The sequence below is a fragment of the Pleurodeles waltl genome, chromosome 3_1, assembly GCF_031143425.1.
Source record: "Pleurodeles waltl isolate 20211129_DDA chromosome 3_1, aPleWal1.hap1.20221129, whole genome shotgun sequence".
Lineage (NCBI taxonomy): Eukaryota > Metazoa > Chordata > Amphibia > Caudata > Salamandridae > Pleurodeles > Pleurodeles waltl.
This window is the reverse complement of record NC_090440.1, coordinates 34180521-34324699: the sequence shown is the minus strand read 5'-3', so window position 1 is coordinate 34324699 and position 144179 is coordinate 34180521. Positions and strand designations below refer to the sequence as shown.

Genomic DNA, 144179 nt, shown 5'->3' with positions numbered 1-144179 from the left:
CACTACCATTATCCCGCATAACGACGAGGGCAGCGATACATGGCCTTCAATTCAAATGGACCCCGACCCGCCTTAAATATTTAGGAACGTTTATTAACAGAGGTCTAGAACATATGGTCAGGGACAACATAGACCCCCTTATATCTAAAATGAAACAAGACTTTGCCAAATGGTCCCTACTAGGCCTGTCCATGTGGGGCAGGACACAGGCGGTCAGAATGGTCACCTTACCACGCTTCACATACGTGTTAGGCATGCTTCCCCTACAGATACCTCTTTCCTCACTCCGATTAATAGACGCATCCATAAGGGCCTTCGTCTGGGGCTCCTCACGCCCAAGACTGAAACCTGCAATAATACTGGCACGACGGCTCTACGGAGGATTAGGACTACCCTCGGTAGAACAATACTCTCTGGCCCTACAACTCTCACAGCTAATATATACGCTTCCGGATATAGCCGATCCACCGCAATGGGTGATCACAGAGAAACTCCTATATGGACAGTATACGGAGATGGGAGGAACATACGCCGACCACGTTCCCTTAACTAACCCCATCCTCAAGGCTACAAACACAGCGTGGTGCAGAGCCCATCGACTACTAGGAGTACACCCCTCCCTGCATACTCAGGCTCCCATAGCAGGGAATAAAAGCATTAAAATAGGAGGGACTATTCTCAGATGGCCCCAATGGTCCGAGGCAGGTATCCACAATATATCTCACATAATAGATGGAGATAGCTTCCGCACATTCGCCTTCCTCCAGGAAGAATTCGGTATCCAAAGTAACCAGGAGTGGCGATATCTACAGCTCAAACACTGTATGCGGAGAACATTAGGAACCCCCCCGTGGCTGCTCAAAACCTCACCCATCGTCACCTATCTTCAGAAATGGGGCCGACAAAAAGGCGTCTTGGCTGGCCTCTATGCCGAATTAACTAACCACCTTTACTCTCAGCCTTTACTTGAACGACTACGCTCAAAGTGGCAGGACATACTAGAGATAACCTACACGGACGAAGAATGGCCAGACATACTAGAAGCCCTCGACAGGGGCGTACGTGAAGCACTCCTGAAATTTTGCCTATTTAAAATCCTTCAGGGATGGTACTGGACCCCCGTTAATCTCTTCAGGGCAGGGTTGATACCTCACGCGAACTGTTGGAGATGCACAGAGCCATATTGCGACCAACTTCATATTTTATGCCACTGCCCCACGGTACAGTCACTATGGGACGCGGTACGCCTCGCCTTATCGGACTTCATACAGATACCAAAACCGACCCCACCAGCATTTATCATTCTACATGACATTCGCCCGTATCCCTCCCTATCGCGGGCACATAAACGATTAATCCACACGGCGCTAGCCACGGCCAAAATATGCATACTCCGGCACTGGAGATCTAGCATTGCCCCCACACCCATGGAATGGATGACGGCCATGTATCAAACGGCTACCCATGAACGAGTGATTTATAACCTACAGGACCAAGCTGAACAATTTGAGGAGGTCTGGCGCCCATTCTTGAAGAGACCATGAAGAGGCTGGTGGATGACCAACGGATGATCAATGTTCAATGATCAATGATTAGGGAATATTAATTACCAATCACCCTCTGAGAATCCTAGACTCCGGAAACACATTTAATCTCCTACTGCCCCCTCTCTCTCTCCCTAGCTACGCTATCCTCTCTTCTCTCTCTCTTTTTTCTCTCTCTCTATCAATCCACAGGCCTCTAATTTTGTCACATGCCCGAGACCCTGAACTACCCAACATAGTAATACAAGTCGCTTCCTAACACAAACAAGGACTGAGAAATCAACTCATATAAGACGTAGACACTCTCTAACCGACCTTACCATATCTATCATACATATTAACTACCCCTAGATAATAACTTGCTACAGACGGAGAAGTACAGAACGATCTACTCTTAGGCCTGAACAAGCTAGTCTCAGGATACAAAGACCCCCTGCCTACCTCGAGTCTCTTCATTCTACATTCCCCCGCGATTACCCTTCCTCTTTCTCCCTCTTTCTTTCCCTTCTCTCCCCCTCCCCATTTCATATGACTATTTTGTCTCTCCCCTATACCAAGACCAACCCCTCCTACACAACCCTATCCTCGCTCCCCCTCCCCTTACCACCCCCCCGCCACCTGTTTTCCACTCTTCTTCAAAATAAGGGTACACAACTCAACTATGCAACTGGGAATTTTTACTTACCTGACAGTACATGTATATATGCTTACAATGGAAATAATTGTGGTAAACGAACAAAAACAATGTTTTGAAAGCTAAACAGTTTGTTTATATGCTGTATGTACCGCCTTATATATTCTTAATAAAACTTTTGAAACTAAAAAAAAAAACAAAAAAAAAAAAAGAATTTGTATTGCTAAAAGTTCTTTAGATTTTAAATAGTCTTCCTGTAACAAAACCCGTTTGATCCAAAATTGTGAGCTGAGGCTTTAAGGTGTCCAATGCAATGGCAAGAGCATTCACAAAGGGCTTGCAGGAGGTGCTAATAAGTGACATGGAATGACAGGGGTTCAGATGTAAAATGCATTTCTTGCCTTAGGAAGCTCAAGTTCATCATTCGAAATCGAGGGAAGTTATAAATCGCTGTACAGACTCAAGGTAAACATCAGTCAAATCAACACAAATTTGATTCAGGATTAGCTCTGAAGTCTCAAAGTGGAGCTACAAAATAATGGGGCAACAAGTAAACATGCTTTAAGGATTAAAACACTAAATTGCCTTTTTTTTTAAATATAAAGCTTGGCCCAGAAACAAAAACAAAATTAGCCATGCACCATCATATGACAGTAAAAAAGAGAACTGCAAAAAGAACCAGTGATGGACGGAATTCTGAACAATGTCTAACATTTACCTCCACTACAGAGATCTGGACCTGAATCCATTGTTTTTTTTGCTACCCATGTTTTCCAAGTTGGGACCCAACCATACGCAAATCATACTTGACCCTGCTCCCCATGGGATCAGTCCAGCCCAAACTGCCAGGTCAGGCCACTCATGGACCAGAAACAAGCATTCTGGGACCAGTTTCAGGGTATCACCCTTCATCAGCCAATCTAGCTTGAATCCAGTGGTACAGTCAGCCCAGGACCCATGTCTGGGCATACCCTTCCCATTTATGGCAACTTTAGCAACACAAAAGGATGATGGACGGAGTGCTGACATTTTTCCAACACTCACCTCCAGTCACAGATCTGGGTATAATTCATTGTTCTTTTGTTCACCATGCCACCCCATGTTGGGCCCAGCCATATGCAAATAAGTTTTGACCATGTTACCCATGGGAACTGTCCAGCCTGAACTGCTAGACCAGGGCCTCCCTGGGCCGGAAACAAGCATCCTGGGGCCGGTTTCTGGGTATCAATCCTCATTAGCCAGGCTAGTTTGACTCTAGTGGCATAGGAAGCATTGGACCCACAGAAAGCTGCAGCTATTATGGTGAGAAATTATAGGCAGTCTGGGGCATATTTGCATGCCCCTTGCGACACCGGAGCATCACTTCTTGTGCCACTTTTCTTGCGCCCCCCTACCACCACCTAACAACACCATGGTTGAGCCGTATTTATAATATTGCGCACCATGGAGGCTGTTAACACAATAGCGTCAACATTTCTGATGCTATTGTGGCGCTTTGCTGCACTGGCGTAAAAAATGTTGGCGCTAGTGCAGCAAAGCACAGGGAGGTCCATAGGTTACTATACTCTTGTGCAATGTGTAAAATCTTGTAAATTTCACTGCACCGTTTTTTGGCCTCCCTGTGTGAGAACGCCCCCCTTGATTACATTATGCCTGACGCAGGCATAATGTGGCACAAGGGGTCGCAAAGTGGTGCAATGCAAGCATTCACCACTTTGTTAAATTGGCTCGGGGAAAGCTCACCTTAGCGCAACAAAATGGAGCTAGGGCAACGCAAACTGGCAAAAGGGGCTTGTAAATATGCCCTAAGGGACGCAAGTGCAGCAAAGAGCCACAATTACGTAAAAAATGTTGATGCTATTGTGCTAACGACTGCCATGGTGCGCTATATTATAAATACGGTGCAACCATGGTGTTGTTAGGTGGGGGTGTGGGGGGTGCAAGAAAACTGGTGCATCAGGACTGATGCTCCACTTTCTTGTAAATCTGCCCCTTTGTGTGTATCCACTGTCTGGTTGCTGAAAGCTCAGGTTTGAATTTACCAGACTTTTGTCTCTGAGTTTATTGGGGCTCCAAGGACTTTGCAAAACTGGATTTTGTTGTTAGATGTTGGAGGACATTGGCCATTGCCAAAAAGCATTTCCCACACACCCCTAGCCATCAGAGCCTAAGCTTATTGTGATCAAAAACTTTCAACACATTACAAATCCTCAAAGTGCATAAGGTTTGCCCCAGGAACCATACATCATTGGTTGGGACATCCCCAGGGGTCAATCTCATCCATGAGCTTGTGCCAGGAAAAAATGTGGCATCTCCAGGCACACACTTCAGAACACTGTTGGACCTGCAGGAGATCTGAAGATGACTGAACTTCCTGTCAGAGATCTGAGAAGAACCCTAAAGGAATGTACCTACTCTCTCTAGAACCCAAGACAAAGACGTGGACTCCAAAGGTCTATGTCTCTCACCCTTGCACCGGTCTCCTGCATCCACAAAAGAAAGTCAGGAGTGGGTGCCTTCTCCTTCATCACTGCCAAGACGAGGAATGAACTTCCTCAACACATCAGGACAGTTCCTTCACTTCTTAACTTCCACAAGAAACTGAAGACCTGGCTGTTCAACTAGGCGCACCCCTTGGCCTACATTCCTGTTCCAGCGCCTGGATACCTTTATAGGTGATAAGCTGCGCTATACACCCGGACCTAACATAACATAATGCTGACCTCCTCTTCAAGCTACATTAAAACTACAAGCTCCAAGTTTCCTACAACTGCCCAGCTGATTAGTGGCAACTGGACCTGGGCTCGACTCTTACTGCCACCACGTGAGTCTCTAAGTGCCTCCCCTGAGGTCCAGGGGGGCATTAGAACTGTACTCGTGTAGTGGAATTGGGCTTGAAAGAATAAAGTCAGAAGGTAACATTTTTTAGTACAACGGACATGGTTGATCTATCTGCCTTGTGCTCCATCCTGGGCACCTAGGACACGGGCTACCGTTGCTGTAGACTATCATTGGAACTTTATGCTTCTTGGCGCTGTTTCTACTTAAAACTTTAAAAATTAATATCTCAGGTTCCTCTTATTGGATTGTTATCATTTTGATGTAATTTTGTTTATTAAATTGTACTCTATTTTTCAAATTTGTGTTGGGTGTGTTTTTGTTTTGCATCTCAATTTTATTGCTGTTTTAGTACTGCATAAATAACTAACATTTTGCCTCTAAGTTAGGCCCACTTGATCTGTACCATAGCTACAATGGGTTTTAACTCAAGTTTATTTAGTGACTTCACTGGTTCACCCTAACATCGATTTTGATTATTACTTGAAGTGAATAGTTACACCACTCAACTTAGAAGCCAGTTTCCTACTGGGTGGGTTTAGTGTTTAGAGGAAAGAAGCGGTAAATGGAGATAAGGGTTTATTAGGATTCCGGGGCAATTAGAGGTAAAGAAAGGTAAAGGCCCGTATTTATACTCCGTTTGCGCCGAATTAGCGTCGTTTTTTTCGACGCAAATTCGGCGCAAAACGAACGCCATATTTATACTTTGGCGTTAGACGCGTCTAGCGCCAAAGTATGGGCAAATAGCATAATTTTTTTGCGTGAACGCCTTCCTTGCGTTAATGAGATGCAAGGAAGGCGTTCCCGTCTAAAAAAATGACGGCGACGCAAATGCGTCGTATTTATACTCCCGGGCAAAAATCACGCCCGGGAGGTGGCGGGTCAAAAAACCCCGCATTTGCGCCACTATTTAACGCCTGGGTCAGGGTAGGCGTTAAGGGGCCTGTGGGCTCAAAATGAGCCCACAGGTGCCCTCCCCTGCCCCCAGGGACCCCCCCTGCCACCCCTGCCCACCCCAGGAGGACACCCAAGGATGGAGGGACCCACCCCAGGGACATTCAGGTAAGTTCAGGTAAGTATAATTTTTTATTTTTTCAAAATAAAATTGGGTGGCATAGGGGGGCCTTATTTGTGCCCCCCTACATGCCACTATGCCCAATGACCATGCCCAGGGGACAGAAGTCCCCTGGGCATGGCCATTGGGCAAGGGGGCATGACTCCTGTCTTTACTAAGACAGGAGTCATTTAAATGGCGTCTGGGCGTCGAAAATAATGGCGCAAATCGGGTTGAGGCGCTTTTTTTGCCTCAACCTGACTTGCCCCATTTTAAGACGCCCTAACGCCATTTTCCCCCTACGCCGGCGCTGCCTGGTCTACGTGGTTTTTTTCCACGCACACCAGGCAGCGCAGGTCTGCTAGCGCCGGCTAACGCCATTCCATAAATACGGCGGCCGCATGGCGCTTCAGAATGGCGTTAGACGGCGCTAAATTTTTTGACGCTAAACTGCGTTAGCGCAGTTTAGCGTCAAAAAGTATAAATATGGGCCAAAGTATTTTAGTGTTCAGGGGCAGTAAGAGGTAGATGGAGGTATGCGTTTTAGGCTTCAAGGGCAGGAAGAGGTAAGGAGTTTTAGGACTAAGGTGAGGTTAGAAGTAAAGGGAGGTAAGGCGTTTTTAGGTATCAGAGCTTGTAAAGGTAGAGGCTTGTAACAAACTTTAGAGATTTCTAGGGATCAGGGGCTGATAGTGTTAAAGCGAGGTGAGGGTTTTTTAGGCTTCAGAATCGGGTAGAAGTAAGGGCCTTTAGGGGCCAGGGTTGGGTAAACGGAGGTAGGAGGTTCTTAGTGTTCAGGGGCAGGGGCACATGTGAAATGAGGTAAGGGTTTTCTTTGGCTCAAGGGAAGGTAAAGGGAAGTAAGAGGGTGTTAGGGTTCAGAGGTGAATAGAGGTAAAGGGAGGTATGGGGTTTTTAAGGTTTGGGGTGGGCAGAGGGAAAAAATAAGGGGCGTTTAAGGTTCAGAGGAGGGAAGAGGTAAAGCATGCCTTTTTAAAGGTAGAAGGAGGTAAGGGGTTTTTAGAGTTCAGGGGAAGAAATAGGTAAAGGGCGGCAAAGGGTTTTAGGGTTCAGTGGTGAGTACAGGTAAATGGAGGTAAGGGGTTTTGGCAGCATATTTATGAGAAAGTGTTGCATCGCTCCCGATGTGCCACTTCTCTTGCATTGTCCTTGCCCCACCTAACAAAACCATAGCTTCACCATATTTACAATACAGTGCACTATGGCGGTCATTACCACAACAACATTAAAAATGTTTACGCTATTGTGGCGCTTTGCTGTACTAGTGCCAAACATTTTGACGCTAGTGCAACAAAGCACAGGGAGGCCACTTGATTATAATTGGGGCGTCATTTTATTGCCGGCTCTGAGCAAGCTTTAAAAATGGCAGAAAAGATGGTGTATTGAACTGTTGTAAATTTTACTGCGCCATTTTTTCAGGCCTCCCTGCAATGGAACACCCCCCCTTGCATACATTATGCCTGGCGCAAGGGTATACAAAGTGGCGCAATGCAAGCAATATGCAACTTTGTAAATACGGCATGGGAGAAAGGCCTCCTTAATACCAGTTTAGGATTTAAAAAATGACACTGGGCAGCACAAGGTGGTGCTAGGGACTTGTAAATATGCCCCTAAGTGTCCATCCAAGGATCTTCTGGTCCGTTTAAGGTTCTCCTGGCATTTTGGTTACCAGTACATGCATTGACTCACATTGTTCTGCACATGACTTATCCTGACTGCCGCGCTGAGTAGTAATCACTCATCAGCATGCTGGTTCACGTTACCGCATCATGTGTGGCAGCCATGTTTCTTTTGGTGGGAAGCACCGGAGACATCGGCAAGTGTAAGCCCACAATGATTCAATTTAACAATGACCGAAGATTCTTCCTGGGTTCAGGGAACAATATCCTCAGCTCACACAGAAACTACAGTAATTGGAGATAACAAAAATGTATTTGACTTTTTAGCAGCACTTCTTTCACTGTTCTCCACATAGTAATAATCACAGCATTAGTTCAAAGTTTGAGAGTATTTTTATACTGTATTCTCTGCATCACATTACAGTTGTTGTGTTGTACAAGATTGATTTTATTTCGTAACATCATATTCAGTGTACTACACACCGTGCACATTTTGTAATCAACAACTGTTTATTGCACACTGTGGAGGAAGTCACAGTTGGAGGTTAGGTTGAATTTGGACACAAGTGAAGTAATATTACGGCAAAACCCCATCAAATTTCTCAACCACCACCATTTCTAAATAAGCCAGGTAAACCAGCTATAAAATGGTCACAATGATTCAGGTTGTTTGAGAACAATTTAATAGCCATTGACGCAAATGGTTATAATCCTTTACACAAGTTTGCAATGTTACTTGATAAGTCTCGGTCACGCTGCAAAGGAAATATTTCTTAGTTTACCAGAGATACCTCCTACTCGAGCACAATCTGGAGATGGACAACAGAATGTGTATTTAGAAACTATAGTAAGACTGAGAAAACACGTTTCGGATGAGCCCAGCATCATGTTGGAATGTCATAATTTATATAAGCGCAAACAGCTTAGTGATGAAAATGTGGAAGAGTACATCTCATCTCTCAGGGTATTGGCTGCAACATGTCAATTTGGCCCAAATCTAGATAACTACATTGGGGATCAGTTTGTATTCAACTGTGCATCAAGACAAATTCAAGAAAGATTGCTAAGCTGTAGGAATCCCTCACTCTCTGAAGTTACTGACTTGGCCTTAACTATTGAAAGGTCGTTGATCTCAACCAAAGTCACTCATACTGAATCCACCAATGGTGTTTACAATGTGTCTTCAATAGACCTGGAGCAGGAAGAGTCCCTGTGTTTGATCATCACTAAAGGGAAAACATCAAAGTATATAAACAAATAATCTACCACTTTTTGTTACCAATGTGGATCCTAAAGTCGTATAAGTAGTTCTTCTGGCTGCTCAGTTATTAGCAAACATTGTTTAATTTGCAAAATAATATGCTATTCCCAAAAAGGTTTGCAAGAGCAGCAAAAGGTTGTTAGTGGAGCTATACAAGCTGATGCATGTACTGATTCTCTCAATAACGTAATTCTAATGCTTGAGTACGATGACAAGTCTAAATCAGTTAAAGGATCGCTATGTACTGCTATTATTAGTAACGTTAATAATGTTTCTTTACAGGTCGTGGCAGATTCAATGTCACTGTTATGTAATGTTGTTCTCGTTCTCACTTCACTTAGAATGTAGAGTTAGTGGAATGTTTGTAGTTGAAAGAATGGAATGGGAATGATGTGTAGAATTGGAGTAGTGGGGCAGTTGAAGTTGACGAGGGTGGAGTACAGGCAGACACTGGTGTTGGCATGCTTTCATATTTGAATAAACTACAAGGAAACTCAATGCCGTTTAATGAATTATACTACAAGAATTTTGGCGACGACTACATTGTAAGACTGAAACCCTCGCTGATTCTTCTCTGTCTTTTTGGCCACCCGGAGTGAGTAGCGCGCCAACACCTTCCCCTTTCTGTGACTGGGCATCCTTAAAGCAGAATAGCCAGCAGTTTAGCCGCTTTTACTGCTGCGCTGCACCTTGTGTTATTTTTATTGTTTTTTTCGGTGACGAGTCTACTAGCGCAGTACCGTCTCAAGCCGCGAGACATCAACGCCGCGAGGCATCAACCGTCGCTCTCATGTTATCTCCGCTGGATTGAAGTGCGCGTGGTGGGTGGCTATTGAGTGAGCACGCATCGCTCCACACGCGCACATACAACACTCGCGTCTAAGCTACTGTGAAGGGCGCGAGGTGTTTTTAAAGAGGAGCGCGCGCCTCCCACCGCTACACACGCGCCAGGCAATATAAGAGGGGCGCGATGTCTTATATAGCGCTCGAGTCCACAACAAAGCTCTGCAATTAGGAAAGAAGCCCAAGTGTCTGCTTTACCTGCCTCCACTTCACACGCTTGTCCTTTGCACTCACTGTGATCTCGGTGATGTGATCAGGGCGCGTACTGAATTCTACGTCCTCCTGGACACTAGAACTCTTTGAGGTGTCTTTTCGACGGCCATATTGGATGTACTTTCTTGTTTTTTGAGAGACTTCTTTCGTAATTTTGTAAAAAAAAAGAAACAAAATGAGTGCTGCTCAAACATTTACTCTTACTCCTCCGCAACCTTTTCTGACTTCCACTGGAGATCAACATGTCAAATGGCCAGAGTGGAAAGAATACTTTTTGAACTATTTAGATACTATTGATGACGAAGATTTGACTCAAATTAAAAAGAAGAAAATTTTGTTACACTGTTTGGGTCCTACGGGTCTTAAGGTGTATAACTCAATAGAAAAAAAAGTTCAACAAGATGGGGATTTGAATGTGTTTTCTCATGCTTTAGAAGACCTTGACAGATATTATTCAACATCGGTCTGTATTGCTATTGACAGATACAATTTTTTCAGTAGGAAACAACAGAAAACAGAATCTATTGAAGAATATGTTTCAGAACTAAAAAAATTAGCACTTACCTGTGGGTTTAGTGGGTTGCATAATGAATTTATCAGGGACCAAATCATTATGCATGTTAACAATCCTCACATTCAAGAGAGATTGTGGGTACATGGAGAGTCACAGTTGGAGGAAGTTGTATCTCTAGTTAAAAAAGCTGAAATTTCGAATTAATGTGCAAAGGCCATTTGTTGTGAAAAAACAGAAGTACAGAATGAAGTAGTTAGCAAGGTCAAATTTTAAAAGAATAAGGAAGAAACACATAGGAAACAGGTGGAAACAAAGAACGTTGAACGAAAATGTTTTCGCTGTGGGAGTAAAGAGCACTTAGCATTTTACAAGAAATGTCCGGCGCGAGATCAACAGTGTGCTAAGTGTGGCTTTAAGGGGCATTTCGCTAAAGTGTGTAGGAGAGGTAGAAAAGTTGCAGCGGTGATCATGTAAATCTGATTCAGAATGCAATTCTGATTATAGTGCTGATTCAAAGGGCATTAGATATTAACAGTGATATTGATGAAGAAGATTGTGTGAAAGTAAATTAAACAGAAAATTCTTGTATATCACACTTAAGCATACAATCTAGAAATAAGCCTGTTTGTGAAATTCTCTTGGGGGGTGTGCGTGTGCTGATCGTAGCAGACTCTGGTTCCCCGCACACAATTATAAACAAGAATATGTGGGAGCATAAATTTCAAAAGGTTCTGGGCTCCACATTAAATCCAACAGATGTGTCTCCAGAGAGTTTTACAGGTGGCTTTAGAGAAGTGGTTTTTGAATTCAAGGGCAGGAGAACCGTGGGCAAATTATATGTTGCCGAAGAAGGACCAGCAGTATTGGGTTGGTTGGATCAAAGGGCCCTAAATATTGTTTTGGATCCCAACGGTGTGGAACAGGTTAAGGTAGTGGGTGACTATAAAAGTTATAGTGTTACTTTGAGGAACGAATTTCCAGAACTTTTTTCTGGAAATATTGGTGCCCTTAAGAATTTTACACATAGAATTGTGTTGAAGGATAATGATGTACCGAAAGTCCACAAATCACGTGATATTCCCTGGGCGATAAGAGACGAAGTGAATAAAGAATTAGAGTCTCTTCTACGCAGGGGTATTATTGAAGAGGTGGATACCTCTGAATGGATCTCACTTTTGATGGCAGTACGCAAAGCCAATGGGAAGATTGGTCTATGCATCGACTTGCCGTACCTAAATAACAACATAGTAGTGGAGAGGTTCCCTTTACCAAACATTTCTGAAATGCTTGCCCTGACAAAGGACATGGAATGGTTCACTTCCATTGACTTATCGTCTGCTTACCATCAGGTGAGATTACATGAAGATAGTAAGAATATGACTGCTTTCATGACCTCTCATGGTTGTTTCCATTATGTTCGTATGCCTTTCGGACTGGCCTCAGCGGCAGCGGTCTTTCAGAAACTGATGCACAAACTGTTTAAGGATATGGAAGGTGCAGTTGTCTTTCAAGACGTCATTTTAATTATGGGAAGGAACAGATTGCAACATGATCAGAGAGTTAAGTGTGTATTAAGTATCTTAAGAGAAAATGGCCTGACAGCTGAATTTTCGAAAAAATGTAAATTTGGAGTACAATGTTTAAATTATTTAGGGCATGAAATCACTATGAGGGGAATTAAACCAAAAAAAGAGTTGTTATCAGCCATTAGGGGTGCCCCAGCTCCTAGCAATAAGGACGAATTATGGTCGTTCCTTGGGATAACAGAATTCTATGGAAGATTTGTCAGGAGTTTCTCTGAGAAAACGTTTAACTTAAGACAACTGCTGAAAGAAAGATGTAAATTTGTATGGACGGATGCATGACAAGAAGATTTTGAATGTATAAAACAAGAGATTTGTGGGAGCAAGGTGTTGTCAGGGTTTGACCCTAACCTTGCTTCTATTCTCACCACTGACGTTACTATAGCCTTTGCCTCTAGAGCGCTTTCTCCCACAGAAGGGAGGTACTCAGTTATTGAGAGAGAGACTCTGGCGGTCGTTTGGGGATTAGAACATTTCAGGAATTTTCTGTGGGGTTTTGACATTGAAATCAGATGTGACCATAAACCCCTAATCAAGGTGTTGTCTACGGAAGGTTTGTTAAAGGCAACGGGAAGAATAGCTAGAATGTCCATAAGATTGTTGGACTTCAAATGCAATTTAGTATATGTTCCAGGAGTTAAGAATAAGGTGGCGGACTGCTTGACCAGATTGCCCTTACCTCTTCAAGAAGTAGTGGGTGATGACTAAGAGTTCGTGGTGGCTTGGTCAGGGAGTCATGATTGGAATGCCATTAGTTCTGAAGTTTGGAATGAAACTGTTGCAAATGACCCCATATTAACCACGCTTAAACAGTATATTCAAGAAGGTTGGCCAGGGAAAAATGGAACGCCAGCGGAACTCATAGTTTTCTTCGAGTTACGCAATGAATTATCTGTAGAACAGGATAAGGTATTGAGGGGTGATAGGATAATTCCACCTGAGAAATTAAGGGACTCCATTATTAAAATAAATCATGAAGGACATCTTGGCATTGTCAAAAGTAAAAAGAAAGTTAAGGAGAATTATTGGTGGCCCGGTATGGATGTCAATATTGAAAGAATTGTTAGGAGTTGTGATTTATGCATGAATGCTGACAAATCGCTGGTGACCTTAAAACCTACTTTACATCCTGTGCCTTGCCCTGAGAGGGCTTGGGAAGTTATTGGTCTGGATATAATGGGACCAATTGTAGAGGAGAATGTGCAGTGGTACATTATAGTAGCAGTAGATTACTTCTCAAAGTGGCCAGCGATTAAAATTGTTTCCAAAGCTAATTCAAGGAATGTTCTGATATTCTTGGATGAACTGTTTCAAAGGGAAGGGCTGCCTAGGAAGATAATAACTGATAATGGGGTGCAATTTAAGAGTAAGGAGATTGAAGAATTTTTCGAGAGAAATGGCATAGAACACAAATTAGTTTCTGTTTACCATCCTAGTGGAAATGGAGAAGTAGAGAGGTTTAATCGAGTTATTAAAGATTCTGTACAACTAGCTACATTTAGAAATGTTGATTGGAAAACTAGTGTGAAGAAAATGATCTGGATGTACAGAACCACTACAACGGTAACAGGCCATACTCCTTTTACAGTTATGAGGGGTAGAATTCCATTTACAAAGGATAATCAGGGTTGGTTAAGCAAATCTAGAGTAAAAGAATGGTCACCTGCTAAAATTAAGGGGAATATTCAGAAAGCACAGGAGTTGTATAAAACCTATGTGGATTTAAAAAAAGGGGCAAGAGACGTTGGATTGAAGAAAGGTGATGTTGTTCGAGTTAAACTACAGGTAAAGTTAAAAAAGGTGATACTAAGTTTTCAGATCCTAAAACAGTTCTTGAAGTATACAAAAACTCTGCCAAATTAAGTGATGGTTGTGTGTGGCATATGAGTCGTTGTGCGAAGTTAATGGGTGATGCTGTTGGGGCGAATTCTACAGTACCTATGAAGAATTATTTGTGGCTAGACTCTCTTTATGAAGACCCTTCCTCTGGAGCTGCAAACATCCTAGAAACTGATTCGGCGTCAGAAGATGTTATGGACAATTATGAAATCCCAGCACAGGAAGTGGAAGTTTCCAAGGACCATCCGGACAATCTTGGAAGGAATGTAACCTACAGGAGCAAGTTGGGTAGAATGATTAAGAAACCTTTGCATTTAAAGGACTATATTGTAAATTAGGATATGTATTGTAATTTAGTTTACTTTGTATTCTTTTCCTTCCTTTTCTTTCTTTGTGATTTACGTTTTACTTATTGTTTATTTTCCAAAGGGGGAAGATGTGTTATGTAATGTTGTTCTCACTTCACTTAGAATGTAGAATGTAGAGTTAGTGGAATGTTTGTAGTTGAAAGAATGGAATGGGGATGATGTGTAGAATTGGAGTAGTGGGGCAGTTGAAGTTTACCAGGGTGGAGTACAAGCAGACACTGGTGTTGGCGTGCTTTCATATTTGAAACTCAATGCCGTTTAATGAATTATACTACAGTCACCCATAACGATCTTAAGAGACACTACATTTTATGAAAATTGCAGTCGAGATTTTCCTTTCTCACAGTCTGGCATGAATCCTGTAGCTTTTGGGGAAAAAGATATGGATATGGTAGTTTATTTTTATATCAAAGGTGCAATGCTAAGACAGGGGAGCTAACACAAAAGTGTATGTGGTTGTGAAAGGTAAGAACATCATCGGTTGGTGGGACCTGGCACGAATGAGTCGGCATCTGGTACCGGGGTCTTAGACTTCCGCGATGGTGGATGACTTACCGATATCTCACATAGATTGTGGGAATTATTCTGTTATTAAAATTTTATCTGAATTTAAAACATTGTTTAATAACCAAGTTGGTTTGGTAAAAGTAGTTGAGCGCCACATCAGACTTACCTGATGGACAGCCTATGGCATATAAAGTACAACTTGTTCCCTTAAATGTCAGAGAAAAATTAAAAAACACTTTACAAATTTTGTGCTCACAAAGAATCATCCAACCTACAAATTCCTCACAGTGGGTGACTCCAATTGTGGTTGCAGGGAAGAAATCCAGAGAGATCAGATTGTGTGCTAATTTACATGCCTTCAATAAAAATGTTATTGTGGACCCACTGCCTAAAATACATGAGTTGCTGACGAATCTGGGAGGCGCTAAGTGGTTTTCAATAATAGATTTGAGGTCGCTTATCATCAGGTGCCGTCGGCTGCAAATAATCAAACCTTGATGAAAATAATTTAATATATTGCTCATAAGTGGGCAGAAACCAGAGGTTTGAGTGGTGATTTAAACGTTTTTTCACAAGTAGCTGAGGAATTGTCTGTGGTGATCGATTTGTTCCACCCGCTATGTTACATCATGTGATTATAAAAAAAAGCTCACCAAGGACACTTAGGTACCGCAAAAAGTTGCATTAAAATAAAACATTATTGTTGGGCCATCTATCGATTGTCAGGTCAAACTTGTGACAAAGAAGTGTACAGAGTGTTTACTTATAAACAAGCACTGGAGGACTGTTCAAACACCATTGCATCCCACTCCCTTTCCAGAAATGGCACGGGAGAAGAATAGTCTAGATTTTTCAGGGCTTTATTCTGCATTGCCCACAGGTATGAGATATCTGATACTTGCCACTGACTAGTTCTCTAAATTGATGTTGTTAGAGATGTGGTATCTGGTTGGCTAGGGTATGCACCTAAGCTAGGCAGAACCCACCCACTCTAGTCAGGGCAAGGAAGTTGCACACCCAAGATAACCCCTGCTGACCCACTTGATCGCTTGGCACGAGCAGTCAAGCTTATCCCAGAGGCAATGTGTAAAGCGGTTGCACAACACACAACAAATGTGATGCAATAAATGCACCACAAAGAAACACAACACCAATTTATATAAAAATAAATGGTATTGCATAAAACATTAAACCAAACACAACATGTCAGTAATACCCTGCTACACAAGCAGTTGTCACAGCATCACACAGTTACTAGTACTCAGCAAAAGCCAGCAGTAGTCAGGTAAACATACAGGTTACTGGTTGTCCTGCCACACAAGCAGAAGTCAGGTTGTCAATATTATCACAAATGCACAAGTTATAGAAAACACATTTTCACGAGTACCCAGATATCCTTATGAGTGCATACAAAGTGAAACATTCCCCTCTGGCAGGTCATCATTGTAGGAAGCTGGCCTGGTGTGTGGTGTTTTCACCTTATACCAGGTCCAGGTATCCCCTATTAATGAGGTGTAGACAGTGTCTAGGAATCCAGGGCTCTCTAGAGGTAGCTGTGGATGAGCAGCCAAGACTCATCTAGGAAACATGCAAAGCTTATGCAATACCACTACAGTCACAGCACTTATACACATGAAAGGACCACACAGTGTTACAAAAATAAAGATATTTTATTATGGTAACACAAGTACTAAAATACTGCATAGGCAATGCTCCACTGGGAGGTGAGGAAAAACACTATTATATACACATTAGAAGTCAGAGATTAGCATGAAAAGCAATAACAAATAGTAAAATAATAGAAACTAGTGCAGTTCCTACGGGGAGACCAAATCATATACTAAGTAAGCGGAATTTGAAAGGCAGTCCTCCACACAAGGAAGTTGAATCTGTAGAAAGGAGCTGGAAGAACAAGGAACCCCAAAAGGTAAGTACCAGGGTGCCCCCTAGTGACCAGGAGAGAAGAGGTATCTGTTTTTTCCCAAAACCCACAGTGAACTTTGGAGAAGGACTGTGCAAGACCCAGGCAAGACTGGAAGAAACCAAAGGTAGATCCTGACACAAGAGGTACTGCAAATGAAGGGGAACCAAGTCCAGTTCAAGTTGAAGTGTCCAGTTTGTGGCAGGAGCCTCTACCCACCCTTCTGGAGATGCATGACCAGGTCGACGATGGGGACAAGGTGTTAGCTGTACAGCACCGGAGCAGGAGAAGAGTTCCAGATGTGATGCAGGCGATGTCCCACAACGGAAGAAGAGTTGCAGTCAGTCATTGGTGTTGGAAAACCACCAACAAGCCTTGGCAAAGGCAAACGTTGCAGATGAAGAGCTGCAGAGCTGCTGGGGACCAGCAAGGTCCAGGGGAAGTCAGCTCAAGAAGGGGAGTCCTAGGTGACCCTCTGCAGTGAGGAGAAGCGGCAGAAGACGAGGATGCAGCCCCCACAGGCAACTCACTAAAGGACTGGGTGCTGTTTTGATTCAGAAATCAAAAGGAAAAAGTAGGACAATACTTTTCTTATCAAGAAGTCTGAGAGGGGCTGAATGTAACTATTCATTGGGGAAAAAGAGGCACTAGGAGTATATTGGGCAGTGAGAAAATTGAGGAAATGTTTATGGGGATGTAAATTTGAAATCATAACTGATCACAAGCCTCTCAAAGAGGTATTTAAAAGAAAGGGAATTGACAGGAGGAGAGAGGATCCAAGCAGCTGGTTGTTGTTGCACTTGGTGTCTGCGGATGCAGGGTAGTGACTTCTTCACTCCAAGGGAGATTCCTTCTTGCTTCTTGTAAAGGCTGAAGACTTGTCACCCTTGAAGGATGCACAGGCAGGGAAATGTTGCAGTTGCTGGAAGGAGCCGGAGAAACAATGTTCCAGAGCGGAGTCATCGTTGGAGTTGCAGATTGTCAGTTTGTGGAGGGTCCAGTTGCAGGCCAGAAGATGAAGTAAACAATGCAGAAGAGTCCTGATGGAATCTTGCATGTTGAATCTGAAGACCACCCTGGAAGGAGGCCCTAAATAGCCCAGGAAGGGGGATAGATCTCCTAGCAGGGTGACCACCTATCAGGAGGGGGCTGTGACATCACTTGCCTGACCTGGCCACTCAGATGCTCTCAGAGGCCTGAGCCCACATTGGATTCAAGATGGCAGAATCAAGTGGCCACCTGGAGGAGCTCTGAGCACAACCCCTGGGGTGGTGATGGACAAGGGGGTGGTCATCCTCATTTCCATTTTCCACTTTCATGCCAGAGCAGGGACCATAGGTCCCTGGAATGGTGAAAACTGGTTTATGCAAGGAGGGCACCAAATGTGCCCTTCAAAGCATACGGGTGGCTTGGGGAGGCTACCCCTACCAAACCATGTAACACCTATTTCCAAAGGTAGAGGGTGTTACCTCTCTCTCCCAAAGGAAATCCTTTGTTCTACCTACCTCTGCTTGAGCTGGTTAAGCAGCAGGATGGCAGAAACCTGCCTGTGGGGTGGCCGCAGCGCGGGATGCCCGGAAAACCCCAGAAGACTGGTAGGAGCAATTCAGGGGTTTCTCTAAGGAGCCCCCAGAGTACAAGGAATCATACAACCAAAACTGGCAACAGTATTGAGGTCTGATTCCGACTTGTTTGATACCAAACATGCCAAGGGTCGGAGTTACCATTATGTAGCTAGACATAGGTAGTGACCTATGTCCAGTACATGGGTAAAATGGCTTCCCCGCATTTACGAAGCCCAGGAAAATGGAGCTGGAGTTCGTATTGGCACCTCTGCTCATGCAGGGGTGCACTCACACATAGGTACTTGCACCCTGCCCTCTGGGCTAGGAGGGCCTGACCTGATGGAATGACCTGTAGTGAAAGGGTGCATGCTCCTTTTCATGCAGGCTGTAACGGCAGGCCTGCAGATGCATTGTGCATGGGCTCCCATGGATGGCACTATAAATGCTGCAACCCATGGGGGAACTCCTGGTGCTCCAATGCCCTGGGTACCTAGGTAACATATACTAGGGACTTACATGGGGGCACCAGTATGCCAATGTGGGGTGTGCTAAGTCCTTTGCAACCAAATTTAGAGGGAGAGAGCACAGTCACTCGGGTCCTGGTTACAGTCCTGGTTACCAGGATCCCAGTGAACACAGTCAAAACACACTGACAGCAGACAAAAAGTAGGGGGAACCATGCCAAAAAGAGAGTACTTTCCTACAATCATCATCACCCAAAAGTAAATGCACAGGACAGGGAAGCAGTCCCATTGGACATGTGTCATAACCATTCCCTGAATGGCAAGTCATCCCTATCCCCAGTAAATATCCTGAGGGGTATGTTACCCCAATAAGGCAGGAACAACATCCATTGAGGCCTCAGTTCCTAAAATGCAGCCATTGGGAGAGAGAGGAGAACTGGTAAAAGATCGTCACTCCTTTGCAGCACTGATAGGATCGGGTACTCCTCCTGAGGGTCACCACCCCATCCAGCGATCTGCCGCCCCCTCAGGGCAAGGGGAAAATAGAGCAGGGAGCACACGGGGGCACACGAGGTGCCCACTACCGCAAAGAACCCTCCCGAGTGATGCAATCACACAGGCAGCCGCTCGGCAGCCTCCTCTCCAGCCACGCACCTCAGTGGCAATTTGTTCAGAGCCCACTAAGGCACGAGACGTGGGGTCCAGCACTCCTCTCAGCCCCAGCAGGAGGTTTGTTAGGGTGGCTGCCCGTGTCCACACTAGGCAGCCACCTCCAGCCGATCACACTTGGGAGGGGGAGCGCACCCAGAGCCCTCCAGGGCCTCCCGGGTCACGGCAGTGATGTCTCCAAAGGCAGTGCCAGTAAAAAGGACACCGTGAAATTTAAGAGATTTCACTGCACAATTGTTTTTGTCATTTTTAACGCCTGCTCAGACGCTGCCATAGAACCTTATGGACCTCATTGCACTTTGCTACTCTAGTGTCAACATTTTTTATCATAGTGTAGCAAAGTGTCACAGTAGTGTAAAATATGTTGATGCTATTGTGCTAACGACCGCCATGGCACGCCATGTCATAAATACGATGTAACCATGGTGTTGTTAGGTGCCGGTACCAGTGCAAGCCAACATTATGAAACAAAAGAACAATTCAGTGGATGAACATGATTGGGTGCACTGGTTGCAAACTGATGTAGAAAAAAAGAATATTACAAAGAATGTTGGTGGATCTAGTGGTCAAGAAACAACTTCAAGGTCTGTTTACAATCATTCTGATCACAGTGGAAACATAAATATAATAGTATCACAGGCCAAATAAATTCCCAAGAAGTCTGAGGATTTCATTAGATACTAATGTGTAGTCTTTAATTCATTTATAATTTATTAGTTGTGTATTTATTGTTTTTAGTACATAGTTGCTTTTATTTTGTTTTAAGTGGGAAGGTGATGTCGTATTAACTGTAGCTCGTGCACATCACCCGGTGCAATGTCTTCAGTACTTGTTTTGATTTGCAATGTAGTGTACTCGAGCATGTAGTGGACACTTGTGAGTATCCCAGAGGCAGCGGGCAGTTGTTGTCGGACATCTGAACCAGCTAGACGCGGCATATTGTGGGTGATTTATGCAGGCAATACACAAAGCTCTTTACATTACTTTGTGGAGTGAATATCACTTACCACATAGGTAGAGGCAAGGAGTTGTTAGGAATCCAGGGCAGGTAGAATTGAAGGGAGTTAAGAATTTTTAAGGTTCAGGGAAGGGAAGAGGTAAAGGTTGCCAGCAGGTGTTAAGGTTCACGGGCGGGTAGAGGTAAAGAGTGGTAAGGGGATTGTAGGGTTCTCTGGTTGTTGGTACAAGAGAGGTAAGAGGTTTCTAGGGCTCTGGGTTAGTTAGAGGTAAAGGGAGGTATTTTTTTTTAGGATTCAGGGATGGCTCAAGGTAAAGGGTATTAAGGGGCTTTAGGGGATTTCAGGCTTCAGCGGATGGTAGATTTAAAGGGAAGTAAGTGCTTTTTTGGGCTCGGGGCAGGTGGAGGTAAAGGGATAAGGTTTTTTGGGGGTTCGTGTAGGCAAAGGTAATGGGAGATACAAGGTTTTTAGGGTTCAGAGGAGGGAAGGGGCAAAGGGTTTAAATAAAAAGGCAGGAATTGGGTGGGTTACCCCTATAGAAAAAATAAAAAAACACAAAAACAAGAACAACCCTGGCCATGCTCGATAGTAACTAAGAATGTTCTTCCGGTCAACAGCGGATGTTAGCAGGAAGCGCTTAACTTGGCGTCCGGTCTAGCCAGAGACAGGTGCTTTGGTCATTGCACTGTAGGGGTTTGATGCATGATTACCTACCAGGGCCGGCTTTAGCGCTGGTGACGCCCGGCGCAACAATGTTAGCTGGTGGCCCTCAATGACCACCTCCGCCACGGATTCTCTCACTACCACGCTTTAACTGTGCCCCTCAAGTCTCCAGAACCATGCTCTCTCAGCTGCATTTAATTAATTTTATAGCGCTACTCATATCATAGTAAAGTGTTAGAGCACTTTACATCACACACACACATTACACAGAGACAATCATCATACATGTGTAAATTAGTGTATAGAAAATGTTACATAAGCCTCCTACAAGGTGTAAGATTCAGAGGTCATCCATACTGGTAGGCAGTATAGTTTAAGAGTGCTTTGTCTGGAGAAGCACAAACTCAGAATTAAAAATATAACCCCAAGGTTGGAGGTTCTCTTTAATAGTAACAATTGATTTCTACTCAAATTAACCCTTTTTGCAACATTAGGTTAATCAAAGACTGGGGGGGAAAATCAAAACTCTAATCCATATCTTGCAGTTTGCATGCAGCTCTGTGATGAACGTTAATTGCTCTCTTTTCTGTATTAGGATTTTACTTATAAACTACTTATAAACTGCAAGTGACAAAGGTTCTCACCAACAAAAGCAGTAACCCACTGACCTATTCATATTATATGCACTTTGTGATCTGTATGGAGACGTTCTTTGCGGGAGGCATAATAACCCTCTGCGCTAGCACTGCCTTATGATGAGTCAAACCCTCCTCATAGACAAAACTCAGATATCTCACCAGGAAAAACATTAACCACACTGTTTTTGTTGCCTGAAAAGTGCTGGCGGCAAGGAACGCAGCATGAAGTGCTTTTAAGACCACATATACGTACGATCACGGCACCCCCACCTGGAGTCGGCACCAGGTGTGGTAGCACCAGTAGCACCACCCTAGAGCTGGCTCTGTTCCCTATTCCAATCGACTTGGCATACCTCACCCCCATTTTGCAGAATTCCTTTTCATTCAAGTGATTCTTCAGTAATTCATAAAGCTACCTCATCTATTGTTCCGAACCCATGCACCCCTCTCTCCTCCTGCAGACAAGTGCCACCAGGGCTGTAGCTTCCTCGATGCCCTGCAGGCTAGTTTTAAAGTTGTAGTTAGGGTAGTGCTGAGAAGGGGCTGAGGAGCTAGATGATCCTAGGCCAGCCAGTCAACCAGCAGGTGAAACATGAAGAGCCCAGTCCTCCATATAGATGGTGGCTGGATGCAAACACAGGTTCCTGTTTCTCTCCTCTTGTCCTCACAGGCGATGGCTGCAGGGAGTTGTACCAGGTGCTTTGAAGGTGCTCTGTAGTTGGTGTCAAGTGAAGAACAGTCCACCTATAGGTAGAGCTTTCACATGCTAATGGCCATGCCAACGGTGGAGATGAGCGGGATAATTCTTTTGTCCCCCTCGTCCCCACGTGCCCTTGTCCCCCGTGTCCCTTTATTCCAAAATCTGCGAGGGGGAATAAATCCTCTGCGTACCCCACACTTCCTACATCCATGAGAAGGAGATGACTTCTGCCATTCTGACCGACAGTGGTCTACTCACCAAGCTTTAAATCAGGTCCTGAACCACTCCTGAATAAAATCACATTTACATTTTTAGGGTTCAGAGGAGGGAAGGGGTAAGGAGGATACAACATATTGATACAATGGAACCTGGTATTAATAGCTTTCTCGCTGTAAAACAGAGGCTCACCTTCAAAATCCTTCACACCATCAACAAGGCCTACATGTTAGATCTGTCAGCCTTAGGGTGGTTTTCCCTCCAACTTTCTGCCCTCCTCCTTCACTTTTTCTGATCTCATTCTTACTGGCATTAGGACTCTGTGCTCTTTACCACTGCTAACCAGTGTTAAAGTACATAAGCTCACTCCTTAAAATAGGGTAAATTGCCTTATCCTCAATTGGCATGTTTAATTTACTTATAAGTCCCTAGTAAATTGGTATTACATGTACCCAGAGCCTATAAATCGATTGCTACTAGTGGACCTGCTGCACTAATTATGCCATTCACTTAAGAAGCCCTTTAAACATGTCTGAAGCCTGCCATTGCAGAGACTGTGTGTGCAGTCTTAAACTGCCATTTGACCTGGCAAAACCATTTGCCAGGCCCAGGTCTTGCTTTTTAATACTTGTATGTGACCCCTAGGGTAGGCTGTGTACAGCCCAGAGGGCAGAGTTACTTTACATGTAAGTTTAACATGTCCTACTAGTAAAACAAATCATTTGTCACTACTGCAAGGCCTATCTCTCCCATAGGATAACACTGGAGTTGCCTTATTCATTTTATAAGTTTAATTTCCAAATGGAAAGAGATAACAGGTTCCTGTTTGGTTTTTAGAAAGTTGGCATGTCCTTGCCTAATCCATTTGGTGCCTGCAACCTGTCTCTGGTCACATGACTGAGTGTAGTTGGAGGTTGGGCTTTGTGTATTCCTCCTACAGAGCCACACGGATGTGAGCGTAAGTGTGACTGGATGGGCCATCACTGGTAGGATGGGAGAGCTCACTTTCACCTGAATAGGCTGTGTCCTGTCCCCACACAGGGCCTAACGACCCTGTATTGTCACCTCAGCCAGCTTGGAGCCAGCGCAGTGGAGATAGGAAATTCCATGCACTTCAAAACCACTGTCTAGACACTTTTCCCACCTTCAAGAACCAGGGCACCCGTGTATACAAGAAGGACCTCAGACACCACCACTTCAGTACACTTCTGGATTTAGGGGTACTCTGCCAGGGAGAAGGACTGTTGTGCTGCTACAAGGACTGACACTTTGCTGGACTGCTACTCTGATGGAGCTGCTGCCCTGTTGTGCTGACCTGCTGCCTGCTGCCCTTTTGCCTGGGGAAGTAAAAATGGACCTACAAGCTCCATCTTGAACCCAGGACCCCAGAGTTACTCAAAGGGCTAGTCTCCCTCTGAGCCCCAGAGACATAACAAGCTACCGAACAGCTCCTGGATCCAGCTACAGTGAGTTTCTGTCACCCAAGTGGTGTCCTTTAGGTCCTAGACCCTTGGTGTGGCTCAGCAGGCTCTTAATTCAAGCTTTTGGGCTCTTTGCAAGCCCAAACGGGCCCATTCACACCGGGGCGATGCCGCTCGCACCAAAGTTCAGTGTGAGCCACTGCCAACCTGTTTCCTCGCACAGCAAGCATCAGTGCCACAGTGAACCACCAGAATTAAGCTCCAGCCCGCCCGTCCACGACGCCTGACCTGCTCTTCCCACCACATTGCTTGCCGCCTGTGATCATCTCCTTGCTCCCAGCAACCCTCTCCAACGTGAATGGGAGTCTCACTTCAAAACTTGAGAAGGTAAACCTTCAGTGTGATTAATCTGGGACTGTATCCCACCCGCGCTCCATCACGGTCAGCCTGAACTTTTGACTTTGACCGGGTCCAGTGCGACCAGATTTCTGTGGTTGGCACTTTATGTTTTAGGTGCTTTTTTACAGTTTATTCTTTAACAATTCACAACTGTGGTTCTACTGTTTGGATTTTTATTGGTTTGGTCTTGTTTTATCTAATAAATTGAGATCCATGTTTCTAACCTGGTGTGGGGCCGTTTTCTGTGGTGTTTGCACTGCTTTACTATTTGAAGGGTTGCACAAATACCTTACACATTGCCTCTAAGCTAAGCCTGCCTGCTTGATGCCAAACTACCAGGGGTTGAGCACAGGTTAATTTGGGAATTGTGCCTTACCATGACTAGGATTCTGGTTGCTGCGTGACCAGGGCTCACACCCTAGTCAAGCAGTAACCCAGTTTCCAACACTGCTCAACAGTGGCACCAGTGATTCGGAAAAGCATGGCCATGGCAGTCGCGATGTACCTTTGCAAGCACCCTCAGTGCAGCGGAGAGCCTGTGACAGGGTAGACCAAGCCAGAGTTCCAACCCAAGCATAGGCAGTGTACTCACGTGGAGGGCCAGTGAGTGTCAGCAGTTTGGTCCAGAGTTCATGTGAGTAGCTAGTAACGTTAATCACGACAAAAGTTGTAAGATTACACCTGGGTTTCCGGTTTATCCCATTATTCTCGGCACATATCCTGCCCTCTCCGGTCAGAACTCCCCACTCTTTCAATGGGCCTTTTCCGTCTGTGCCGCTGGATTTAAGTGACAGAATGTCAGATTTCCTGGACACTCTGGCAGATTTAAGAGCCACTAGTGTCACCTTAGCTCTGCCATAGCGTAATTTTTTTGACGCTAAGGTGGTGCTAAAGTGGCATTTTCCCCACACCATATTTACAAAGAGGTGCAATGCATGCCTTGCGCCATTTTGTAAACCCTTGTGCCACATTATGCATGCACCAGGCATAATGTATGCAAGGTGGCTTTCCCCCATTACGGGTGTCAAAAAAATGGGGCAAGGAAATCTAAGAGATTATTTATATTTGGCCCCTTAGTACTCTGCAGGGGAAGCACCAACATTTTGGTAAGACTCCTGCAGAGTACATCAATAGCATCACAAAATTGACGCTATTGCCCCCTACCCTGTGCCATGGTGCGCCATATTTTAAATATGGCGCACACCTGGTGGTGGTAGGGGGCGCTAAAGGGTGCATAGACAGTGGCACTGCACTAGGTGCAGCACCACTTTTCTTAAATCTATCCCTTAGTAAGTAGTGAAAGAAGTCAAGCACTGAAGAAAAAAGGCATTAACAGCACAACCCCCAGTTCGTGCTGCAGAAGTCGAGAGTTCTCTGAAGAACGACTCTTTGGCCCCCATCTTGTTATTGTGAGATTTTGGTTCCTCTAGGAAAACTGGTCGCTTCAGTCAAACCCTTTAGTAGAGCTCTGAGCACAGTCAACCAGGAAACTGAAAATAAGTCGGTCTTAATCTTTCAGAGCCTCTCATAAAATCTCACAATTCCCCTACAAGTTCATGTGTACCTGGCTCCACGAAGAACATCTTAGCATTTCAGACGGGAACAATCGACTTGGGAAAATCTTCAAATATCCCTGTAGCATGTAATATGACTGGCTCTTTCCCAGGATTTTCAATCATTCTGAAGTTCTCAGCAACCACTTGCCCTATTCTTTTCAAGGCCAAGAAGCCTTTGTTTGTCAATAGCCTATTCAGTTATCCTTTAATGTGACATCTGCATGACTATCTCCCTATGCAGCCTGTCAGAGACAAGAAGTCTGTCAATAACTCTGACAGTTTCCCTATAGCTTGATATATGACAGGCTCTCTCTAGCCTATTCTTGAAACAGTGGATACAGACACACTGGTACATCAGCCTTGTTGGCAGTGCTGAGCCAGTGACGTCAGTCAATATTCTGATAATGTAGTCTTCCTGAGCTCCACCAAACTTCCATATTCAACCTCCTGACAGGACATCATACAATTGCCATTAGTTTGGCATATACCTGAAAATATCTCAGCCCTACTAGGAGATTAAGACTTTAAGACACTGGTCCACAAGTGCACAACTTTGCACCAATCTCAAAGGCCTTTCTGAATATCGATGACAAGCTATAGACGTTCTGAGCTTTTTTGTGATGGCTCTCAAAGGCCGTTTGTGTCCTGCATTTTCTCTAGTCTGACACGTGGCTGACGATACTCTAACACTAGTGGCTTGCAGGGAGATCAAACTGACACCTTCCCAAATCTTTTACAATTCTATATCTGGTCATCCATCAGAGTCCCTACCTACAACCTGAAACAGAGGATGGATCTAAGTTTACTAGAGTAATTTACTAATGCCAGGAAGGACCAATAAAAAGTCCAACATCCGACAAGGGCAACCACTGATCCTGCATCCCCAGGCAGATATATTATGTGAATGTTTAAAGTGCACTATCACCAGAGAGGGTATCCTGACTCTGAGCAGGTGTGTGTTTGTCTAGCCATGCCTATGGTGGGTTGGTGAATGGACAAGCCAGGTCTTCTGCTTCTTGTGCAATTCAAGAAGAGAGGAAGAGAATCTCATGTTAAGTGGGAGGCCGCTCCACACTTTAGGAACGATTTTGGGAAACACCCATCCACCTGATCTGGACATATCTTCAGACATTCCACATCTGACGTCACTTCTATATATGATAAATGATAATATCAAAGAAACCCCACCCACATTGCATAACTGGCGGCCAGGCTCTGATTGTAAGCATCCATTCATCCTTTGTACCATTTCCAGATGATTCATGTGGCACACACACACACACACACATGTGCACACACACACTCACCTACCAAAAATAGAAGACCCCACTTAGAAAGGCAGGGCCCACTGTACCAATATAAAACTGGTTCTATATTACATAATCCCAAAAAGACTCAACACTTTATTTTATGTCTTTATTTCACTTCACATCAGAACATTTCACACTCATTGGAGTTCACCATCAGATATACCGCCGGGGAACTAGAAGCTAGATATCAGGAAGGTTGCAAATTCTCAATTCACAATTTGCAACCACTCTTTGCGACCTGTCTCTCAGTACATGTGGCCATTACACCCTCTGACGGCAACAGAGCAAATGACACAAATTCAACAAGAGGGAGGAGCAGGATGACCAGAGACTGAGACTTGGAAACAAATGTAGGAATTAAATCATCCACCCATTCTTCATGTGGATCAAATGTACTTCCGGAGTCATGACGTTCTGTGAAGCTGTGGCTTGTGTGCTTCCCTTGTGTTAGGCTCTCACTGCAAGTAAATATGGGAAACACGTATAAGTTGTTGAAGTGTGAGAAGACTTGTCCACCCACTGAACAGGATCATTTACGCAGGATTTCATGATACCCAAGCAATATGTACAATCCAAATTTACTGTGGTGATTATGTTCATATTATTCGATCATTCTAAAGTATAAATGGATTTGACTGTTTTTGGAAATAATTGACCCATCCCACCATAGAGTTAGTCAGCAGCACTTTGGGGGCCATTTGGACACCAACGGTCAGTGCACTGTGGCTGCTGTGGCTGCAGAGGGACCATCTCCACCCATGCCATGGCAGACCACCTATACAAACTAGATGTAATTGTTGCTGCAAAATTATGTTTTGCTTCTCACAAACAGCCCCTCAAAGCAGAGATTTATTTCAAATAAAACATTTTTTTTTTTAAATAAAAACAATGTCTCTGACGTAGGGTGTTTTTTCCCAGCCCATGGAGATTACTGCCCGGTTTCACTCTGCCTCCCATGGCAGACACAAGCAGGGCAAATCTACTGTGGGGGGGCACCCTAAATAGAGTGGGTTTATTTATGCATCAAAGGCAGTTGGTTTACTGCCAGTGGAAGCTGCACCAGCAGTCAATCAGCAGTTGTCCACCTCCAGATAAGAGGTGGAACTAAGGGCCATATTTACAAGTGACTTACGCCACCGGTGCATCATTTTTTTGACACATCAACAGTGCAGGCCCATATCTACAACGCCACACAATACCACCTTGCATGGCGTTACTTAACCTTGTAAATATGTAGTAAGGCAACACAGTGCATATCTCTGCATTGACTAATTCTGCGCTAAAAAGTCACTTTATCGGTGTTGCTGTGGGTGTTCCCACGCAACACTCATGGATTTTGACGTATTCCCAGATTTACAAGGATTCATAAACCTGGGAATTAATCAAAAGCCTACCACTCCCCATGGGAGGTGTAAGGAGAAATACTCGTTTTTTAATTTTTGTATGTGTGCTGCAAACCACATGTAGAAAGATGAAAACGCCTTTCATGATTGTCCCTTCCTGCACCAAAACAATGATCCCCACAAAGCAGACACCATTGCACTAAGGTGCAACGGTGCCTGCATTGGCGCATGGCAGCGCATTGCGCCCCAGCGAAGGGGGAAAGGACAGAAGTGTGTCATATCTTGTATATATACTGCATTCCTTCTCTTTCCCTTTGAGACAGGGCAGCACAGCAGGAAGACTTGCAGCACTGCCCTATGTCATAGTATTGCAAATATGCCTCTAAGAGTTTCACAGGGTAGTACCCCACTAATTTACAACAGGACTACCCGTGGGTAAAATGCTGATCCCCTTTGTGTTCCATATTACTACTGCCACCATTAGATGGTAGGAGAGGAGGCTATTTATTAATTGGCATTAGTGCCCATCTTTACTTGAAATCTACAACAGAAGTGACAGGCCTTGAAATGTCAAACAGTAGCAGGACTTTCTGTTTACCAAATGCTAAATAACCAACTATGTATTCCACTGAAAGGGTAATGACTCATGTCAATACTATCAACGTTAGATGGTGGGAGAGGAGAGTATAAGTTGGCATTAGTGCCCTATGACACATGTCACTATTAGCAAGGTTAGATGGTGGGAGATGAAGCTATTTTTCAATTGCCACTAGTGCCCTTTGATACATGTCACTACTACCCAAGTTAAATGGTGGGAGAAGAGGCTATTTATTAATTGTCACTAGGACTCTTTGAAGCACGTCACTATTACCAAAGTTAGATGGTGGGAGAAGAGGCTATTTATTAATTGGCATTAGTGCCCTTTCACAGTTGACACTACTACCGAAATTAGATGGTGGGAGATGAGGATATTTATTAATTGGCACTAAGTAAGATGGTGGGAGATGAGGCTATTTATTAATTGGCACTAGTGCCCTTTGACATGTCTCTACTGCCAAAGTTAGATGGTGGGAGATTAAGCTATGTATTAATTGCCACTAGTGCCCTTTGACACATGCCACTACTACCTAAGTTAAATGGTGGGAGATGAGGCTGTTTATTGATTGGCACTAGTGTCCTTTGACGCATGTCACTGATACCTAAGTAAAACGGTGGGAGATGAGGCTAGTTATTAATTGGCACTAATACCCTTTATAGCTGGGCATCCACCTGAGGTGTGAAATAGTTCAACAGTGGCTGCAGCTCTATCTGAAAGTGTATATCAATCATACACCATCATTTCTAAAAGTCTAAAAGCTCTCAGGAATATAAGAATGTTTTTGTTTCATAAAGTAAACTTTTTAGTCAAGAAAGTCTGCTTCTCAGTCCCTGTGGCTAACAGGTGGACTACAGAAACATCGTGTGCTCTTTGTACACAGTTTGTTCTTGATGGAGCATTGGGTATCTCTTCTGAGCAGGCTCATTAACCAGAGGGTACAGGCTAACTCCATGCACAGTAAACATGAGCACATGCCATGGTGCCACACAGGCCTTCTGACACTTGTTCTCAGGTGATAACAAACACCTCCCTGCTCTGCTGAGCCCTATGGTGAGACAGTGGGCCAGTTTAGCATAGATAAACTTACCAAAGGTGTAGGTGGCCTGGAATCCCTTCATGTTCAATGACGCATCATTGTGGAACTGGAGCAGCAGGGAGCTCCCGGTGGAAGTCACTGGTGGGACTAGATTGGATCCGCAGTATTTGCCAATAAGTGGGGAGGTGGTCTTGGTACCATCGAAAATAGACAAGGAGTCAGAGGCGCAGTCTGAATCAGGTGCAACGGCAAAGGATGCGAATGTCAAGGATACCTGCAGTGCGTAAATAAGAAGTATGTGTTAGTCCTTAAATAGTACACCCGTCATACCAGCAGGAGTCACTGCGCCATAAGGAAAAAGTCTATGTGACAGCCCTTACTGACCACCTCTGTCATGCCAGTAGGTGGCAGTGTCAGATAAGGAAGGAAAATAATGCGTTGGCTTTAATTTACCTTCATTGTCCTCCCAACAGGGGGCAGTGTAGCATAAGAAAGGATCAGTATGCTTTGGCAGTTATTTACCATCATTGTACAGCCAACAGGAGGCAGTGTGACAAAAGGATGGAGAATTATGCGTTAGCCGTTATTTACCATCACTGTGCAACAGAGGGGGGCACTGTGACATTGGAAAGGTGAACTATGCGTTAAGTCTTATTTACTATCACTGTTCTGGCAACAGGAGGCAGTGTGATATAAGGAAGCGGAATCAAGCATTGTCACTTATTTACCATCACTGTCCTGCCAGCAGGGGTTTCTTGTGCCTTTATCTATACAGTTCAGTGCCTAGTCACTTCCATCACCCAGAAGTGATATCTGATCATCTGAGTGGAATGGCAGGCTAGGTCAGTTTTTAAAATATGCCTCTGATTTCATGTTATAGAAAATCACAATGGCATGCCACCCTCTCTGGCAGACCTTCTAGAAGGGTCTTCATGATTCCAGGGTCTACCAGTATTTTCAGTACTAGAGTGACATTGGATAGCTCCGGCACTTACCTTGTATCCAGCTGGAGCCATGATGTAGAAGCTGCAGTCCATGTTGGAACGGTAATTGCTGGGGAAGTAGGGAGAGGAGACCGTGCCAGGAGAGCTGGTGAATGTGCCGCCACATTTTACTGTCAAACAGAAGGAATAATAATCTTAAGTGCCCTGCAGCATAGAGTACCATCCACCAGCGTACAATGTCCACATACACAAAACACAGAACAACAGCTCAGCTTCAGCCTTTCAACAACTGTGTGCCAAACCAGAGCCAAGGTTAGGGTTCTGTACAATGCCCCTTGGTGCACTCTTTCTGCCTCAGCTCACAACTCCCCCAAAATAGTAGTACATGGCAAGAATTGAAGATATTAGTGCACCCCTGGGAACCAGCTGCTGTCATGTTATGGGGTCACAGTAAGAAAGTACAAATTTCCTGTGAGGATGGTAAATAGTAGAGCTCGTGTTAAGGAGCAGTTCTGCCACTAGAGGACCCCACTATCTGAGATCCTTTTCGTACTCTCCCATGTCACTAATTGTATGTGTTTCCATACATTTTGTGCACAGTGTAATCTTTGCCAACCCCCGATTTCAAAGGCAAAAAAATCTGAAACAAAACACTTTAAATCTATGTGCCACCATCCAGCCCCTTCCCTAGTGGATTATGTCAGCCTTCTGGGCCCACAACATCTCTTTATGTTCCATGGTGAGACCTCTAATCACTCTCAGTCAATCATCCAGGATTTATAAAGCATGGCAAATCACCTGTGAGGGTCTCAAGGCACTGGAGAAGCTAGCTGCTTCGCAGTGCTCTGTTTATTCAAAAAGCCATGTCTTGAGTCCTTTTCTGAATTCCTGGAGCAATGCTGGGTTCCCGAGATGCAGGGGAATTGTGGCTGCCAGGTGAGAAAAGGAGAGTCCTCTGCTGTTGTTGTCGGATGTTTGGTCGGTTGGTGGAAGGCCATTCATTTGTTTGTTGATGTATGCTGTCCCTTCATTGTGCAGGGTTTTGTATGTGTGGGTCAGCATTTTGAACTGGCATCTCTTGTGAATCAGGAGCCAGTGCGGCTTCTTGAGGTGCGGGGTGATGTGAGGCCATCTGGGGAGGTCAAGGATGAGTCTTGAGGCTGAGTCTCATATTGTCTGTAGTCTCTTCAGGAGGCGTGCGGTGATTCCTACGTAAGGACTGATACCGTAGTCCAATCTGCTTATGATGAGGGCTTGAGTTACAGTCCTTCTGGTGTCTTTTGGGAGCCACCTGAAGATCTTAAGGAGCATGTGTAGGATGTGGAAGCAGGTGGATGAGACTGTTTACCTGTTTCTGCACAGATAACTGGCTGTCCAAGATGATGCCGTGGTTGCAGGCATGGTCTATCAGGGCAGGGGGAAGGGCAGGGTTCAGCAGGCCACCAAGTGTTGTTCCTAAAAATGAGGACTTCCGTCTTGTCCATGTTGAGCTTGAGACAGTTGACCTTCATCTAGTTGGCGACGTTCACCATACATCTGTGTAAGCTGGTTCTGGTGGCGGAGGGGTCTTCTGAAAGCAAGAGGATGAGCTGGGTGTTGTCTTCATAGGAGATGATGTTGAGTCCATGCGATTTGACGACCAGGAGAGTCATCTACATGTTGAAGAGGGTGGGGCTATGGGACTATCCTTGTGGGACTCTGCAGATGATCTCCTTGGATTCTGAGGTCAATGGTGGGAGAGAGATTCTCTGGGTGCTTCTGGTGAGGTATGAGGCAATCCATTAAGAACGACTCCCTGAATTCCGATTTTGTGGATTTGGAGAAGTCTGTTGATCAAGATTTGATGGAGTATGTTGATGAAGATGAGAACCGTCTGAGAACCAAGCACTATCTGCAGTGAATCTGATGCCAACACACCAAGATAACCTGGGAGCACAGCTCACTGGGCCAGAAACAGGAGGCCCTTGGATCCTTCCTCCCCTGACGGAGAGAAGCCTGACATCAAGGACTGTACCACTTCTGTAGGAGGCTGTTATGATGTGGCTCGCGGCTAGATGTGTGATCGTTGCTGCGAGCCTAGAATGTTAGCGATGATTTTTCCCTCTGGCAGTTGCTTGCTGACAGGGGTAGAAGACACCGCGTTAGAGGAGAGCTCGGATTAAAGTTTACCTGCTACACCGCAACGCTGCCTCTCGCTTTCATTACATTTTTAGCGACAAGATGTCAGCAAGCAGGTTGCTTTCCTCTTGATGCAGATGCTGCGAACGTTGCGTACATTGTCTTGCCGTGGGATCGCAGACGCGGCATAACGAAAGGGCATAATTACCAGCGCCTGGCGTTTTATGTCTTTCCAGTGCCAGCCAATATATTACAGTTTGCAGTCCAGATTAATTTGGAGATACGACTGCATCGGCCTCGGTCACATGAGGGTGGCTGATTTGCTGTCAACGTCGCAATGACATCACAGGCGTTCTAGTAAACTGGTGGCGACCATCTTTGAGAGTTGGGAAAACAGTCGGTCAATTGGATTTTGCACATGACGAACTGCTTCGTGTGGTGGCGACCATCTTAGGGAGTTGGGAAAACTCCCCTTAAAATAGATTCTGGCCACGATGAACTGCTCACCATTTCACGGGTCTCCTACTGTGATAGGCACCTGTAACCTGCTGTTTGCTACATTGTTTTATCTTGGCAAGTACCTAGAGGAACACTAATTTTTTTGGGGGGGGGTTTCTCCTAAGCATAGCTTCATACCAAATTTACCAAACTGAGCACAGACTCACACAATGGATATGTCAGCCGCTGCTGTGCACTCTCCACCTCTATTTTTGGCGCAACCTGGGAATCCGCCGATATTTTGGGAGGAGTGGATAGATATATTCGATAATTATCTTGAAGCCTTAGATGGGTTAGGATTCTAGTCCAGTAGAAAAAAAGCTATCTTACTTAGTTCCCTAGGCAATGAAGGTCAGCATGTCTTTAAGTACTTGCCTAAAGCTGTTGATCAGTCTGGTCAACCCATAGATGATGTGTTTTTGGAAGCAAGGCGGAGACTAGAATTAAGGTTTGCCAAGACTGAGAATGTAGTCATGCAAAGATTTAAGTTTTACACACAACCTCAAAGGGATGGTGAATCTGTGGATGAATTCGTACCTCGATTAAGAGAGCTTTCTGTCAAATGCAGATTTGGGCCAATGACATAGGAGTTGATTCGGGACCAGCTCATAGTACAGTGTAGGAGCAAGAAAATGCAGGAAAGATTGTGGGCAGCGAAGGACCCCAAGCTGAAGGATGCTATAGAAATTGCAAAGGTGGTTGAGGAGTCTTAGAGTTTTGTATGAAACAAATGGAGAGGAGAGAAGTTAGGGCTTCTGAAGAAGTATCTTCTGTTCAGGGTGATGTAGCTGTGACGAGTAAATCATCCTGGGAAAGGCTTAGTGAATCTAAAAATGGGAAGTGCAACAAGTGTGGGAGCAAGTATCATACTTCTGAGTCAAAGAATTGCTTTGCCCTAGGGAAAGAGTGCCGTAGGTGTGGGCGCAAAGGGCATTTTGCAAGGATGTGTAGGGAAAAAGAGCATTCAAAGGGGAAGGTGGCCATGGTTGGTGATGCGTCAGGCGATGTGTCCGTAGGTGACAAGTTCGGAAGGGTGTTGTGTGTTTCTGGGTTGGACAAGGCAGGGTTGAGAGCGGAAAGGATGCAGAGACCAAAGGCAGAATTTACTGTCAAGAATGTGTCTGTAGAACTAATGGTGGATTCCGGCTCCTTATATCAATAGTTCCTAAGAATTTATTTCTCCAAATGTGGCCTTCAACAAGACTATTGCCGAAGGACATCAATCCCGGCGGGTATCAGGGTGAGCAGATAGACATTATAGGTTATATGCTCACTGAAATAGGGTTCAAAGGGAGAAAGGTCTTAGGCAAAGTGTATGTGGCAGAGTCTGGTCCGCCTATTTTGGGTTGGCAACACCAGTATGATCTTCGCATAGTCATCAATCCGTGTGCCCCTAGTCAGGTAGCTGCAATCGAAGATTTTTCTCTTGCTGGTATATTGAATGGAGCTAAAGGGGTATTCAGAGAGGAGATGGGAGAATTGAGAGGCTATGTTCACGAGATTAGGTTGAAGCCCGGTGCTGTTCCTGTGCAGCACAAGGTTAGAAAGGTTCCAGTCTCGATAAGAGAGGGTGTAAAGGAGCTCTTGAGTGAAATGCTAGACAGTGGGGTAATTGAACCAGTGGAGGCCTCAGCATGGTTGTCGCCTGTAGTGATTTCTAAGAAGAGAGATGGCAAGTTGAGGTTCTGTGTAGATTTGAGAGGGTTAAACCAGAATATTGTTACAGACAATTTTCCTTTGCCGAATATTAATGAATTGGTTCTACTAATGAAGGATGCTAAATTCTTTTCAAAATTGGACTTGAAGCATGCATACCATCAGATTAGACTTCATCCTGGTTCTAAGGCCCTCACTGCTTTCATCACCATGGAGGGCACATTTCAGTTTACTCGGATGCCGTTCGGACTGGCGTCTGCCGCTAGTGTTTTCCAAAGGATGATGAACCAAATTTTCAGAGGGTTGGACAATATCCTGTTCTTCCAAGATGACATTCTAGTGTTTGGTGAAACTATTGAAAGTCATAATATAACCCTGAAGATGCTTCTGGGCAGATTGTTGCAATCTGTTTTGACTTTGCACCGTGAAAAATGTCAATTTTTAATGACAGAGGTGGAGTATCTTGGTCACTCACTGTCGCAAGATGGTGTAAAGCCGAAGAAAGACCTGTTGGAGGCAATTAGGTCGGCTCCAGCTCCTAAAGACAAGGACCAATTGCGATCCTTTTTGGGATTGGTTGAGTATTATTCCAAATTTGTCAAGAACTTCGCTAGCAAGACAGAATGCCTAAAAGTACGTTTGCGCAAAGGAGCTAGTTTTGTCTGGGGAGGAGAGCAATGCCAGTGTTTTCAGTTGATAAAGGATGATGTATGCAATGCTGGCATTTTGTGCCTTTCGACACAAAGAGAAGAACAATAATCACGGTGGATGCAAGCGCTGTGGGCATTGGTGCTGTCTTATCTCAAATGCATGGGTCTGTAGAGAAGACGGTTGCCTTTGCTTTTTGGACTTTATCTTCTGCTGAGAGACATTATGCTGTTATTGAGCATGAAACTCTGGCTGCGGCATGGGGTGTGGAGTATTTTCGCGCATATATATGGGGTAGTACCATCACATTGCGTTCTGATCATAAACCATTGCTAAAGTTTTTGTCACCAGGTGGGACTGGTAAAGGGTCAGCGAGACTGGCTAGGTTGGCTTCCCGTTTGCAAGAATTTAATTACAAGATTGAGTACATTCCTGGTTGGAAGAATGTGCAAGCGGACTGTCTTTCTCGTCTGGCTCTTGAGTGGCAGACAGTAGATGGAGATAACGTTTTAGGGCATGAACAAGAAGGAGCTGTGCGTCTATGGGTGAGGTTGTGCATATGTGTAAGGGAGCAGTGAAAGAAACTGATTGGGATTTGGCTATGAAAGCAGATGAAGTTTTGTTGCGGGTCATTGATTTAATAAAGAAAGGTGGGAGGAGAGACAGTACTCTCCCGGCATCTGTACGGCCTTTCAATTTGGTGGTGGATGAGCTTTCTGAAGTTGATGGAAGAATGATTCTGCGGGGTGAAAGGTTGTTCCGCCTGTGGGGGTGCGCAAACGCTTGTTTGATATTGCACATGAGGGTCATCTTGGCAAAACGATTACCAAGAGAAGGTTGAGAATGGAATTTTGGTGGCCCGGTATAGATGATGATGTGGTGAGATGGGTAGAGAGATGTTCTGAGTGTGTTCAGAGTGAGAAACGGTTGAGAGTGGGAGAACAGTCGGTTAGTGGTAATATAACTGACCCTGGCAAACCTTGGCATAGTGTTTGCCTGGACTTTATTGGACCTTTGTCCGGCATCGGCAGGGGAAGGAATTTTGCCTTGGTTATGGTGGATGTATACTCCTAATGGCTTATTGTCAAGTTTATGGGAGAAGTTACAACATCTGCTACCATAGGTGTACTGAGAGAAATTTTAGCTGAGGAGGGATTTCCATCGGTGTTGATTACCGATAATGGTACACAGTTAACGTCTGTGGAGATGAAAGAGTTTTTAGACTTGTGTGGCATAAGGCACGCTCGTACAGCGTTGTACAATCCTCGTGCTAATGGTATTGTGGAACGAGCTAATCGCATGATTAAGGGTGGTCTGCAATTGGCTGTGATCAATGATTTGGATGCTGGTTTGGTGATCTCAGAGTTGGTGTGGGGATATCGAACCACAGAAAACACAACGTCGGGCAGTGTACCGTTTGTTGATATGAGAGGTAGGAAGCCTGTCAGCAAACTCAGACCTGCATGGATGGAGAGATTGTTGGGAGGTGGTGGCGCATTCAATGGAGACACAGCCAATGAGACAGGGAATGATGATGCGAGAATTAAACCAGGTGATTGGGTAAAAATCAAATCTGGTAGAGTGAGACAAGGGTTTAGCAAATTCTTCGGTCCGTTTAGAGTTCATCAAGTTCACAAGTGGCATGTCTTGCTTGATAATGGCCAACGCTGGAATTTCAGGCGTGTCGCAAATTTTCTTCTGCATTGGATGTTGGATGTGCAAGGAGGGGTGATGATTGTAGTGGTTATATGTTGATGAAAGATGAAGATGTGAATGGTCCTAGTGGTGGCGAGAGGAAACAGTTTGGTTGTGGAAGTGGTGATGCTGCGGTTGGGAGGAGTGAGGTGATTATGGAAGCTCCTAATACCTGTTCAGATTCCATGGGAGCCTCTACTTGTATTCCAAGTACTGTGTCACCTAGATCTGTTGGGTTTCCTAGGGCTACCAGATGTAGGAGACCTCCAGGGTTCTTGAATGACTATGTAACATAAAGCTTATTGCTAGGGTATTTACTCTGTGTATAGATTTTCTTTTGTTTTACCTTGTAGTTTCTTATTTTGTTAGAGTTCTTCCCTGTTATTTATTTGTGGTACTTTTTGTGGGTGTTAACGGAGGGGGATGTGTTATGATGTGGCTCGCGGCTAGATGTGTGATCGTTGCCGCAAGCCTAGAATGTTAGCGATGATTCTTCCCTCCTTGCTGACAGGGAAAGAAGACACTGCGTTAGAGGAGAGCTCGGATTAAAGTTTACCTGCTATACCGCAACGCTGCCTCTCACTTTCATTACAGAGGCTTCTGCATTCCTGTTCCCTATCTGAGAGTACCCAAACACCAAGTTCCACACCATTACTATAGGAGGTTTTTGTAAACTTCATCCCCTGATTGAGAGTGCACCAACACCAACGACCATCCTATAGTTGTAGTTGGCCTCTGTGCTCTTCCTCCCTGTCTGAGAGCAGCCTGACACCAGGGGCCATACCATTACGGTAGGATGCCTTTAGGTCCTCTTTCCCCCAACTGAAGGGTGACCTGACACCAAGGACCATACCATTGCTGTAGGAGGCCCTTGCACCCTCTCTCCTCTGTCTGAGATCAGCCTGACACCAAAGACTGTACCGTTGCTGTGGAGGCCCTTGCGTCCTGCGTCCCCTGTCTAAGAGTGGCCTGACACAAAGGAGCGTACCATTGCTGTAGGAGGCCTTGAAACCACTGGCAGTGATGGAGCCATCCGTCACAAATTCCAGCAGCATCTCCTTTCCGGAAGAGGAGAATGGCTGGAGCTGGCCGGTACCACATGCTTTACTGAGTAAGACTGGGGCCTCCTTATTGTTGCCATCATAAATTGTGAGATAGTCAGAGGCACAGTTTGGTGAGGACTGGAGATCGAAGGCATCGAACTGCAGAAGAATCTGAGAAGAAAGAGCAGTAAATTAGATGTACGACCTTCAAACTGTCCAGAACTTTCTTTACATCATTAGTTTTAAGAGGACATATTTTCAGTTCATGAAAGTTATATGCAGACGAGACTCAGTCGTGATTTTGCATTTACTCTCAGACAATAGCTGCAGCCCTTTTCCTCCACTCTTTAATTTAGTGACTGCTTCTTTGTCCGGCCTCGTTCACCCTCATCTCGCTACTTCAATTGTTTTTTCAAAAAGACATCCTTATGTTGTTCCTCCACTCCCTGTCTTCTCTCTTGGTGCCTCCACTTCCAACCAAACCCCTGCTGAAACTCAGGTACCTCTTGTGAATAAATTACACTTGGATCCTTGATCACCTGTGCTTAGATGTGGCTCTTAGTCAAGACAACATATTTAAAGGAGTAATTGAGAGAGCTAAGCTGGTATAAACCTCAAGACATATGGTCTTGTTTGCTCCTCATTGGGCCCATAGTGAAGGCCCAGCACCTCTCTGGGGCTCCGCCTCCAGATTATCAATAACCTGTGTTAGTATGAATGTGAGTGATGCCCAAAAGCAGCCCAATAAATGCAGAATGCTGCAGCTCTTGAGATCAAGGGGGTGATTCTAACTCTGGCGGGCGGCGGAGGCCGCCCGCCAGAGTTCCCCCCCTCCAGAATACCGCACCGCAGTCGTAAGACCGCTGCGGTGATTCTGGGTTTTCCACTGGGCTGGCGGGCGACCGGCAAAAGGCCGCCCGCCAGTCCAGTGGAACACAACCTTCCCACGAGGACGCCGGCTCTGAATGGAGCCGGCGGAGTGGGAAGGTGCGACGGGTGCAGTTGCACCCGTCGCGAATTTCAGTGTCTGCTGAGCAGACACTGAAATTCTTTGTGGGGCCCTCTTACGGGGGCCCCTGCAGTGCCCATGCCATTGGCATGGGCACTGCAGGGGCCCCCAGGGGCCCCACGACACCCCATACCGCCATCCTGTTCCTGGCGGCAGAGCCGCCAGGAACAGGATGGCGGTATGGGGTGTCAGAATCCCCATGGCGGCGCATGTTTTCCACTTCTGACTGCGGCCAAACCGCCGCGGTCAGAATGCCCTGCGGGGCATCGCCAGCCTGTTGGCGGTGCTCCCGCCAACCTCAGAATGACCCCCCAAATCTTTCAAAGGATTTCCACGTCGAGTATGGAAGCTCTTGCTTTGTGCAAGGGTTGTACGGTAGAACATCGAGCAGAAAAATATGCATACAAAAACATTGTAGCAAGAATATCTAAACATCCGAATTAAGTATGGTAACTATAACTCGTGCCCTAAGGTAACTATAACTCGCACCTTTGCCATACACAGTTTTCGCATCAATAATTTAATTGAAAATGTTACAGTAGTATTGTCAATGATGTCAAAGAAGATGTCATGAGTGATGTACTAACTGGGGTAATTAGCTGTGCATGACGAAGGCATGACTTATTGTGACCATAGGGCATGAGTTATAGTTACTTGAAATAAGTCTAACAGCTGAATTTCTATGGTTTTGTGCTTGTAAAAGCTGAACGTAACTATAACATCCCTGTAACCTTTGGTTTTTCATTGACTATGTCTTTAAATATATATATATATATATATATATATATATATATATATATATATATATATATATATTATAGTCAAGGTGCAAAAATTAAGTACAGTAAGTCTATACTTACCTATACATATATTACCTAAATCATATTTTGGTAGCTGATATTTTGGCTAAGATGTTTTTGGAAGCACGATATTTAAAACTCAAATTTTCTTGGACAACAATATCAGGGGTAATACCTATCAATGTGCACACCAGTATTTTGTCCTGCAACACTGTTTATTAATAGGTTAACCTGCCCATCCTTTGGGGAACTCCACCGACATTCTCTCTCACTTTTGTATATTGCCGCATGTGGACTTTCTTTGAAGCACCATGTGAACTTCCTTTAAGTCTAATTGGTTGCCCCTTGGAGACCTACTCTTTAAGCTTTATTCAGTCTTCTCTGTGGTGGCAACACTACTATAGATTTCAATAACACCTTCTGATTGGTTTATCTTTAAAGCTCCGCAGCGATGGTGCTGACGCCATTGAAGACAACATTACAAGGACTGATCCTTCTCCTCCATACTAATGGACCACTCTACCCAGAGTGATCTACCTCAGCAGCTACCTCTGCCACCAATCAGGCAGCTCCTAACCCAGTGCCCCACTCTACGTTCTACCTCCAGCCAGCTCAGGACTCTGGTAGGAACAAAGTGTGACTGACTTAATCAACTTCTCTGTGAAGGCCGTACCTTATCAGAAGGCACTCGGATCAGGTAGACACAGTTGATGTTGTTTGGATACGAGGAGGGGTTATTGGACGACTTCACAGTGCCAGTCGGGTCAGATAGAAGAGTTCTGCACAAACCTGAAACCAAATAAGAAAAGGAAAATTCTTTAAAAAGGAATGTCTTAAAACTGCACAATGACCACAACAGGAAGAGCTTCTTCCCTTCAGCAACTGCTACCAAGAAGTTTTCAGTAAGATTCATTAGTACTTAAGCAAGCATCCTATACCTCCACCAAGAAGTACCCCCTTAATCCAAACGATCTCTGTGGGCTTTGCAAGTCTCAGCAAGGATATGGAAGCACACACAAGAATATAAGATGGAAGACAAAACTGCACAGGGCACATTGAGCTTCAATAGAAACTGCCCTGGTGGAAATAATATGGCAGTAGAGTAGCTTAGGTTTTCAGAGAAATATCTAAGAATGAAACTCTGCAAAAACAAGTTATTTTGGACCAAGAAGCAAATATTTCTATCACTCCACTTTCTCTTACCCGGTCTGCAGGGTCTTGTGTATTCAGATCAAATAAACATACAAGGTGTACAGTTATAAAGCCACTTAACTCCTAATGCGAATGAGACATGGAACCCAACGGCAGGGACATTTTCAACTCTAGGATCCCAAAGGTCCAACTCCATGAAGGGAACAAACAGGGCATATCAGAACTCTGAAACTCCAATATAAGAGGAATATGTTTCCATAAAGAAGGAAATTGTGCTTGGGATCCAGTCAGAGGATAAATGATGGATTTTCATCAAGAATTAAATAATGGGATCCCATTGGTGGGTACATGCTGGGATTCCATCAGTGAAAGGATACTGGGATCGCTACATGATATGAATTCCAGGATCTCATTAAAGGAAGAATATTGATTTTGCAGCCAGGGGATGAATGGAAAGATACAATCAATAGATGAAAGTTAGCATCATATGAAAGGTCAATGATGGGATCTCATCGGTGGTTGAAGCCAGGATGCTATTGTAGGAAAGTACCATCTTGCCTGGCATGTTACCCCCATTTTTCACTGTATATATGTTGTTTTAGTTGTATGTGTCACTGGGACCCTGGTATCCAGGGCCCCAGTGCTCATAAGTGTGCCTGAATGTGTTACCTGTGTAGTGACTAACTGTCTCACTGAGGCTCTGCTAATCAGAACCTCAGTGGTTATGCTCTCTCATTTCTTTCAAATTGTCACTAACAGGCTAGTGACCAATTTTACCAATTTACATTGGCTTACTGGAACACCCTTATAATTCCCTAGTATATGGTACTGAGGTACCCAGTGTATTGGGGTTCCAGGAGATCCCTATGGGCTGCAGCATTTCTTTTGCCACCCATAGGGAGCTCTGACAATTCTTACACAGGCCTGCCACTGCAGCCTGAGTGAAATAACGTCCACTTTATTTCACAGCCATTTTACACTGCACTTAAGTAACTTATAAGTCACCTATATGTCTAACCTTTACCTGGTAAAGGTTAGGTGCAAAGTTACTTAGTGTGAGGGCACCCTGGCACTAGCCAAGGTGCCCCCACATTGTTCAGGGCCAATTCCCCGGACTTTGTGAGTGCGGGGACACCATTACACGCGTGCACTACATATAGGTCACTACCTATATGTAGCTTCACAATGGTAACTCCGAATATGGCCATGTAACATGTCTATGATCATGGAATTGCCCCCTCTATGCCATCCTGGCATAATTGGCACAATCCCATGATCCCAGTGGTCTGTAGCACAGACCCTGGTACTGCCAAACTGCCTTTCCTGGGGTTTCACTGCAGCTGCTGCTGCTGCCAACCCCTCAGACAGGTTTCAGCCCTCCTGGGGTCAAGCCAGGCTTGTCCCAGGATGGCAGAACAAAGGACTTCCTCTGAGAGAGGGTGTTACACCCTCTCCCTTTGGAAAATGGTGTGAAGGCAGGGGAGGAGTAGCCTCCCCCAGCCTCTGGAAATGCTTTCTTGGGCACAGATGTGCCCAATTCTGCATAAGCCAGTCTACACCGGTTCAGGGGACCCCTTAGCCCTGCTCTGGCGCGAAACTGGACAAAGGAAAGGGGAGTGACCACTCCCCTGACCTGCACCTCCCCTGGGAGGTGTCTAGAGCTCCTCCAGTGTGCTCCAGACCTCTGCCATCTTGGAAACAGAGGTGCTGCTGGCACACTGGACTGCTCTGAGTGGCCAGTGCCACCAGGTGATGTCAGAGACTCCTTCTGATATGCTCCTTCAGGTGTTGCTAGCCTATCCTCTCTCCTAGGTAGCCAAACCCTCTTTTCTGGCTATTTAGGGTCTCTGTCTCTGGGGAAACTTTAGATAACGAATGCAAGAGCTCATCCAAGTTCCTCTGCATCTCTCTCTTCACCTTCTGCCAAGGAATCGACTGCTGACCGCGCTGGAAGCCTGCAAAACTGCAACATAGTAGCGAACACGACTACTGCAACTCTGTAACGCTGATCCTGCCGCCTTCTCGACTGTTTTCCTGGTGGTGCATGCTGTGGGGGTAGTCTGCCTCCTCTCTGCACTAGAAGCTCCGAAGAAATCTCCCGTGGGTCGACGGAATCGTCCCCCTGCAACCCCAGGCACCAAAAAGCTGCATTACCGGTCCCTTTGGTCTCCTCTCAGCACGACGAGCGAGGTCCCTCGAATCCAGCAACTGTGTCCAAGTGACCCCCACAGTCCAGTGACTCTTCAGTCCAAGTTTGGTGGAGGTAAGTCCTTGCCTCCCCACGCCAGACTGCATTGCTGGGAACCGCAACTTTTGCAGCTTCTCCGGCCCCTGTGCACTTCTGGCGGAAATCCTTTGTGCACAGCCAAGCCTGGGTCCACGGCACTCTAACCTGCATTGCACGACTTTCTAAGTTGGTCTCCGGCGACGTGGGACTCCTTTGTGCAACTTCGGGTGAGCACCGTTTCACGCATCCTCGTAGTGCCTGTTTCTGGCACTTCTCCGGGTGCTACCTGCTGCTGAGAGCACTCCTTGTCTTGCTCGACGTCCCCTCTCTCTCCTGACACAATTTGTGACATCCTGGTCCCTCCTGGGCCACAGCAGCATCCAAAAACGCTTACCGCACAATTTGCAGCTAGCAAGGCTTGTTGGCAGTCTTTCGGCGGGAAAACACTTCTGCACGACTCTCCACGGCGTGAGGGATCCGTCCTCCAAAGGGGAAGTCTCTAGCCCTTGTCGTTCCTGCAGAAACCTCAGCTTCTTCTGTCCAGTAGAAGCTTCTTTGCACCCACAGCTGGCATATTTTTGGTATTGTGTACATATATCTTGTGTATATTTCCTATCCTCTCACTGAGGGTACACTCTGAGATACTTTGGCATATTGTCATAAAAATAAAGTACCTTTATTTTTAGTATATCTGTGTATTGTGTTTTCTTATGATATTGTGCAAGTGAGACTTGTGGTACTGTAGGAGCTTCACTCGTCTCCTAGTTCAGCCTAAGCTGCTCTGCTAAGCTACCATTATCTATCAGCCTATGCTGCTAGACACCCTATACACTAATAAGGGATAACTGGGCCTGGTGCAAGGTGCAAGTACCCCTTGGTACTCATTACAAGCCAGTCCAGCCTCCTACATTGGTTGTGCAGCGGTGGGATATGTGTTTTGAGACTACTTACCACTCTTGTCATTGTACTTTTCATAAGAGAAAAATATACAAAACAAGTTCAGTGTGTGTACACATAACTAAAAAGTTTTGCATTTCCTCTTTTCACTCTTTTCTAAAGTGCTGAAAAGTACTTCTAAACTTTCAAAAAGTTCTTAAAAGTTTAAAAAGTTTTTTTTCTGTCTTTCTAAAAAGCTCTGACAAACTTTTTTCTCTTTTTCTATCACTTTAACTCTCTCTAAAAATGTCTGGCACAGGCCAAAATGTTGATCTGTCCAAAATTGCATATGATCACCTTAGCTGGAAAGGAGCAAGGAGTCTCTGCATAGAGAGAGGTTTGAGTGTAGGGAAGAATCCTTCCTTGGAATTGTTACTTAACATGCTTAGAGAACAAGATAAGGCTAAAAGTGCCCCATCTGTTGAAAAAATAGCTAATGGTTCCCAATCTGATCCAGGGTCTCCCCCAGGTAAAGATTCAGGAAAGAAACTTCTCAGCCTGCCCATTACTAGACAGTCTAGCATAGTTGGTACTGAGGTGGAGTCACATCATACAGATGGTGTGCTCTCACATTACACTGTCAGCCAAGCTGTTAGGGTGCCCTCTGTAAGGGACAGGTCTCCTTCTGTTCATTCCCATCATACTTCTGTGTCTAGGAATGTCCCTCCCACCAAATCTGATGACAGATTGTTAGAGAGGGAACTCAATAAGTTGAGGGTGGAACAAACCAGACTGAAGCTTAAAAAGCAACAGCTGGATTTGGATAGACAGTCTTTAGAACTAGAGAAGGAAAGACAGAAGTTGGGTTTAGAAACCCATGGTGGCAGCAGCAGTATTCCCCATAGTCATCCTGCAAAAGAGCATGATTCCAGGAATCTGCATAAGATAGTTCCCCCTTATAAGGAGGGGGATGACATTAACAAGTGGTTTGCTGCACTTGAGAGGGCCTGTGTTGTACAGAATGTCCCTCAAAGGCAGTGGGCTGCTATCCTATGGCTTTCATTTAGTGGAAAAGGTAGGGATAGGCTCCTTACTGTGAAAGAAAGTGATGCCAATAATTTTACAGTTCTTAAGAATGCACTCCTGGATGGTTATGGCTTAACCACTGAACAATACAGGATAAAGTTCAGAGAGCCCAAAAAGGAGTCTTCACAAGACTGGGTTGATTTCATTGACCATTCAGTGAAGGCCTTGGAGGGGTGGTTACATGGCAGTAAAGTTACTGATTATGACAGCCTGTATAACTTGATCCTGAGAGAGCATATTCTTAATAATTGTGTGTCTGATTTGTTGCACCAGTACTTGGTGGACTCTGATCCGACCTCTCCCCAAGAATTGGGAAAGAAGGCAGACAAATGGGTCAGAACAAGGGTGAACAGAAAAGTTCATACAGGGGGTGACAAAGATGGCAAGAAGAAGGATGGTAAGTCTTCGGACAAGGGTGGGGACAAATCTAAAAATGAGTCTTCATCAGGCCCACAAAAACACTCTGGTGGGGGTGGTGGGCCCAAATCCTCTTCTAATCAAAACAAGGAAAAGAAACCATGGTGCTATTTATGTAAAATAAAAGGCCATTGGACAACAGATCCCAGTTGTCCAAAGAAAAGCACCAAGCCTCCTACCACTACAACCCCTACTGCTACACCTAGTGTCCCTACTAATAGCAGTGGTGGTGGGAGCAAGCCTACTAATAGCCAATTCAAGGGAGTAGCTGGGCTCACTTTTGGTAACTTAGTTGGGGTTGGTATTGTTAGGGAGACCACAGAGGATATATTAGTCTCTGAGGGGGCTATTGATTTAGCCACCTTAGTTGCTTGTCCCCTTAATATGGATAAGTACAAGCAGCTACCCCTAATAAACAGTGTTGAGGTTCAGGCCTATAGGGACACTGGTGCCAGTGTGACTATGGTCATAGAGAAACTGGTCCACCCTGAACAACACCTACTTGGTCACCAGTACCAAGTAACCGATGCTCACAACAACACACTTAGCAACCCCATGGCTGTTGTAAATCTCAACTCGGGGGGGTTTACTGGTCCAAAGAAAGTTGTGGTAGCCACAGATTTACCTGTAGACTGTCTACTAGGAAATGATTTGGAGACATCAGCTTGGTCAGATGTGGAGTTGGAGGCCCATGCAGCAATGCTGGGCATCCCAGGGCATATTTTTGCTTTAACCAGGGCTCAGGCCAAAAAGCAAAAAGGACAGGGAAGCTTGGATCCTGGAACAATGGACCAAGTGCTCCCTAAAGCTAGGGCTAGTAGAAGTAAAGCACTTCCTACTATCCCTCCCTCTACAGTGGATTCAACTTCTGAGGAAGAAGAATTTCCACCCAGTGCAGAACCTACACCAGAGGAGCTGGAAGCAGACACTGCTGAGCTTTTGGGTGAAGGGGGGCCTGCAAGGGAGGAGCTGAGTGTGGCACAGCAAACCTGTCCCACACTAGAGGGTCTAAGACAGCAAGCTGTCAAACAGGCTAATGGGGATGTCAGTGACTCTCACAGAGTTTACTGGGAGGACAACCTCATGTACACTGAAGCAAGGGATCCTAAACCTGGAACTGCCAGGAGGTTAGTGATTCCTCAGGAGTACAGAAAGTTTCTCCTAACTCTAGCCCACGACATTCCCCTAGCTGGACATCTGGGACAAATGAAAACTTGGGACAGGCTTGTTCCCCTGTTTCATTGGCCTAGGATGTCTGAGGACACAAAAGAATTTTGTAAGTCCTGTGAAACCTGTCAAGCCAGTGGCAAGACAGGTGGCACTCCAAAGGCACCCTTATTCCACTGCCTGTGGTTGGGGTTCCCTTGGAAAGGGTAGGGGTTGACATAGTTGGCCCCCTTGACCCTCCTACTGCTTCAGGCAATAGGTTTATCTTGGTGGTAGTGGACCATGCCACAAGATATCCTGAAGCAATTCCTTTAAGGACCACTACAGCACCTGCAGTGGCAAAGGCCCTCCTGGGAATATTTTCTAGGGTGGGCTTCCCAAAGGAAGTAGTATCAGACAGGGGAAGCAATTTCATGTCTGCATACTTAAAGGCCATGTGGAAGGAGTGTGGTGTGACTTACAAGTTCACTACACCCTATCATCCACAAACAAATGGACTGGTGGAGAGATTTAACAAAACTCTCAAAGGCATGATTATGGGTCTCCCTGAAAAACTCTGCAGGAGATGGGATATCCTGTTACCATGCCTCCTTTTTGCCTACAGGGAGGTACCCCAGAAAGGAGAGGGCTTCAGCCCCTTTGAACTCCTCTTTGGACACCCTGTTAGGGGTCCACTAACACTTGTCAAGGAGGGTTGGGAACAACCTTTAAAAGCTCCAAAACAAGATATTGTGGATTATGTACTTGGCCTCAGATCAAGGATGGCTGAGTATATGAAAAAGGCCAGTAAAAACCTTCAGGCCAGCCAAGAGCTCCAAAAGCAATGGCATGACCAGAAGGCTGTTTTGGTTCAGTACAAACCAGGGCAGAAAGTGTGGGTCTTGGAGCCTGTGGCCCCAAGAGCACTCCAAGATAAATGGAGTGGGCCCCACACAATTGTTGAGAAAAAGGGTGAAGTCACCTATTTAGTTGACTTAGGCACTGCCAGGAGTCCCCTTAGGGTTCTCCATGTCAACCGCCTGAAACCCTACTATGACAGGGCTGATCTCACCCTGCTCATGGCAACTGATGAGGGACAGGAAGAAGACAGTGATCCTCTACCTGATCTCTTCTCTTCCACAGAACAAGATGCTCTAGTGGAAGGTGTAGTTTTGGCTGATTGTCTTACTGCTGAGCAGAAAGACCATTGCATAAATCTCCTGGGTCAGTTTTCTGAACTCTTCTCTACTGTGCCAGGTACCACTTCTTGGTGTGAGCACACTATAGATACTGGAGACAGCTTGCCTGTCAAAAGTAAGATCTATAGGCAGCCTGACCATGTCAGGGACTGCATAAAGCAAGAGGTGCAGAAAATGTTAGAACTGGGAGTGGTTGAGCACTCTGAAAGTCCATGGGCTTCTCCTGTGGTACTTGTACCAAAACCTCATTCCAAAGATGGAAAGAAGGAAATGCGGTTTTGTGTAGACTACAGAGGTCTCAACCAGGTAACCAAAACTGATGCTCACCCTATACCCAGGGCAGATGAGCTCATAGATACACTGGCATCTGCCAAGTATCTAAGCACTTTTGATTTGACTGCAGGGTATTGGCAGATCAAATTATCAGAAGATGCTAAACCTAAAACTGCATTTTCAACCATTGGAGGACATTACCAGTTCACTGTAATGCCTTTTGGATTGAAAAATGCACCTGCCACTTTTCAGAGGTTGGTGAACACAGTCCTGCAAGGGCTGGAAGCTTTCAGTGCAGCATATTTAGACGATATAGCTGTCTTTAGCTCCAGCTGGGATGATCACCTGGTCCACCTATGGAAAGTTTTGGAGGCCCTGCAAAAGGCAGGCCTCACTATCAAGGCTTCAAAGTGCCAGATAGGGCACGGTAAGGTGGTTTATCTGGGACACCTTGTTGGTGGGGAACAGATTGCACCACTTCAGGGGAAAATCCAAACAATTATTGATTGGGTTCCCCCTACCACTCAGACTCAGGTGAGAGCCTTCCTAGGCCTCACTGGGTATTACAGGAGGTTCATTAAGAACTATGGCTCCATTGCAGCCCCTCTTAATGACCTCACATCCAAGAAAATGCCTAAAAAGGTATTATGGACAGCAAACTGTCAGAAAGCTTTTGAGGAGCTGAAGCAGGCCATGTGCTATGCACCTGTCCTGAAAAGCCCTTGTTACTCTAAAATATTCTATGTCCAAACTGATGCATCTGAATTAGGAGTAGGGGCAGTCCTATCACAACTTAATTCTGAGGGCCAGGATCAACCTGTTGCTTTTATTAGTAGGAGGTTGACCCCTAGAGAAAAGCATTGGTCTGCCATTGAGAGGGAGGCCTTTGCTGTGGTCTGGGTACTGAAGAAGTTGAGGCCATACCTGTTTGGCACTCACTTCATTGCTCAGACAGACCACAAACCTCTACTTTGGCTAAAACAAATGAAAGGTGAAAATCCTAAATTGTTGAGGTGGTCCATATCCCTACAGGGAATGGACTATACAGTGGAACATAGACCTGGGAGTAGCCACTCCAATGCAGATGGACTCTCCAGATATTTCCACTTAGACAATGAGGACTCATCAGGTCATGGCTAGTCTTATTGTCCTTCGTTTGGGGGGGGGGGGGTTGTATAGGAAAGTACCATCTTGCCTGGCATGTTACCCCCATTTTTCACTGTATATATGTTGTTTTAGTTGTATGTGTCACTGGGACCCTGGTATCCAGGGCCCCAGTGCTCATAAGTGTGCCTGAATGTGTTACCTGTGTAGTGACTAACTGTCTCACTGAGGCTCTGGTAATCAGAACCTCAGTGGTTATGCTCTCTCATTTCTTTCAAATTGTCACTAACAGGCTAGTGACCAATTTTACCAATTTACATTGGCTTACTGGAACACCCTTATAATTCCCTAGTATATGGTACTGAGGTACCCAGGGTATTGGGGTTCCAGGAGATCCCTATGGGCTGCAGCATTTCTTTTGCCACCCATAGGGAGCTCTGACAATTCTTACACAGGCCTGCCACTGCAGCCTGAGTGAAATAACGTCCACGTTATTTCACAGCCATTTTACACTGCACTTAAGTAACTTATAAGTCACCTATATGTCTAACCTTTACCTGGTAAAGGTTAGGTGCAAAGTTACTTAGTGTGAGGGCACCCTGGCACTAGCCAAGGTGCCCCCACATTGTTCAGGGCCAATTCCCCGGACCTTGTGAGTGCGGGGACACCATTACACGCGTGCACTACATATAGGTCACTACCTATATGTAGCTTTACAATGGTAACTCCGAATATGGCCATCTAACATGTCTATGATCATGGAATTGCCCCCTCTATGCCATCCTGGCATAATTGGCACAATCCCATGATCCCAGTGGTCTGTAGCACAGACCCTGGTACTGCCAAACTGCCTTTCCTGGGGTTTCACTGCAGCTGCTGCCAACCCCTCAGACAGGTTTCTGCCCTCCTGGGGTCAAGCCAGGCTTGTCCCAGGATGGCAGAACAAAGGACTTCCTCTGAGAGAGGGTGTTACACCCTCTCCCTTTGGAAAATGGTGTGAAGGCAGGGGAGGAGTAGCCTCCCCCAGCCTCTGGAAATGCTTTCTTGGGCACAGATGTGCCCAATTCTGCATAAGCCAGTCTACACCGGTTCAGGGGACCCCTTAGCCCTGCTCTGGCACGAAACTGGACAAAGGAAAGGGGAGTGACCACTCCCCTGACCTGCACCTCCCCTGGGAGGTGTCCAGAGCTCCTCCAGTGTGCTCCAGACCTCTGCCATCTTGGAAACAGAGGTGCTGCTGGCACACTGGACTGCTCTGAGTGGCCAGTGCCACCAGGTGATGTCAGAGACTCCTTCTGATAGGCTCCTTCAGGTGTTGCTAGCCTATCCTCTCTCCTAGGTAGCCAAACCCTCTTTTCTGGCTATTTAGGGTCTCTCTCTCTGGGGAAACTTTAGATAACGAATGCAAGAGCTCATCCGAGTTCCTCTGCATCTCTCTCTTCACCTTCTGCCAAGGAATCGACTGCTGACCGCGCTGGAAGCCTGCAAAACTGCAACATAGTAGCGAAGACGACTACTGCAACTCTGTAACGCTGATCCTGCCGCCTTCTCGACTGTTTTCCTGGTTGTGCATGCTGTGGGGGTAGTCTGCCTCCTCTCTGCACTAGAAGCTCCGAAGAAATCTCCCGTGGGTCGACGGAATCGTCCCCCTGCAACCCCAGGCACCAAAAAGTTGCATTACCGGTCCCTTGGGTCTCTTCTCAGCACGACGAGCGAGGTCCCTCGAATCCAGCAACTGTGTCCAAGTGACCCCCACAGTCCAGTGACTCTTCAGTCCAAGTTTGGTGGAGGTAAGTCCTTGCCTCCCCACGCCAGACTGCATTGCTGGGAACCGTGACTTTTGCAGCTACTCCGGCCCCTGTGCACTTCCGGGGGAAATCCTTTGTGCACATCCAAGCCTGGGTCCACGGCACTCTAACCTGCATTGCACGACTTCCTAAGTTGGTCTCCGGCGACGTGGGACTCCTTTGTGCAACTTCGGGTGAGCACCATTTCACGCATCCTCGTAGTGCCTGTTCCTGGCACTTCTCCGGGTGCTACCTGCTGCTGAGAGGGCTTCTTGTCTTTCTCGACGTCCCCTCTCTCTCCTGACGCAATTTGTGACATCCTGGTCCCTCCTGGGCCACAGCAGCATCCAAAAACGCTTACCGCACGATTTGCAGCTAGCAAGGCTTGTTGGCGGTCTTTCGGCGGGAAAATACTTCTGCAGGACTCTCCACGGCGTGAGGGATCAGTCCTCCAAAGGGGAAGTCTCTAGCCCTTGTCGTTCCTGCAGAAACCTCAGCTTCTTCTGTCCAGTAGAAGCTTCTTTGCCCCCACAGCTGGCATTTCCTGGGCATCTGCCCATCTCCGACTTGCTTGTGACTTTTGGACTTGGTCCCCTTGTTCCACAGGTACCCTCGACTGGAAATCCATTGTTGTTGCATTGCTGGTTTGTGTCTTTCCTGCAGTATTCCCCTATCACAACTTCTTTGTCCTTAGGGGAACATCAGTGCACTTTGCACTCACTTTTCAGGGTCTTGGGGTGGGCTATTTTTCTAACCCTCACTATTTTCTAATAGTCCCAGCGACCCTCTACAAGGTCACATTGGTTTGGGGTCCATTCGTGGTTCGCATTCCACTTTTGGAGTATATGGTTTGTGTTGCCCCCATCCCTATGTGTCCCCATTGCATCCTATTGTAACTATACATTGTTTGCACTGTTTTCTAAGACTATACTGCATATTTTTGGTATTGTGTACATATATCTAGTGTATATTTCCTATCCTCTCACTGAGGGTACACTCTGAGATACTTTAGCATATTGTCACAAAAATAAAGTACCTTTATTTTTAGTATATCTGTGTATTGTGTTTTCTTATGATATTGTGCAAGTGACACTTGTGGTACTGTAGGAGCTTCACTCGTCTCCTAGTTCAGCCTAAGCTGCTCTGCTAAGCTACCATTATCTATCAGCCTATGCTGCTAGAGACCCTATACACTAATAAGGGATAACTGGGTCTGGTGCAAGGTGCAAGTACCCCTTGGTACTCATTACAAGCCAGTCCAGCCTCCTACAGCTATGAATACACAAATGTTGGGATTCCATCTGAGTCAGTTGTTCAATCAAATTAAGGCATCAGTGGTGGGATCCTATTAGGACATACATTTTGGAATCTTATCAGGAGATCAGTAAGGATACTGTCAGTAGACCAATGCTGAAACCATAGCCTGAACCATATATTTACATATGAATGCTGGGATCCAATTAGAAGCAAATTCCAGGATCCACTAAATCTGTGCTGGTAGTTGAATGCTGGGATCTCATTAGGAAATAAATGCTGAGATTTCAACATGGACTAAATACTGACATCTCACCGGGCCTAAATTACTGGAATCACCATAGGGAAATAAATGTTGTAAACCAATTAGAGCATACATCCTGGGATGTAATCAGGGGATAAAGACTGGGATCGAAACGGGTTTAATGCAAGGGTCCAATCAATGGCTAAATATTGGTATCCTATCAGAGAGTAAATGATGGGATACCATAAAGAGATAGATGCTGGCATCAAGTCATGTGATGCATGCTGGGATCCACTCTGGGCATAAGTGCTGGGATCCCATCGGGAGCAAGTGCTGAGATCTGATCAGAGGATAAATGCATCAGGAGAAGACAAAGGCAGGAGTTCAACCAGGAAATAAATGCTGGGATATTATCAGAAGATAAATGCTGAGATGTCATCCTATCAGCAGGAAGAACATAGAGCTAGTTTTGGGTCTCAGCAGGGCAATAAGACAGTTCTAGTTGTCTACCTTAGATGAAGATGGTGCAACATCTTTATCACGGCTGATACTGTTAGATCCATCAGCCACATTCCACACAGTGGACTATAATCTACTGCTTGACAGCTCAGAACGTCAGCCTGTGTGTCGGATGCAGTTCTAGAATGGTTTGTATGATTTTCTAACAGGACAAACACAAAATGTCAGGCTTGGGTTCTCCAAGCCATCAGGGGGGAATGTTGAATGTGTGGTCGCCCATGGTTTACCCTTTTTGCTTTCTCTCGCTCTCTTGCTCCCTTTCTTGGCTTCAATTTACTTCTTTCTACTATTAGGACCAGAGACCTGAAATATTGTTTATTTGCTGATGCCATATACAGCTCTATCTGCAAGCGTGGAGACCGAAGAAAGGTTTCTTTGCTCTTACACAAGGCATCCGTAATTTGGCCATGTTGATGAATAAAAGTGGGCTCAAGTTAAATGAAGCAAAAACTGAGATGTTCTGCGTAGGCTCAAGTCAGAAAATTCCAAATAATCTCGCTTATACCCCGCATTATGTGAGCTCCCATAAAACTTCATTAAGAAAGCTAAAAATCTGGGGGTCATCTGGGATGCAGATTTGAACTTTGGGGCTCCTATCAGCTCTGTAGTGTGTTCCGTCTTATTTAGCATAAGACGACTGCCCTGCATCCAAAACAATATCACAAAATCATTTCTGCTTCACTGACTGATTCAAACCTAAATTATGCCAGTTCCTTTATGAGTGGGCTTCCAAAAATCATATTGCTAATATGCAACATGTACAAGACATGGGGGCATGTTTATAATGCCCTAGAGCCACCTTGCACCACATTAACGTCATTATTTTTTACTTTCATGTGGCCCAAAAAGGCCAAAATCATTGTGCCATTTTTACAGGGTGGCGGAATGACTGCATTGCGCCCCTCTGTAACCCTTTGTGTTACATTATGCCTGTGCCAGGCATAATGTATGCAAAGGGGGTGTTCCCCAGTTGGGGGAGCAGGGAAAATGGCGTAAGAAAATCTATGAGATTTCCTTGCGCCATTTTTATGGCATTTTTAATGCCTGCTCAAGAGCAGGCGTTAAAAGGGGGCTTCCTTTCTTTAGATTGGGACCCTATGTACTCGGCAGGAGTAGCGCCAATATTTGAAAAACATGAAAAATTACGCTATTGATTCCCCATATTTTAAATACGACGCACACATGGTGGCGGTAGGGGGCTGCTAAGGGGCACAGGGAAAGTGGTGCTGTACTCGGTGCAGCACCACTTTCCATAAATGTGCCCCATGGTGTCATGACTTGCTTTAACCCCAGGGTTATATCATAACAAAACAGCAGGCTAGGCTTCATTGGCTACCCATCCACAAGCCCTATCCAAAAGGTCATTATTTTATCAATCGGCTAGATTTCATTGGTACCTATCCAAAAGACCTATCCAAAAGGTAATTTTTTTATCAGCAGGCTACACTTAATTGGTACCTATCCAAAAGCTCATTCTTTTATCAGCAGGATACACTTCATTGGCACCTATCCAAAAGCCCTATTCCAAAGGTCATTATCTTCAACAAAACATCCCTTGTTTTTAAGTGCATCAAGGAAACAGCACCAGTCTGTCTGTGAGGTAAAATCACTACACATCTTCCTTCTTACAACTTAGGGTCATGTGGCTTATATATGCTCCAGAATGCAATACTAACATTTATTGGATGGAAAACTGCAGATTCTCGCTAGTTGGCCCATAAATTGTGAATTTACCGCCCCCGGATATTAAAATTAGAAATATTCTGCTTACCTATAGAAAAGCCCTAAAACATTCCACTCTGGTTCTATTTTTGCAGCACTTGCAAGTATACGATATTTTATATCATTAATGTAAAGGCCCTGGCACCTAAACACAATTAATTTAACCATGTGGGCTCTACAAATAAAGTAAAAAAATAAAAATGTCCCCTGATGCATGCTATTGATGGAAACTGAGCTGGAATAATTACAAAGATAACACTCCAGCCTAGAAGAAAAAGATGCTGGGACGCTGTAGAATTTTACAATATATCTGCACACATGCTCTCCTTACCGCACTGGTAGAGGGTGTTGATTTTGGAAACATCCAGGTTGCTAAGCCCATTTCTCTGTCCGATGGGTATGTTGGGATTTGGCTTTGGGACGATGCTCGGCTGTCCAAATTTGTTACTGAAAGCATACCTGGTGAAAGGAAGACCCCACAGGTAAAGCCCATTATGTATGTGCCTTTATAATACACTGATAAAATTCTACAACAAGACCAGGTGCGTCTACAGCAGAAACAAGTGAGGGTCAAATATCTGGTGTTTGCTTAAAACGTTGAATGTTTGAATTCAGATTCCAAGTTTTTCCTGAACAAACCTTCTGTAGATCATGTCCAGCTTGACTAAAACTTCACCATCTCCTTTGAGCCTTTAAGCCATGTTGGACAGCACATGCCCACTGTAGCACCCACACACTCACACAGCATCTCAGATCCCAGAAACGCACTGATTTGAAAAACTCCTCTTGTTGATTTTCATTACATTTCTTCTTTCTACAGAGGTTTGAGTCGGCACAGAGGCATCAACCTGATGCGATTCATCAACAGTGGCCCTTCCACTCTAAACCGAGTTTGGTCACCAATTCACACTGCATTTACCTGGTCTTCTTTACCCATGGACATTCCACTCTATGGGAACATGTTCACCGACAAAGCCATGACAACTTCACTTTCTTACCTTCATCATCTACCGCACTACCACACTGTGACGCCCATGTACACCTACCCAGTGGTCATTCTGTAGCCCCCTTCACATACAGCGTGTTGATCCTAACCAATCATGTTCATCAACACAGCCATGATTGTACTAGTCTTCCTCGTCCATAGACATTCCACTCTGTAGGCACATGTCCACTAACACATCCGTAAATCTACTGCACTTTTTCACTTTTATAACCTATGGCGCTTCTGGAACTCATGAACACCAACACAGCCATCCTTCCATTGCCTCTCTGACCTCCTAACAGACACAACCCACATTCTGGAGTGCTTCGTCACATATAGAGCTTCCAATGTGCACAAGGTTCTGCCCCCTCTAAGCATCCCACATTCAAAGGTGAATTCAACACCACCCTCTACTTCTCAGGTCCAGCATCCCAGCGCTGATTAAAGGGGTCACATCAGAATGTGATCAGAATCGCTTGGTGTGATTTAGTGTTTGATGGACAGGTTATTTTGGGGATAGCGGAGGACATTACCAATGCCATCCCAACGGTACTCCGTTTGCCAAATTTAGACATAACAGCCAGCCCAGCAGTCATCCCTGCACATAAAAAGGAAACCACCCTCACTGTGGTTCCTTTCAGTTACTAAATGTTTTTACCAAGGGTGTGTGGTTCATTGTTTTTTCCTGTCCCACCATGCCAGGTTTTTCCTGGTGGTGAGGGACAGATAAAAATATATATTACACCATCCACCTTAAATAGGGTAGGCATTGTAATGGCAGTCCTCAGATGGCTACTCCATCAGGCTGTCAGAGGAAGTATTCCATCAACAGAGCCAACAGGGGCACAGTAGATGGAATATTTAGGCTCCACCCATTTGTAAAAGAGGCGGGTGCGCCTAAGGTTTGACAGACAGGAATCCGTTGTGTTTGCAATGAAATAACCTGTCCACCAAAATCTGAATCAGGGTCACTGTCTGTATGTAGAAGCCTTTAATGAGTTTTAAACAGAAAATCTTTTCTTAGCTGAGCAACGGAGACTTACATCCCATAATGCATCACGGAGGAGAAGTCATACTCCAGACCAAGGTTGTTGGTGTTCTCTTTGTTAAAGTTGCCGATGCTGGCTGTTAGGATGAGCAGACAATAAAGATGAGTTAGCGAGGACTGAGTCTGGTATGGCGCATTTTAATGAAGGGAAGATCACAGCTCACTGGGGGTCAGTGCTGCCTTCACCATATCAAGGGTAAGAAGTCTTTACTGGCTAAGCTGTTGAATTTGGAACATGGGGGGGTGAGTTTGAATCAGGGACTTGGTACAAGATGGAAAAACATGTGATTTGAAGTAAATCACTTATTTGATTCAGAATGGGAAATGAAGATGTGAATTTCTAAATTGAAATCCTATTTGATGAAGAGCACCAAGTTTCTCCTGAGTAAGGTGCACACTAAATAAATACAAGTGTCCAGCCACCGCCGGTTCTTTATGGTGGAGGGGCAATGCTCCCCCACCTTTTGCCCCTCATGAAGAGTGTCTGTCAGGCTGAGCAAAGTTCAGCCTGACACTCTTCATGTTCAGATCAGGCAGCCAGGAGCGAGACATGTGCAATTTGCACCGACTCCTGGCTGCCTGAGCTGAACTTTGCTAGTCTGAAGAGGTCACAGCTCCTATGGGCGTGACCTCCTCAACTCAGCAAAGGTGCCCCAAGGCCCTTCCCCTTGGTGACGAGAGGAAGCATCACCGATTGACTTCGATCTGGGCACTTCAGGTTGAAGCCTTGGAGTGCCCAGGGCGAGTGTCAATTAATGACACCTTGTCACCGAGTGGGGAGCGATCAGAAGTCTCAGTGACCCCATCCCACTCTGTGACGAAGTTGGGGCTGCTGCCTGACCTATGGTCAGCCAATGAGGGAAGGCAGCAGTCCCAATCCTCCTGGGACCTCCGAGCTGAAGGTAAGTGTGTGTGCGTGTGTTTTAAATGAATGTTTGGTGTGTGCGTGTACGTTTGAATCTTGATGGGTGTTGTGAATGGACGTGCGTGCCAGCGTGAGTGAATGAATATGATTGAGTGTGCTTCCTGCCCGCCCCCTCTCTCCTAAAATTACTGGCTGCCACTGCAAGTGTCTACATATATCTAGGAGGGATGCACAGAAGTTTTGATCAAGTTTATTGCTAACTCACTGTTGTCGGTTTGAAGAGAAAGCCATTGTGTTTTCCTTATGAAAACCTTTTTGCCTCATAAAGTGATCCAACCCCATTGATAATCTCCAGGGCACACCCTTCAACTTAGATTGTATTGTAATTGCATTTACATGGCGCTTGCTACCCGTGACAAGGCGCTGAACCACTTTATGCCAGGAGCACACTGAACCACTTTATACCATGAGCACACTTCTCCGGGCACCCAAGGGATAGTGGTTAATCCAGTGGTTGTTGGTTATTGGGATTAGTCTTGCGCTCTCAAGGAAACCCTTTCCGTGCATTTCCTCCAGTTTCTTTCAGAAAGAGTACATTATTGGGAGTTAGTGGTGATCTTTTGGAAGCGGATGGGTAATGTGAGCTCATGTAGATGGTTGTTGCATTAATAAACGAAAGAGGAGGTTAGGTATTGTTAGTTAGGAGGTAAGTCTTTCAAAGCAGAGGTGATTTATTTGAAAAGTTGGATTAAAATGAGGATATTAATAGTAATGCAATAATAAAGATTAGGGCAAGCATGCCTGTGATTTAAAGCAGGCTGTGCTCAGAGAGAGGAGACATGCATAGTATGAAAAATAAGGAAACAGTCATTCGAACAAAAGGAGAGGAGAGTTTTTGATGCAGAGTTTTGGGAATACAGAGGAGGCTGTTTGGGATTTCATGCAGTCGGAGGATGAAAAAACTGTAGAAAGAAACAGCATTCTTTGCATGTGAGATAGTGGATTGAGAAAGAGTGATGCTTAAGGTGCTGTACATCACATCCATGTTGGGTTTAGGATACGCTTCTAATGCAAACCAGATGCAAAGTGTTAAGGTGGGATTTACAATCGAACTCAAATCACAGTTTGCATTGGATTGTAAACCAAAGTAACCCAAAGTAATGCAAACTTGTGCTTTGTTCTGCCTTGCACTGCTTTGGGCTAAGAGGGGCGTTTCATGGCTGGTGCATCAGCATTCCTATGAAACCTCCCATGTGTTTTGACATAAATCCCCATCTACAAAAAAATTTAAACAGGGATTTGGTCGAAAACCCTGGCCTCCTGAGGGCATGTGTTACAAGGTGAAATGTTTTTCTCCTTGTTTTTTTCCATTTTCCATGTGTGCTGCATTGTACAGCCCACATGAAAAGTTTGAAAAGTCTTAAAGCATAGCGTTTGAGTTAAAATGGACTCTTTTCAGTACAAAAGCTATGATTCAGACAGCACAGACCCTCCAGCACCATGGCACAGTGGTCTCTGTGTTGGCACATGTCTGCCTAAGGGGAACCATCATGTTTATTTAGAAGGACGAGGAGAATGCCGGTCCAGTATACACTCTACTCTGATACAGAGCAATGAAATTAGGAGCATACCGGTCCACACTGAGTAGATCAGACTCACAGTGGGGTCTGTGTGTAGGCACTGGGAGCATGCACTCTTAGGAGCACGTGTCCTCACCCACCCGGGGCATGCTTCACGCTGGGCTGGCTACAATTAAAGGTTGGAGTGGGTGAGGGCACTTGCTCCTAAGAGTGCATGCTCCCAGTGACTACACACAGACCCCCACTGTGAGTCTGATCTACTCAGTGTGGAACAGTATACTCCTAATCATTGCCTAAAGTGAACCAGCACTTGGAGAGGAGAACAGCGCCACATCTTAGTATTGCATTCACGCCATGCAGTGCAGCAATTTAACGTGCTGCATTGCGCTGCACTGCGTGATTTATGTATAGATCTGGGCCCCACGTCTCTGACGCAGAGCACTGCAGTTAGCAGGCACTGATCCTCATTATCAACTTCAGGAAAACGCATTTTAAACATTAATTACAGTTTATCCTGTGCCAGGAAATTTTATAAAAGCAAAGGATAAACGGTTTCAAATGAGGCATTATTGCCCCAGTTAATGCCCTTATCAGTGGTAACTTTTGTAAAAAGGACACATCACTGCTTGTGACAGTAAGTAATATTGATCACCTTAACCAAGGGTCAGAATGCTAGAGATTGTGTGTTGGTGGGTATCTGTGATCAAACCTAAAATGAACCAATCAGGCGTCTAAATCCGTGCCAAGGTGTGCCCATCAGGAATCTGAGCTTTACCCCGTTTGTCCACTCATTAGTAATGGGAGCCCATGGTGTGTCACTGACCGGGCGAGATGTTCTCCGTCCTGATGGTCACGTAATTGTCGCGGTCGCTGCGGCTCTGTTCATGGTAGAAGCCCAAAGCATGGCTCAGCTCGTGCTGGATGGTTCCTTTCGACATACATCCCCCGGAGAGAGATACCTGCTGACCTCCCCCAGTCTTTCCCACATACGACCAGCACCTAGGAGGGGAAGATGGACAAGAGAGATCCATAAATCACTGCAACGGCCCCTTCGGAGAAAGAAGATCACAATATTACCACATTACTGGCATCGGCCTGCACATCTCCTCTCCGACTGTGGCTGTCTGCAAGGTGGGAGGGATTCTACAACAGTGACAATGTGCAGTCTAGGTTGTGATGAAAGTCAACCTGCACCAGTTTAATTAATTTCTGGATCTCTCTGTGATATTTCTGTCCCACTGGACTCCACGTTTGTGAGTATTGCCTGCCTGGTGGGGTAGATCTACCAGCTATCCATCTGTTCACTCCCCCATAACTGGGATCCACACTAACACAGTCAGGTTTCTGGTTGTGTGTGCCATGGTACATGTGTGTTGTACAGCTGAGAAAGAATATGCATTGTGAGTGCAGTCCTAAAATGATGGGTCCCTTCAGGATGTCTTTATCCTTTGTGTACTTATTTCTGAGTCTGGAATCCTAGCAGTGTGACCTCATGGATCTATGAATGGAACTAGGAATATACAGCACATCTCTTTCCTGCTAGGCCCACACTTTGTGTCAAGGAAAAGGACCTGGGACCCCCCTCCGGCCATTTTGCTGTAATGGGCATCACCTAGAAAGACCTGACCAGTCAAACATCTGACATATCAAACCCAGGCTGGTACACTGTAGCACTCTGTCTGCCACATTTGCTCCACTGAAAAAGAGAATTACACTGAACAAGAGAATTATAAATACCACCATAATAAAAGAGTGAACACTCATTCTTGGCCATAGCATAACATTCCCCTGTATGATCACACTACTCTTGGACTCCATGTACACTCACAAACCTCAGGCACGCTACGATATCGCTTGCGGTTGTATTTAGGCCTCATGCTGCTAAGACCTTCTGGGGCAGATTTAAGAGTCCCTAATGCCACCCTAGCACCCCCAAAGCGCCAGGCGAATGTATGCAAGGGGGACGTTCCCCCGTTACGGAGGACAAAAAAAAATAGCAAGGAAATCCAAGAGATTTTCTTCCACAATCTGTTTCAGCACTTTTAACGCTTGCTCAGAGCGGGAGTTAAAAGGGGGCATTCCATTATTAAAAATGGGCCCCTATGCACTCTGCAGGACTAGCACCAAAAGTTTTGGCACTACTCCTGCAGAGTACAAAATAGCATTAAAAAAGTGACGCAATTGTACCTTACCCTGCGCCATGGTGTGCCATATTTTAAATACAGGACACACATGATGGGGGTGCTAAGGGGCGTAAGGAAAGTGGCTCTGCACTCAGTGCAGCACCACTTTCCTTAAATCTGCCCCTCTGTGTTTGAGTGTTCTCTATGTTAACTCCCTTGCTTTCCTTTGTGCATATGCAATGTCTGGTTATAATTAAATAAATAGCCTTTCCTGGACTTTTAGTTTTTGTGTGGTCAAAACCCTCAACCACCTCCTGGAGCAAGCCTTGCCCTTGCTGGTCTTAAGTACAATAGGAGTAACTTAGTTATTCAGTTGTGGTGTGATAGAACATGTGGTCCTGGGATACCAGCGGTAAATGGTGGTATCCCTCCTGGATATGGCTGAGTAAGCACCAACCACTGATATTGCCCAGTAACCACTGACTGACCCAGAAATCGTATGAAAATCCTAATAGCTTATCAAAAATAACTGTAAGTAGAGGATCCCATCCATACCTCAGTGGCCACCCGCAGAACTGTCAAAGATGACTTCTTCCATTGAGGAAATCACAGCTTCAGCGAGTGAACACATCCGGTGCTGATTATATTTGAAGGACACAGGATTCACACTGACAGAAATACACCCTGTGGTGAAACCATCAGAGGAACACATAGACAGACCCAGAGAGAACCCAGTGGTGGAAGCTCATCACAACACTATATAATGAACAAAGCATACAGGATCCAGCCATCAGAACCTCTAGGGAATGAATACTGCTTACAGGATCCAGCCATCACAACACTAGGTATTGAACAAAGTATAGAGGTTCCAGTCATCAGAACCTCCAGGTAAGGAACAAAGCATAAAGGATCCAGCCATCACAACACTAGAGAATGAACAAAGCATACAGGATCCAGCATCAGACCCTCTAGGGATGAACAAAGCATACAGGATCCAGCCATCGCAACACTAGAGAATGAACAAAGCATTGAGGATCCAGCTATCAGAACCTCTAGGGAATGAACAAAGCATACAGGATCCAGCCATCACAACACTAGGAAATGAACAACACATACAGGGGCCAGCCATCAGAACCTCTAGGGAATGAACAAAGCATACCAGATTCAGCCATCACTACACTAGAGAATGAACAAAGCATACAGGATCCAGCATCAGACCCTCTAGGGATGAACAAAGCATAAAGGATCCAGCCATCACACGCTAGAGAATGAACAAAGCATACAGGATCCAGCATCAGACCCTCTAGGGAAGAACAAAGCATTCAAGATCCAACCATCACAACACTAGGGAATGAACAAAGCATAGAGGATCCAGCCATCAGAACCTCTAGGTAAGGAACAAAGCATAAAGGATCCAGCCATCACAACACTAGAGAATGAACAAAGCATACAGGTTCCAGCATCAGACCCTCTAGGGATGAACAAAGCATACAGGATCCAGCCATCACAACACTAGAGAACAAACAAAGCATAGAGGATCCAGCCATCAGAACCTCTAGAGAATGAACAAAGCATACAGGATCCAGCCATCACAACACTAGGAAATGAACAACACATACAGGAGCCAGCCATCAGAACCTCTAGGGAATGAACAAAGCATACCAGATTCAGCCATCACAACGCTAGAGAATGAACAAAGCATACAGGATCCAGCATCAGACCCTCTAGGGAAGAACAAAGCATTCAAGATCCAGCCATCGCAACACTAGGGAATGAACAAAGCATAGAGGATCCAGCCATCAGAACCTCTAAGGAGTGAACAAAGCATACAGGATCCAGCCATCACAACACTAGGAAATGAACAACACATACAGGAGCCAGCCATCAGAACCTCTAGGGAATGAACAAAGCATACAGGATTCAGCCATCACAACACTAGGGAATGAAATAAGCATACAGGATTCAGCTGTCAGAGCACTAGGCAATGAACAAAGCATACCGGATCCTGCCATCAGAAACTGTAGGGAATGACCAAAGCATACAGGATCTAGTCATCACAACACTAGGGAATGAACAAAGCATACAAGATCCAGTCATCAGAACCTCTAGGCTATTTATAGTCCAGAGGAGCCCTAGAATTTAGAGCTTACACAGTAAGTGGGAATGCATGGAACTGTGGACCTATCACACAGAGTCCACAAAGAGGTCAAAGGTCATTTGGTTTTGTTTCTCACAGAGACGGGAAAGCTCATGGAAGGGCCACCACTGAGTCCACAACACATGGAAAGTCTTTCACTGAGAGTCCACTGCCTGTGGAAAGTCTTTTACTGGCATTCTACTGCCCAGGGAAAGCCTCTCACTTAAATTCTACTGCTCATGGAGGGGCATCTTCCACTGAGAGTTTACAGTCATGGAGGGTCATATCTCAGTAGAGGATATATCATTGAGACTCAACAGACTAAGGACAGCCCTTAAATGAGTGCTCTCACCCCATGGAGGACCATGTCTCACTGAGAAGCGACAGCTGATGGACGGTCTATCATTTAAAATCCACAACCCATGTAGGGTCTATCACTGAGAGTCCATAACCCAAAGATGGTCATCGTGGACAGTACTGAACCCATGGGGGGTCTTTCACAGAGAACCCGATCCCTGGGGGTACCTCAGTGAGAGCTCACAGAACATGGATGGTCATTGAATGAGGCACCAAAAACCATGGAGCGTATGTAAGTGGTAGTAACCAGCCCACGCACGATGACTAAATGAGAGTTTAAAGCTCACGAAAGGTCATTTTTTATTGAGGGTGTTGAACCCTCATTATCAAGTTTTTTTAAAAAATTAATCCAAAACAATATAGAGTATAGATTTAGGGGCATATCTACAACAATACTGGCGGAGCGATAAGAGGTAACATAGCAGCTAGCTAGAGTGTGGGCCGCGAGTGCTCCACCTCTCCGTCAATGAGTTCAGCGGCGACCGCGCAATCCAGGCTTCCCTTTCTTGGAGGGCTAGTGGTGGAATTGCATGGGCGGCCGTACTCTGGACTTCTGTTCCCCTTAGCGCAGCAACAGAGAGGTGCTCCTACACTTCCCATGAGCTGCCTCACAATTGTGCATGGAGCGACACACTACGGCCCGATTGGTTTCCGGGGCCTATGGAGTGGTGTCAGCACAAGCTGGATTTCACCATCCCACGTTGTACCTGCAGGTTTGAGGGGCATATTGCTGCAGCGCTCTTCATTTTCCTCACACAAGAGCCCCATGATTGGGCACAGGGTTAAGTCTGAAGGAAAAGGAGCGTAAATAACCTGCTGCATCGACCTCCTGGAGGGCCCTGGGCACTAGAACTAATATGTCATTTTCGGGACCACCAGACGAGGAGAAAGTAAGTCCCCAGGGGAGGTGGGGTCGAGCCACAAGAAAAAAACAAGCTGGGTCAGGTCTTTTGCAGCCAAAAGGAAAGAGGCATATTGGGGGCATTTCTCCCATGCAAGAAGATTCAGGGCATATCAAGAGTACGGTGAATTTAGTAGGGGGAAGAACCAAACTTACACTGTCTCTATTGGTCCTTTTTTAAGATCCAAAAAATGCTGGACCCCCATGTGGACAACCCCCACCCAAGCTTGACAGGGCAACTGCCACCCACTCTCCCAATTCAGAGAATCCTACTCTGACTCAGATAACTATAGGGAAGACCTCGGCTCCGGCTTTAGCTATTAGGTTTCAACCCTTGTTCAACTGGACGAGGGGGCAGAGGAGGGGGTGGAGGAGGTGGTAGTAGTAGAGAACACAACGCCTCAGGAAGATGAGGGAAGCCCACCAGGAACTCTGGAGTCTGGTGAGAACAAGGGTCCGGAATCTTTACTACGTTCTCTGACGAAAAAGGTCGAGAATAATTGTGAGATTTCTGAGCGCAATCAAGCAAAAATTCAGTGCACCTGTGACAGCTTGAACAATAAGTTCACTGAGCTCCCTGAGAGGTTGAGTAAAATGGAGGCCTCTCTATTGGCGTTAAGGAAGGAGGCAGAGGATAATAGCAAGGAAATTCATACTCTGAAATTGGGAGAGAAGAAACTGAGGGATTAACTAGAAACTTTGGAAAATAAGTGCAGATGAGACAACATAAGATTTTTGAATATTCTAAAGGGAGCAGAAGGTGGGACCATAAAGGGTTTCAATATAGGGTTAATTAGGGGGCCTATCCCCTCAGTCACCTCTCTGGATCTTGAATCCAAAATACAGAGAATACACCCGGGCCCTTTTTGAAGCAACCTCAATAGAAAAAAACCTAGGACAATTTTAGTCAACTTTCGCTGCTGTGCAGTAAAGGTGCAGATTCTCTCGAAGGCCCTGAAAGAAAAGAGCTTTAAGGAGGGGGTCTGGCATTTCCAAATTAGATCTGATATCTCTAAGTCCACCTTAAATCGTCAATGGGAGCTTGGGAGTTATATACAGGAGCTGAAGTCACTTGGTGCAATACCACAATTGAAGTTTCCAGCCACTCTAAGGGTGATGTGGAATAACAAAATGTTTAACTTTAGAGATCCCCCTGAGTTAGAGAGCTTGATAAAGCAGATCAAATCAAAGAAATAGCATAACGGAGAGGTGAGCCTTCGAGGGCATGGTTAATTACCAATCTTGAATACAGGGAGCATTCTCTAGAGAGGGAAGTGGGGGTTGGGGGTAGCACTTTTGAATAGGGAATTTGCACCGGAAGCAGAGGTTAGGACGGGTAGGCTCAGGGTGGGGAACATGGTGGAGAAAAATAAAATAAAAAAATGTCCTTTTCCATGGCAAAGATAATGATCTCAGGAGGGTCATGCTTGAAATAGTAAAAATATAATTAAGGAAGTAGTTAAGGAACATAGCCTAATTTTTTTTACTTGGGATGTAAATGGACTTAGGGTAGTTGGCAGGAGGGGGGTGATCCTGAAATACTTAAATCAATTGGACAGTGACATTATTTTATAACAAGAAACTCATTTGCGCCTGGAGGAGTGAAGGGAAATATTAAAATCTCAGAAATGGGTTAGTCAGTTTGCAGGTTCTGACCAATATTGCAATGTGAAGGGGGTGGCTATTATAGTGACTATATAGGTTCAAGCTTGTTTAGAAGAGGTTTCGGCTGATCCAAGGGGCAGGTCGCTGAGTGCCCATATTAAAATATTTGGTGTGGGCTACACATATGTGGTGTTCTATGGCCCCAATTTGGATGATCCCACTCCTCTTTCAGAGTTATATTCACATATGGTGGGAAACAGGAACCATATAATTATAGCCAGCGACTTTAATGTTGTATTAAACTCCAGGCTAGACAAGTCTACTCCTAGACCAACAGATAATTACCCGAAGATGTGTGAGTGTATTTATGGGATAATGAAGGATTTGTGCCTTCTGGATATGTGGTGTAGGAGGGAGGGTCAGCCTAGTTGGAGTTGTATTTGGCTGACCCTTTCCTCCTCCCTAGGTGGACCCTTAATAGATCGCTATTAGGGGAGAAGGAGCTGGTTGTGCAGTTGAAACGTGACACAATTGAAACGTGATACACTAAAAAAAATTCGCTCAATAAAGGTTCAGACACATCTAAAGCATTTATTTGGGGGAGGTTGATCAGCCTTGCTGTCTTTGGAAGGAGAGAGAAGAGTAATAAGCCAAGAAACCTAGAATGCAGCATAGCTGAAGCCTACGAAGCTCTGAATAGTCGCAAGGATCCCATCAGTCATGCCGTTGTACAAAATCGCATTAAGGAGCTCAAGGATTTCCTATCAGAATTTTTGGAAGAGTTTTTCCGGTAGTAGTGGGAACCCAGGAAGTTGGCCCATTATGAATATACTGAGGGATGCAGGAAAATTACTGGTGTGGAAGGTCAGGACAGAAAATGTTGGGAACATAGTCAGGGAGATAGTGGCAACTAGTGAACACCACACAGAAGACTCCGACATCAGGAGGGCTTTCTGTAATTGTTACCAAAATGTATATACTGACGAGGTTATAGCCTCAGATGCCCCATAAATGATTGGTTTAAGGAGGAGGCCTCATCAACATTAGATTCAGACTCACAGCTATTTCTTAATCAGCAGATTAGTAAGGTGGAGGTACACAAAACGCTTGGTGGGCTGAAATAAGGGAAGGCACCTGGCCCCAACGGTATTCCTAATGAGCTTTACATATTGCCCATTCTATGCAAATTAATGAATGCTATGTAAGTGGAGGCCCTCCCGACCCCTGCTTCTTGGAATGATGCCACTATTACTATCATCCTAAAACCAAATAAGGATCCAAAAAACTGTGAAAAAGTAGATCTCTCTACTCAATAGCAATTATAAGATTTTTACAACCATTTTAGCAAAGAGATTAGAGAGTGTCATGGGTGGGTTGGTTCACGAGACCCAATTGGGCTTTATGAAAAATAGGTACCTCCAAGATTTGACTCTATTCTAGTGAAGGCAATAGGCATTGAACTCAGACTACCCTCCCATTGACCATTTTGGCTGTTGATGCCGCAAAGGCCTTCGACAGAGTGAGTTGGCCGTTTTTATATGCAATAGTAATACAAAACGGCCTAGGTGATAATTTCCGCAAAGCAATGAAGACCATTCATAAGTCACCTGTCACAAGGGTCTTGGTGACTGGGAATCTTACATCACAGATTAGGATTGGAAGAGGCGCACGTCAAGGGTGTCTGCTTTCTTCTCTGTTGTTTAATTTATATTTTGAACCTTTGGCCAGATGGATCAGAGCAGAACAGAGGATCATTCCCTTCTCATATCATCAGTGGATTAAAAAAGCGATGCTTATGACTTCCTGACATATACACAAGACTTTCAGAAATCTTTCCCGATAATTCTGGATTTTGGTAAGGTCTCAGGTTACTTAGTGAACCCGGGGAAGACAGCGGTAATGACGTGGAATACCCCTATGGGTAGCACTCCAGGGAAGGCAGAAATTAGATTACTGGGTATACGGGTGGTCAAAGACTTAGGAGAGATTCCCCTGGTTAATTTTAATAGATTCATGGTAGAAGCTTTTGCAATCATGGACATACCTTCCACTATCAATCTTGGGAAGAACTGACCTGATTAAAATGTTGATCCTTCCCAGGTTTACTTTTATTTTTAACTCACTACCCCTGCTGTTCAGCTTCCAAAGCTTACAAGGGGTTTTGACTAGCTTTATTTGGTCTAATGAAAGGGTGAGGATTGCTTGGAAGAAGCTTCTTAAAAAACAAAAGTGGGTAGAGGAATTGCATTTGCAGACTTTCAACTTTACTGTTGGGCCTTATTGTCTGTGGATTACAATCTCTTCCCACCACGTTTTCAAGCGCTAACTGTAGACTTGAGAGAAAAGGGTAGCCATTTTTTTTTTTTATTTGGCCTTCCCAAATACTTTAAGAAGCTCCGCCTTAGAGTCCTAGAAGCGGCATGTGACGTATGGTAGTGCATTAGGAAAGTTCTCGATATACCTTATTACAGCACGTTGTCCCCCATATGGTACTCTCCGAGAACACCACTGCGCTTTCATAATAAGCTGGCCGCTCCACTATTGAACGCAGGAATCTCAAGGCAGGGTCAGTTGCTCGAAGGAGACACTTAGATTTCATGGGATGTTCTTGCCAGGCTCGCAAAGAGTTCTCTTTCAAGATTCAAATACCTCGAAATAGGCAGCTGGTTTTAGGGCAAGCCTAAACTAGATATCAGGGTAGAATGGGAGGAAGAGCTATTGGTGGTGAACCCAATAAAGAAGGAGGTATCTAAGTGTTACTGGGCCCTGGTACAGGATGAAGATGGCCCTCCTGAGTGCCAGAGAAGGTTTGGAGAGAAGACCTACCATCGCTGGATGTTTCTCTCTTGTGGCAAGTATCATGGTCTATGCTTTGGTCTACAGTGAAATCCGCCCAGCTCAGGAGCAATCATCTCTTTATTACCCACAGGGCTTACTGGTCTGAAAAAAAACTGGAAAAAATGGGAGGACAGAAGGCGAGGAGGAGATATTGTCCAAGGTGGAACTTGAAGAACGCAGATGATGTCCACATGTTTTGGCAGTGTCTGGGAATCCAGACCCTCTGGAAAGAAGTGGGCAAGGTGGTGCAGAAGGTATTGGGAATAGAGGTTGAGGTAAGCCTGGCATTGACTATTTTTGGCAGACTAGAAGGAGGGGGCAAAGATCTAGGCTGAACAGGTGGCAGGCTCAATTGCCTTTTGCCCTGGTAGTAGTTGTTCATAGAGAAATATGCCTAAAATGGCTATCTAGTTCTCCTCACACTGGAATGGTTAACTTGGGGAGGATCATTGCTAGATTAGATTGTATAAAAGATTCAGAGAAGTGTGTTAAGATTTGGGAGCCGTTCCTTGCAAATGTTTGTAACTTGGGTGCTGTGGCAATTAAGTTTTAATCAGGGCTGGTTTTGATTATCAGAAACAAAGTGAAATGTTCAATGATTATAGACAAAGTTTATAGCAATAGAGGAAGGCGGGGGCAGTTTTCCTTCCACAGCATCCCCTTAGTTGCTGAATGAGGTCTCGGTTGAAGAGGTGGTTGAAGAGGCTTTGGCATTCCCAGGGTCAGGCTACGTTCTGTGTATGGTCAATACCTCTTGTGCCTTGTCATGGATGAGGACATAAAAAAAAAAACAATAGTGGTGGGGCAGTGCAGCAACTTATCTTGCTGTGCTGCCCTGCGCCACAGGCAAAGGGTAGAAATATTTATGAAACACAGTAGATTTCTGTCCCTTCCCTGCGCTGGCACACAATTGGCTGCCTAGCGCTAACGCAGGCACCCTTGCACCATGGAACACCTCCCTGGCATAGAGTAAGGCACCGCAGTGACTTGTGCTTTGCGTGACCTCATAGATATGGGTCTGCATTCTGAGCTGCCATTGCGTCAAACAAAGTGCAGCACTGGCAGGGCATTGGGCTTGTAAATAGTGCCCCTTAGTATTCTAAACTAAACATCTGTATAACATGAAGATATAGATATTAACATACAGTCCCATTTGGGTGAATTGTGAATCAATTGTGTTGCTACGTTTTCAACAAGTTGTGATTTGTGGATCAGAAGCGCAGGAAGAATGATATAGACCGAATTACAAAAAAACAGTCTACTTAATATCAAGGACTGGACCAAGCTCTTCTAGGAGTCAAAAGGCAGAATGGGGGCAACCTTCCTGAGTACTTTCAACCTAAAATAGCTAGCCTATATGAGTTTGAAATTTGAAAACTACAATATAAATTGGAATTGAAAACCACTCTCAAATTGCAAGCTGACTGAGCTGCATCTGATGAGGCATCAAAGGAGCTAGGTCACCAGTGAGAGGAATACACGTCTGCTTCACCCACCTGAAGGTTTTAGTTGTATCAGTCATTCAGGAACAGCATCCCTAAGGAACCGAGACATAAAGGGATTCCCTAACTCTAGCTGTCTCACTGGAAGTTTAGCTTTAGGGAAAACAACAGGGGTAAGAAGTTGAATACCAACCACCTTTCATCTCTAGAGGAGAATTTTTCCAATGTTTCCAAACTACATGGTGAATGTGAATCTTTTCACAACACAACCTTTTACCCCATTGTAAGCACCTTAACTGTGCTGCGTAGGGATATATTGTTCCACTTTGGGTCCTAAGTGAGTTTGAGATTATGCATGTTAATTTATCTTGTCCTGTTATAATTATGGAACATGGCTGTTAATACCGAGTCTATGTGATTGAGCCCTGTTTGGTGTGATGCTGAATGTAGGACAAAACAATTGGGTGTCCTCAGGCAGGATCCACAGGCAGGATCTGGAGGTAAATAGTCTATGTGAAGAAGCTCGTGTGATGCTGAATGTAGGATCAGTCCTTAAGGTGATCTGTACTCTTACTCATCCACAGGCAGGATCTGGAGGTAATGAGTCTGTGTGATGGAGCTCTATCTGGTGTGATGCTGAATGTAGGGTCAGTGCTTAGGGTGCCCTGTGATCATACCTTCCCACAGGCAGGATCTGGAGGTAATGAGTCTATGTGATGGATCTGGTGTGATGCTGAATGTAGGATCAGTCCATAAGGTACCCTGAACTCTTACCCATCTACAGACAGGATCTGCTATCTGACGGAGTCCTATCTGGTGTGATACTGAATGTAGGATCAGTCCTCAGGGTACCCTCCATCCTTACTCATCCACAGACAGGATCTGGAGGTGATGAGTCTGTATGATGGATCTGGTGTCATGCTGAATTTAGGGTCCGTGCCTAGGGTGCCCTATGCTCTTACCCATCTGCAGGCAGGATCTGGAGGTAATGAGTCTATGTGATGGAGCCCCGTCTGGTGTAATGACGAATGTAGGATCATTGCTTAGGGTGCCTGGCACTCTAACTCATCCACTGACAGGATCTGGAGGTAATGAGTCTATGTGATGGAGCTCTATCTGGTGTGATGCTGAATGTAGGATCAGTCCTTAGAGTGCTTGTGCTCTTACCCATCCACAGACAGGATCTGGAAGTAATGAGTCTATGTGATGGAGCTCTATCTGGTGTGATGCTGAATGTAGGATCAGTCCTTAAGGTGCCCTCTGCTCTCACCCATCCACAGACAGGATCTTGAGGTAATGAGTCTATGTGATGGATTTGGTGTGATGCTGAATGTAGGGTCAGTCCTTAGCGTGCTTGTGCTCTTGGTCTGGAGGTAATGAGTCTATGGGATGGAGCCCCGTCTCGTGTGATGATGAATGTAGGATCAGTCCTTAGTGTGCTTGAGCTCTTACCCATCCACAGACAGGATCTGCCGGTAATGAGTCTATGTGATGGATCTGGTGTGATGCTGAATGTAGGACCAGTCCTTAGGGTGCCCTGTGCTCTTACTCATCCACAGACAGAATCTGCAGGTAATGAGTCTATGTGATGGATCTGGTGTGATGCTGAATGTAGGATCAGTGCTTAGGGTGCCCTGTGCTTTTACCCATCCGCAGGCAGGATCTGGAGGTAAAGAGTCTATGTGATGGAGCTCTATCTGGTGTGATGCTGAATGTAGGATCAGTGCTTAGGCTGCCCTGTGCTCTTACCCATCCACAGGCAGGATCTGGAGGTAATTTGGTTCTGTCGCACGGTTCACAAAGCGGATGCAGGTCAGTGTTGCAAATTCACTCATTGCGCCTGTAATGGCGGCCACATCTTGGGCACCTGAGGGACAAGAGAGGAAAGGAGGAGGGTGACATAGGGGAAGTAACCTGGAAAGGTATCTATGGAAGACAAAGGTGAGCCTTGGTGTAAAACTCACTGTAAGTGGGGCTGAGGGTGTAGGGCACAGGGACGGACCCATCCCTTGATTTAGGCCAGAAGCAGCTGTTGTTTGGACACACCCTGGCACTGCGGCCTGGTTGGATGGCAATGTCACCCTCGTGCACCAGCTGTGAAGTGCCTACAACAGTGAAACACAATGATAGCAGTCAGTGCCTGTCGTGAAACCAGAAGGAACAAGAGCACACGGGGAGAAGGAAGCTGACTTTAGGCTTAAAGCACAATATGAACAAAAATAGAAAATGCAAGAATCAGTTGTGGTGGAGGAAGATTTCAGGTAAAATATCAAACTATGTATGTTTGTATATAAATTATTTATTTCAGCAATCTGCCCTAAAAGCACAGTAACATCAGGACCAATGTAGACATTACACAGAAATCAATAAAAAACACATAATAAATTAAAGCACTCAATATAGGCAACATATGTAAGTTAATGATGAAAATACATAATTGATTAAATAAGTAGTATGCATAAAAGAGAAATGGCTAAGATTCATCTCTAGCTTAAAAATGAAAAATATTCTCACAGTTGTTGAATGAATACCCACACGTCTCTTTTACCGTTCAGAAAGGTACTGCAGCACGATGCCCATGAAGGGAATCCCTGTACCCAGGGCTGGCTTTAGCTCTGGTGGCGCCCGGTGCAGCAATCTTTTTTGGCGCTCCCACCCCATGACTACCTCCTCAGATTCCCTCTCTACCAGCTGGCAGAAATGCGTTCATCTCTCCATAGCCCCCCTCGCACATACATTTCATTTGTTTTAATTCACTGGTAAAGGCTGGCTTTACTAATCCACTCAGCTATCCACATAAAATACAGATCTATTCTTTACAGCAGGCGCATTAACCCTCTGTGCTACATTGTGGTGAGTCAAACTTGCCAGCAGATCAATGCCATCTCTCTCTCTTGCTAGAACATTATTCACAAGAGTTATCCTGACATTTTCAGCAGGTGCTTTAAAATCGCAAGTTATTGGTGAACACAGCGCCCCCCTGAGGTCAGCACCTCCCCCAATCCAGGTCAGCACCCGGTGCAGCCGCACCGCTCGCACCGGCCTAGAGCCGGCCCTGCCTGTACCTCCAGGTAGTCTGGGGCGCTCGATAACAGACACTCCTGTTTCCGGACCCTCCCACTATAAAACAAATAACGAGAAACAGCAAAGGACAGGCTCTGCCTGACATCAGATTTTAAAATTGAGAGGACCTCTACATATTGCCTAATATCCAAATTCTGACAAACCGGAACTAGCCATTTTCTCCTTCCAGCCAGGGAGGCTGGACAGAAGAACAAAGCGTGTTCTTCGGTTTCCCAAGTAAACCCACAGAGGGCACAGGCTATCCTGGCAGTCTCGGACACTCGAGCCCGGTTTGTGGTAAACGTGGCAAGCAGTAAAGGACTGCACCTAAACTGTAGGTATAGTTTACTTGCTAATGAAGGCTCAATCTCGTCTAGAAAGTGCTCGTATTCGAACTCGACCTTAATCAGAAGGAAAGAATCAGTCAAGATACCAACGGAGGATTGTGCGTGCAGAAAGCTCGATTTATGCTGAATGTAATTCCTCCGTAATTTTGTTTTTTTAATTGCAGCAATAAGCGTTGGCTCCTCCCATAACTCCCCACAGCCTATCTTTCTCAAAGTCTCTCTTATGTACTGAATCCGGGGTATCTTTCCAGCTCCAGAAGCTCTGAAACTTCCTTCAGACCCTCTTGGTAGGAGCTGAGCTCAGGTGTGGTCCACATACAATTTGGTCTCACTCCCACCCCCTCTGGGATAGGCCTTAGCTCCATATCAAGCCTAGGGGGCAGCCGAGCTGTACTAATTGGGAATCCCATAATTTGGCGTAGGAAACGACTTTCCATAGTGTTACCAATTAGGCCACATCCTCGTGTCCCCAAAGTTCTGCTCCATAGAGAGCTGCTCCCAAAACCTGCTGCTTGTAAACTTGGATCGCCAGCGAAATTGTGCGGAAGTGGAAGATTTGTTGAACTGTAGCCAACCCCCCAATGTATTGTTCCCCTCTGAGCCTACGTTTTGCGATGCGACACCGCCAATCAACCTGGTCTGCTAATGTCAGCCCTAGGTAATCCAACGTGTGAACACGGTCCAAAGGGGACCCTGTGATCTTTGGATTAGATCTTGTAGGGCGGCGGGGATTTAAAACCATGTATTTTGTTTTTGCCACATTGATTTCTAGGCCCCTCTGGGTACAGAAATTCTCAAAGTTATTTACCATTTTTTAAGCCCATAGAAGATTTCGACAGTGGGAGTGTATCATTGGCAACATTTAGGCGCGGGGGAGGGTCACCATCATAAAAGTAAAAAAATGGGATTAAACCATTAACATAGAGGGTGAAGAGAGTCAGGACAAGTGTGCATCCCTGCCTTACGCCTCCATTTACAGGGAATGGGCCCGTCATCTCGCCCATATGCCCACATCAAACCTGGGCATAGTTATGCTTATATAACTTTATTATAATGTTAAGCAGATCATTCGGAACTCCGATATCTGTCATGACCTGCCAGAGTGTAGACCTGGGACCAAAGTCAAATGCAGATGGTAGGTGTTAGAAATGGGGTTTTTGGTTGGCAGATAGGTTGCCCTCTGTCCAAGCAAGAACCCTCACTCTAGTCAGGGTAAGTCACACACAATCCAAAATCAGCCTGTGCTCACCCTCCGGTAGCTTGGCACGAGCAGTCAGGCTTAACTTAGAAGGCAATGTGTAAAGCATTTGTGCAATAAATCATACAACACCATAGTATAACACCACAAAAATACACCACACAGTGTTTAGAAAAATATAGAATATTTATCTGGATAATTGTAGGTCAAAACGATCAAAGTTGCAATACGAATTTGTAAAGATATCACTGAAAAGTGATATTAAGAGTCTTTAAGTCTTTAAAAAGCAATACAGTGTCTTTCAAGCACAGAGTACCTGGTTTCTGGTGGGAAATCTCCTCAGAGGGCCACAGGAGAAGAGATGCGTGGAAAAAGGGGTGTGTGCGTCGTTTTCCGCTCAGCACACACAGACTTGCGTCGTTCTTTTCCACGCGGGGAAGTCGGGCGTCGTTTTCCGGCGCGCAGACAGTCTCTTTTTGTGGATCGCGAGGATTACCAGATGTCCCGGGTCTGTGCGTGGATTCTCCTGCTTATTTTCCGGCTGCGCGTCGTTCTGCGGGGCTGCGCGTCGAAGTTTCGATCTCACGGTAGGCGTCGCGTCGATTTCTCCTTGGAAGTCGGGCGGCGTTGTCCTTGCGAGGCCGTGCGTCGAAATTTTGGTCTCACGGCAGGCGTCGCGTCGATTTCTCCTTGGAAGTCGGGCGGCGTTGTCCTTGCGAGGCCGTGCGTCAAAGTTTCGCACTCACGGTAGGCGTCGCGTCGATTTCTCCTTGGAAGTCGGGCGGCTTTGTCCTTGCGAGGTTGTGCGTCGAAGTCTCGATCGTCCCGAGGGCGTCGCGTTGATCAGCGTCGGTGTGCGGCGTTTTTGTCGCCGCGAAACAAGCTGTGCGTCGAAATTTTCGGCGCACGGAGTGTCCACGTGAAAGGAAGAAGTCTTTTTGGTCCTGAGACTTCAAGGAACAGGAGGCAAGCTCTATCCAAGCCCTTGGAGAGCACTTTCACAGCCAGACAAGAGTTCAGCAAGGCAGCAGGGCAACAGCAAGACAGCAGTCCTTTGGAGAAAGCAGACAGGTGAGTCCTTTGAGCAACCAGGCAGTTCTTCTTGGCAGGATGTAGTTTCTGGTTCAGGTTTCTTCTCCAGCAAGTGTCTGATGAGGTAGGGCAGAGGCCCTGTTTTATACCCAAATGTGCCTTTGAAGTGGGGGAGACTTCAAAGAGTGGCTAAGAAGTGCACCAGGTTCCCTTTCAGTTCAATCCTGTCTGCCAGGGTCCCAGTAGGGGGTGTGGCAGTCCTTTGTGTGAGGGTAGGCCCTCCACCCTCCCAGCCCAGGAAGACCCATTCAAAATGCAGATGTATGCAAGTGAGGCTGAGTACCCTGTGTTTGGGGTGTCTCTGAGTGAATGCACAAGGAGCTGTCAACTAAACCTAGCCAGACGTGGATTGAAGGGCACAACAAGTTTTTAGTGCAAAGAAATGCTCACTTTCTAAAAGTGGCATTTCTAGAATAGTAATATTAAATCCGACTTCACCAGTCAGCAGGATTTTATATTACCATTCTGGCCATACCAAATATGACCTTCCTGCTCCTTTCAGATCAGCAGCTGCCACTTCAACAGTGTATGAGGGCAGCCCCAATGTTAGCCTATGAAGGGAGCAGGCCTCACAGTAGTGTAAAAACGAATTTAGGAGTTTTACACTACCAGGACATATAACTACACAGGTACATGTCCTGCCTTTTACCTACACAGCACCCTGCTCTAGGGGTTACCTAGGGCACACATTAGGGATGACTTATATGTAGAAAAAGGGGATTTCTAGGCTTGGCAAGTACTTTTAAATGCCAAGTCGAAGTGGCAGTGAAACTGCACACACAGGCCTGGCAATGGCAGGCCTGAGACAAGGTTAAGGGGCTACTGAGGTGGGTGGCACAACCAGTGCTGCAGGCCCACTAGTAGCATTTAATCTACATGCCCTAGGCACATGTAGTGCACTCTAATAGGGACTTATAGGTAAATTAAATAGTCAATCATGGATAAACCAATCAATAGTACAATTTACACAGAGAGCATATGCACTTTAGCACTGGTTAGCAGTGGTAAAGTGCTCAGAGGTCAAAAGCCAACAACAACAGGTCAGAGAAAATAGGAGGAAGGAGGCAAAAAGTTTGGGGATGTCCCTGTCAAAAAGCCAGGTCCAACATGACCCCCCACCAGCCTAAAGCCAGGGGAGAACAATCACTATCCTGATGTACTTCCCTGTTTGAGGCGACAGAACAAGGACCCAGGCCCACAACAGCAGGGGCATGCTCCAGTTCTTCGCCTTCCTGACTCCAATTGGATCCCTCTGTCCATACTCTCAGGGCCCACTAAGCCCATCCATGGGGAACCTTTCTCCTTTCCTGCGGATCCCATCTGTGTAGCACCTAACCTTACTTTGCTCACAGATGTATCCCAGGAGCAGGATAGTACCACCATGACCAACATAGTGGTGTTGCCCACTCTACCCCTGGGGTGTGACACTTGTCCCCTCCCCAGGGATAACTCTGTCCACCCGGACAGCAAGCCACCGTGATTACTGACAGCTGCCAGGGATGAGAGCCAGGCCCCAGGCCTCTCAAAGCTCTCCAACCACTGTGGCTGTGGAGAGTGGGGGGCGGTAGCCCCAGGTGCTGGGCACCCTTTAACCACTCTCCCTTCCACCAGGTCAGGGATGACAGCCTGAACCTGGTCCTCCCCTCTGGGGCTTTGTACCCTCCCTCCTGGAGCGGTACCCCCAGGGTCCAACATGGTCAGGGTGCTTACAGAAGTCACCCTGTACCATTCCTCCACCAGTGCAGGGCTGTTAACCTGCCACTGGCCCTCCAACCTGGGGCCTGTACCTTCAGGTTGGACTAGGGCCCGGGGTGAGGCTTCCCTCCCCTGCCCTCCCTTCTGGGGTCCAGCACCCTCCAACTAGGAGTGGCCTCCTCAGAAGACAACATGGTAGGGGCACTGTTATCAGTAGCCCCTCCCTCCAGGTCCGGGGGGACACCCTGAACCTGGTCTTCCAGCCCAGGGTCTGTACCCTCAGACTGGATCACTGCCTGGCAAACCAGGACTTCCTGGGAGGCACACCTACCCCCCACCAGGTCAGAGTTTAACCTCTGCACCTGCCCATTCAACTCAGAGTCACCACCCTGAAGTTGAACAATTGCCTGGCACGCCAGGACTTCCTGGAGGGCACCCTGACCCTCCACCAGGTCAGAGTTTAACCTCTGCACCTGACCATTCAACTCAGAGTCACCACCCTGAAGTTGAACAATTGCCTGGCACACCAGGACTTCCTGGAGGGCACACTGACCCTCCACCAGGTCAGAGTTTAACCTCTGCACCTGACCATTCAACTCAGAGTCACCACCCTGAAGTTGAACAATTGCCTGGCGCACCAGGGCTTTCTGGGAGGCACACCTACCTCCCACCAGGTCAGAGTTTAACCTCTGAGCCTGGTTCCCCAACCCAGGGTCACCACCCTGAGGTTGGGCAATTGCCTGGCACGCCAGGACTTTCTGGGGGGCACACCTACCCCCCACCAGGTCAGAGTTTAACCTCTGAACCTGGTCATCCAACCCAGAATCAACACCCTGAGGTTGGACAATTGCCTGGCACAGCAGGGCTTCTTGGGAGGCACACCTACCTCCCACCAGGTCAGAGTTTAACCTCTGAACCTGGGTATCCAACCCAGAGTCACCGCCCTGAGGTTGAACAATTGCCTGGCACGCCAGGACTTTCTGGGGGGCACACCTACCCCCCACCAGGTCAGAGTTTAACCTCTGAACCCGGTTATCCAACCCAGAGTCAGCACTCTGAGGTTGAACAATTGCCTGGCACGCCAGGACTTTCTGGAGGGCACCCTGACCCTCCACCAGGTCAGAGTTTAACCTCTGAACTGGGCCATTCAACTCAGAGTCACCACCCTGAAGTTGAACAATCGCCTGGCATGCCAGGACTTCCTGGAGGGCACACTGACCCTCCACCAGGTCAGAGTTTAACCTCTGAACCTGGTTCTCCAACCTAGGGTCACCATCCTGAGGTTGGACAACTGCCTGGTACACCAGGGCTTTCTGGGGGGCACACCTACCCCCCACCAGGTCAGAGGTTAACCTCTGAACCGGGATATCCAACCCAGAGTCACCACCCTGAGGTTGAACCATTGCCTGGCAGGCCAGGACTTTCAGGGAGGCACACCTACCTCCCACCAGGTCAGAGTTTAACCTCTGAGCCTGGTTCTCCAACCCAGGGTCACCACCCTGAGGTTGAACCATTGCCTGGTATGCCAGGACTTTCTGGGGGGCACACCTACCCCCCACCAGGTCAGAGTTTGACCTCTGAACCTGGTTAGCCAACCCAGAGTCACCACCCTGAGGTTGGGCAATTGCCTGGCACCCCAGGACTTTCTGGGAGGCACACCTACCTCCCACCAGGTCAGAGTTTAACCTCTGAACCTGGCCATCCAACCCAGAGTCGACACCCTGAGGTTGGACAACTGCCTGGCACGCCAGGACTTTCTGGGGGGCACACCTACCCCCCACCAGGTCAGAGTTTAACCTCTGAACCTGACCATCCAACCCAGAGTCAACACCCTGAGGTTGGACAATTGCCTGGCACAGCAGGACTTCTTGGGAGGCACACCTACCTCCCACCCGGTCAGAGTTTGACCTCTTCACCTGGTAAGCCAACCCAGAGTCACCACCCTGAGGTTGAACCATTGCCTGGCATTCCAGGACTTTCTGGGGGGCACATCTACCCCCCACCAGGTCAAAGTTTAACCTCTGAACCCGGTTATCCAACCCAGAGTCACCACCCTGAGGTTGAATCTTTGCCTGGCATGCCAGGACTTCCTGGGGGGCACTCTCACCCCCCACAAGGGACACGCCGTCCCCAAGGGCCACACAAGAGTCTGGTTGGCGCAGGTCTCCTGACCTCTGCCCATCCGGCAGAGTCTGGGTTTCCCCCAAACCAGAAACGGTTTCACCTGGGTCATTCCTGGGGGGCTCCGCTCTCAGAGCTGACCCCTGACTTTCAAGATCCTCCACTGGGGTCGGCCACCCCCTCTCAACCCTATGTCTGGACTTCTGCACCCCCTCACTAGGAGTGGTACTGCCAGACACCAGAACTGTTGGGATGCTGTCTACAGTCATCCCCCCAAGTTCTTCTGACACTGCGGGGCTTCCCTCAAAAGGTAGCCCTACGGTACAGGTTAGGCTCTGAGACCTACCTGGGACACTACAATCCTCTCCCACCTCACTTGGTCGGGAACCACCTAGACCACTCCCTTCAGGAGCACCCCCAAATGCCTCTTCAGACTCTCTGGTACTCACCCAAAAGTCTGCCTCCACTGTAAGTTCCCTGGGGTCAGAGAACTCACACTCCACCTGGTGTTGGCGTAGCTCTGGAAAATAAGGACCAGACATATGCTCTCCAGCAATTACATCACTCTGCCCTTCACATGTATTAACCACAGTACCCTTCACCCAACCACCCAGTAACTCAACCTTGGAAAAGCACTCTACTTCACCCTCCTGAGACTGGTGAGACAGTATCTGTCTGTCCCTGACACTCAACCCAAACTCTTCTGGGATGTCTCTACACTCTATATCCAGGACGTCCACCAGGGGGGAACCCTTTTCTCTGTCACTCTCTGCTAGAGTCAGTAAAGTGTCCCTCCCCCCAGTAGGAATATGACTCCCTGTGCCAGTTCCCCAATCCTTCTCAGGGACCCTGTGCATAACGGGAACTACCTCATACCCTTGAACCGCCTGGGGTGTGTCAACTCTCTTCTTCAAGTTGGGTACCACATCTCTGGGCTTGTGCCCTTCTTCAGCAGTACTAGATGCAAGATTTTTGCTGCCACCATCTGAACTGGACTCAGCCCTTCCGGCCTCCAGTTTCAGCTCTTTACAGCTCAGCTCTTGAGCTGCAATCTTTTCTTCTTCCAGGGCTAAGAGACTTGCTGCCTCAGCCCTTTCAATAAACTCATCTAGCTCTTCCATCCACCGTGCTTGAGCCATGAGCCCTTCTTTTTTCACTGGGTCTCTTTCCTCATCTGAGTCGTCCTCCTCCTCCTCTGAGGGGTACTTAGTCATTTGGTTTCTTGCTGCCTCTCTCTCTGCCCATCTGTCTTCCTCCCAGACTATGTAGGCATGTAGCATCTCTGCTTTAGTAGATCTCTTTGCTACAGGAAGGCCACATTCTCTGCAAAGCTTCCTTAGGTCAGCCTTAGTGAGGTGGTCAGTAGGCAAAAAGAATAAGTAGGTAAGCGATCCCATTCTGATAGGATCTTACCAGCAAAACCCAAAATCCAAAGTCCAAAATATCAATAGTATATCCAGGAGGACATCAGAGACCAAAAGTCAAAAAAGAGATAAAAAATCAAGTTGACCTTCAACTGTGGGTAGGTAGTGAAATACTTAGCTACTGTATGTCACTGCACAAACACAAGTCCTATCCTCACCGCTGATCACCAATGTTAGAAATGGGGTTTTTGGTTGGCAGATAGGTTGCCCTCTGTCCAAGCAAGAACCCTCACTCTAGTCAGGGTAAGTCACACACAATCCAAAATCAGCCTGTGCTCACCCTCCGGTAGCTTGGCACGAGCAGTCAGGCTTAACTTAGAAGGCAATGTGTAAAGCATTTGTGCAATAAATCATACAACACCATAGTATAACACCACAAAAATACACCACACAGTGTTTAGAAAAATATAGAATATTTATCTGGATAATTGTAGGTCAAAACGATCAAAGTTGCAATACGAATTTGTAAAGATATCACTGAAAAGTGATATTAAGAGTCTTTAAGTCTTTAAAAAGCAATACAGTGTCTTTCAAGCACAGAGTACCTGGTTTCTGGTGGGAAATCTCCTCAGAGGGCCACAGGAGAAGAGATGCGTGGAAAAAGGGGTGTGTGCGTCGTTTTCCGCTCAGCACACACAGACTTGCGTCGTTCTTTTCCACGCGGGGAAGTCGGGCGTCGTTTTCCGGCGCGCAGACAGTCTCTTTTTGTGGATCGCGAGGATTACCAGATGTCCCGGGTCTGTGCGTGGATTCTCCTGCTTATTTTCCGGCTGCGCGTCGTTCTGCGGGGCTGCGCGTCGAAGTTTCGATCTCACGGTAGGCGTCGCGTCGATTTCTCCTTGGAAGTCGGGCGGCGTTGTCCTTGCGAGGCCGTGCGTCGAAATTTTGGTCTCACGGCAGGCGTCGCGTCGATTTCTCCTTGGAAGTCGGGCGGCGTTGTCCTTGCGAGGCCGTGCGTCAAAGTTTCGCACTCACGGTAGGCGTCGCGTCGATTTCTCCTTGGAAGTCGGGCGGCTTTGTCCTTGCGAGGTTGTGCGTCGAAGTCTCGATCGTCCCGAGGGCGTCGCGTTGATCAGCGTCGGTGTGCGGCGTTTTTCTCGCCGCGAAACAAGCTGTGCGTCGAAATTTTCGGCGCACGGAGTGTCCACGTGAAAGGAAGAAGTCTTTTTGGTCCTGAGACTTCAAGGAACAGGAGGCAAGCTCTATCCAAGCCCTTGGAGAGCACTTTCACAGCCAGACAAGAGTTCAGCAAGGCAGCAGGGCAACAGCAAGACAGCAGTCCTTTGGAGAAAGCAGACAGGTGAGTCCTTTGAGCAACCAGGCAGTTCTTCTTGGCAGGATGTAGTTTCTGGTTCAGGTTTCTTCTCCAGCAAGTGTCTGATGAGGTAGGGCAGAGGCCCTGTTTTATACCCAAATGTGCCTTTGAAGTGGGGGAGACTTCAAAGAGTGGCTAAGAAGTGCACCAGGTTCCCTTTCAGTTCAATCCTGTCTGCCAGGGTCCCAGTAGGGGGTGTGGCAGTCCTTTGTGTGAGGGTAGGCCCTCCACCCTCCCAGCCCAGGAAGACCCATTCAAAATGCAGATGTATGCAAGTGAGGCTGAGTACCCTGTGTTTGGGGTGTCTCTGAGTGAATGCACAAGGAGCTGTCAACTAAACCTAGCCAGACGTGGATTGAAGGGCACAACAAGTTTTTAGTGCAAAGAAATGCTCACTTTCTAAAAGTGGCATTTCTAGAATAGTAATATTAAATCCGACTTCACCAGTCAGCAGGATTTTATATTACCATTCTGGCCATACCAAATATGACCTTCCTGCTCCTTTCAGATCAGCAGCTGCCACTTCAACAGTGTATGAGGGCAGCCCCAATGTTAGCCTATGAAGGGAGCAGGCCTCACAGTAGTGTAAAAACGAATTTAGGAGTTTTACACTACCAGGACATATAACTACACAGGTACATGTCCTGCCTTTTACCTACACAGCACCCTGCTCTAGGGGTTACCTAGGGCACACATTAGGGATGACTTATATGTAGAAAAAGGGGATTTCTAGGCTTGGCAAGTACTTTTAAATGCCAAGTCGAAGTGGCAGTGAAACTGCACACACAGGCCTGGCAATGGCAGGCCTGAGACAAGGTTAAGGGGCTACTGAGGTGGGTGGCACAACCAGTGCTGCAGGCCCACTAGTAGCATTTAATCTACATGCCCTAGGCACATGTAGTGCACTCTAATAGGGACTTATAGGTAAATTAAATAGTCAATCATGGATAAACCAATCAATAGTACAATTTACACAGAGAGCATATGCACTTTAGCACTGGTTAGCAGTGGTAAAGTGCTCAGAGGTCAAAAGCCAACAACAACAGGTCAGAGAAAATAGGAGGAAGGAGGCAAAAAGTTTGGGGATGTCCCTGTCAAAAAGCCAGGTCCAACAGTAGGTCTATGAATGTTGCATACAGCCTGCCACCCCACAGGGTTGCCGTTACCAATATATTACTTGAAGTGGAAGACCTGGTCCACGGTACTGGTGCACTCCTGAAACCCCACCTGTAGCGGAGTTAAAATATCTCTCCCATCCATCCCCTCATGTAATCGCTCTAACAGTATTCTGCTCAGGAGCTTTTGGCAAGTATCAATTAGGCTTGTTGGCCTGTAGTTACTAGGCTCCGAAGCAGAACCCTTCTTGGGGATTGGCATTATTTCTGCCCTCGCCCAAGTTGATGGAAGTGGTGCCCCCGACATGATGGAATTAAATAGTAATACAAAGTAGGGACCCGACACATTAACTTCACTCTTGAACAAGTCCCTTGGGATTTTGTCCAACCCTGGGGCTTTGTTTGGCACTATCTTACTAATTGCAGTTTTCATATGTGAAAGAGGTGGGTGGTGACGAACCGTCTGCTCCCTCCGGCGGCTATAAACTAGAGAAGCGGGCAACCCAATCTGCAGCAGAGATGCTATTTACACTTGGATGATACCCCTCATGGCACCTTGAAGGCACTAAGTTCCAGAAGGCTCTCTGGTCACCTTTCCTAACTGCGTCCAGCAGGCCTGCCCACCTCCTCTCTTCCCATTCTTTTTTGGCATTTGTAATAGTCTTCTTGTAGGCCTCCCTTTTCAATTTAATCCCCCCGTCATGCTGTTTAATGGCAGACACAAGAGCAGACCTTGCTTCTTTACAGACATTGCTGAACCATGATTGCAGGAGTCTCCTCCTAGAAGCCCTTTTTGCTACTGTATAAAAGCACGCTTTTAACCCTGCAAATAGTTTATTGTCAACAAGACTAATTGCTGTCAAGCAATCTGTCTGTTCTAGGGCTTCATCCAATGTTAGGATCTCCTGCATACTGCCTGCAACGAAATTAAACAATCCCTAAACTGGTCTTGAGGAAGAGCCAAGGAGGACCACATAACTCTTTGCATATTGCTTTCCAGTAGTAATCTCTGGGCAAATGGTTCACTAACTGTGGACTTCCTGCCACAAACAGGAAGGCCGATGGACTATACCAAGGCGTTGTGGTCACTATCCTGTCTGGGTAACACAGCCATATCAATCACAACCCGCCATGCTCTAACTTCCACCATTATTTAATCAATGAGGCTGGTGCCAAGGGAGTGATAAAGTGTATGGTTCCCTTCCCTGTCTTAAACAGTTCTACCATTCCCAGCTCTCAAACCCTGTCTCACAGTTAACGCATTGATTTGTATTGCTAGGGGGGACACTTCTTAATCGGGAGAACTGCCATCCTCGGAATGCTCCAGGCACTTTCTTCATCCTCGGTATCTACTTCCATATTATCCTCCAAAGGCTCGAACTGACGATTGAATCCCATCCCCTCCAAATTTCAATGCTTCTGCCGGGGAAGAAGCTGTGTGCGAATTTAACAGCTCTACTGTATGGGATTCTTTATCATTTCCTCCTGACCTTCGGTAAACATTGTAAATGTGTACTATTAGTAGTGAAGAAACCAAAGAGACACACAATATGTTAGGGGAATCATTTGGTATTTCTTGTACCCCATTGGATGTTGTGCTTACTCAGGGCCTTCCCATGCCTTTAAATATAGCATCTTTGCTAAAGGTGACAAAACCTCCCTGATACACTGGCTCAGTGGACCAAGGTTCTTGAAAAAGACAGATTGTATGCATGTCTATGAACTTAGCCCAATCTAGGGTTTCAAGTTTTGTAGCTAGGCCTGCTACATTCCAAGACAACACTTTGGGCGGAGTGGGAGAGCAAGCACTGCTTGCTTGGTGGAAATGTGTTATGATTCAATATCCATGGAGTCAAGATTTGTATGTCAAGATCCTTATTTATTCAGCATCCACGACTGTGCCAACACTTCATTCCTGCTTCCTGTCACCTTCCTCCCAACTCCTTCAGAACCCCACAGACCTCTCATTCCATTCTCTGACATCACTAGCCCCAATGATGTCAGAGCCCAGCAAAGCCCACAACACAATGTCAAGGCTAAAGGTCCTACCCTGACCATCAGGCACTGCTGTTTGCATACAGCTTCATTTGAAGCCCTTATCCTGGTTACTGATGCCAGATGTGTTATAGTGAATGGCATTTGTGCTCCGCTAGCAGTTTGGTTAGACTTGCGTGTATCAACTGGGGATCCTCACCCAGTGCCTCCAGGGGATTAATAGTTCCTACAGTGCTACCTAACTCCCCCCTCCCCACCCCGTTCCCTAACTCAATTCAGTGTTCTGGATCCCAGCCCTTGTAGAACCCAGATTACTGCATCCTGGTATCAAAAATTCCTTGTGCATCTTCCTAGGCCTACCTGCTATGCCCCTACGTCTGGCCTTCCCCATTTGACAAGCCAAACCCCCACCAATCCCTTCCCACACTGCTGTAGTGAGGTCAATTTTATGGGAATCCCCATCCATATTAAGTCAGTCGACCCCTTACAAAATGTCAAAACGGTGTGAAATGGGAATCCTGAAAGTGCACATTCTGGTAGTGCTATCATTAGGAGCTGACAACCAGACCCAGGACAAAACATGGCTTGTAAAAATACCCAAGGAGCAACAACTCTATTCGGGACTCATCTTGGGGCATACCAGAGTGGTCAAACAGCAACCGAAACAGCAACCTTCACACTCAACGTGGTGACCTGAAATTGATAACAACACAATCCCCGGATGATCCACCGGCATAGGACCCAACCATCCCACCCTTCGGGTCAAAAGGATATTATTAGCCAAGGAAAGGGGAAAGTTCCTGTGTCGGACCAACCAGTGCAAACATTTATTAGTAAGCGCCTTTCGTCCCTCCCTCTGTATGCAGTCGTGGAACACAAGTTAGTATGATGACATATGGACAGGAAGTGGGAGAGAGATCTATCACCGCTGTATCTGAAAGGAATTCCAAGCTTGTCCAGGTAGCAGGGGCCTCGTTTGACCCAAATCACTGGATTTACAGTCCGTAACAGTTCCTCCAGCTTGTATGCTATTATTGTTGCTGGTTGAACAGGAAGCTCTCAGCTGCTTGCCATGGATATCAGGTGCTTCTAAATGGTAACTATTCATGGACACACCACATGTAACAACAGCTCCCCCTACCGCTGGATTGGCAGGCTGGTTGAAGTTAATAATATGTCCACTCTTAGATGCTGGGCAGGTGGACTGGGAAGCTTGACTCTGCATTTGCCTCTGCTTCTCAAGACCCTGCTCAATGATTGCCAGCCAGGCCAAGATAGCGGAAAGTTCCATCGATACAATGACTCTAATCTTGTCGACACAATCCACCATAAGATCCACTGCCCAGCTAGGAATAGACACAGCCCCTCCTCACACATACTTAGGTTCTCCTAAGCAGCAGTGACTCTTGAGGGACTAGATGAGGCGAGTGTTGGAGAATTTGGCTTCAAGAGCTGCCGTCTAGGCCATTTTGCAACCCTGGAAACCCGCGTATGCTCCTTAGGACGAGCCCCGGCGGTATGGCCACTAGTGGTGGTATTAGATGGAAGAGTCAGCACTTGGCCCCAGCAAGTTCATGAGGTTCAACTGCTGTATTGGAGCAACGAGGGCTGGAGGGGAGAGGTAAAGTAACCTCAGGTGATGGAGAGGAGCCCACTCCCAACCACAGTCTCCTCTCAGTCAGAGCTATTTCCGTAGATATAGTTCTCATGGCCCTCTGGAGCATCTTGTCCATGCTGGTATTCTTAGGGGGCGGAGTGGTGAAAGGGAGCCTCCTGGGGCTTTCCTTTTACCCCTGGCTCCCGGAAGGATGGCGTGAATACTAAACACACAGTTGTACACATCACAGAGCCACAGAATAAATAGGCTAGAAAAACTTGAAAGACTGTTGATAACACTCACACCCAGAAGGCTTACAGTCAGAGAGTAGGCCCAGCCTTGTCCGGCCGCGGATGGGCGCAGATGCGTATCACGCGTGTCCCACGCCACCGGAGGTGACAGACCCCTTTCGAGGCGTGCGGCGTGGGAAGGAGATAACAGCCCCTGCTCTCCTGGGCCTTGTTTGGCGTTATGGGACACCGAGCCCCAAAGTCAGAGGCAGCCATTTCACCCTGTTACCGCCATAGATTCTGTGTGCTTCTTCGCCCACATATGTGTATTAAGTCTTTAAATCTAAATTAGGATTGTAGATGTTATTTTCTGTGATACATACAAGTATGAACTGATATATGGAATTATTTGAATATTCACTAGATGAATGAGCCGGTTCGATGTACACCATTTGTCGAAATGATTCTATGTACACAATCCTTCAAAATATATTCTGATGTAGGACAATCATTTGCGTTGATTAATAATAGTAGCTCTGTGGTGATGGCATTTTATTTATCTGTATGCTGTTACCAAATGTTTCTGTGCTATGACGTGTTTGGGGAGGGCTCGTTTTCCCAGAGTGCATTTTGAAGTGTGGTAATCCACTGTACTGTATATTTCTAAATGGATGGTATCTGTTACCAGATATACTATTTTTGTAAAATATGAGCCAATGATTACGTATTGAGACTACGTCTAAATGGCAGTTTCAATCAGTCCTGCAGTGTTATCTCCCCCACACTCACAACACCCGAGCTGTGGCCCCTGTTTACATGCCCACATGGACAGGCGAGATCAGTCTGTGGCTCTCTAGGTGCGATTACCCAACACACTGGGGAAAGACATTAGGTTAAGGCGTAAACACTGAACACATAGACCAAGAATACCTTAATGTGCGGGCATGAACGCCTGCAGTTCTTAGGGGAGAAATGCTGATAGTCTCTCAAATGCTTTCACTCTAGTACATATGCACTTGCACACATGAGTAATCATGCTCAGTGCCTCGTTTTCCATCACTCTTCAGTGCCTTACTACATTCCCCAGCACGTCGGGCCTGCCCGCGAGGCATAAACACACGTAGAGGGCCGTGTGCGCTGCCGCCGAGGGTTTAAATGGCCAGGCCCAAGGACCGACCCTGCTCGTCATCCGCATCCAGGAAGGAGACGGTCATCTGGATCCCCTCGCCGAGAGCCTTCTGCCGTCAGTGACGCCTCTTCAGGCTTCCCGGCCGGACCCGTTTCCTGGGCTCTCTGCTCGGCTCACTCCCGACGCGTCTCAAGAGTCAGACTCGTTTGTGAGGAGAAAGCAAGGACTTGGACCAAGGCCTTCCAAGGCAGAGCCTGCTTTCTACTCTCTGTGCATTCTGAAGACTTTGGGTCAAGAATGGCAAAGCTCTTATGTGACACTGTGCATGGCTAGAATGTGCTGCATAGCGCCTTGACACTAGAGCGTGGATGTCTTATGGTGTTCCGTATGATTAAAGAGTGCATGCAAGGGCAGGGCTGAATGAAAGTTGTGGGAGGGCTCATGATAACTGCAGAACAGTGCTCATGACTGCCTATAAGCCGTGGCATTGAAGTGATGCAAACCTCCAGTGGAACCTCTCATTAATCCGAGCAGTCAGGGTCCATTCCTTGAGAAGCTCTCCATTCCCTGGGTATCTGCGATTCAGACAACAACTAGTGCTGAGTGAACCAGAAGTCGCACAAGTGAGGGGGTCGGATGAGCAATGCAGGAGTGTCGTATGTTCACTTATACCATATCCTCTATTTCCCTTCATGCAGCTACCAGAAGAAACCTGGTCTAACCAGAGTACACGCATCCTCGGAGCCCTGCCAGGTGACACACAGAGGTACTGATCTGTGCTTAATTTGTGTCAGTGGTTTCCGGTGCTGGGCACCGCACTTCTTTTTGAGGGCCGGCACTTATTTTTCGGCTTTAATCACTTACTGTGAGCACAAGACACATATGGGAAAGACGGAGGATGAGAAAAACGAAAAAGCGTCACAAAGGGAGAAAGCATAAAGGTGCAAGAGTGAGCTGAAGGGGCGGGGAGTGGCTGTAAATGGATTAAAGAGGCCCGAGATGGCTTCAGGTATACACTGGCTCAATATTCTGTGCTCGCACATTCAATTGCAGCAGCGTGTGTTTCAGATGAGAGCTTTGGGCACCGGCACATTTTTATTTACAAATTAAGCAGTGGTACTGATCGCAGAGACGAGCAGAGGACACGCAAAGGTACTAATCGCAGATCACCACAGAAGACTGTCTTTTATTATTTTATCCACACCCCCATTCCCTCGGGTGGGCTCCTTGGCGAACAGTACAACATGTTCCCTTGCAGCAGCTAAGGCGAGTGGGCAGACTGTCTTTCCGCCATTGTTCCTGCTGGTCCTGGATAACAGGTCAGTATGTGCAGGCTTCTCACAAACAGGCTGCAGTGGCAGGCCGGAGACATTTTTAAAAGGCTACCATATTTGGTGGCACAAGGAGTGCTGCTGCCCACTGGTAGCATTTAGTTTACATGTCTTGGGTAAATGTAGCACCAAAAACTAGGAACTTACAAGTAAATTAAATGTGCCAATTTGGTGTAGTCGAATTTTACCATGTTTTAGGGAGAAGGCAAAAGCAGTTTGCCACTGGTAGCAGGGAAAAAGTGCAGAGCCCTAAAAAACAGAAAACTTGAGTTTAGAAAAGGACGGCAGAGGACGGTAAAAATCTGCGGTGACTTTGCAGAAAGGGCCACGTCCAACACATTGGCTGTCTTTGGTGATGACACCTGGGCTCAGGCTCACTGCTGACTATCGTGTAACAGAGAGTAGCGCCAAGAGGACCGACGTTTTCTCTTACTTTGGTTTTGTTTGGTGATGATCTTGAAAATGTCTGGGCTCAGGTGCTCCCCTGACTATTGTTTAACAGAGTGTAGTGCCCAGATGCCTTGAGATTTGCTTTTACCTTGGTTCCATTTTGATCTCGAAGACGCCTGGGATCAGGATCATAGGTGAATATCGTGTAACAAAGTCTAGCGCCTAGAAGCCTGAGGTTTTTTCTTATCTTAATTCTCTTTGGTGATCATCTCAAAGACGTCTGGTCTCAGAGTCACAGCTGAACATCGTGTAACAAAGCCTAGCGCCCTGAAGCCTGAGGTTTCCTCTTACCTTTGTTCTCTCTGGTGATGATTTCGAAGACGTCTGGACTCAAGGGCTCTGCTGAATGCTGGGTGTCTGGAAGAAAAGGCACATTCCAGCTTCACATCAGATGCTCGTGCACAGAAAGCAATCATAGGAGGTGAAATATTTACTGGGTCCAAATGTGCATCTATGTTTGTTCACAAAATGTGTCTGTCTGCCAACGCGCAAACATGTTCATGCTCAATCTATAGGAGGAGGTGAAATGTGCAGAGCCCTGTAGGTGTTAGGACAGTGTTTCCCAACCTGTGGTCCAGGGACCCCTGGGGGTCCGCAAAGCCTCCTCAGGGGGTCCACGACTGGTCAGAAAATTTAATAGTTTTAACATATTAGGTCCCCAGCTTTCAGTAATGACTCAGTGAGGGGGGAGTCCCCAGATTCCAATAATGATTCAGTGGGGGTCACCGGGTTCCAGTATTGATAAAGTGGGGGTCCACAGAATTCAAAAGGTTGGGAACCACTGCGCTAGGATATAAGTGGCAAACAGGGACAAATGTGCAGGCCCATCTTCCTTACTGGACGAGTGCTCATACAATGTGTGACATGTTAAATCATTTCCCAATTACCGGTTCCAAATACAGATTGGAGCTGTTTGATCAATAAATCGCTTATGTCCTGTCTACCGGCCACTGGTTTTTGGGGTTTTGCTCTCTGTGGACTTTTCTCACGAGCTTGTCCAGTTAGTGGTGTGAAGGCTCCTCCTTTCGTCCTCACATCTTGGGCCTCACTTACAAGAAACTGGGCAATCGGAATCGATGCACCAGTTTTCTTGCCTTAGCCCTGGATCCCCTAAGGACGGCATGGTAGAGCTGTATTTATGAAACAGCGCTCCATGGTGCATGTTTCCACAGATGCGTCAGAAATTCTGATGCATTTGTGGCACTAAACAGACGCATTGCTTGACCAGTGTAAAAACAAAAATGACGCTACTCCAGCAATGCGAGAGGGGGTCAAATGATAAAGCCCAGCATCACTTTAACACCTGTTCTACGTGTTTTTTAACTAGGGAATGCCTAACTTGCATACATCATACCTGGCGCAGGCATAATGTGGCACAAGGCTTTAAAAACTGGTGCAAGGGGTTTGTTAATAAGTCCCCTTGTGACTCCTAGCAGCGCTATGTTCGTGCACACAGGTCACGTGCACACACACCATTCAGCGCTGCACGCCTGATTTTAGATCCCTTTGTAAATCCACAAAAAGTGATTTAAATGGAACAAGTAGATGGTAAAGCATGCAGCCGCCAACCCCGCCCCCAGTACAGTGCTTCGTTACAGAGAGGAGCTATGCTCGAGTTTAAAGCTATCCCGATTCAAAATGTACTCACGATTTTTCTCCAGTTCGTAGAAAATCTGCAAAAGAGAAAAATGAAGTTTTAATCACCTAACATAAGTATTCGGATTTTAGAACTTTAGGGGACCCTAAAGCCATGTTTTAAAAGATGACATAAGATGTACATTGGGCTATATGTCTAAGTATCGAACACAAAGTCTCGCCCTGCAGCGGTGTGGGCTGCAGGACAACCCCCTGCACAGGGTCATCAAGGGAACTGAGTGGAGATTTACTGTTCAAATGATTCATCTACTCACCTCGTCGATACCGTGCAGCTGACATCTTGCAGTCAGTGTTGTTAGGGGCGATATTTAAGCGCCAATGTTGTGGTAAAGCGCGGTGGCCCCTGGCATGGTGTGACCTGTTCCTTGAAACACTCAGGATTGCACTGGTGTCAGAGGTGAAGTCTGTGGTCCATGGACCCGTCTGGATGCCTCTTACTGCCGAAGGAACGTTTCGGAAAGAGTTTCATGGAAACAAGTGGCCTTCAGCAGGACGGATGCCCTGAAGCTGTACAGAGTTCCCGTACAATGTAACAGGAGAGTCTATGGAGCTGTCCTTGAGGTCTCTCAAGTGGAACAATCTGATCCTGATTTGGGTACAAACTGCTCTTTGTGCCCAAATTGGAATTCCAATTTGTGTGCTAATCCCATACCCGTAGGTTCTATGGCAAGAAAGATTTTTCCCCAAATAAAAAGTGACAGAAACTGTGAGGGTACACTCTACAAAATCCATGTTTGAGTTTCCAAACATATTCACATCTTCTGGCATGTATGAAATAAGCATCACCCCCCCCCCATTCTGAAACTTCAGACGCAGAAAACTGATCACATTGCTCAGAACCCACACACCTTACTAAATCCCATACCACACAGCATCACTGCTTCCAATGAGCTCAGTTTGACCCAGGAATTACATGGCTCAGTCAGAGGCGGGTGCAATTTTGCATTCGATGCAAGCCCAGAATTAGGACCCAGGTACTGGAAAACATCTAGGGAGGTTCACTACAGCCCCCTTCCCCTCAAGTCTTAACTCCTTATGGGATCTACAAAATAAGCCCAGGTGGAAATCATACTTTCCTAGTAAATTAGAAGTTTGATTGACACATCATCTGTCCAGGTAAGCTGTCCACTAACTGCAGGTGGAGCCTTATGGTGTCCCCAGACTACTGGACAGATACATCATATATGCTCTTGGAAACTCCTCCTGTGCCTGTGTCATGCCTCTAAGATTGCTCTTGGTGTCTAGACACTTTTCTCAGGGTCGTAGTTAACAGTGGTGCTGCGGCATTAGGCCAAAGGCGACAGAGTCCTACTTTACTCCCACACTGACGGTCTATTATGGATGTCCTGCAACAGAACATGTGGGCAGGAAGGGCCATCTTTCTTGCATTCATTAGGGCCTATGGCACCCATGCTATGCCACTGACATTGCAGTGCCTGTTTCATGGCCTCAAAGTGCTGTCAAAATTGCACCCTAAAACATTGGAGGTGGTGGCCTGTCGCACCAGCTGTGAGTTTACAAGAAACTCCTTGACAGGGCCAGCAGGTGTGTCAGCCATGTTGTCTCCCCTGGTACAGGAGGTGTAAAGGCCTTGCATATGTAATACTGTCACTGATGTACTCTCCCGTACAGGTGTGCTCTCTGTGAAACCCACCTGAAACACATTACAGTCACACAGGGCTGGGCAATACTATCACCCATATACTCCCCTGTATACGTGACCTCTGTGAAGCACACCTGAGAGGCATCACATGTAATCAGGGCTATGTGATACTGTCACTCATATAGTCACCTGTGCAGGTGCACTGCAGACCTATGTATTATGGCTACAGTGGTTCTTGGCTCTGCAGATGCCCTCACAGTCAGGGGAGGTATATCAGAGAAGCTCTATGTGCACACAGGTCTACATAATACTATTACAGCAGCTCTCGCTTGCACAGGTGTACGTACAGTGATGCACACCTGAGAGATTACACCTACACAGAACCATACATAATGTTATCACTGCAGCTCTCACCTGCACAGGTGTACTTACAGTGATGCACACCTGGGAGATTACACCTACACAGAACCATATGTAACACTGTCAGTGCAACCATGAACTACACAGATGTACTTACAGTGATGCACACCTGAGAATCTACACAAGCACAGAACTATATATAACACTCTTACTCTGGCTCTCACCTGCACAGGTGTACTTACAGCGATGCACACCTGAGGGACTACACCTACACGGAACCATATATAATACTGTTACTGCAGCTCTCACTCGCACAGTTGTACGTACAGTGATGCACACCTGAGAGACTACACCTACACAGAACCATATGTAATGCTATCACAGCAGCTCTCACCTGCACAGGTGTACTTACAGCGATGCACACCTGAGAGACTACACCTACACAGAACCATACGTAATGCTATCACAGCAGCTCTCACCTGCGCAGGTGTACTTACAGCATTGCACACCTGAGAGATTACCCCTACAGAGAACCACACGTAATGCTATCACTGCAGCTCTCACCTGTGCAGGTGTACTTACAGCGATGCACACCTGAGAGATTACACCTACAGAGAACCATACGTAATGCTATCACTGCAGCTCTCACCTGCGCAGGTGTACTGACAGTGATGCACACCTGAGAGATTACACCTACACAGAACCATACATAATGTTATCCCTGCAGCTCTCACCTGCGCAGGTGTACTGACAGTGATGCACACCTGAGAGATTGCACCTACACAGAACCATACATAATGTTATCCCTGCAGCTCTCACCTGCACAGGTGTACTTACAGCAATGCACACCTGAGAGACTACACCTACACAGAACCATATATAATACTGTTACTGCAGCTCTCACCCGCACAGGTGTACGTACAGTGATGCACACCTGAGAGACTACACCTACACAGAACCATACATAATGCTATCGAAGCAGCTCTCACCTGCACAGGTGTACTTACAGCGATGCACACCTGAGAGACTACACCTACACAGAACCATATGTAATGCTATCACAGCAGCTCTCACCTGCACAGGTGTACTTACAGCGATGCACACCTGAGAGACTACACCTACACAGAACCATACCTAATGCTATCGCTGCAGCTCTCACCTGTACAGGTGTACTTACAGCATTGCACACCTGAGAGACTACACCTACAGAGAACCATACATAATGTTATCGCTGCAGCTCTCACCTGCACAGGTGTACTTACAGCGATGCACACCTGAGAGATTACACCTACAGAGAACCAAACGTAATGCTATCAATGCAGCTCTCACCTGCACAGGTGTACTTACAGTGATGCACACCTGAGAGACTACACAAGCAAAGAACCATATATAATACTGTTACTGCAGCTCTGACCGGCACACGTGTACTTACAGTGATGCACACCTGAGTGACTACATCTGCACAGAACCATATATAATACTGTTAATGCAGCTCTCACCTGCACAGGTGTACTTACAGTAATGCACACCTGAAAGTCCACACAAGCACAGAACCACGTGTAACATTGTTACTGCACCTCTCACCTGTAGCTCCACACAGCTCTAGATACCATTGCTAAAGGAGTTCTCACCTGCACAGGTAAGCTCCAGCAGGTGCTCAGCAGACACACTGCGACCAGGGCCCACGCTCTCCTGTCCATCCTCGGGTTCTGGGCAGTGCTCAGGTCACAAGCGGACAATGTCTCTTCCTTCAGGGAGATGCTTTGTTGGCCCCAGACCCAGTCCTTTATATACCCATAAGAGCCTGAACGTCCTCCAATCAGCTTTCAATCCCAAGGATGACAACTCCTTCAGCACAGGTCACAAGGTGTGTCTGCCCTGGAAGAGATGCCCCGGGATCTTCTCTGAGGTGCAATGGGCCGAGGTAATAATAAACAGCTTTTAAGTGCGGTAAGTGTGGTTTGTGACAGACCGCGCCCCGTGATATATTCTTGCTTGAAAATCTTTCACTGTGTTCTCTCTGAAAGAGGGTGCATTTGTGATTGGACACAGTCTCGCCTCCCAGGGTTTGGCTCCCCAAACAACAACCACATCCTCGAGGCACCGAAGGACCCCGACTGGAGAGAATCATAGGAGATACAACAAGTGCATCTGACGAGCTGGACCTGAGTCTGAAGAGAAGATTTAATTTTTCAAGCAAAGTTAGGTAGCTCTGTAGATGGATCAGAGCTAAGCAGTTGTAGATGGAAGGCAGGACGGGAGGATGAAAGGAGGAGTGTAAGAACGAAAGGAAGAGTAGATGGATGAGAGGCACAGTGGGAGATGAAAGGCATGGTGGGAGGATAAAAGGAAGAGCGGGAGGATGAAAGGATGGGTGGAAGAATGAAAGGCAGGGTTGGAGGATGAAAGGATGGGTGGAAGAATGAAAGGCAGGTTTGGAGGATGAAAGGATGGGTGGAAGAATGAAAGGCAGGGTTGGAGGATGAAAGGATGGGTGGATGAAAGTCGTGGAAGGAGGCTGAACGAAAGGAAGGGTGAAGTGAGAAAAGGAGGAGGTAAGAAAGATGCAAGTCTGTGGAAGGGTGGAAGGAAGGGTAAAAGAAAGTAAAATGATGGAAGGGAGGGTGTAAGGATGGCACAAGAGATGTTACACCTTACTCCCTCATGAAGGGATTATGGTGCCCCTTCCTGAATCACCTGCCTCAGTCTCAGTTTACCATCCCCATGGGTGAGAAATTCACACAGTGTCTCAGAGCCCCCCCACTGTTTTCACCATTGAGCTGCTTCTTTCAACCTCCAATCATTGGTTTATATTTATCGAGCATGGTGTCTTGTTTTGTAGGGGGTGGGCATAATGCAGAAATACTCGTTATTACGCATAATTACACGACAAGTGTAATCCAGCATTTAGCAAATTTTCTTAGTGCAAAATGTAACCTTGTGTCCAAAATGGACCCAGGGATGCATTTTGTGCTAAGAAAATAATCCTAAATGCGACAGGACACGAACAACAGTATCCGCTCGCTTTCTCTTAGTTTGTTTTTATTCTGCTCCTGCTGTAGGATTTTTAACCCAAACTGCTCTTAATTACGTAAGGTGGAGTAATTGTGTAATTTTTGTAATTTTGCGTCACAACAGTAATTCGTAACTACTGAAATTACCACGATTACCCTGTTGTAATAAACATTTTGCCAAGGTCCAGTATTTTCAGTGTTTGATGTATTTTTTCATAGTTAATGGCGGCTTCTTTGTTCCTTCGTAGTGAATGGTGCACTTTCTTTTCTTTTGTAGTGCGTGGTATACTTTATTTTCCTTCGTAGTGCATGGTGTACTTTGTTTTCTTTCGTAGTGCATGGTGTACTTTGTTTTCTTTCGCAGTGCATAGTTTACTTTGTTTTTTTCCACAGGGTATGTCTTCTGTTTTCTTTCGTAGTGCATGGTGTACTTTGCTTTCTTTCGTAGTGCATGGTGTACTTTGCTTTCTTTCGTAGTGCTTGGTGTACTTTGTTTTCTTTCGCAGTGCATAGTTTACTTTGTTTTCTTCCACAGGGTATGTCTTCTGTTTTCTTTCGTAGTGCATGGTGTACTTTGCTTTCTTTCGTAGTGCTTGGTGTACTTTGTTTTCTTTCGCAGTGCATAGTTTACTTTGTTTTCTTCCTCAGGGTGTGTCTTCTGTTGTCTTTCGTAGTGCATGGTGTACTTTGCTTTCTTTCATAGTACATGGTGTACTTTGTTTTCTTTCACAGGGTATGTCTTCTGATTTGTACTGCATGGTGTACTTTGCTTTCTTTCGTAGTGCTTGGTGTACTTTGTTTTCTTTCGCAGTGCATAATTTACTTTGTTTTCTTCCACAGGGTATGTCTTCTGTTTTCTTTTGTAGTGCATGGTGTACTTTGCTTTCTTTCGTAGTGCATGGTGTACTTTGTTTTGTTCCACATTGTATGATATCCTCTGTTATCTTTTGTAGTGCATGATGTCTTGTTTTCTTTTACGGTGCATGGAGTGTTGTTGCTGGTTCCTTTTGTAGGTGCCTTGACTCACGGCCTTTCTCACTTTCTTTACAAACAGCCTGTGCTGGTTGGTGCATGTGTTATTCCTCACCCTTCTGCTGCACAGGGAGTCAGACACAGATGTGCCAAAGCATTTTAACACTGAAATACACAACCCCCAGCTGTTCCAGTACTGGGCGGACACATAGCTCTGTCAGTGCACCTCAGCACTGACATACACAACCTCCAGCTGTTCCAGTGCTGGGCCATACATAGCTCTGCCTATACACCCTGAACTGACATACACAACCTCCAGCTGTTCCAGTACTGGACACGCACGTAGCTCTGCCAGTGCACCTCAGCACTGACATATACAACCTTCAGCTGTTCCAGTACTGGACACGCACGTAGCTCTGCTAGTGCACCTCAGCACTGATATACCCAACCTACAGCTGTTCCAGTACTGGACGCTCACATAACTCTGTCAGAGCACCTCAGCAGTGACATACACAACTTCCAGCCGTTCCAGTACTGGACACGCATGTAGCTCTGCCTATGCACCCTGAACTGACATACACAACCTCCAGCTGTTCCAGTACTGTACACGCATGTAGCTCTGCCTATGCACCCTGAACTGACATACACAATCTCCAGCTGTTCCAGTACTGGGCACGCAAGTAGCTCTGCCAATGCACCTCAGCACTGACATTCACAACCTCCAGCTGTTCCAGTACTGGACATGCATGTAGCTCTGCCAGTGCACATCAGCACTGAAATACACAACCTCCAGCTGTTCCAGTACTCGACACACATGTAGCTCTGTCAGTGCACCTCAATACTACTGACATGCGCAACCTCCAGCTGTTCCAGTACTGGACACGCACATAGCTCTACCAATGCACCTCAGCACTGACATACACAACATCCAGCTGTTCCAGTACTGAATACACACGTAGCTCTGTCAGTGCACCTCTGCAGTGACACACACAAACCCCAACTGTTCCAGTAACAGACATGCACACAGCTATGTTAGTGCACATCAGCACTGAAATACACAACCTCCAGCTGTTCCAGTACTGGGCGCACACATAGCTCTGCCAGTGCACCTCAGCACTGACATACACGACCCCCAGCTGTTCCAGTGCTGGACGCACACATAGCTCTGCCAGTGCACCTCATCACTCACATATATAACCTCCAGCTGTTCCAGTACTGGACACGCACTTAGCTCTGCCAGTTCACCTCAACACTGAAATACACAACCTCCAGCTGTTCCAGTACTGGACACGCACATAGCTCTGCCGGTGCACCTCAGCACTGACATGCACAACCTCCAGGTGATGCAGTACCGGACAGACACATAGCTCTGTCAGAGCACCTCAGCACTGACAAACACAACCTACACAACCTCCAGCTGTTCCAGTACTGGACAAACACATAGATCTGCCAATGCACCTCAGCACTGACATACACAACCTCCAGCTGTTCCAGTACTGGACACACACAGCTCTGTTAGTGCATGTAAGCTCTTATTCAAGAACAGAATCCACCCTCTTTGGGACTTGTGCCTGCACATAACTCATGCTATTTTAATATCTCTTTGGTAAATATCTCTTTAAGAAGGGCATCTACCTCTGGGCACGCTTGTCATATGAGCCAATTCAATTGCTGCATAAATTCTAAATACAAAGGGCCTGATTTAGATCTTGGGGTAAGGGTACCGCTGTTGGTTTTTTGTCCAAAAACCCGTCCGAAGGCTTGTTGTGCACCCCATTTAGATGTTTGTGGTCCCATAGACGATAGGCCGCCTGAGTCCCGCTGAGCCCTCCAGGAATCTCCACCCACGTCGATGGTTCCATCCGAAATAGTGCCTGGTGGCAAGACTCCTGCCACCCTTACTTCTGAGCAGATTTCGATGTGCCTTACCGCCAAGCCAACTATGATGGTCCAACCTCCACAACTGAGTTGGCGGATTGGAGGGGAAATGAGGTAAAAACCATCTTTTTTTCCAGAATCCACTTCCGCTTTCGACTGGAGAGGACTGAACAAAACACAACCCTCCATCACAGAACTCAAATGTACGTTATGAGGTCACTGCACATGAGCTCTGGACCACTGCAGTCATATACATGTCATGGTCATTTTTAAAAAAAATTACTGTGATATGCATATGTCAGGTAAACAATTGTGTCACACATGGATAGGGACACACTGATACAAGACAGATATCTCACAAATACTCATTTGGGTGTCAGTATTCATTGCCAAATGAATGCTGGCACCATCATAACATTACAATCACACTTGTCAACTGTGGCAATGTGTGCACATTGAAAGGGGACCTGTACCTGTAATGTTGTGCTGCCAGTTGTGTATGTGAGCCAGTACATGTATTTGTGTTTGAGATTGGATTGTCTGGTTGAGGTGGAGAGACCTGGAGTGGGTGATGTCGTTGTGTTAGTATGTGTTCCTCTTGCATATGGGTCTGATGTTGTGTATGTTTGGTTGTGTGTTGTGTTGCTCAGGTGAGTGTCAGGTAGCCCCAAGTACCTTTGTCAGTTAAGTGACACAGGTACCCGCAGTTAATCCACCAGCACCAGCACGTTACAAGCCGAGTTGTGATTCAGGTAGGGCCAAGTACAAAAATAATTCAGATAGTATCTACACCTAATGTGATGGCACACATGCAAAATTTTAATCTGACCCAGACTGTGCCCATGTAACCTCCAGAGCAGACAAGCCCAAATATTACCCTAAATCAATGAGGACAGACTTTCAGTACAGTATTAACAGGTGAAAGTGTTGGAATGGCGATTCCTCAAAGTCAGATAAATTTGACAGGACCAGATGCACTGACGGTCCGTGTAACTATATTATGCTTCACATAATTCTGGAAGTAACCTCCAGACTCCTAATCCCATATCTGCAGGGGTGTCCAAGTGGTATGCAGAGACCAATATATTCAACTAATTTGGAAGTGGAGAGATTAGCTTTGTTTGTTCCAACTTTAACCCCTAGACAAATTTAAAATTCTGACAAGATGTTAAATCAAGCAGAACCATTAGTAGATGTGAGATGTCTGTAGGGTACTCCAGATGCACACATGCCCACACCAAACTAGATTGCCAGTCGTGCATTGAAATACTCCACAGAATATGACACAGAGAAGTAAAATTAGTTTGCAAGGTTTTTCAGCACAACAGTTGACTGGGTGGTTAGACAGTCTGAGTCAGAGAGGAGCAACGGGTACAATAAACAGCAGTATCAGAACAGAAGAGACCCCAGAAAGAGACAGGACAGTGAATGTGCCCAGATTAAAATTAGAATGAAATAATTTAATTGAGGGAACACTTGGGCTGGAATAATTGGATACATACAACAAAGATGAATTTTGCTTCATGTATAAAGATGTTACACAACATGCAGGACTGACTCATGACAAATTAGTAGAATTGGCTGAAAAATATGATGTAGTGTCCCGTAGGTTCTCATTATAGTAATAAGGCTACTGTATTTGGGAGACAGGATCACATGGATTGTGGGTACTCAGTATGATTCCACACCAAATGATGCCTGTCGGCCTAAATCGGGTTCTCCAGCTAACTAGCAGCGCCTCATCTCTGGTCGAGATGATTGTGGCAACCGGGCGCATGACAAAAAGACTTCTCAGGTGATTTGTGGTCGATCAGATCCCATCCCTTTCTCTCAGCTACCAAAGGGTCTCATGCAGGCAAAGACAACAGAGGCAGAATATAGTCCAATAAGGGTTTATTGAAATAACTGCATCTTAGATAAAAAGGCATGTATTGCAATACCTATGGTGATAAAACACAAAAAAAAACAGCTGACTAACAGAGCAAACACAAGAATAGTCCTATCATACTGTTACTAGGAGTGATAAATATATTTCTCCTACCTATGCTATATTTGAGCACAGCATCCTAAGCCTAATCTAACCTTTGGGCTTCCCCCCTGGCGGTACATCATCCCTCATACCTGGAGGAAGAAGCCTGTATTCTAGAGAGACACCGTCCCCATATGGGTCAGGGGTCTGGCCATCTAGGCAAGTAGCTGCAGCAATCAGCAATCAGCCTACAGTCGTGGTCATCTGGCTGGAATCTCCCTTTAACGTGTCTAGGACAAAGGGGTGTTTTTATAATAAAGCAGCTGACATTCTAAGAAAAAGTCCCCACGTATGAGTGTGTGTTTTCTGTGAATGTTGGAGACACAGCATACCGCGTTTGTCTGCAACCCTACCTGACTGTAGCCTTGGAGAAAGCACAAAGTGAAATAAATGTCCTACTAAGATCGTAATGCTTTCCTAGGCGAAAGTACAATGAGCTAAAGAAAATAAAACAGCACAGCAAATGTGACTATTGCTAGAAAAATAAAGCAGTACTGAAAAAAATGTACCAGGGTTAAAGTGCACAGCGGCAGGCCTAGTTAGTTTAAAACAACGTGTCTAAAACATGTCTAAAATAGCTATATAACAGTAGATTTAGAAAGGACAAAGCTTGCAGTGAATCCTATCTTGTTTTAAATAGGAAACAGGAGTTAGCTAGGCCTTCTGGCTTGCATGCCTGTGCCCCCCATACCTGGTGACGTTTACCCTCATTAGCTTGCTCTGTTTTAGCACAATTGTTTAATTATATTTTCTAAAATGGCTGCATTGTTTTTAGTTAGAACAATGTTTTAGTTTCCAGCTATCAGTGTCATTCTGCTAAGGCGTCACTATTAGCGCCAGTAGATAGATAAGATGTAGGTATTCACATTAGGTACTTTCAAACTTTGAGCTTTCGAGGAATTGTTTATGTCAGTGGTTCCCAACCTCTTGACTTCGGTGGACCCCCACTTTATCATTACTGGAATCCCTGGACCCTCCCACTGAGTCATTACTGAAAGCTGGGGACCTAATCTGTGAATATTATTTAATTTTCTAAGCAGTCAGGGACCCCCTGAGGAGGCTTCGGGGACCCCCAGGGGTCCACAGACCACAGGTTGGGAATCACTGGTTTATGTAATTGCTGCCCCAAGCATGTCTTGTTATCTACTATTTGGGAACAGACCCACGTCAGAGGTCCAAGCAGATCTGTATAAATGCACCTCACATACACAGATAGGCAGAGGGATACCGACCAGATGCCATCTCTGCTATCGATGCTGCACATCGCCTTGACGCTGACCCAGTCTTTGTGTCCCTACGGAGTCTGAGCCCGAGACCTCATTCCAAGGTAACAAGGGTTAGGGGCTCTTCTCATGGACATGTCATTGGCAGATTGGGTTTAACACACCTAGCTCTCTTTTAGGTTAGAGATTAGGTTAATCATGCTAGGGTATTGGGACATATTTCATATCTCATGTCATTTTAGGTTATTGCAAGATGGTAGGGGTCTTTGTATTAATGACTCTCGTGTTTACAATTCTTTTTCTAGCAATATTCATTATCCTTATCATTGCAGCCCATGCAACTTATTGTAGATTGCAGTTTTCTTAATAAAACCTATTGAAAACTCTACTGCATGTGTCCTTAATTGCCTGTGTTTGATTGAAACATGCTGTTCATGTGAGAAAGGTGTAATCTCCGTTTAACTACAACACTTCCTGAGATGTCGCACTCTTGAGTCAATGTGTAAAGGCTGCCACAAATCACCTTTCACTGTTTGGGATTTTAGTGAGGTGCTGCTTGTGAGCTGGGAGGGTTGGGACGACTGCTGCGACTTGTTGTAGGACTTGTTGTAGGACTGGCATAGTTGGCTACAAACATAAGTACTATCATCCTTAAACCAGCAGTCTTGTATAAAGCAAGAGTCAAACTACGACAAGCCCTTCTGAAGGAGTTACAGGTTAGAGTTTGGCTCCATTGCAAACATGAAATCACGAGAATGCACGTTAAAGAATTAATTACCAACACTCAAAAATGGGAAGAATTAGATTATGGGAAGGCAGTTAGGCGAAGAAAAGAGACCAAAAGAAAGCAAAGCAGAATTTGTCTCCAGCTGGAGCAAATCACACCAATGCTGAGAGTGTAGAAATGCTACCAATGAGGTAGATTCCATGTGGAGGTTATGTAATCTTCCTGTGGAGAGAAGTGATATATTGTCATTCCCCAAAGGTTACCTGAGATTGAGGGAGAAACCAGTAGAGTGGGTCAAGCAAACAGAGAGGTTTGTGAAGCTTTCAAAATGTCTGTGGGAAGATTTGAGCACTTTATTTGACACTGAGGTCCCATTGGATTTATGGGTTGAGTGCAAGCAGAGTGTCGATTGACCAACTCGTGAGCCGCTAGGAGATCTAGCAACAGGCGCGCCATAATTCCCCTAGTTTGGGAATGTGGAAGCCCAGTGGAAAATACCGTATAGTCCAAGACTTGAGAAAGGTGAAAAAGATTGTTGTTCTAAGTTGTCTGATTGTATGGAATCCTTGTAGGAGGCTGGCCTGGCTAGTAGTGGGTACCAAGAGGTACTTACACTCTGTGCCAGGTCCAGTTATCCCTTATTAGTGTAGAAGAGGTGTTTCTAGCAGTTTAGGCTGATAGAAGGTAGCTATAGCAGAGCAGCTTAGGCTGAACTAGGAGACATGCAAAGCTCCTACTATACCACTGGTGTCATATGCACAATATCATAAGAAAACACAATACACAGATATACTAAAAATAAAGGTACTTTATTTTTATGACAATATGCCAAAAGTATCTCAGTGAGTACCCTCAGTATGAGGATACCAAATATACACAAGATATATGTACACAATACCAAAAATATGCAGTAATAGCAAAAGGAAGTAATGCAAGCAGTGTAAAGTTACAATAGATTGCAATAGGAGCACATAGGTATAGGGGCAACACAAACCATATACTCCAAAAGTGGAATGCGAACCACGAATGGACCCCAAACCTATGTGAGCTTGTAGAGGGTCGCTGGGACTGTAAGAAAACAGTGAGGGTTAGAAAAATAGCCCACCCCAAGACCCTGAAAAGTAGGTGTAAAGTGCACCTATATTCCCCAGAGAGCACAGAAGTCGTGATAGGGGGTTTCTGCAAGGAAGACCAACACCAGCAAAGCAACAACAGTGGATTTCCGGACCTGAGTACCTGTAAAACAAGGGGACCAAGTCCAAGAGTCACGATAATGTCGAGAGCGGGCAGATGCCCAGGAAATGCCAGCTGAGGGTGCAAAGAAGCTGCCACTGGATGGTAGAAGCTGTGGATTCTGCAAGAACGAAGAGGACTAGGAACTTCCCCTTTGGAAGATGGATGTCCCACGTCGTGAAGAAGCTTGCAGACGGAAAGACCGCACACAAGCCTTGCTAGCTGCAAGGGTCGCGGTTAGGGTTTTTGGATGCTGCTGTGGCCCAGGAGGGACCAGGATGTCACCACTTGGACGAGGAGACAGAGGGGGCACCCAGCAAGTCAGGGAGCCCTCACAGAAGCAGGCAGCACCTGCAGAAGTACCGGAAGAGGCACTTAGAAGAGGAGTGAACTGGAGTCCAACTGAAGTCAGAAAAAGGAGTCCCACGACGCCGGAGGAAAACTCAGAAGGTTGTGCACTGCAGGTTAGAGTGTAGGGGACCCAGGCTTGGCTGTGCACAAAGGAAATCCTGGAAGAGTGCACAGGAGCCGGAGCAACTGCAAATCACGCGGTACCCACCAATGCAGTCTAGCGTGGGGAGGCAAGGACTTACCTCCACCAAACTTGGACTGAAGAGTCACTGGACTGTGGGAGTCACTTGGACAGAGTTGCTGAGTTCCGGGGACCACGCTCGTCGTGCTGAGAGGGGACCCAGAGGACCGGTGATGCAGTCTTTTGTTGCCTGCGGTTGCAGGGGGAAGATTCCGTCGACCCACGGGAGATTTCTTCAGAGCTCCTGGTGCAGAAAGGAGGCAGGCTACCCCCAGAGCATGCACCACCAGGAAACAGGCGAGAAAGCGGAAGGATCAGCGATACAAGGTTGCAGTAGTCGTCTTTGCTACTTTGTTGCGGTTTTGCAGGCATCCTGAGCAGTCAGCGGTCGATCCTTTGGCAGAAGGTGAAGAGAGAGATGCAGAGGAACTCTGATGAGCTCTTGCATTCGGTATCTGAAGAATTCCCCAAAGCAGAGACCCTAAAAAGCCAGAAAAGGAGGTTTGGCTACCTAGGAAGGAGGATAGGCTAGCAACACAGGTAAGAGCCTATCAGACAGAGGGGGTCATTCTGACCTTGGCGGTCTTTTCGCAAGACCGCCGAGTTACCGCCGCGGTGAAGACCGCTGACCGCGGCGGTATGCCGCTGTGCGCATTCTGACCGCTGGGAGCGTTCCGCCGGAAAACCGCCAGCAGCCACACTGGCGGTCGGCGGGAAAGTGGAGACTGGTCAACCTCCACCGCCACGCCAGCAGAACACCGCCCACAGAATTACGACCCCCATTTCTGTGTGGCGGTCTTCTGTTGGCGGTCTTCTGTTGGCGGTCACCTCCCCATGGCTCCTGTCGCCTCCCGGAGGACCAACGCACAAGGTAAGTTGATCGTCCGTGAGGGGAGGGGGTGGGGGGGTGTTGTGTGATGTGTGCGTGCATGGGGGTGTGCGTGTGAGTGTGTAGAGGGGGTGTGTGAGTGCGTGCATGCGGGCGGGGAGTGCTGCTGTGCCTATGGGCAATGTGTGTAGTTCGGCGGGTGCGCATGTCGGCATGTATGTGTGCGGGTATGTGTCCCCGTTGTGTATGTGTGTGTGTAGGGGGTGTGTATATGTGCATGTTGGGGGTGTGTGCATGTCGGGGTGCGTGTATGTGCATGTCGGGGTGGGGGTGGGGAGGGGGTTCGTACAACCTCTGGGGGGTGGCAGGGGGGTGGAGGGTGTGGGGGGAGGACTCGGGGGGGCAGTGGGGGGTGGGGGAGACACCTATCAGTGCCAGGGAAGGAATTCCCTGGCCCCGATAGTGCCTACCGCCATGGTTTGCATGGCGGTTCCCGACCGCCAGAAACCGCGGCGGTAAGCAGGGTCATGATACCGTTGGCGGTCTTGGGTCGACCGCCGGACCGGAGTGCGCAGACTCCAGCCCGTCGGTCATGACCGCCGTGGCTGTCGGAGTGGGGAAGTGGCGGTCGATCGCGGCGGTGACCGCCGCGGTCAGAATGCCATTTTTTTTACCGCCGGTCTGTTCGCGGTCCGACCGCCGCCTCTCCGCCGACCGCCAAGGTCAGAATGAGGGCCAGAGTCTCTGACGTCACCTGCTGGCACTGGCCACTCAGAGCAGTCCAGTGTGCCAGCAGCACCTCTGTTTCCAAGATGGCAGAGGTCTGGAGCACACTGGAGGAGCTCTGGGCACCTCCACTGGGAGGTGCAGGTCAGGGGAGTGGTCACTCCCATTTCCTTTGTCCAGTTTTGCGCCAGAGCAGGGCTGGGGGATCCCTGAACCGGTGTAGACTGGCTTATGCAAAGATGGGCACCATCTGTGCCAATCAAAGCATTTCCAGAGGCTGGGGGAGGCTACTCCTCCCCAGCCCTGACACCTTTTTCCAAAGGGAGAGGGTGTGACATCCTCTCTCTGAGGAAGTCCTTTGTTCTGCCTTCCTGGGCCAAGCCTGGCTGGACCCCAGGAGGGCAGAAACCTGTCTGAGGGGTTGGCAGCAGCTGCAGTGAAACCCCGGGAAAGGCAGTTTGGCAGTACCCGGGTCTGTGCTAGAGATTCGGGGGATCATGGAATTGCTGCATTGGGGTGACAATTCCATGATCTTAGACATGTTACATGGCCATGTTCGGAGTTACCATTGTGACGCTATACATAGGTAGTGACCTATGTATAGTGCACGCTTGAAATGGTGTCCCCGCACTCACAAAGTCCGGGGAATTTGCCCTGAACGATGTGGGGGCACCTTGGCTAGTGCCAGGGTGCCCACACACTAAGTAACTTAGCACCCAACCTTCAGCAGGTGAAGGTTAGACATATAGGTGACTTATAAGTTACTTAAGTGCTGTGGTAAATGGCTGTGAAATAACGTGGACGTTATTTCACTCAGGCTGCAGTGGCAGGCCTGTGTAAGAATTGTCAGAGCTCCCTATGGGTGGCAAAAGAAATGCTGCATCCTATAGGGATCTCCTGGAACCCCAATACCCTGGGTACCTCAGTACCATATACTAGGGAATTATAAGGGTGTTCCAGTATGCCAATGTGAATTGGTGAAATTGGTCACTAGCCTGTTAGTGCCAATTTAGAAAGCAGAGAGAGCATAACCACTGAGGTTCTGGTTAGCAGAGCCTCAGTGAGACAGTTAGTCACCACACAGGGAACACATACAGGGCACACTTATGAGCACTGGGGCCCTGGCTGGCAGGGTCCCAGTGACACATTCACTAAAACAACATATATACTGTGAAATATGGGGGTAACATGCCAGGCAAGATGGTACTTTCCTTCAATCCTGCAGTGATTTTCTTCCAGATTCTTTGTGAGGCAGAATGGTTGTCTGTATTTGACCTGTGTCAGTCTTTGTTTTCCATTCCACTTCATGAAGATAGTCAGTTCGTTTTTGATTTTCAATTTGGAAGCCGTGTTTAGTCATGGTGTCATACGCCTCAAGAGTATACAGAGTCATCATACATTTTCAATCAGATTTTGAAAAAGACTTTAGGGGCAAATTTACAAATAAATGGTGCATGGGTCCAGATGTGCCATTTTTCTTGCATCGCCCCTGCCTCACCTAACAACACCATTGTTGCGCCATATTTACAATACGGCACACCATGGCGGTCGTTAGGACAATAGCGTCAACATTTTTTATGCTATTGTGGAACTTTGCTGCACCAGCATACATTTTTTTAACACTACCGCAGCAAAGCACAGGGAGGTCCATTGATAAAAATGAGTGTGTCATTTTAGCGCCTGTTCTGAGCGGGTGTTACAAATGATGGAAAAAATGGTGCAGTGAAAGTTTGTAAATTTCACTGCACCATTTTTTCGGGCCTCCATGCGGGGGGCACCTCTCTTGCATACATTATGCCTGACACAGGCATAATTTGGTGCAAGGGTTTACAAAGTGGTGCAATGCAAGCATTGCACCACCTTGTAACTATGGCGCAGGAGAAAGATCTCCTTAATGCTGCCTTAGCGTAAAAAAAGTTACACTAGAGCAGCGCGAGGTGGCGCTAGGGGCTTGTAAATAGGCCCCTTAGAGCCCCTTAAAGTGCCATTTTATTCAGTCCTAGTTTAGTATAGTGATGACTTGATGGGTGCATCAAACTCACTTGAAACCTGTCAAAGATATACCATTGCTCTGTTAAATCACAGAGAGAGAATGGTCATAAGATTTTCCCCGCAAAAATACAGTTGTGCCAAAGAGAGCTGAAATACTTAGGTCACCACATAGAGAAGAGTTCAAAAAGGTGTTCCAAGAGAAAATCTCGACAATAATGCGAATGAATCCACCTGTAACACAAAGAGATGTCAGAATGTTCCTGGGAAGGGCCGGCTACTGCTGCCAGTGGATCCCGAATTATTAATTGTTGTCCAAACCTTTGTTGAAATTGACACATAAGAAGGTGTCTGATCTGGTATCATTTGATGACACATGCATGAAAGCCTTCCCCGAGCTCAGACAAAGAATGTGCTGAGCCCCAGTTCGGGAATGCCTGATTACAACAAATGTTTTTCTTAGTTTTGTTATGAAAGAGCTGGATGTGCACTTTCTGTTTTGACGTAGTTACGCTGAGGGGTCAACAGACCAGTGGCCTATTTTTGCACCACACTCAACTCTGTAGCTGCTGCTTTGCCCGGCTGTTTAAAGTCTGTTGCAGCCATCGGTGTCAGCATAGGACAGAGCCAAAGCATTGTCATTGGCCACCCCCTGAATATTTTTGTTCCCCATTCTGTTGAAGTCCTTTTGACTTGAACTAAAACTCAGTACCTGACCAATGCACATTTAACCCGTTATGAGCAGACCATACTTGGTTTCCCTAACGTTAATATCAAGTGTTGTACTGTGTTGAATAACGCAACGCTTTTACCCAGTACTGTTGAAAATGTTAATGATTATGAAGAAGTGGAGCATGGCTGTCTCGATGTGACTGAATAGTGCACCAAACCAAGACCTGATATTCAAGATACTCCTTTAGACGAGAATTAATGTGTCATGTTCGTTGATGGCTCCTGACACAATGATGGAACTCTGAGAGCTGGTTATGCAGTTTGCACAGTCTCGGGAGTGTTAGAAGATTCATGGCTTCAAGGAGTCTTTTCTGCCCAAGTAGATGAGTCGGTTGCTCTTACTGAAGCATGCTGTGCTTCTGGACAGCTTAGAGAGGTTTTATGACCTCTTTTGGATCACCTATCCTAAACGGTGACAAAGTTTACCAATTATTGATAGCATTACAATTACCTGTGAAAATTGCAGTTGTGAATGTGCAGAACATCAAAAGTCAAATGATTACATCTTGTTAGGCAATGTCTATGCAGAGAGATGAAGATAATGTTTGGGTTTCTGGTGAAGGAAAGGCAGTGTAGCCAAATAGTTTGTTGCTTTCAATGGCAGGTATTATCATGGTCAGGCACACATTGGCAGAGATGCCATCAAATCAACTCAGGATTTATACAGCGCAGCTACTCACCTGTAAGGGTCTCAAGGCGCTGAGGGGGTGAATCCTCTGTGCTTCAGTTTAAGAGTCAGGTTTTAAGGTCCTTCCTCAATTGAGGTAACAATGGTGACTGCCTGTGGTGCAGGCACAGGGTGTTCCAGCTCCTTGCCGTGAGGTAGGCGATGGATCTTCCTACAGCTGAGGTCTTTCATATGTGGGGTACAGTGGCTAGTGCTTGTTGAGCGGAGGGGAGAGGTCTGGTGGGGCAGTTGAAGGTGATGCCGTGGTTGAGGTTGGCGTATCCTAGGTCGTGGAGGGCCTTGTATGCGTGGACGAGGAGTTTGAAGTTAATTCCTAGGATGAGGATCCCAGTCTTGTCAGATATGAGCTTGAGGTAGCTGTCTTTCATCCAGGTGGCTACGGCCTCCATCCCGTTTTGAAAATTCTTCTTGGCAGTTGTGGGGTTTTCGATCAGTGAGATGATCAGCTGGATATTGTTGGTGTAGGAGACGATGTTCAGCCCATAGATCCTATGATGGACACGAGTGGAGCCATGCAGCTGTTAAAGAGTGTGGGGGTCAGGGAGGAACCCTGTGGAACTTCGCAGCTGAACTCCGTAGGTTCTGACAGGTGAGGTGGGAGTCTGACTCTCTGCTTTCTGCCAGACAGGAAGGAGCGTATCCATTGTAGGGCCTTTCCGCGGATGCCAGCTGTGTGGAGTCTGGAGGAGAGGGTGAGGTGTGAAACTATGTCGAAGGTGGTCAATATGTCCAGTAGGATGTGGGATGCTGTAAGGCCGTGGTCGAGCGAACGGATGTCATCAGTGGGGGCGAGGAGGGCAGTCTCTGTGATGTGATTGCATGATCAGAACTTTCAGTCAAACATGGTACAACCCCAGATTGTTTGCAGAAGCTGTGTGTCACAGATGTATAACACAACAAATGAATGTAGGGAAACACACTGTGGTTAATCTGACCAACAGAGGCAGATCAGGAGGTCTTTTCAACTGAATCCAACTCGATTGCATTGAGATGCCTGTTTGCAAATGATTGAGGTATGTGTTGGTGGTGGTGTGTGTGCTCTCACATTGGGTTGAGGCTTGCCCAACCCACAAAAATGATATGTCACGACCTACTCGTAGTCTGTGTCTGTGGCCCACGGGAAGTGTGGCGAGGTTCTTGTTCTTGTAGGTTCTGCCTTGGCCCAAATAGGGGCGACCCTTTCTGGTAGCCACAGTGCTGCCGATGGAGGGAACGCCAAAGGCAGTCCTTGCCCTCCAGAAGGAGTCCCCGAGGGAAAAAAAACCAAAAGGGGAAAAAACCTCAAAAACAAAAGTAACTCCTGAAACAAAAACAAAGGTAAAAGAAAATCAGAACAAAAAGGCAAAAATGACCAGGAAAAAAGCTGCAACAAAATCAGAAAATCAATATCTGACGCAGAAGAACAGGAGCGAAGATCACCATTCAAAGGAAGTGTTGCAGCGCAAAGAGAAAAGGAGTCACACACCCTATACACCGAAAGAACAGGAAGTGACCGACAGGAAGTAAAAGTCGCCATATTGAATTGGGATCATGTCATAGATTTCCATAGGAAAAGCACCATAGTAAATAGGTATCCAGTGCATGCAGGGAAAAAAGGAAGGCATGCTGGGAAGAGAACGGAAACATGGGTAGGAAAGGAAAGCATAAGTTAAGAAGAAAACAAGGACGACAGAAAAGAAGGAAAAAAGAAAATAGAAGGTGAGTGGGGGATTCAGGAACTACTGGGGGTGCGCTGCCCCAATGTAGAAACGAGGCCCCATGCCCAATTTGGGGCCTCGATAAAGATAAGAAAGGCTAGGGGTGCGGCGCTCCTACTGCCGCGCGCCGCGTCCTGAGCCAAACATTCGGCTCCGGAGCCCCTGGTTTGTGCGAAAACAACTGGAAAAATTGACGAATCAGAAGAGGGACTTGAACAGAAGAGGCATCTCCCCAAGAACATTCACTACGAGGATAGCCTTTCCAATGAATCAGATACTGAAGACGGTTCCGGAATATACGAGAGTCACATATTTCCTGTACTTCATATTCAGGTTCATCATCCACCAACAAAGGGGGAGGACATGTGTAATGTTGAGAAAAAGGATCAGGTATATAGGGTTTCAACTGAGAGACATGAAAGACTGGATGGATTTTCCAAGTTTGAGGTAAACGGAGACGGAAAGTGACAGGATTCATTTTCTGTAGAAAACAAATGGGTCCGTAGTACCGAGGCTTGAACTTATTTTGGGAAAGATTTAGGGGCAAATATTTTGAAGATAGCCAGACTTTATCTTGGATGTGATACGCTGGAGCCTCACTGCGTTTCTTATCAGTCAGTCTTTTCATGTATCTTTTAGTGACTAATAAATTAGATCGAATCAGTCTTTCAATCTTTTGTAGTAATTTGGAAAGAGAGGTGATAGCGGTAAGAGTAGAGGAAGTCTTAGGAGTAGTAGTAAAAGAAGTAGGATGGAATCCATATGAACAGAAAAAAGGAGGGACCTTGGAGGCACTATGGATGGTATTATTGTAAGAATACTCTGCAATGGGAAGATAAGTGCTCCAGTTACTCTGAGTGAAGTTACAGAAACAACGAAGACATTGCTCAAGTCTCTGGTTGAGACATTTGGTCTGCCCATTAGTTTGAGGATGAAATCCAGATGATAACGCTACATTGATGTTCAGGATCTTACAGAAGTTTTTCCAGAACTGTGAGATATATTGAGGTCCTTGTCTGGCACAATACTTTGGGGGAGACCATGGAGGCAAAAAATGTGTTGAATAAAGATCTGACTTAATTCTTGTGAGATGGGTAATTTCTTTAAAGCGGTAAAATGAGTCATCTTAGTAAAGGAATCTACCGTTACCATTATAACCCGGTTTCCAGCTGATGGAGGTAATGAACACATAAAGTCAGTTAATATCGTGTGCCAAGGAGCTGGTGGAACTGGTAATGGTTGAAGTAATCCTGCAGGCCTTGTACAGGGTACTTTTGTTTGAGCACAAATAGGGCAAGAATTCACATATCTTTTGGTGTCTTATTTCAACGTAGGCCACCAGAAGGATCGAAGAAGTAATTCCTGCGTGGCTTTAACACCTTGATGGCCAGCTACTGGGGAATCATGACACATCTAAAGTGCCTTTTCTTGCACTTTCTTAGAAGGGAGAAATAAGGTGTTCTTGTGATAGTAGTATCCTTTATGTTTGCGTATCTTGGGACGCAGATCCTTTAGCTCTTGTTCTGGAAGGGTTGAGTATTCAGATTGTACTTCATTTAGGAAGGACTGAACTACACCAATGATCTTGTCTGGTTCAAGTAGATATGGTGACTGGGTATGAACACTATCGGGATAACGGTGAGATAGGGCATCAGCCAGAATGTTTTGAGATCCTGGAATATAGGTAACATAAAAATCGTACTGACTAAAGAAAAAGGCCCAATGAGTCTGACGACTATTTCAGCACTGAAAATTGCGTAAGCATTGTAGATTTCGATGGTCCGTTCTTACTTCAAAAGGCTCCTGAGAACCCATGAGAAATTGTCTCCAATCTTGGCAGGCAGTCTTTAGAGCCAACAGTTCCCTTTCCAGTGCTGAATAATGTTGTTCGGAATCAGAGTGCACATGGGATAGATAAAAGACGGGATGTTCTAAACCATCGTCGTCTTGTTGTTGTAGTAATACTGCCCCAATGGCTCCTTCAGAAGCGTCCGTTACAACAATAAATTGTTTATTGGTGTCTGGATGTCTCAGTATGGGTGCTTGGGTGAAGGACAGTTTTAGGTTTTGAAAAGCCGCCTCAGCCGTGTCTGTCCAAATGAACCCGTTTCGCAGACTCTCTTTTTTGACTGGTTTGTTTCGCAAAGTCCAGGATAAATTGACGGTAGAAGTTGGCCAGCCCTAAGTAACATTGAGTTTCCTTGATTGAAGAAGGGGATGACAAATCTAGAATGGCTTGAACCTTTTCCGGATCCGTAGAGATACCAATTGGACTGATATGATAACCTAAATAATTCACCTCAGTTTTATCAAATTTGCATTTTTCCGGTTTACAGTAAATTTGATGTTGCCTGAGTCTATTTAAGACTTGCTTAACGTGTGTGGATGAAGTTCAGGGCGTCTGGAATATATGAGGATCTCATCCAAATAGATCACTACAGTGTGGTTTAACAAATCGGAGAATATGGAATCCATAAATCTTTGAAACACTGAGGGGGAGTTAGTGAAGCCAAAAGGCATTACCTTATATTCATAATGTCCAAAAGGAGTCCGAAAGGCAGTCTTCCACTCATCTCCCTCCTTAATACGCAAGAGATGATACGCTCTGCGAAGATCTAACTTTGTAAACCTTTGTGCCCCTCTGACAGCCTCCAGGATGTCTTTGATTAGGGGTAGTTGATAACGATCCTTTATGGTGATTTTATTTAATCCACGGAAGTCTATACAGGGACGAAGATCTTTCGTCTTTTTAGGTGCGACGAAGAGGGGAGCTCCCGCCGGAGAAGAAGATGGTGTAATAACATACTGTGTAGATTTTCTTGTAGATAATCCTTAAGAATCCTTCTTTCTGGTTCGGTGAGAGAATACATTCTCCCAAAAGGAACAATTGCTCCAAGTTCCAGGGGGATGGCCCAATCATAGTCTCTATGTGAAGGTGGTATGGGCTTAGAAGGTTTTTGAAATACGTCCTGAAATTCCAAATATTGGCTTGGTACCTACTAGACTGTATTTATGGAAAGCCCTACATTTGGTTCCAAAGTTATTATCTTTTTGGGAGACCAATAGGTGTCCGAGACATAACAATGATCGTGACAGATCTGAGAAGACAAATAAATGATTCTGGTTTCCCAGTTAATATACGGATTGTGTCTTATGAACCATGGAATCCCTAGGATTATGGAATGATTGGGAGAGGAAATTAAATCAAAGGAGACATGTTCCTGATGTTTCCCAAATTGTAGACCTAAACTCGAGGTGGTAGTTATAACAGGACCGGAGGATAGTAAGGACCCATCAACAGTGTGCACTTGTTCGGGAACCTCTTTAGGCAGTGTTGGAATTTGTAGTGTTTTAGCCCAGGTCATATCCATATAAATGCCACTAGCTGCACAATCTAATAATGCCAGGGTTCTTTCTTCACAACCATTAGGTAATTGCAGGATAACAGGTAACATAAATAAAATAGTGGCATTTTCCTTGGACGAACTGATGGAAGGTATTGCAGACGATCCCGTCCCCTCCCTTCTCACAGAGGACGAGAAGTAGCGTTTCCCGAAGACTTCATAGGATGGACTGGACAAGTACGAAGCAGATGACCAGCGGCTCCAAAATAAAGCCAGAATCCTCTTCTCCGTCTATCTTCACGTTCGCTGGTTGAGAGTGGACCACGAGCAGTGTCTACCTGCATAGGATCTCCTTCAGGCTCTCTAGATATAGGTCGAGGTTCTTCAGGACGATGTACAAAAACATGTGAGGTGCTTGGCTGGGAAGGTCCTCGATTCTTTCATTTCTCCAAACGATGTTCTTGGAGACGATATTCTATAGATAGAGCTAAATCCATCAGCCCTCGAAGATCTTCTACTCGGGTAGAGTGTACTAATTTGTCTTTGATTTCTTCTCACAACCCTCTGCGCAACAGAGTTACCAGAGTACTCTCTACCCATGTTGTCTCAGCCGCCAATTGTCTGAAGCGTGTGATGTATTGGAGATCATCTTGAGTGCCTTGTTGAATATCACAGGGTGCTTCTTCGGCTGATGCTTCCAATCCTGGGCGTTCAAACATTTGTTTGAATCTTTTCACAAAGGCTGAGTAATCAGACCACACTGGGTCGTTGGCGGCTACTATCGGGGTCGCCCAGGCCAGGGCAGGACCTGATAATGCACTGATGAGATAACCCATCTTCGTCTTATCTTGTGAAAATTGATTGGGTCTGAAAGCAAAGTAGACAGTCAGAGCATCCAGAAATTCTCGCAGCTTATGTGGGTCTCCTGAAAACTGAGGAGTTGTAGTAGAGACAGTAGGAACATCAGTACTTCGGGGTGCCAAGGTTTGTTGTAAAGCCACATTTTCATTTCTTAATTGTTGCAGTTCCTGGGCCTAATGCTGAATAGTTACGAGTAGGGACTGGTCAGGATCTGCAGCCGCCGTTACAGTATCTTTCATTCTGCTTGACGAGGTCTGGTTTGTTAGGCACTGCAATCTGTCACAACCTACTCGTAGTCTGTGTCTGTGGCCCACGGGAAGTGTGGTGACGTTCTTGTTCTTGTAGGTTATGCCTTGGCCCTAATAGGGGCGACCCTTTCTGGTAGCCACGGTGCTGCTGACGGAGAGAACGCCAAAGGCAGTCCGTGCCCTCCAGAAGGAGTCCCCGAGGAAAAAAACCTCAAAAGGGGAAAAAAACTCAAAAACAAAAGGAACTCCTGAAACAAAAAACAAAGTTAAAAGAAAATCAGAACAAAAAGGTAAAAATGACCAGGAAAAAAGCTGGAACAAAATCAGAAAATCAATATCTGACGCAGAAGAACAGGAGCGAAGATCACCACCTAAAGGAAGTGTTGCAGCGCAAAGAGAAAAGGAATCACACACCTTATCCACCCAAAGAACAGGAAGTGACTGACAGGAAGTAAAAGTCGCCATATTGAATTGGGATCAAATCATAGAATTCTATAGGAAAAGCACCATAGTAAATATGTATTCAGTGCATGCAGGGAAAAAAGGAAGGCATGCTGGAAAGAGAAAGGAAGCATGGGTAGGAAAGGAAAGCATAAGTTAAGAAGAAAACAAGGACGACAGAAAAGAAGGAAAAAAGAAAATAGAAGGTGAGTGGGGGATGCAGGAACTAATGGGGGCGTGCCGCGCCAATGTAGAAACGAGGCCCCGTGCTCAGTTTGGGGCCTCGATAAAGATAAGAAAGGCTAGGGGCACGGTGTGTCCTACTGCCGCGCGCCGCATCCCGAGCCGAACATTCAGCTCGTGCAGCGTGCCGCTTCACGACATAATAGCCTCACTGTTGCAAAGCTGCTTTTAAGAGAATTGATCCCTTGATTCGAATTCCCGACTTCTTTGGAATCAGACCGAGGATCTCATTTTAATAATGAGATCATAAAATTGTTGTGTGCATCATTACAAATTGAGCAAAGTTTGTACTGCAGTTACAAACCTGAAGCCTCAGGATTAGTCGAGCAGATGAATGGAACTCTAAAGTCTCGACTGGCTGAAGTGTGTCCATCGACATTGAAATGGCTGGATGCACTTGTTCTGATGAGTAGCACACCGAACAGAAAGACAGGACTGTCCCCTCATGAAATAATTATGGGGTGTGCTATGAGGTTGCCAGCTATGCCTGCAAATGCACTTGTGGACAATACAGATGAATGGTGCTAGATTATTGCAAAGGACTAGCTGATGTGGTTCACTCTTTGTCTCATCCAGTTGAAGAAGCAACTGCTCAGCCGCTGTTTTCTTTTGTGCCTATTAATCAGCATCTGAGTAGTATTGCTAAAGTGAAAAACATTGACATTGTGGGAGGTTTCTTTGTACCAACCCTAACTTTTGGAACTACATATGCTCACAAAAACAATTCAACCTGTATTCTCGCACCAGTTGAGAAGGAGTTCATTAATCAAGTGGATGACAGGAAGAAAGCAATGAAAACCAAAATAGAAAAAAGAGTAGTTTTACAGAGTTGGCAAAAGGATGCTATCGATCTTGTACATAGTAATACACAAGGATGCTTAGCTTTATATTGGTAGCATGTAAGGAAGCTATGTATATACAGACCTCAGTCAATAACTGACACAAAATCTGTAAGGACTAGTGAATGTAGTGTGTTTTTGTTTAAGAGTGTTTGAGATTGTATATTAAATGGACAAGACTCTGCCTACATGGTATTTATTTCATTTGTGGAAAAAAATTATATTACAAACTGCCAAAAGGCTGGTGTGGTATCTAAAGGTAGTTTGTCGGAAAGCTATCATGCAAACACGTTTGCCAATTCAGTCTGGAAGGAGAAACTGAAATCCAGAGGTCAGATAGGAGGTAGTGCAGCAGTGATTACAAGAGATATTTCGGGTGCCATCATTCCATCAGTTGGTGTGATCTTCAATGATCAACAAAAGCAACAAAAGCAGGTACCAAGTTATTATGCTTAGCATCTATATTTGTTTTCCTAAAAGAGTCTTTTTGTTCTTGTAAAAGACCTCTCACCCAACGATCTAACAGGTGGCATGCTTCATCATCGGGGTCCCACCCCAGGTGCCTAATGCCTCCGGGCTGTGCTTTTACGCATGATTACAGCATAGCAGGTCAAAGATTTTTGTGTAAATGCACCGACAATGTGAAGTGTGCATCAACTGAAAAAGTTGTGACATTAAATTGTCTATAGAGCACCCTTCTACTCATGTATCACTTCATTATGGGTGCACTCAGACAAGGTTAAAAATATTTGTGTGATGTACTTGGAGCAATAATGCGTTCCCACACCTAATATAGGATCAAGGTTGACCTGTTTCAGCCATTCATCTATGTGCCCCAAAGGGGTCACCTTGGCTTTCTTCAGGACCTATTATGTGGTTTACACCAGTCCACTAAGGATGGTGTTACTCATAAAGCTTGTTTACTCATGGTTTCTCCTTTTACAGTGGCTCAACTCCATTTGAGAACCTGAAAAAAAGAGAAAGAGGAGCAAAGATAGCCGGAATATTCACATTTATATCATAATCATCAGCCGTACATCTCAAGCTTGGGAGTTTCATCATGCTTCCTTTATCTCAAGGCTCAGTACCTTCTGTAAATGTGGTGGTTCACTTATTCCACTACTTGCTTACACAAACGTGGCTCAGGCAATGTTCATAGCTCCTAACGTAATGTTTATGGACCTCAGACGCTCTTTGCAGGGCTTAGTATGGTTTCCTTCATACGTTAAGTTGTTCATTTTTACATGCAGGGGAATCATCTCCTCTCTTAGACCATCTGTGATGCTACCACTCGTGCTCCCAGAGAAAAACAATGTGCGGCTCTGATAACCAATTTCTGGGCTTTTAATATTGCTCATTGCCAAAGGAGAATCATTTTCACTCCTGTCACTTAAGGTATGACGTGTCGTATTGTCCACGCAAACCGTGACATGCACATGCCACAGTGAAATTTCAAAATACTTTTACATACTTGTGCCTCCTTTTTGCTTCACTTTATAGGGGTTTCGGGGGTCTTTTTTATATAACTTTGCCTCAACTCTCTCTATATATTCACAGTGATTGTGGTATGAAAACTCTCTACTTATGCTTAATCAAACTGCAGGTCTGCCAATATTTTGTAGTCATACCCACCTCCAGTAACAATAAAATCTTCTTTTACACAAATACTAATAATGCATTTCTTACTCTGTAAGAGAATCCAATCTGGACTGTCAAACTTAGAGGTGATGCTAGGGATTTTCTCTTAAACTTTCATTCATGTAAATCATTATTATGTTTCATAGGGAAAAAAATATTATTCAGAGGCAAAAAAAATATTATTATCATTCAACAGGAAAAATTATTATTAGAGGACCCTCCCCTATACTGTTCTTAGATTTCACAACAATGGGGAAGTAGTTTTACTCCAGTTTCACTGAGGTCCAAGAAATATTGTTATTCAGACCCTCTTTATAGGTCGAAAGGCAAAAAATCAATCTTTGTTCTTTTTCAAACAGCCTTTGTTCCAGACTTGACGTTTGCCCTGATTTATGCTCCAGGATCACCCAGAGCATGTAGTTTGGAGTGTGACTCATCTCCAGGAAGTGCTCTGTAAGTTTTGTGGTACTTCTACTACAGCTGATATTACTAGGGTGCTCACAGATACAAGTTTTTATATATTCCTGCTGGTCATTCCAATGTAGCGCAAGTTACAGGGGCAAGTTATCAGGTAGATCACAATACTGGTATTGCAATTCGTGTGTCCCCTTATTGTGCTAGTTTTTCCTGGCTACAATTCTATTGATTTACTGTGCTCATAATATGGCATACACTACAATTCCCGCAGGCATAGTGACCTGTAATCCTGGTTAAGCCCCAAGTATCCTGTATACTAGTCATAGGGCTAGGATTAGTTTACAGGGGATGGGTCCTTACTAGACTATCTCTTAAACTTGTTGCACTCTCAAAAGAAAAGAGAGGGTTTTCCCTGTCCAGTTTCCCAGTTCGTAGTATTGCCTAATTCCTATTTATCACTTTCTTCACTTGATTGGATATCGTGCTTCAAGTGGTCACGGATGTCAAAGGTGTTGATGTGTTCTCCAGATGCGTATCCTCCAATAGGGCCTCCCTGTTCTGGTTCCTAGATAGTTTTAAGGATTTTGCAATTATTCTCTCGGGATACTCTCTGGCCTTCAGTTTCTGTTTCAAACTGTTTGCCTGATCTCTAAAATCTGAAATTTTTGTGTAGTTTCTCCTTAGCCTCAGGAATTGTCCATAGGTAAATTGTCATGTAGACACCTCGGGTGAAAACTGTCATACCTTAAAAGTGTGTTCTTATCTGTTGGTTTATAGAATGTGTGGGTAGACAGTTTTCCTTCTTCTGCAAATCTTGTGACATCCAGAAAGGATATTGGCTTGTTGTCTATTGTATGAGTAAAGTTCAAATTGGTGTCATGTTCATTAATTCAAGTTTTAAATGAGGGAATAGTATTCGATTTTCCATCCCATACCACAAGGGTATCATTTCTATATGGTTTCTATAGTAATATCCTTTGTTTGAAGGGATTGTTATCATTGGGAATATACTGTTTTTCAAAGTTATAAGCCTACAGGCCTGCTACACTCGGGGTGAAGGTACTCCCCATTGATGTACCAAAGATCTGTAAAAACAGGGTACCTTCATAGTCGAACAAATTATTTGCTAGTGCTATGCATGCACACTCCACTACAAAGTTTCTAGGTGCAGAAAAGCCCCAGTCTTTTTCTTCCACTGTTGGTGTGGAGTCATTAGGCACCCGGGGTGGGACCCGGATGGCGAAGCATGTCACCAGTTAAATCGGTGGGTGAGGGGTCTTTTACAAGAATAAAAAGACTTTTAGGAACAAAGATATAGATGCTGAGCATAATGACTGGGTACCTGCTTTTGTTGCACGTACGTACCTGACAAAAGTAAGGAGATACTGAAAATAACCTATAAGACTTAGGCCCTCATTCTAACCGCGCCGGCCGCCATGCGGTAACCGCCATATGGCCGCTCCGCGGTCAAAAGACCGCTGGGGCCATTTCAACTTTCCCGTTGGGCCGGCGGGCGCTAGCCAAGTTAGCGCCCGCCGGCCCAGCGGGAAAGGGGCCTGCAACACTGAAGCCGGCTCCGAATGGAGCCGGCGGTGTTGCAGCTGTGCAACGGGTGCAGTAGCACCCGTCGCGCTTTTCACTGTCTGCTAGGCAGACAGTGAAAAGCAGGCTGGGGCCCTGTTAGGGGGCCCCTGCACTGCCCATGCCATTAGGCATGGGCAGTGCAGGGGCCCCCAGGGGCCCCAGGACACCCGATCCCGCCATCCTGTTCCTGGCGGTAAAAACCACCAGAAACAGGGTGGCGGGAAGGGGGTCAGAATCCCCATGGCGGCGCTGCTTGCCATGGCGGATTTGGGCAACCGGGGGAAATCCGTCAGGAAACCGCCGGACCCGGTTTTCTGACCGCGGCTTTACCGCCACGGTCAGAATGGCCCAGGAAGCACCGCCAGCCTGTTGGCGGTGCTTCTGTCATCTGCGACCCTGGCGGTTTTTACCGCCAGGGTCGGAATGACCCCCTTAGAGAAGACATATGCCTAGGAGGCAATAGGTAAAGGATTTCCGAACATTGGATCATGGTTTGGAGAGTTGGGAAAGGGAATAGTAAGGATTATCCTAAGACCTGGGTTGATTGTGGCTTTGTGTGCCTTAGTCAAACTTGGATTTTACAAACCATACAAATTGTGGAGAGAGAAAAGAGCTAAGAGTAAACGGAGGAGGGAAGAGATTGAAATGGAGAAGATAAGGAGTGCTTATTACAAGAACCTGAAGAGAATTGAGAGTTTCAGTACACCAAGGCCATTACGTTATCAAACTACAAGGCTTTTAATTGTCTCATTGAAATGAGAGTGTCCTTTTTGTGACGGCATAGATTACTGTTAGAGGAGGGACTTTTGTAGCATAAAATTTTGTAATGCTTTTAGCGACCCAGATGTCACCATTAGGTGACATTTATTTACATGTTATAAAAGCATAAAGTAGAGAAAATCTGCACTGACACATATTTTAAAAGTGCTAACATTTAATTTTGTGGTGGACACCATTGTGCCTACCAGAACTGACAATGTGATAACAAAATTAAAATAATGTCTAAGTATATTTTATTCATTAGAGTATCTGTTAGTAGTGAATCAAATTTGATTCATAATGTTTATTATGACTTATTAGTATAAAGTTATATGCACAGAAAAATAAATGCACTTCTCTGGCCCGTCTAACGTGATGCTTTAACAAAGATTGCAATTATTAATTACATGTTTTTATATATTCTGAAGATATATCATTAAGGCTGAATTTATAAGTTTGCATATTATGTGTTTTTTGTTAATAACAATATTAATGCAGTCCACTTCACATTCCGACGCGAGACCCGCCACCTCCGCACCCAACCCATCCCTCGTCGACAGTGGAACAAGATCCCCGAAGAGCAACTCTTCTCCGCACTCGCCGCCAACCAACCCACCCTCACCACCGACCCCAACGACGCAGCCCTCAACCTCACAAACTGGATCTCCAACTGCGCAGACATCCTTGCTCCCCTCAAACGCACGCATCGACAGACCAACACCAAAAAACCTCTCTGGTTCTCTGACACCCTCATAGAATCAAAGAAAACTTGTCGCGCCCTTGAGAAAGCCTGGCGCAAGGACCACACCGCTGACAACATGACCGCCCTCAAGAACGCTACCCGCGAACACCACCACCTGATCCGCGCTGCCAAAAGGAACTTTTTCACCGACAGACTGGACAAAAACAGACACAGCAGAGAACTCTTCAGCATCGTCAAGGAGTTCTCCAACCCCAGCGCCAACGCCAACGCCGTCACGCCCTCACAGGATTTGTGCGAATCCCTCGCCACTTTCTTCCATCGCAAGATTAGCGACCTCCACGACAGCTTCGGACACCAGACCCAACCAAACACCACCGAACCGGCATCCACGGCCATCACCCTCAACAACTGGAACCACATCAACACGGAAGAAACCAAATCCATCATGAACTCTATCCACTCCGGCGCCCCTTCGGACCCCTGCCCGCACTTCATCTTTAACAAAGCCGACGACATCATCGCCCCGCACCTCCAGACCGTCATCAACTCTTCTTTTTCTTCTGCTACCTTCCCCGAATGCTGGAAACACGCCGAAGTCAACGCCCTACTAAAGAAACCTACGGCTGACCCGAGCGACCTGAAAAACTTCCGCCCCATCTCTCTTCTGCCTTTCCCAGCCAAAGTAATAGAGAAGACCGTCAACAAACAGCTGACCACCTTCCTGGAAGACAACAACCTGCTCGAGCCCTCACAAACCGGATTCCGAACCAACCACAGCACTGAAACCGCCCTCATCTCAGTCACTGACGACATCAGAACCCTGATGGACAACGGTGAAACAGTCGCCCTCATTCTGCTCGACCTCTCGGCTGCCTTTGACACCGTCTGTCACCGCACCCTAATCACCCGCCTCCGCTCCACCGGGATCCAAGGCCAGGCCCTGGACTGGATCGCCTCCTTCCTCGCAAACCGTTCCCAAAGAGTTTACTTCCCTCCGTTTCGCTCAGAACCCACCGATATCATCTGCGGCGTACCCCAAGGCTCATCACTCAGCCCGACACTCTTCAATGTCTACATGAGCCCCCTCGCCAACATCGTACGCAAGCATGACATCATCATCACCTCCTACGCCGACGACACCCAACTTATACTCTCCCTCACCAAGGACCCCGCCAGCGCCAAAACCAACCTACAAGAGGGTATGAAGGACGTCGCAGATTGGATGAGGCTCAGCCGCCTAAAGCTGAACTCTGAAAAAACGGAAGTCCTCATCCTCGGCAACACCCCGTCCGCCTGGGACGACTCCTGGTGGCCCACGGCCCTCGGCACCGCACCGACCCCCACAGACCACGCCCGCAACCTCGGCTTCATCTTGGACCCTCTTCTCACCATGACCAAGCAAGTCAACGCCGTGTCCTCCGCCTGCTTCCTCACCCTCCGCATGCTCCGCAAGATCTTCCGCTGGATCCCCACCGACACCAGAAAAACCGTGACCCACGCCCTCGTCAAGAGCCGCCTGGACTACGGCAACACCCTCTACGCCGGGACCACAGCCAAACTCCAAAATCGCCTGCAACGTATTCAAAACGCCTCGGCCCGCCTCATCCTCGACATACTCCGCAGCAGCCACATCTCCGCACACCTGAGACACCTGCATTGGCTCCCAGTCAGCAAAAGGATCACCTTCCGACTTCTCACCCACGCACACAAAGCCCTCCACGACACCAGGACCGGAATACCTCAACAGACGCCTCAGCTTCTACGTCCCCACCCGCCTTCTCCGCTCCTCTGGCCTCGCACTCGCTGCTGTCCCTCGCATCCGCCGCTCCACGGCGGGTGGGAGATCTTTCTCCTTCCTGGCGGCCAAGACCTGGAACTCCCTCCCCACCAGCCTCAGGACCACCCAGGACCACTCCGCTTTCCGGAGACTCCTAAAGACCTGGCTGTTCGAGCAGCGATAACCCCCCCTTTTTCCCCTAGCGCCTTGAGACCCGCACGGGTGAGTAGCGCGCTTTATAAATGTTAATGATTTGATTTATATTTCTTGTGTTAGCATAACTAGGCCTAAAGACTTTGTATTTGCGGTCATGTAAAAGTGATGAATCATTCTTCTTTTCCTAACATTAATTTTTCCTTTAGGTTGTTTCTTATAAATAGTGAAGGATCCCATTGTTCAATGTACAAGACATGTTTCTCAATGACCTTCATTCTGGAACATTTAGGCCTGTGGACTAAACTTTAAAGCAGTAGATGCTGTGAACATGAATATTCACATGGGAACTGTTGAAATCATCTTACACCCTGGGAAGAATTTGCGTTGTATCAAGTGAGGTACAAAATTGTTATTGACTACTGGATTCACACAGAAGAAGGAGATGACTTCAGACCAAACTTGAGAATCCTCTGTCATTTTGCAAGTTTGTTTGGAAATCGAATTCTAATTGGATATTGCCCCTTTTGCGTGATGTAGAACCACTGAACTGTCGAATTAGAGACATTTTTGAACTTCACTCTAGGGATGGACTTTGTAAGTTTTCAGTCAGTCCCTGTTAGATTCTTCTTCTGGGCCTTGCCCCTATTTGTCTCCTTGGTGTTCTCTATGCAGCCTGTGTTCTGCACTTATGCTGATGGTCGTTCTAACAGACTTTGCTGATGACCTACATGCTTTGCTGATGAAACTGAACAGAATGCTGACTCTAGCAGACTTATATTATATTGCAAAGGTAATTTAACCTTTACCTGCGTTTCTTTAATAGAAGGTAGTATACTGACACCTCTCTATTTAATTTTTCTAGTTAGTCTATCTTAGCCAAAGATAGATGATTTTCCAAATTATTTTTTTCTCTCCTTTTGATTTTTGCTTGCATGTGTTAGCCCGTTCCCACACACACTTGTCCTAATTTGATTAGCAGTAGGGATAACCTATGTCCAAATCCTGATTTCTAAATCTTTGTAATTTGTTTTGGCTAATGTCTTTAAATTTCTGTTTCACAAGTGATTTCATTATTAAAATGTATTATACTTCTTGAATGTTTAATGGTTTTGATGTTGAGTAGGTTAAACTTATTTCATTGATTTGGTCAACCCATGGTTTTCATTTATCTTTACAATTTGATTTTGAGCACTATTTACATGACTTTGGCTTTGTGGTTATAAAACAAAGTTTTTAAACTTTTATTGATTGGAGTTTTCTTCCATGGCCACTTTGGTTATGGTGTTTAAAATTTGTTATTGGGTTTGAATTGATTGTGCATGGTTAACCACTTCCCACACTGGGTCAAAAGATCCCTCAATATTATTGAAGCGTGTTCAAATCCTTTGAAGGATGAGAAAAACGAGTTAACATGTTTTATGGATGTATGGCAATGTGGGATTTCTGCATGTATGTGTTGTGGTGGAATGGCAATGGATAATAGTGTGTTTGTGGTGTGTTGTGTCGTGGGTTGTGCAGGTGGACGCATATCGCCAGGGTACAGTGTGTGTGTGTGAGACTTGCCTCTATTTCACAGCCACTGCCAATGTACGATGTCCATGCGGTTCCGCACGGGCCTCCCTCCGGCAGCAGACCACTGCCACTAAACTGCCTTCTGAACAGTAACATCTAAATATGTTTCACCGGAACCTGCTAGCCTAATTGCTGGGAAGGGCACTCCCTTGTGACGGTCAGAGACTTAGCAGCAATACATCTAAATACGGTAGATGGAACACCGTTGATATGACGGAGTTCTTGGGTCCGCCGTGGAGGCGGATCGGTGATAATACCATCAAGATCTAAATCAGACCTTGAGCGTTTTTGGGACACTTCTGTCATCTACTTTTGTAAAAAAATTCAAGTCTTTATATGTTTTTTACTCTCAGGAAGAACTTCCTGTTTGTAGGCTTTCAGCTATTTCCATTCTCTGGAGTATCTTTGACACCGCACCAGCCTTATGCAGTTTTTGGTGTACACACTGAATTACCGCTTGAAAGTCTCACTTCTTGTTGCGGTAGCCTTGTGCCTTCAGTGTGATTCTCACATCCTAGTACACAGTCTCATTCAGACTTTGGAGCACAGTGTGAACCTCAGATGTTGGCACAAAGCCTCTCTCATTGGTGTAAATCTCATCATGTATTGGAAGGGTCTCTCTCTTTGGGTCATAGACTTTCACGCTGGGGTGCAGACACCCTTAATGGATGTGAGTTTAAATTCTTAGAGCACACTTTCACCCATTGTATGTATCACATCTTGGAGCACGATCAGACATTTTTCAATAGTCACACCTCCTGGGCATGTTTAACACCGAGGGGCTCAGTCTCACTGATTTTGTGAGAGTCTCACGCTTTGGAGCAAATTGTCATTCTTGGATGTGGGTCTCATACCTTTTTCTCACTCAATGGCTGTCAGGTCCACTCCTGGTGAGTGTCTCACACATTTGATGTGAATCCCACACTTTAGCATGCAGTCTTGTTCACCACAGATCTGCCTAACTTCTCAGAGGACAATCTCATTCTTGGCCATTATAAATGTCCGAAACCCAATGTTCTGGACTCTACGTAATCAGTTTTCCACTGCAGCTTTGTCTCAAATATAGTTGGTCATTAGTGGAGTGAGAAGGTCCAGCTGAAGTAAGTCAGGAGATGTTTCGTATTGGTGCAATCAATACAAAAAGAAGGGGTTTCTGTCCGAAAGTGTTCATAACTACAATTTCTTGCAGTCGGACTGCCATGCCAAGGCTGGGAGAAAGGGGAAGGAAGGGGCCCCATGGTGACCCCTGCACTACCCATGCACTTGGCATGGGCAGTGCAGGGCCCCCATGGACAGCCCATTACGGGCAGTGAAAAGCGCAACAGGTGCTATCGCACCCGACACACGCAACATTGCCGCCGGGATCTTCACCTGTACAGGTGCACCCAGAAGGAACCAAACAGTGAGTGGCTTTATTTACACACAGGTCTAAATAACAATGCTAGAGCGCCTCCCAAATTCACCTGCACTCATTCTGGGGCACACCAGAGAGGCTTGACCTTCTCATCTATCTATGGAACACTGTTACTGCAGCTCTCACATGTTTGATGCACTCACAGTAACGCACACATGTGAGTCTTCACCTGCTCCTCTGTGTATGTAACAAAGTTAATGGAGCTCTCACCTGTGCGGTGCACCTACAGTGAGGCAAACCTAAGAGGCTTTACCCGTTCATCAGTCTAAGTACCACTGTTACTGTAACTCTCCTCTCTACAGGTGCATTCACAGTAACGAGCACCTGAAAGTCTTTACCTGCTCATCTGTGTACATTACACAGTTACTTTAGCTCTCACCTGTATGGAGCACTTACTGTGTGCCACACTTTGAGGCTTCACCTGTTCATCTGTCTATGTAGCACTGTTGCTGCAGTTGTCAAATGAGGCAAACCCAAGAGGCTTTACATGCTGCAGATCTTACCTGTATAGTGCACTCACATGAGGCACACTTCAGAGAATTTTCATACTGCAGGTCTTCATAATACAGACACACTCACGATGAAGCACACCTGAGTGGGTGTACATAGTGCAGGTCTTGATAACACTGTTACTGGAACTCTCATATGTATGGTACAACCAGAGTGAAGCACACCAAAGACTCTTCACTTGCTCATCTGTCTATATAAACTCCCACCTGTACAGTACACCTTAGAGGCTTTATCTGCACCTGGGTCTATTTAGCACTGTTACTGCAGCTCTCACCTGTAAGTTGTACTCACATGAAGCACATCTAAGAGACTTGTTGCACAATGCAGAACTGCACTGAAAGTTGCTGTCCTATGTTGTGTGATGGTGGAAGAGCAGGAAAGGACATTTCTATTAAGATATCATACTATCCTGCTCTCTGCCTAGCACTTGTTCACAATTATCATGGCATGTCCTCCCAGCTCATAAAGATATGCCAGGCAATACAGAACACTGTTGCCAGACTCATCCTGGATCTTCCCAGTTGCACCCACTTCACCCCCCACCTCAGAAATCTCCACTGGCTTCCCGTGCATGAGAGATGCTACAAAGCCCTACATGACCAAAGACCGGACTACATCAACCACCGTCTACACTTCCACCAAACCCACCAGACACCTGAGCTTTTCCTCTCTGGCTCTTGCACACACATCCACAATCTAGTGCAGCCACAGTGGTAGCTGCTCTTTTTCCTACATCACTGCCAAGGCCTGTAATGACCAGCCCCTTCGCCTCCGAACTGCACCCTCACTGGGAGACTTCAGGAAGAGACTCAAGACCTGGCTCTTCCACTGCGACATCGCACTCCAGCACCCAGATACCCCCAGGGGTGTCAGCAAAGTGCTCTACAAATGACAGATTGATTGAATTAGGCTGCCAAGAGTCGGGCACCCACTTCTGCACCATGGAACAAAGGTATCTACGTGAGTCTAGCATAGGTTCTGGACTGGAAGGATCCCCTTTCAGTACAAATTACTTTGCTTCGACTAACTTTAAAACTTGTGCTTCAATAAAGTGCAGCACAGTGCAGAAACGTTAGGAGAAATAAAAGCATTTCTCTTTTGTAATGCATGCTTTCGAGTGGCGTTATTTTTTGGTGCAAAACCCTGTCTAATATTGTTAGTAGGTTTGTGTAAAAAATCATGGGTAGTAGCACAGGAACACCATGGTAGTAGCACAGGAACACCATGATAGTGGCACAGGAACACCATGATAGTAGCACAGGAACACCATGGTAGTAGCACAGGAACACCATGGTAGTAGCACAGGAACACCATGATAGTAGCACAGGAACACCATGGTAGTAGCACAGGAACACCATGATAGTAGCACAGGAACACCATGTACAACCCATGGAACGCCCCCTTGACACACAGTGTTGCAAAGCAGAGTTTTGCGATGCTTTGCCTTATTTCAAACTTTGCAATGCAACACATATTCAGCACTGGAAAGTAAATTAAAAAAACATATTGCGTAGGCTTGAGTCCTTCTGGGACGCAAAACGATTGCAAAATGTTTGTAAATGTGCTACTGAATTTCTTTATAATGCTGCTAATCCAGATCCCATCTGGTCTCCCTGAGATGCTGTACATGCACACAGGTCACATTACACAGTTCATGGGATTCTTCCACATTTACGCTGAGGCACTCCTGAGAGACCTTAACTGCACAAACGACTATACCACCCTGTTACTGAGCGCGCCCTCTGACTTGTGCAGATAACTAACATCGAGGTGCACGTGAGAGGCTTTACCTCCACACTATTATGGAGACTCCTACCTAAAGTGCCCTCACAGCGAGACACACCTGAGTTGCTGTACCTACACACAGGTGTATAACCCTCTCTTAATGTACAGGTGCACTGACAGTAAAACAGAAGTGCTTGCAGGCCTGTTTAACACCATTACTTCGGCTTTCACTTGTACCTGCACACAACTCTTAACTTCAGCTCTCATCTGTACAGATGAGCCTCAGCCGGTCCTCACTAGACACACGGCGACCAGGGCCCATCCTCTTTAACCCATCCTCAGGATCTGGAGCCAGGCTCAGGTCACCAGTGGTCAATGTTTCTTCCTTCGATTTGAAGCTGTGCTTAGCTCCCTCTACAACCTGAAGAGGTTGAGCACCAAAGTGTAAGACACTAGACACAGACCCAAGAGCATGACCAAATGTTCGGCTAATGAAAACTGAGGGCCAGATTTAGCAATCTTTCATGCAACATAACGCAGCGAAACAACTTGGTGCACTGCGCTAGTTGAAAGGGAGAAGGTAGGAAGGTTTACCAGTATATGGTGCATTCCTGCTTTTTGCCTACGCTGGTGCACAGTCTGCGGCCTCGGACCAACACAGAAACCCTTGCGCCATGGTGCAAGGGTGCCTGCTTTGCAGGCAGGATTGTTTTTGTGCAGAAAGAGACACCTGATATCTGCCCATCAAGTCCTGGCCTTTCTGGCTTAGCCAGCCCACGGAAAACAAGCAGCAAAAAATGTTTGCTTTTCACATAGAATGCATATAGGAGATTAAGAATTGAATGTGGGAAACAGTGATGACCAGGTGTAATTTTTAGATATAAAATATTCCTTAATACATTCCAATAGAAGCACTTGCTGGAAGGTGAAATCCTGCACCAAATATCCAATAGCACAAGGTGAGAGATGTCCTCCTCAGGGTAGATCTAAGGAGCACTTTTTGTGTTTTTTAAATGGTAATAAATCGTCTTGCAGACAGCTGCACGTAGAACTAGTCCCAATAACTAAATTGTATGAATGAACCTGCCTGTTGAGAGGAAAGATGACGCATCCTTCTGCACAGGTGACGAGGCGCGTCTGTCCTTGAAGAAATGCCCCAGGACTCCTCTAGTGATGGAAACTCCGTGACGTGAAACTAATAATCTGCTTTTTAGTGTGATGAATTGAGTTTGGCGCAGACCCTGCCTTGTGACATATTCTTAATTGTGAAAAACACACAGTGCATATCCCTTCCGTGAAGAGGGTGAGTCTGTGACTGGACACTCCCCCTCCCGGGCCTCGAGGCAGCAAAAGACCCGGATAGGAGAGAACCAGGGATGAGACAACAAGCCCTCAGATGAGCTGCGCCTGCACCTCAAATGTGTACTTTATTTATTCGCACACTGGTTGATACACCTTCTAGTTTTGAAACTAGAAGCGAGTGAGAGGGCTGGAGACAGAACACGACAAACAGACGGACTGAAACCGTGGCGCAAAGCTGATAGTCAACTTGCCGTGCTGCGTCAGAGAGGACAGGAATGCACCATATCTAGGAAGAGATGGCCCAATCCTGGTCTCCCCCGCGCTGGTGTACTTGAGGCTGCCCACCGCCAACGCAGGCACCCTTGCACCATCCCTCTGAAGCCTTTGTCTCTTCCCATCTGTGCTGCACATTGCAGCACACATACCGAGAGGCAAAAACGAGGGGAAGTAAACATGTTTCTCTTTGTTACGCCTCACCTGCGTAGGCATACTACTTTAACACATTCGCAGGTTTACTAGTGTTGGTAACTCTGGGAATGCGCCAAAAACAGTATTTGGATGTGTGGGAACAAAAAAGCTCCACTCATGAAAGGACTTCCCATGGCAGAGTAACTCAAGGTGGTGACTTGCGCTGCCTTGTATTAGTCCAGATTTACTATGCCAGGCAGAGCCACAGAAGTTGGCACTGCATGGCATTGACACTATAAGTTAAGGACATGCGTTGCAACAGAAGCCCTTCATAAATCTGGCCCCAGGTGATGGAAAGATGGCTCAGCGAGTTACAGGTCACCAGTGACATCTGAAATGGTCAGGAAGGCTCGAATTAAGGCAGTGCCAACACAGCCTTTCATTCTTCTTAGGTCATTAAACTGAACGTTAAGCAACAATAGCACCTGCTATGTTTGTCGCTTAGAAATGGTCGAAGGGCCATTTGAAAATGGATTCTGATTCTGCAGATGGTCAGTGCCTCAAACCCATGTGATACCCCTGTTCCATCTTCACATTGTCACACACAGCACCTGCATCTTTAGGTGCCCGGATATTAATGGGCCTGGGTGTAAACTTATGTATTTGTCTTCATTTCACTTATTGATTGTTGCACAAAATGCCTGAGATAATGTCGTTATGCCACATTCCGTAAGTGAGACTTTGTTGAAACAAAAGATCCTTCTCAGGAGTTTGAAACAAAAGCAAAACAAACAAACACCAGGAGGTGTTGTTTGTGTCACTCCCGATTTTGTGCTTTTTTGGGGAGAGAAATGTGTCCTCACACCATAAATGGATGCAAGGACACATTTTACTTAAGAAATTCGGCAAACGTTGAAGCTGGTGTTTCCTGCAATAATGTATATTTTTGCCTAATGTTTGGAGCATTTCACATAATGTATGCAAAGGAAATTTTGCAAATTCCACCCAGGCTTAGTATTTAGGGCTCCTGGGGGTCAGGCCCCTCAAATAATTGCCAGCGTGTCATGACGTATGGAAATAATGCATCGCAATGCATGGATACTCATCTGTGGCGACAGCGGAACAGCATGTCTTTAGTAGAAAATCCATTGCTTAATGACCAGCTATGCATCTACATGCGTGCAAGTTTGTCATAAAATATATACGTATAGAGTATGGAGTGTACTCAGTGATGCGTCATTGTTAGAAATTGGGTCTCTAGTTGACAGAAGTTTACACCTTTGTCCAAGTAGGGACCACAATCCTAGTCATGGTTGCTCACAACACGATCCAAATTATCCTGAGCTCACCCTCTGGTAGCTTGGCACAGAGCAGGCAAGCTTAACTTAGAAGGCAATATGTAAAGTATTTGTGCAATAACTCAATCAGTAACTCAGTGAAAACACCACAAAAAGTATTGCACATAAGTTTAGGGAAATAGATAATATTTATCTGAATAAAATAGGATCAAAACAACAAAATGTCAATATGCATAAGTCAAGGTATCACTTCTTAAAAGTTTAAATGAGTTTCAATCCTTAAGAATCAGTGGTTGCATCCTTTTAACACACAGTACCTGGGATGCATCAAAAATAATGACGCCACGGTGGCCACGGAGGAGATGCATTGAAAAATAAGGCGCCACGTTGGATTTTCTGGCATGGCACAGACAAGGTGTTGTTTCATTCCATGCTGCAAGGTGATGCATCCCTTTTCAGGACCACAGCCCTGGTTCCTCACTGCAATGTGGGGTTATTTTGACACCCAGGGACGATGCGTTGAACATCCTTGACAAGCAGGTAAGAAGGCGCAGGCGCTGTGTCTATCCGGTAGGTGATGCAGTGATTTTTTAGCCATGAGGCAGGTGCTGCGTCAATTTCTGCAGGCATTGCACCAACGTTAGTGATGTCTTTATGGACCTGGGACTTCAGAACAGGAGGCAAGCTCAATTCAAGCCTTTGGAGAACACTTGTGGGGAAGGCAGAGTCCTTCTAGTGGAGTCAGGGGCCAGCACGCAGCAGGGAAAAAACAGGGGAGCAGTCCTTCCAGCAAAGCAGTCCAGATGAGTCTTTTGGGCAGCCAGGGCGTCCCTCTGACAGAGTCCAGTTGTAGATCCAGGTGTGTCTGATTTAGTGGGGTGAGAGACCCAGTATATACACCCAAAAGTGCCTTTGAAGTGAACAAGTTCCCCTTTGAACCCAGCCCTGTCTGTCAGTATCCCTGTGGGGGGTTTTAAGTCCTTTGTGTGAGGCAGGCCACTGGCCTTTGAGGTGTAAGAGAGAGCCCCTCCACCCTTCCTGTCCAGAAAGACCCATTCAGTATGCAGATGAATGGAGGTGTGACAGAGTGTCCTGTGTTTATGGCTGTCTGGGTGTAATGCACAAGGGGAGTTGTCAACCAGCATAGACCAGACATGGTTTTGAGACAGGCTGTAAGGCACAGATGGCAGTACGTGCCTTACTTTCTAAAAGTGGCATTGCTAAAAAAGTAATATTAAGTCCAACTTCACCAGTAAGCAGGATTTTCTATTACTATTCTGGCTACACTAAACATGACAGGGCTGCTCCTTTCAGATCAGAATCTACCACTTAAAAGTGTCTAACTGCAGTTCTAATACTGGCCTATGGGAGGAGCAGGCCTCAGAATAGGGAGAAATGAATTTGTGAGTTTTTCAGTAACAGGACATGTAAAACATGTAAGTACGTGACCTGCCTTTGGCTTACATAGCACTCTGCCCTATGGGTTACCTGGGGCCTACTTTGGGGGTGACATATGTAGAAAAAGGGGAGTTTAAGGCTTGGGAAGTACATTTAAATGCCAAGTCGATGTGGCAGTGAAACTGCAATACGACGCAGGCCTTGCAAAGCCAGGGTAAGGCGCTACTTTTGTTGGTGGCACAATCAGTGCTGCAGACACACTAGTAGCTTTTAATTTACAGGCCTTGGGCACCTCAAGAGCACTTTACTGGGGACTTACAGGTAAAATAAATATGCAAATTTGGGTCAGAGCCACTATTACCATGTTTAGGGGAGAGAGCACATGCACTTTAGCACTGGTCAGCAGTGGTAAAGTGTACAGATTCCTAAAAACCAGCACAACCAGGGTCAGAAAAATAGAGGGAGGCAGGCAGAAAGGTGGAGGCTGACCACCCTAAAGCTGTCAGGTGTAACAGTCATGTACAGACATCCATCAGAGGCATGAGGTTTGAGGCAAGTCCTCCAGCCACAGCTCACTCAAAGCCCACATTCCCCATCAATAGGATGCTGGTATGGGACCAAATATGCAGGTTTGGGCCAAAAGATGCAGATATCGGACCAAAGAATTGCTGAAGCCCAAGACATATGAGTAGCCCCTTCAAGGTGAGATGACAAGTGCAGCCCATGGGATGCCCTGACTTAAGTGTCTCATTGGAAAAAGTCGAGCAAATTAAGTAAACCCTGTTCCATGGGTAAACCACAGCCCAAACTGACCTCCCTCAAACTCAGAATATATATGTTATATATGTTCTGCTTACGGAGTCTGGCATACTGTCAGCTCATTATCTAAGTGTTGAGAATTGACTGACCTACCAGTAGAAAATGCTGCAGGGCTCTTATGGGGTGCAATGGTCAATGGTCAGTATCTTTCACAAATGGTCAGCTAAATATTTGCTTCTTTCCACAGTTCCCCCAGCCAGACATACTTTCCGGAGAGTCAGGTCAGGTGTAGCTGTGTTGCAAAGTGCTTGCAGCCCATCATCGACTATGGATAGTGAGAAGAGATTGTGGACCCCAAAATCAGATTTTTGCTGGTCCTTTGCTTATTCAGTCTAAATGAGCCAGGCAATTGCAAAGAGAGTTAGATAAGTATCCTGACTTGGGAGGGTTGGGTGCTGACAGAAATTAATTTTAAGTGTCCTGGACCGCATCCGAATGACTTCAGAGAGCTTTAAGGTAGGCAGAGTGTGTGACTTTGTTGGAACCACAGAACATTATCATGCATCAATATGTTTATAATAAATTTGGAAAGTGTCAATTAGATTTACATCATCAAGAGTCAAAACATGACAGGTCATGTATGATTTAAAGTCAGTCTTTGTGGTTAGCTAAATTAAGGGGGTGGCTGCAGCACCATCTTATGGAACAAACTATCAATTAATTAAGAGTTCTTCCAATTCTCTCTTAAAGAAGATATGAGAGGCTGTCATCTTTAATTCCAAAGGGATGGTATTCCAGATTCTGGGTGCTGCCCTGGAGAGGGATTGATCAAGTGTATTCTGCTTGTTGAAATTCTCGATTTCAAGCACCAAGCCTTCTTTGCTTCTAGAATATCTGTGTATCCCCGGAAAATGCAGCTTCTCTGGTAGGAGGGATGGGGAGGTATAATGCAAAGCTTTATTGGATAAGCATGTGGACCTGAGTTCTCAGCTAAGAGCCAGTAGAGATGTCTTAATTCTGGTGATATGTTGTCTGTCCTCTTCGTGTCTGTAACTAGTCTTCCAGCTGTGGTTAGTGCCACTTGGCTTCTTGGATTGAACTAGAGTTAGTAAACGCTGTTCCTTAGACCAGCTATTTACAGTTGTAAATGGTTTGAGCTCATTAACCCCTTCTGTGCCGCGGACGTAGTGGTTACGTCCTGCGGCACAGTGCTGCTGTGCCGAGGACGTAACCACTACGTCCTCGGCACACAGCACAGAGGGAGCGCTCTCGCTCCCTCTGTGTGCTTCCCCCCACCCCCCAAACTCAGGGATGGAAGGGGAAGCCCTTCCCCTTCCACCCCCGACCCCCCACCCCCCCCATAATGACGTCAGCGCGCGATCGCGCGCTGACTTCATTATGGGGTTCTCTCCGCACAGGAAGCCATTTGCTTCCTGTGCGGCGAGCGGAGAAGAGGTGAGTTCCTCTTCCCGGTGGGTGGGGGGTTTGGTCTAAAGAGGCACCGGGGGAAAGGAAAGGCTTTTCCTTTCCCCCGGTGTCTATTTGAGCACTCCTGCTGCCCGATCGCATTGCGATCGGGCAGCAGGAATGCCCACTAGACACCAGGGATTTCTTTTTTTGTGTTTACTTTCCTGTTTCTTGTTGGCGGGGAGCGGCCCCTTGGGCAAGGGTCGCTCCCCTTTGGGGGGCAATTAGTTACGGCCATTTCTGCCCCCCCTTGGGGGCAGATTGGCTACTTTTTAGCCAGATCTGCCCCCAAGGGGGGCAGAAAACACTAGATCACCAGGGATTTATATTTTTATGTGCATTTATGTGTGGGGGGGGTGCCCCCTTGGGCAAGGGGCGCCCTCCCCAAGGGGGCAGAGAACTGTTGGCCTTTTCTGCCCCCCTTGGGGGCAGATCGGCCTATTTTTTTTAGGTCCATCTGCCCCCAAGGGGGGCAGAAGCCACTTAGGCACCAGGGATTGTGTGTGTAGTGGATGGGGGGGCGCCCCCTTGGGCAAGGGTCGCTCCCCTTTGGGGGGCATGTCTTTTAGGGCCATTTCTGCCCCCCTTGAGGGCAGATTGGCTACTTTTTAGCCAGATCTGCCCCCAAGGGGGGCAGAAAACACTAGATCACCAGGGTTTTTTTATTTTTATGTGTATTTATGTGGGGAGGGGTGCCCCCTTGGGCAAGGGGCACCCCCCCCCAAGGGGGCAGAGAACTGTTGGCCTTTTCTGCCCCCCTTGGGGGCAAATCGGCCTATTTTTTTTAGGTCCATCTGCCCCAAGGGGGGCAGAAGCCACTTAGGCACCAGGGATTGTGTGTGTAGTGGATGGGGGGGCACCCCCTTGGGCAAGGGTCGCTCCCCTTTGGGGGGGCATGTCTTTTAGGGCCATTTCTGCCCCCCTTGAGGGCAGATCAGCCTATTATTTTTAGGCTGATCTGCCCCAAGGGGGGCAGAAACCACTAGAACGCCAGGGATTTTTTTTTAATGTGTTTATTTTTGTGGGGGGGGGCGTCCCCGTGGGCACGGGGCGCCCCCCCAAGGGGGGCATTGACCTGTTGGTCATTTCTACACCCCCTGGGGGCAGATGGGCCTATTTTGTTAGGCCCACCTGCCCCCAAGGGGGGCAGAAGCCACTTAGACACCAGGGATAGTGTGTGTGTGTGTGTGTGTGTTAGTGGATGGGCGGGGGGCCTTGGGCAAGGGTTGCCCCCCACTTTGGGGGCACATGTACCCAGGCCATTTCTGCACCCCTTGGAGACAGATCAGCCTATTATTTTTAGGCTGGTCTGCCCCCAAGGGGGGCAGAAACCACTAGAACGCCAGGGATTTTTTTTTATTTGTTTATTTTTGTGGGGGGGCGTCCCCTTGGTCACGGGGCGCCCCCCCAAGGGGGGCATTGACCTGTTGGTCATTTCTACACCCCCTGGGGGCAGATGGGCCTATTTTGTTAGGCCCACCTGCCCCCAAGGGGGGCAGAAGCCACTTAGACACCAGGGATAGTGTGTGTGTGTGTGTGTGTTAGTGGATGGGGGGGGGGCCTTGGGCAAGGGTCGCCCCCCACTTTGGGGGCACATGTACCCAGGCCATTTCTGCACCCCTTGGAGACAGATCAGCCTATTATTTTTAGGCTGGTCTGCCCCCAAGGGGGGCAGAAACCACTAGAACGCCAGGGATTTTTTTTTATTTGTTTATTTTTGTGGGGGGGCGTCCCCTTGGTCACGGGGCGCCCCCCCAAGGGGGGCATTGACCTGTTGGCCATTTCTACACCCCCTGGGGGCAGATGGGCCTATTTTGTTAGGCCCACCTGCCCCCAAGGGGGGCATAAGCCACTTAGACACCAGGGATAGTGTGTGTGTGTGTGTGTGTGTTAGTGGATGGGGGGGGGGCCTTGGGCAAGGGTCGCCCCCCACTTTGGGGGCACATGTACCCAGGCCATTTCTGCACCCCTTGGAGACAGATCAGCCTAGGGGGGCAGAAGCCACTTAGGCACCAGGGATAGTGTTGTGTGTGTTTTTTTGTTTTTTTGTTTGTTTGAGGGCTGTCCCCTTTGGCAAGGGTTGCTCTCCATGGGGACACACTACTAAAGGTATTTTCTGGCTTCCTTGGGGCAGACAGGCCTATTTTTTTAGTAGGCCCATCTGGCCCTATGGCAGAATCCACTTAGGCACCAATTTCTAAATGTTTGATGGTGGGGTGTTTGTCAACTGAAGAAGTCTTTGCATTTGTGATAAAAAATGTTTTCCTCCTTTTTGTTCTAGTTCAAAGCTTTTGCTTTATTTGCTGTGGCTCCTTGCAGTTTTGGCGTTGGTTGACCTGCAGTTTGCACAGTTGCATGTTTTAGGTAAGTAAAAACAATTTACTCCAAAGGAGTATTGTTGCCATGCATGAATGACATGTTTGTAGGGGGTGTACTAAATGCAGGATTGTGTGTGAAATTGTCCTTAGGTTTGTGCACAATGATATTTGTTTGTCTTATTTCTAATTTGCCTTTCTTTCTTTCTTTTTAGTGGATATCATTGGTGATTGCTGTGTAGTTGCTGGTGAATCAAGCTTTTTCAGGCAAGTGAGCGGTATAGTTTTTGAGTTTATAACTCTTACTAACAAAGCTACACTTTGTTACTTGTCTTACACAGTGCTGGTTGTTGGTGGTGAATTTGTCCAGTTAATTTTAGCAGGAGAGATCATGGCTAGCCGCAGGATGACCGCTCAGCAGGTGGTTGGTATGCTTTTTGAGTCACAGTCTGATCATGACTATGAGACGGACTCTGCATCTGAGGCAGAGGAGGAAGTCAGAGATTCTGGCAGTGATGTTTCTGTTGGAGGGGAATCTTCTGATGATGAAGCCACACTCAGTGCAGATGAAGGGCCTGTTTTAGAGGAGGACATTGATGTGTCAATAGTGCAGCAACCTGGGGCCGAAAGGTTTCCCATTATAAGACCTGATGTCTGGGTTGCCCCAAACATGGAGCAGTCAGAGTTGCCTGCCTTTACTGGTATCCCGGGGTGTAACGCCAATACAGAGAACTTTATGCCTATCAATTTCTTTGAGTTATTCATGGATGATATGTTTTTGGAAGAGATTGTTGAGCAGACTAATTTGTATGCGGAGCAGCATTTGAGGGACAACGCTGCTAGACTTAGGCCTCACTCTAGAGCTGCCCAGTGGATTCCCACAAATTTGGAGGAGTTAAAAAAGTTTTTGGGTTTGACTTTTTTGATGGGGTTGATAAGGAAGCCGTCACTGGCTTCTTATTGGTCTACTAGTCCCTTGATGGCAACAGCTATATTTCCAGCGACCATGAGTCGTAATCGGTATTTGCTTCTTCTTAGGATGCTGCATTTTGTTGACAATGCTTTAGCCTTGCCACGAGATCACCCAGATTCTGACCGTCTTTTTAAGATTAGGCCTGTCCTTGATCATTTTGTAGATCGGTTTTCGGAGGTCTATGTTCCAGGCAAAGAGTTAAGTGTGGACGAGTCATTGGTCCTCTTCAAGGGTCGTTTGGTTTTTAGGCAGTACATTCCTAGCAAAAGGGCACGATATGGAATTAAATTGTATATGCTGTCTGAAAGTAGGACAGGATATGTGTATAGTTTCTGTGTGTACACTGGTAGGGATTCCAATATTGACCCCCCTGGTTGTCCTCCCACTTTTGGAATTACTAAGAAAATTGTGTGGGATCTTGGTAGACGACTGTTCAATAAAGGTCACCATTTGTATGTAGATAACTTCTACACTGGTGTGCAATTGTTCAAGGAATTGTTTAGAGTGGACACAGTTGCTTGTGGCACAATCCGTTCTTACCGGAAAGGCTATCCAAGGGAGCTTGTCTGTAAAAAACTTGAGAGAGGACAGTGCTGTGCCTTGCGGAACGAGGAGCTGCTAGCTTTGAAATTTTCAGACAAGAGGGATGTCTACATGCTAAGTACCATCCATGATGAGAGTACTTCCCCTGTGACTGTTTGGGGCCAGGTTGCTGAAGTGCGCAAACCTGTGTGCATTTTAGATTATAATAAGCACATGGGAGGTGTAGATAGAGTTGACCAGAGGTTGGAACCTTATACTGCTATTCGTAAGTCTTACGTTTGGTATAAGAAGTTAGCACTTCACCTCTTCCACTTAGCAACCTTCAATGCTTTTATTGTGTTTAGGGATAGGTCTCCAGAGTCAAAGGTGACATTTGTGAAATTTCAGGAGTCAGTGATAAAGAGCCTTATTGTGGTGGAACAGGCCAGAGTTCCTAGAGAAGCAGTGGTGGAGGATGTGGCTAGATTGAAAGATCGCCACTTTGCTGAGCACATTCCTCCCACACCCAAAAAAGACTTTCCAGCTAAGAAATGTAGAGTGTGTTTTCGAAGAGGTATCCGGAGGGAGACTCGAATGTACTGCCCAGATTGTCCTTCAAAGCCTGGGCTGTGTGTCGGTGCTTGTTTTAAGAATTACCACACCCAGAAGAATTTCTGGGAACAACCATGAGTGTAAACTCATGTCTGTTTTGTATTTTCATCTGTTTAGTTTCATGGTTAGTATTTCTGTCATGTTCTTAGTTAGAGCTTTTGTGTTTGTAGTTTTGTAATTCTTTCTACTTAGTTAGGGGTTCCTCTGTTAAAAAAAATTAAAAAAAATGATGCCATTGTGTGTGGAGTGGGGCTTGGCTGAGAGTGTACATATTGACTTGCTGTTGGCTACTGCAACACACTGCCAGCCAAACACCAGTCCACACACTCCCATCATCTGGTGTGATTGTTGTATTAGGCATGTGGACGTATGTAAGTGATGGGCCCTTGAGTGGCGCTGTCTGTCGATGTGAGTGTTGTAATGTGCTGGGCCCGTGGCTGGCGGTGTGAATGGCCTTGTGTGTGTCATGTATGAAAGTTGTGTGAATGGACTGTAAAGCGGTTGGTGCCTTGTCGCGGCTTTACAGCTCACGAGCTGTGAGTCATTGGTTCAGTTTTTTGCCTTTCAGTTACTAACAGTGCATTTCATTTTTGTGAAAGCTCTTGTTAGTAAAATTTGATCCACTGAACCATCACTCACCCTCGTGCCAAATCCAACCAGTATGTGTGGTAAAAATGACAAAACCTGCTCCGCTGTAATCAGGCGTCGCAGCACACCTGTGACACGCTAGGTGCCTCAGGTGGGACCCCGATGATGAAGCATGCCACCAACTTGGTTGGTGGGTGAGGGGTCTTTTTCACATAACCTAAGTGTGTTTCTTTTCAAAATTTTATTGTTTGGCACATCACGGACGTATGTGGGCACATCAAAACGATATATTACAAAACTACCTGTGTTTGGGGGGGAGAGGGCACCTATGTTTTTGGACCTGTGTGCGGCCTTCATCTAGGGAAACCTACCAAACCCAGACATTTTTTAAAACTAGACACCCCAAGGAGTCCAGGGAGGTGTGGCTTGCGTGGATCCCCCAACATTTTCTTACCCAGACTCCTCTGTAAACCTCAAAATGTGCTTAAAAAAGCATATTTTCCTTACTTTTCTTTGTAGGATCACCACTCCAGCACAAAATTCCTACTCCCCAGTGTTCCCCTCAGTCTCCCAAGTAAAATGACACCTCACTTATGTGGGTCCCCAAAGCAGAGTCAGTCTAAAGATGTATAAAAGAATATGTCCTTATAAACTTGCTGTGCTATCCCCTCTATCTCTACAAGTTTTGGGCCTTATTCTGTTGCAGGCACCTGGCCCACCCA

The 144179-nt window shown here is 46.2% G+C and overlaps 1 protein-coding gene across 1 annotated transcript; it reads right to left on the bottom strand.

Moving 5' to 3' along the window:
• Nucleotides 1–27411: 27411 nt before the first annotated feature.
• Nucleotides 27412–97074, bottom strand: LOC138283735 (embryonic protein UVS.2-like). The gene is made up of 13 exons (XM_069221778.1): nucleotides 96947–97074; nucleotides 93345–93369; nucleotides 91988–92053; nucleotides 73559–73699; nucleotides 73344–73461; nucleotides 61015–61190; nucleotides 57742–57823; nucleotides 56045–56172; nucleotides 41381–41496; nucleotides 38844–39069; nucleotides 31292–31410; nucleotides 30348–30570; nucleotides 27412–27777 (listed from the first exon to the last, which is right to left on the bottom strand). Exons 1-13 carry the CDS (start codon nucleotides 97013–97015, stop codon nucleotides 27767–27769), a joined length of 1500 nt encoding a protein of 499 aa, XP_069077879.1. The 5' UTR covers nucleotides 97016–97074; the 3' UTR covers nucleotides 27412–27766.
• Between the last annotated feature and the right edge of the window lie 47105 nt (nucleotides 97075–144179).

Bases quoted from the DNA above. Each gene is read 5' to 3' on its own strand.
- LOC138283735 (XM_069221778.1), bottom strand. From the start codon at position 97,015: ATGGACAGGAGAGCGTGGGCCCTGGTCGCAGTGTGTCTGCTGAGCACC. The intron at 92,054-93,344 runs GTGAGTACATTT...CTTTTCTTCCAG, and splicing joins CTACGAACTGGAGAAAAATC to ACACCCAGCATTCAGCAGAG. The intron at 61,191-73,343 runs GTAAGAGCACAG...TTCCCCTCCTAG, and splicing joins CAGATCCTGCCTGTGGATGG to GTGCTGGTCGTATGTGGGAA.